Source organism: Macrotis lagotis, chromosome 4 (assembly GCF_037893015.1).
Source record: "Macrotis lagotis isolate mMagLag1 chromosome 4, bilby.v1.9.chrom.fasta, whole genome shotgun sequence".
NCBI classification, from domain to species: Eukaryota; Metazoa; Chordata; class Mammalia; order Peramelemorphia; family Peramelidae; genus Macrotis; species Macrotis lagotis.
The window spans coordinates 206,367,334-206,486,229 of NC_133661.1; the positions used below are offsets into that span (position 1 = coordinate 206,367,334).

General features: G+C 37.5%; 1 protein-coding gene and 1 long non-coding RNA gene across 2 annotated transcripts; both read left to right on the top strand.

The window, feature by feature from the left end:
• The first annotated feature begins 32,796 nt into the window (after window positions 1-32,796).
• Window positions 32,797-39,249, top strand: LOC141520286 (uncharacterized). The gene is made up of 4 exons (XR_012477577.1): window positions 32,797-32,992; window positions 35,466-35,571; window positions 35,677-35,771; window positions 38,571-39,249. It is a non-coding gene; the product is annotated as an uncharacterized LOC141520286 (long non-coding RNA).
• Window positions 39,250-39,755: 506 nt separating this feature from the next.
• On the top strand, window positions 39,756-91,190 carry LOC141522153 (sodium/nucleoside cotransporter 2-like). The gene is made up of 18 exons (XM_074235319.1): window positions 39,756-40,141; window positions 45,508-45,621; window positions 45,727-45,815; window positions 47,920-48,011; window positions 53,876-54,059; window positions 69,566-69,707; window positions 71,304-71,417; window positions 72,232-72,309; window positions 73,923-74,003; window positions 74,665-74,745; window positions 78,062-78,187; window positions 78,780-78,910; window positions 79,761-79,929; window positions 80,281-80,478; window positions 81,514-81,595; window positions 85,993-86,091; window positions 86,328-86,442; window positions 89,841-91,190. The coding sequence occupies exons 2-18, from the start codon at window positions 45,541-45,543 to the stop codon at window positions 89,935-89,937; spliced, it is 1,959 nt and encodes a 652-aa protein (XP_074091420.1). The 5' UTR covers window positions 39,756-40,141; window positions 45,508-45,540; the 3' UTR covers window positions 89,938-91,190.
• Window positions 91,191-118,896: the final 27,706 nt, after the last annotated feature.

The window sequence follows — 118,896 nt, forward strand, 5'->3', positions numbered from 1 at the left end:
GTGTGTGTGTGTGTGTGTGTATACACACACACACATACACATATTTAAACTTACACCTGTGTCTGAAGTTCTTTTTTCCTTCCAGGGGAGAGCTGAAGTTATCACAACTTTTTCACTTTGTGGATTTGCCAATCTCAATTTGATGGGATCACATTAATAGGCTTAAATGAATTATAGAAAATTCCTTTTTCTCTTTAAGGCTATAGTCAAAGCCTCAGTCAAACACTAAAAGCCTTGTAATTTGTAACCCAGATCCTACAACATCAGGTGCACCTAGGCAGAGAAATTGTAGCTAGGGTATTGGAAATACCAGAGCAATTGTTAATTAAAGGGAGAGAAAAATTCACTGGGGAGATTTCTAATATCCTCAGAGAGACACATGCACATGGAGTCACATATGACATGTAGCCTGATAAATAAAAAGACAATAAAATATAGATACTATATTTTAAAAACTAAGTCAATATACTGCTGGCAGGAAATTTTGTATAATGATTATTAGTTCGTGTTTCTGTTTGAATTTGACTCCTTTGGTCTAAATTTGCCATCATGTTGTAGTTGAGATGCTTTTAAATTTAAAGGGATTTCTCCCTCCCCAATTCTTTCCTCCCCCATTCTTGAGTAACTATTTTCCTTTAAATATATTTGTTCTAAGATAGATCTGCCTTATAAATGAATTCTGATCTTTGAAGAAAAATATTATAGTGACATTTTTATCTTTGACTCTTAATGAATAAAATGATAATTGCCTGCAAATTTACATGCTTTATTTTTGATCTGACAGCTAAAGTACTTTCTGTGTTTAGATTGCAGCCATGGCTATTCCTATGTGAGTACCAGTTCACAGAGAACCTACATCAAAGGCATATAGAAGGAAAGCTACCTATCCATTATACCTAGTTTATTTTCAGGGACAGAATCTTTAGATTCATTGATTTGACTGCTCATTGAGTTGTGTTCATTAGAGATTGCATCATTTCTTTACAATGTATTCCCCACCACCACCTCATTCCTGCTCCTACTCCCTTGCATTGCACTAATTCTGAAAGCTAAATTATTGACAAAATGTGAGGCAGCCGGACCAGGACTAAGTGAATGGGGCCTTAATCCTCTTCCTCCAGAGAGGAATAATCTGACATTATTCCAAGCCTTGGAAATTCTGATTGGGAAAAATCCAGGGGATTTGCTACAATGTGGAGCCAACGCAAATCACACAATCCACAGGATTTGGGATGTTAAAACAATTCAGGTACTCATTGCTAAGATTTGGTCTTGATATTGGTTGATGCTAGAATTAACTAAATCAGCTAATCCTTCCTTAAAACTTTTGCATTGTATACATTTTACGTTAATCCCTTGGAGTTTGGGGTTTACTGAAGGAAGACTGGTACCTTTGGTGTGGGATTGCCAAACCCTTTTCAGGGCTGCTTTCCACCTTTTGATGTGACCTGAGCTACCTAACTCTCCAAGAATCTCTAAGAAGTTGTTGCTTGCACAGCAGTCACACCTTGGTAAACCATTTAGGTAGTCAAGCTATACCAGGTTGTGGGTAACCAAGGGAATCTCAAACCTGTGGGTGAGTTAGGGGTGTGTCTCCCCTGAACATGTGAAGCTTTCCACTGGTGAAATGGTCAGAAGAGAATATTTGTTCCAACAGCCATGAAGGCAGCTAAAGCAGGTACCGTGGAGTGCTTAGAGCTTGATTAGACATAGAGGATGCCAAGGTCATCCACTGCATCTAGAGTCATCATCAAATGCCTTGACTCTGTCTCACCACTGGACTGTGATGACCAGAAGTGAAAGTAAGACCAAGAATTTCATGCATCTCTACCTCATTTAAATCCAATTTATGCATGTATCAAAAGACATCACCCATACTATTCCTATCCCTTTTTTAAAAAATTTATTTATTTTCATCCATTTGTACATGCATATTTCTAAGTTACAAAATTTCGCCCCACCCTCCCTTTCCATCTGCCTCCCCTCAGCAGGGAACAGTCAGATTAGTATTTTACATATTTTATGAAGCATGTTTACAAATTAGTAATTTTTGGCATGAGGAATCAGGATTGAGGGAAAGGGATAATTTTTATTAAGTGTTTATCAGATTCGGAAGGGTTATTTGTTTTTTTCTGTATGTTTTGTTTTGTTATGTTTTTCTACTTCTTCTGGTTGGGGATAATAGAGTACATAACCAGCCAAATATAGTTTTCCTAGCTCTTTGGACTGTCAAGAGGAGCTGCTTCCATCAAGGTTCTTCATCTCATAATGCTATTAATGTGTACATTGTTCTCTTGGTTCTATTCCCTTTGCTCAGCATCAGATCCCACAAGTCATTCCATGCTTCTCTAGAGTCCGAACATTTGTGGTTCCTTATAGAACAATAATATTCCATAGTATTCATGTACCATCACTTGTTTAGCCATTCCCCAATTGATGAACATCCCCTCAATTTCCAATTCTTTGCCATTACAAAAAGAGCTGCTATGAATATACCATTCCTATCTTAAAGTGCTGTGGCAACAGGCACAGGTGCAGATATGCTAAGAGCTTATATTCTTGCACACAGGTGGCCCAAGTCAGAGAGTCATCTCCCCAGTGGAAGCAGCAATTGGATTTTCTAACCCCCAGATATCTGAACAACCCTTTAAGGGTTGCACTCCTGCTGTGATGGACTAGAAAAGCTGCCCTAATAATTGTCTTCTTACCCCCTGACTTGATTACCATAGCAGGCAGGGACCCCATCCTGTGGTTGAAATACAAAAAACAATGTACAAAACTTGTTTAAAGAAGATTCTTGGGGCAGTTAGGTGGTGAAGTGGATAGAGCACCAGCCCTGGAGTCAGTAGTACCTGAGTTCAAATCTGGCCTCAGACACTTAATAATTACCTAGCCGTGTGACCTTGGGCAAGTCATTTAACCCCATTGCCTTGCCAAAAAAAAAGAAGATTCCACTCATTATCAATGCATGAAATATGCACAAGCTCATAGAAAACACAAGATTCAATAGACTTGAAAGACAAACAGTTTTTGTTACAAGAGAATCAGTAGGCATCACATTCCAATAGCAGCCTGAGTGAAACAAGGCTGGCAAAATGAAGGCCAGCTTACTGACTTCAGAGCTGGATACACATTTTTTTCTGGGGTGGCTGAAGTAAAAGGGAGTGTCATGAAGATGGGGTAATTTTTTTCAATTAAAACTAATCTAATCAAGAAGCTTGTTTGCCTACCAAAAGGAATCAATGACAAACACATGACAATGACATGGTCACTTGCAAGAAAATGCCATACCATCATTATCAGTTCTTATGCCCCCCCCACAATTAAAACCTGATGAGATCAAAGAAAATAAATTATGAAGATATGGAGACCCTTACCATCTATGTGCCAAAAGAGGACAAGTTTATAATTCTGGGTGACTTTAATGCTAAAGTAGGCTCAGACTACCAGACATGGCAGGGAATCCTTGGGAGTAATGGATTTGGAAACAGCAAGAACAATGGTCACTTACCACTGAAGACTTGTGCATCTCCTGACCTTCTCATCACCTTAAACACAATTCCCCCTTGGGGCAAACATTGGCATCTGTTAGACTGTGTGATTGTAAGGAGAAGAGATGGACAGGATGTGAAAGTGACAAAGGCAATGTGTGGTGCAGAGTGCTGGACTCAACACAGAATCATCCTCTTTAAGCTAAATTTTTGTCTTCAACCAAAGTGGCAGCCCCAAGGCAAAATGACTATCAGAAGAATTAATGTCAAGAGATTAGTGGGCTTCTCTAAGAAAGAACAGTTTGTTGCTAGGTTAGAGGGAAAGTTGAACCAATACACACAGTTGGCAAACAGTGGAGGAGAAAAGGAGTGGACAGGTTTCAGAGATTTGGTGAACAGTATGGTATTTGCTCATCTGGGTCAAGCATCAAGAATGGTTTGATGAAACTGATGGGGAAATACAGAAACTACCAAATGAAAAATGAGAACTCCACAGGGCTTACCAACAGGATAGTTCATTGATCTCTAAGAAGGCAACATTTAATTCCATCAAAAGTAAAGAATAAGCAAAGTTTAGAGAGATGCAGGATTCTTCACTCAGTAAGGAAGCAGATAAAATTTAGTTTTATGTGAATAGTAACAATCCCCAATACTTTTATGATTCCTTGAAGGCTATAGGCCAAAGACCTATAGGCATCTCAACTCCTTGGTGCAAATGGAGCCATATTAATTAGTGATAAGGACATGATCCCAAAGAAATGGGTTGAACACTTCCACAATATTCTTAACATACCATTATCCATCAATGCAGAAGGCACCAATCATTTAACTCAAATTTAAGTCAATCTGTCCCTAACTAATGTTCCAGCTGAAGAAAAGGTCTTGAATGCCATTATGCTCCTTCATGTGACAAAGCACCTGGTGCTGATTCTATTCCAGCTGGAATTTACAAGATGGAGGGGCCACTGCTCATCCAAAAGCTGCCTGAAGTTTTCCAGGTAAGATGGCATGAGTATATTGTCCCCCAGGAAATCAAGAATGCCTCCATTTTCCATCTCTGTAAAGGTAAGGGGAATAGATAGTCCTGTGACAAACAGGGGTGTTTCTCTCATAGTGATTGCTGCCAAGATCTTGTCAGAGTCCTCCTGAATAGACTGATTCTTTACCTGGAATATGGTCACCTACTTGAGAATCCATGTGACTTCAGAAAGGGTTGAGAAACAGTTGATATGCTGTGTGCTGCCCAATTCAGGAGAAACAGCAGGAGCAGAATAGAGGTCTGTATTATATAGCATTTGTAGATCTGTCCAAGTTATTTGATACTGTCATTCATGAGGGATTATGGAAAATAATGCAAACATTTGGTTACCTGAAGAAGTTCATCAGTATTGTACATCAATTTCATGCTTACCTGAATTCTGGATAGTGGATGATGTTCTCACAATGTTCTCATTAGTGGAGGGTAACAAGGCTATGGGTTTGCTCTCATGCTTTTTAACATGATGTTTTCAGTCATGCCATCAAAAGCCTTCACTGAAGATGAAGATGGGATCAAGGTCAGTAACTGCACAGCTGGTAAATTCCACTTGAGTGGAATATTCTGAATAAAACCTTTTTAGGGTTACTATTCCTAATATTCTCAGAGTTAAGAAATATTAAACAAAAAACAATTCCCATGAAAAGCCTTGCATTCAAAAGAAGCTCATAAGCCTCTTGTTTGATGAGAAGACTATTTTTACTGACCAGGAGGATAGTAAATTTTTCTTAGAAGACCTTGCATAGTCAGATATTATTTCATTTATATAAACATAGAAGGTCAGTAAAAATCTCTTTGATATTCTTACCATCTGGATGCTGAGGTAATATTTAATGAAAACATTTTATTCTTCTCTTTGTTACTGGGTAGATTTTTTTGTGTAAAGATAAAAAAAAAGATTGTAAGTCTGAAGACCCATCCAATTGGGTTGGAAGAAAGAGAGTTAGTGAGGGGGGATTGTGCTAGGCCATATAATCTTGCTTGATTTGAATCTAGGGTGCAGCTCCCTTTGTGAGACTTGGAGTGTTCCCTTCTCTTGAGAAAATTAAATATATTTTTTTCCTCTTTTTTCTCAGAGGAGTCGCTTTTTGTAAAGTGGATTTTTATCCCAAACAAACTTGGAAAGTCTAAAAGTCTAGACCAAGTGGAGCTAGTATTGGTGCATGATCTGTTTGTAGATGATTGTACATGCAAGAAATGCAACTAAGTATAGATCAGTTCTCTGCTTCTTGTGCTAATTTTGGCCTAACAATTAATACCAAGAAAACACATGTGCTCCATCAACCCCACACCATCCAAATGTGGAACCACTGGTTACAGAATATGAAGAACTTCTGAATTCTGTGGAAATTTTTACTAACCTTGGCAGTGTAATTTCCAGAAAGATACAAATTGATTATGAGATTGACATATGCACTGTCATAACTAGCTCAATATTTGAGAGGTTCCTAAAGAAAATGTGGAAGAGAAGAAGTATTAGACTGACTACCAAACTCAAGGTCTACAGAATCATTGTGCTGACCTCATTGCTGTATGCCTGTGAAATCTGAACAGCCTACCAGCAGCATGCCAGGAAAATCAATCGTTTCCATTTAAATTGTCTTAGGAAGAATCTGAAAATCACATGACAGGAGAAGATACTAGAACTTTCTCAAGCTAACCTGTCAAGCATTCAAATATTATTCAAATATTATTACAGAGAGTGTAACTACAATGGGCTGGATTTGAATGACAAATATATGCTTGCCAAAATGACTATTTTTTGGATAACTCACACAGGAAAAGCACTCAGAAAAAATGACACAAGTATACTTTCAAGGTCTCTCTTAAGAGCTATAGAATTGATTGTGCACCATGGAAGACCCTGGCACTGGACCACCTAGCATGACTTGGTCTCATCAAAGAGGGTGCTGTGCTCTAAGAGCAAGGCAGATTGAAGCGGCTCAAACATGAGATGAGTAGATTTAAAGAATTCATCCCAGATGTTTACATGGGCTTATTTGTGCCCATCTTGGAATAGAGCTTTCTAAGCTAGTCTTGTTCTGATCAACCACAATCAGAAACATTGTAATTTGAATGTGACATAGTGATGTTGTTTTTGATTGTTTTTTGCTGATGAAGGACAAGAACCAGTCAACCATCACTTAGAACAGATACAATGCAACTCATAGAATCACTCTGGATCACTTTTGTGTCTGGCCTCTTAATGAAGAGTGTGGCAGAAATAAAGGCTTTGATGTATATGTTTTATTCTCTTAAATTATTCTGTGAGGGTTCACCATAGGCTTGATTCTCTGGAAATCCAAGTTCCAGTAGTAAGCTCCTTTCTTCTCCTGTTTTCTGCAGCTTCAATGGCACCCAAACGGAAGAGTGACTTTGTCAGGATGGTAATGAGTGCCTTCCTGACAGGGACCTGCGTATCCCTGGTCAATACCTGTGTGGCAGGTGGGTACCTCTTCCTCATAGATACAGGTTTGGAGTTGAACATTCCCCAAAAACTTATTGATTCTACCTAATTATCCAACCAAGAGGCTAGAAAGGTCACCCAAACCTGTAGGATAAAGGAAATTCCAAGAGTTCTGAGTTCACAATGCAAAGGTCAAAGAAGCTTAAGGACCATAATCAGGTCTTGCTTCTTGTCTGATATTTTTATCTCCTCCATCCAGGAATCCTCTATGTCCCCAGGGGGACTGAGGTCAACTGTGCCTCTTTCTGAACATAACAAATTTCACCAATCCCAGCTATGCTATCTACGTGTGCTGTAGAGAAGTCTTCCAGAGGTGAGAACCCTGCAATTCATGGATCCTTCTGCATCTCCTTAAAGGAATCTCTTTGTGGCAGGGGAATTTTTCAGGGGTCAGGTACTAACTTAAGGGGGAGGTACTAATCAAGGGAGCAGTGTATATAATCTGATTGCTAATATACCATGAGAAAGGGAAACTTAGAACTAGCTCTTACATAGCAAAGCGAATGTAGGAAAGAATTGTGGATAGGCAAATAAAAGGAAAAAGATAACAGACCATGACTTTTTGGTTATGAGTGGTAAAGATGAGGGTAAGAGGGGCATCATGGTTGAAGATTATAAAATCAAGTTCACCCACTCTTCTCCTATAAAAAAGGGGATACACTATGAATTTTGAAGGAATTATTATATCAAATCTATATAATTCACTAATCTTCTTAGTGAGGAAAGTCCACGAAATACAGCAATGTCTAGTCTTATATAGTGTTCGAAAGTTTTGTTCCTTCCCTTCGTGCCCATCATTGGCCGGGGTTACAATCTAATTAATACATTCATCAATGCATTCAGTAAGTTTTTCCTGCCCTGTTCATTATACTAATGTGCACAGGGGAATGATGCATGAACCTCCTTGAGCAGGTGCACTTGTAAAGAACAAGGATCCTAAGTCAACTCAGAACCAGATGGGGCAGGCCTGATCTAATCTTAGGTTTGATCAGGGGAGGGTTAATTCCTTTGTCTTACACTCACATACCTGCCCATAGGCACAATCATAGATAGACTCCAGTTTTTGTAGTGCATATACATTCTATGGAAGCCAAACACTCACATTCCCCCACTTTTTTTTTTTTAGATTTTTCAAGGCGCTGGGGTTAAGTGGCTTGCCCAAGGCCACACAGCTAGGTAATTATTAAGTGTCTGAGGTTGGATTTGAACCCAGGTACTCCTGACTCCAAGGCCAGTGCTCTGTTCACTGCACCACCTAGCTACCCCCCACTTTTTTTTATACATTTTTGTAAGGCAAACAGGGTTAAGTGGCTTGCCCAAGGCCACACAGCTAGGTAATTATTAAGTGTCTGAGACCGGATTTGAACCCAGGCACTCCTAACTCCAGGGCCTGTGCTTATCCACTATGCCACCTAGCTGCCCCTCCACTTTTCTTTGAATAAGAATTGGGGTTCCACATCTTATTAGAGATTTCTTTCTTAAATCACAATCCTTGTTATTGACAAGGATTTTTTTCTATCAAGATTTTTACTTCCTCATTATCAGAGATGTGAACCTGTCCTATTTCACTGATAGAATTTTGTGCTATTCAGGTTATTAACTGGATCATGCATGGGAGACACATGGGTAATAAGATTATCACACTCAGGGCCAGCAGAATGAAACCTTACAACTATTTTTCACCATGAACCAGCAAACCAATTCACCCATGAAGTAACAATGGGCTTTTCCAGGTTTGAGAGCACATGCCAACTTTCTGATATCCTTGATTACTTCTTTTGTTACTTGTCCATTAACATCCATCATTAGGCAGAAACTTGGTCATATTTATCTTTCTTTCTCTTTCCACTGGAGGCATCTGATGTCCATCTGCATCTTATAAGTCTATTCCAAAAGGCTCAGGTGACTTGTTGAGACCTCCACTTCTGGTAAAGGAACTTCTTAATATAACATTTACTTAGCCCAAAATACATGTTCTCATCACAAGATAATAAAATTATGGGCTTGCTACAATTTACATTCTGCCTTACTGTCATGTTGACATACATACTTCACTTTAACTCAATAAACTTCCCTAATTGTTTCACTACATGACAGAACTCACTGAAAATTGCCAAATTAACTTGAGCATATACATTTGACAATCATCTTAGTACCTTTTACTCTCATTACAATAATGACTCAAATATCCTTAGCTAACATAAATTTTTCTCCCCCCCAATATTTATAAATATACCGTAGGCTGTCTTTTCCCTGATATACTTATTTGATTCACTAGAGTCAACTTTCCTTAAACTAGAATTTGAAACTGTAATTATATAGAGTCATATCTTTATATACTAAAAACTTCCCATTCTCCTTATCTAAATATCACCTTTAACATAAAAATTAAGGGATCTTAATTCTTATTAAAACGTATAGCTGACAACAGATGACAGAACCACACACTTAACCTATTTGGAATAAAGTTCAATTGACCTAAAACTTCTTAATCCAATTTGGTTGAAGTAGTTTATTATAAAGATCCAAGGACATCAAAGGAAAATTCGTTTATAGATACTATTTTGAATGTTGCTGTCCAGGCAGAGGTCATGTAGTTAGTCAAATGTCTTAAGCTAGATTTAACCTAACAGGTGAGTCATTATCCTAATGTCACATTTGGGAAATCAAGTTAGACAGGGTCCAACCTCAGACCACACCAAAAAGCCACCCCTTCAACTATTTATCCCAATACTCCAGTCATTTTAGTCTTTAGGCCTTCATTGGGCTTCCTGACTCCAGAAAAAGATTGACCCACCAGCTCTTCCTTTTGCTGACCATTCCTGGTAATAGACATAGAACAGAAATTCAATTAAAAAGTCCCATGATCTAAAATAGTCATTTTTACCTAATTAGAACTTCAAGTGAGTCCAGTTTACAAGGACTAAATACCAGTTATAATCTCAATGGGGTCCTAATTAATGAGCCCCCTACTCAAAACTCAGATCTTCTCTGAGCATCTTTCTTGAGTCCTTACTAAAACCAGGAATTTTAACTGTGACTAGACTTACATCCTATATCTCTTACCTCTTGTTCAAGGCCTTTGATAAAAGTTTCCTTTTTTACAGGATTACCATCTAACCTTATGCAAAGATCAGTCTAGTTCTTCCAATATCTAGAGCATTGCAAACAACTCTTTCACTGGCAAATGTCAAAACTCAACTAAAATGTGTCTTTCTGGTGGTACTAGCTTCTGATCTCCAGATCTACATTCTTTTGTCTGAAATCATATCTGTTCTATCTCTATATAAAGATGGTATGTCAAATGCCTCTTGACTGGAGACTCCTCCTTCTAGCCTACAGTATTATACAATAAATAAATCTCCTTTGGCTAAGAGATTGCTAATCATCTCCAGAATTCTCACATAGCAATTAGCTAGAGATTGTCACAGAAAAATCTCAAATTATTGCTATTATTCTTATCTTTCTCATTTTACATAGGTACTTTTACTTCAAAGCAAACAACCACAGTTTTGGGATATATATACATACAATATATACAACATCTCTATCTCTATCTCTATCATCTCTCTCTCTCTCTCTCTCTCTCTCTCTCTCTCTCTATATATATATATATATATATATATATATATATATAAAACACCACAATAATCTCAATTTACATATATAACTGGAATATTTCTATACCTTAAATCTGTTTAGCTACTAGCCATGCTTAAAATACAAAACATTACTTTCAGAATACTTTCAAACCATTGGAATACTTTAGATGACTTTAAACTTTCAACACATGTTATTAATTCCAACAAAGCAATAATAAGAATAACACATAAATTACTAGAATTTACAAAACAATCTTTTCTATAACAAGTTATACAACATTGTTTAAAAATTTCAGGGATCCTGGGGGGGGTCATAATTTTTGATATTCCCCTTTCATTATCCCTACAAAATAATCAGTTATTAATTTCAGACTTCAACCCTATTACAATTACTCCAAATATCTTATTTTTTTCAGAACAGGTAACCAAATAATTGTAAGTACAATATCTCTGCAGTAATAAAAGATGGTCACATAACTGATAAACACATCTTACTCACCAATAGATTACTTACAGGAGGCTACACAATTTTTTAAAATTTCCCAATCATACTTCAGAGTTTCCCAGAAAGCATCCCAAGAACAGGTCATGCTTTCCAGTTTCCTGCTCACTAACCCTCTAAATCTGCAATTAACATGAGGGAAGGAATCCACAATCTTGACTTCCTTAAAACTGAACATATAATTATGAACTTACATTAAACATCAGGCTTCTTTACTAAGGTTAGCCTTATAACTTAATATCCCAATAACTTTTGATTTTTTGTTTTCCAAACTTATTTACCTAGATCCTCCAAGAATTCAATCTTATACATATGATACTTTTAAAACTCCAATGTAATTCTTATTTATACCATGGTTCACATTTGAATAGAATTATTATCAATAGGCTTAACCTTAAAACCAATTAGCTCACAGCTGAGAATTTAATGAACCCACTATACAAGTGCCTTTTACAAAAATTTTCTCTCCTGAGTGTTTCTTTTCCCCAAAAGAAATCAACAAATATTCTTGATAGCATAATTATTATATATTTTTCTTCCTTCTTAGTAGCACATATAGATTCCCAAATTTGCTTCACACGTAATAAATTTTAATTTCCCAAAAAACCCTTCCAAATATTCACTTTCCATGAAATAAAGGGTGATTCAATAAAGCTCATCAAAGCCCCAAGATTTACTCAAATAGTTTTTTTTCCTATGGCATTAGGAATAAACCACATTTCCACCTTAACTTACATAAGCATAGTTTTATATAAAACCAGTTTAACAATCTAAGTTGCTTACTTACTCCTGTTCTGTACAGAGGTTTTTGTGAGAATTTTATACTAATATCCTTTTAAAATCCTCAGAGTGATTCCCCAAAATTCAGTTCAGAGATGAATTAGCCATAAAAATGGAATGGGGGTTAGACAGTATAGCACTTTAGATCATGTGGTCAGAGCAGAGGAATCATTTTAACATGTTCCCTTCAAAATCTTCCCCAATAATTCATATTTCTAAATTCACAAAATTTTATACTATATGTACCAACAATTTTAACTCCAACTCTTCCCACGTGCTGAATTTATAATGTGGCTTCCCAGTTTAAATTTCAAGTTAGTATTTTCCTTTTTTTTTTTTAACATAGGGGAATTTCTTTTCAAAAAGTTTGTCTCCCAACCCCTATTTTTTTTATTGCTTTCCTACCACATACCTCAACCTTTGGTCTTGTTTTCCCCCTTAAGGCTAAGCAATTAAAATCACTTGCCCCCTGTCCTCCCCAACTCTCTCCATGGGGTGGGCACTCCTCCAGCTTGCATTCTGACACCTGGAATTAAAGCCTTAACGAGATGGGGGATGGAATCAAGTCACCATGTGCACAGCCCCCTCTTTTCCCCCAACCCAGGGAAAAGGCATGGGACATTCCCCAGGCAGCCATAGGAATAAGAACTTTTCCTTCCCATACCTTCTCAGACTTCTTCTTGTATCCCTCACATCCCCAAATCCTTTCTTTGAAATTCATTCTCTTCTCAATTCTTTCAAGAATTAGAGGTTTTGTAATATGCTATTCTGATTCCTTCAACTTCTTTTTCTTTTCTTATTACTGTAGCTAACATTTCTAGTACAATATTGAATAGTAGTGATGATAATGGGCATCCTTGTTTTACACCTGATCTTACTGGGAATGCCACTAGCCTATCCCCATTGCATTTAATGTTTGTTGATGGTTTCAGATAGATACTGCTTAATATTCTAAGGAACAATATATTTATTCCTCTGCTCTCTAGTGTTTTTAGTAGGAATGAGTGCTGTATTTTGTCAAAGGCTTTTTCAGCATCTATTGATATAATCATATGATTTTGGATAGGTTTGTTATTGATATAACTAATTATAATAACAGTTTTCCAATATTGAACCAACCCTGCATTCCTGGGATAAATCCTATTTGGTCATAATGTATTATTAGCCTAATGATAACTTGTTGTAATCGTTTTGCTAAGATATTATTTAAGATTTTTGCATCTAAATTCATCAGGGAGATAGGTCTATAATTTTCTTTCTCTGTTTTAAATCTTCCTGGCTTAGGTATCAGCACCATATTGATGTCATAGAAAGAGTTAGGCAGAGTTCCGTCTTCACCTATTTTTCCAAAGAGTTTATATAGAATTGGAACCAATTGTTCCTTAAATGTTTGATAGAATTCACTTGTGAATCCACCTGACCCTGGAGATTTTTTCTTAGGGAGTTCATTAATGGCTTGTTGAATTTTTTTTTCCTGAGATAGGGTTGTTTAGGTATTTAATTTTGTCTTCATTTCATCTGGGCAGCTTGTATTTTTGTAAATATTCATCCATTTCACTTAGATTATCAAATTTATTGGCATAAAGTTGGGAAAAATAATTCTCAATTATTACTTTAATTACCTCCTCATTGGTGGTGAGTTCACCTTTTCCATTTATGATACTAGCAATTTAGTTTTCTTCTTTCTTTTTTTAATCAAATTGGCCAGAGGTTTATCAATTTTATTGATTTTTTTTCATAAAACCAGCTCTTGGTTTTATTTGTTAGTTCAATAGCTTTCTTGCTTTTGATATTATTAATTTCTCCTTTGATTTTTAGAATTTCTAATTTTGTATTTAATTGGGGGTTTTTAATTTATTCTTTCTCTAATTTTTTGGTTGCATATTTAATTCATTGATTTCCTCTTTCTTTAATTTATTCATGTAAGTATTTAAAGATATAATATATCCCCTGAAAGCTACCCTGAGTGTATCCCATAGGTTTTGGTATGTTGTTTCATTATTGTCATTATCTAGGATGAAATAATTCTTTCTATAATTTGTTGTTTGATCCACTCATTGTTTAAAATGATGTCATTTAGTTTCCAATTAGTTTTGGGTCTATATCTCCCTGGCCCAATGTTGCATGTGATTTTTATTGCTTTATGATCTGAGAAAGATGTATTCACTATTTCTGCCTTTTTGCATTTGATTTTTAGGTTTTTATGCCCTAGTACATGGTCAATTTTAGTGTGAGTGCCATGTACTGCAGAAAAGAAAGTATATCCCTTTCTATTCCCATTCAATTTCTTCCATAGGTCTAACATGCCTAGGTTTTCTAATTATTTCTAATTATTATAGCATTGGTTTTCTTACTTTCAATTTTATTAATCTCCCCTTTGATTTTCAGGATATCTAATTTGGTATTTCATTAGGGATTTGCATTTTGTTCTTTTTCTACGCATTTTAGTAGCATGCCCAATTCATAGATTCTAACAATCTACTTACCTCTTTAACTTCCTTCTTATTTATTTTATGGTAAGATTTATCTAAATCTGAGAGCAGGAGTTTGAGGTATCCCACCAGTAGAGTTTTGCTGTTTATGTCTTCCTATAACTCCTTCAACTTCTCTAAGAATTTGGATGCTCTATCATTTGGTGCATACATATTTAGGATTGAAATTACTTTATTGTCTATGGGTACCTTTTAGGAGTATATATTTTCCTTCCTTATCTCTTTTTTTTTGTTTTTTGTTTTTGCAAGGTAAATGGGGTTAAGTTGCTTGCCCAAGGCCACACAGCTAGGTAATTATTAAATGTCTGAAATCGGATTTGAACCCAGGTACTCCAGACTCCAGGGCTGGTGCTCTATCCACTGCGCCACCTAGCCCCACCCCCCACTATCTCTTTTAATGCTATCTATTTTTGCAGCTGCTTTGTCTGAGATAAGGATTGCTACCCCTACTTTTTTCATTTCAGCTGAAGCAAAATATATTTTCTCCAACCTTTTACCTTTACTCTATATGTATCTCTCTGCTTCAAATGAGTTTTTTGTAAGCAGCATATTGTAGGATTCTGGTTTTTATTCCAATCTGCTATTCACTTGCATTTTAAGGGAGAGTCCATGTCATTCACATTCAAGATTATAATTACTAACTCTTTATTGACATCCATGTTATCTTGACTCTGTATTTACCCCCATTTTTTCACTTTATCAATATTCCCCAGTATTTTGTTTCTAAATACCACCATCTTCAGTGTGTTTGCCCTTCTCTATCCAACCCCCCTCCCATTTTTCCCCTTTCCCTTTGCCCCTTCTTCCTTCCTTTCCTTTTGTTGGTTTCCTTTTTCCTCCCCCCTCCCCTTTTCCCCTTTTAATACTTGAAAGGTAAGATAAGTTTCTTAATTTAAGAGTATATGTATGTTAACTTTAAGCCAAATCTGATGAGAATAAGATTCAGGTGATTCTCACCTCCTCCCTTCTTCCCCTCTATTGCAATAGGTCCTTTTACTTAATGTGATGAGATTTACCCCATTCAATCTTTTCCATCCTCCCATCTTTTTAAGAAAATTTACATTTATTCTTATGTTTTCTACTCTTTTAAATAGGAATGGATGCATTTTGTCAAAAGCTTTTACTGCATCCAGTGAAACAATCATATGATTTCTGTGAATTTTGTATTTGATATGGTTAATTATACTGATATTTTTCCTATACTGAATCAGTTCTGCATTTCTGATATAAAACCAAACTGGTCATAGTTTTTGATCTTTGTGATATGTTGCTTTAATCTCCTTGCTAGTATTTTATTTAAAATCTTTTCATCAATATTCATCAGGGAAATTGCTCTTTAGTTTTCTTTCTCTGTTTTTATGCTTCCTCATTTGCATATCACCATCATATTTGTGTCATAAAATGAATTTGCTAAGGTTGCTTTTATTCCTATGTTTCCAAATTATTTATATAGCATTGTAATTGACTTCACTATATATTTGATGGGATTCCCTTGTGAATCCATCTGGTACTGGGAATTTTTTCTTAGGTAGTTCATTGATGGCTTGTTCAATTTCCTTTTCTAAGATAGGGTTACTTAAATATTCAATTTGCTCTTCTGTTAATCTGGGTAATTTATATTTTTAAATATTCATCCACTTCACTTAGATTGTTAGCTTTAATGGAAATTAATTAAACAAAATAACTTCTAATAATTGCTTTATTTTCATCTTCATTGATGGTGCATTCACCCTTTTCATTTTTGATATTGGTAATTTGGTTTCCTTCTTTCATTTTTTAGAAATCAAATTAACCAATGATTTGTCATTTTTTTGAATTTTCATAAACCAGCCACTAGTTTTACTTATTATAGCATTGGTTTTCTTACTTTCAATTTTATTAATCTCCCCTTTGATTTTCAGGATATCTAATTTGGTATTTCATTAGGGATTTGCATTTTGTTCTTTTTCTACACATTTTAGTAGCATGGTCAATTCATTGATCTACTCTCTTTCTATTTTATTGAAGTGAGAATTTAGAGACATAAATTTTCCCCCTTCTTATTGCTTTGGCTGCATCCCATATATTTTGGTATGTTGTTTCATTGTTGTCATTCTCTTTAATGGAATTATTGATTTTTCTGTGATTTTTTTTGGATCCTCTCATCCTTTAGGATTCAGTTTATAATTAATTTTAAACTATATTTCCTTCATCCTTAACTGAATGCAATTTTTCTTGCATTATGATCTGAAAATGATACCTTTAATATTTCTGCTTTTCTATATTTAAATGTGAGGTTTTCTATGCCCTATTATGTGGTCAGTTTTTTGTAGGTGCCATGATTTTCTGAGAAAAGTTCTATTCCATTCTATTTCCATTTTCTCCAGAGATCTTTCATGTTTAAGTTTTCTAAAATCCTACTCATCTCCTTAACATTTTTCTTATTTATTCTTTTGTTTAGATTTTTCTAGTTCTGAGAGGAGAAAAACTGAGGTTCCCACTAGTATAGTTTTACTTTGCCTTTAAGAATTCGAATACTAGGGGTGGTTAGGTGGCACAATGGATAGCACACCAGCCTTGGAGTCAGGAGGACCTGAGTTTAAATACAGTCTCAGAAACTTAATAATTACCTAGCCATGTGACCTTGGAGAAGTCACTTAACCCACTGTCTTTCTAAAAAAAAACCAAAAGAAACAAAAGAATTTGGATTCTGTGCTATTTGGTGCATATATGTTTAGTATTGATATCACTTTACTATCTTTTAACAAATTGTTTTCCTGCTCTCCCTTTTAATTAGATCTATTTTTTCTTTTGCTTTGTCTGAAGTCATGATTGGTACCCCCATGTTTTTTTTTTTACTTCTGCTGAGGCATAATAGATTCTGCTCCATTCTCTCATTTTTACTTTGTGTATCTCTCTGCTTTAACTGCATTTCTTGTAAGCAACATATTGTTGCATTCTGGTTTTTAATCCAGTCTACTTTCATTTTATGGGTGAATTCATCCCATTTACATTCACAGTATGATTACTAACTGTATCTTCTTCCATCCTATTTTCTATCTCTTTATGCTACTTTCTCTCTCTGTCCCTTTCTCTCTATCTGTCCCTTTCTCTCTCTCTGTTTTCTGTGTCTGTCTGTCTGTCTGTCTGTCTGTCTCTCTCTCTCTCTCTCTTTCTCTCTCTTTCTCTCTGGCTCTCTCCCATTCTCCCTTTTTCACCCTGTCCCTCCTCAAAACTGTTTTTCTTCTCTCTACTGACTCCCTCATGCTGTTTAATCTTATGTTATCATTACTTTGGTTCCATAATGTTTGAATTGTTTCTTCCAGGGTGCTTGCAGTATTTTCTCTTTGACTCAAAACTCTGGAATTTGGCTACACTATTTTTGGAAGATTTCAAATTAGGGCTGTCTTCCAGGAGGTTATCAGTTGATTCTTCAATTTCTATTTTTTTCCTCTGGTTCTAGTAATCAAGGAAGTATTCCTTGATATTTTTTTTTTGAAATATGATGTGTAGACTCTTTAAATCATGAATTTCAAATAGTCCAATAATTCTTAAATTATCTCTCCTCAATCTATTTTCCAGGTCAGTTGTTTTTTCAATGAGATATTTCATATTTTTTCTAAGTCTTAAATGAAATAAAGCAATACAATGCTTACTATGTTTTAAGTGCTAGATAAATATCAACTATTATTTTTTAGATAATACTGATGGTTTCCATTTATAAAGGGTATTTAAAGCATTAATTCTGTGCAAGATATTGCATTCAACAACAAGATGAAAAATAGATCATGGTAATGAAGCTACATTGTATTGGATATGACATTCCATCACATGGAGGAAGTGAGTAGAATCTTCATGGTATTAATGGAACATAATAATTTAATTTATTTTCATGAGACTGCAATTTTTATTAAGCCATTCTTCCTGATAATTATTATTTTTGTAGCTTTTTTCTCCTGTAGTCATCTTCCTGATGTATTACCAAGGAATTAAGAAGTAGTGCTTTTTTTGAATGGTCATGGTTCTGTTAGTACACAGAAAAATCCTGTGATATCATGATGATACACTCTTAGGTAGAATACTTCTAGGAATAAATTAAAATGCCTTGGAATTTAAAGGTCTATATAGCTTACCATTTCTTTCCTGTCTTACTGCCTTACTTTCTGTCTGTCTGTTTTATTGAGTCGAACTTACTTTTCTGTTGTTTCTCACACAGATCATTCTATCTCTCATTTCTGCACTGTTTTGCATAGATTGACCTCCTTCTTGGAATTCACTCCCATCTCACCAATGTCTCTTATAATTCTTAGCTTCTTTATTTAAAGGTCAGCTTGAATATATCTCCTGCCTGTGGAGGCCTTAACTGATCTTCTTAACTGGTAGTGTTCCCAAGGCAACCAGGTTTTGAGTTCCATATTTTTCTCCCTATCTCTCTTCCCTTCATCCTCCCCTTAACAACATGCAATGTGATATAGGCTACACAGGGTCAGAAGAAGTGATATAGGGACACTCTGAAGTTCTCTCTTAAAACGTTGGAATTGATTGTGGGAGACAATGGCTCAGGACCACCCAGCATGGTGTTCTCTCATCAAAGAAAACATGAGCTGTGTAAATTTGGAGTACACAACCTAAAGGTTCACATCGACTATTTGTGTCCAACCTATGGTAGAACAGTCTGAAATCATATTGGTCTGGTCAGAAATAGTAAGACATACTGTAACTTGTCTCTAACTTAGCGATGTCCTTTTGGTCTTCTTTGATAACAAAGGATATGAACCATAGGCTAAACATATATAGCTATATTAAACTTGTTTTCATATTAGTCATGAACAACATATTGTTAAATTTTGTTTTCTAATCCATTCCACTGACTTTCTCCATTTAATGGATAAATTCATTCTATTGACATTCATGGTTAAGATTTTAGATTCATATTTTGTTTTTTTTATCTCAGTATTGTGTTATACTGTTTCCTCTCTTTTTCACTACTACTCTCTTTTATGCAAAGGAAAATAAGATGGGAAAAGAAAGAGAATGTTATTGACCCTAATAATCAATAACTCCAGTGTTGTGATCTCAATTATATGTCCTTTGTTCTTTTCTTTTTAATCATTCCTTTCTAATGAGCCATCTGTTTTGCTTGTGACTATTCCTTCCCCTACTCTACCTCTTACATCCCTCTCTTCTCCCTCCCATCCCCACCATTTTTTCTCCTGACTTTAATGAATTTCTATACCAAACTGTGTGGTTGTGTACATGTATGTTTTCAACCTTCCTTGACCTATTTCAGTTGAGTGAGGTTAATGATACACTTGTTTTCCCTACTCCCATTATCATATTTATGTACTTTTCTTCTGAGAATTCTGAGAAAAATGTTCTTTCTTCTTCATTTCTTTTCCAGTATATTCTTATTTCCTTTCTGAATAGCCACAGGAGACAATGACACCCCACCCTTTTGGTACCTATTCTCCAATTATATACCTCTGGTATACTTTAGACTTATAATTTCACTTTTTATCCTGAGTTGTCTTAATTTTTAGAGATCTCTCCCCTATTTATATTCTATTGATCCCATTACTCCACCATTTGACTACTGACATTATAGACCCTTAGTTTGAAAAACCTGTGTAAATTTGGATTTTTTTAAATAATATTTTTTTCATTTATATACAAAGATATTTTCCAATGTTGATTTTTTTTAAATTTAAGTCAGTGGGGTTAAGTGACTTTCCCAAGATCACACATCTAAGCAATTATTAAGTATCTGAGGCTGGATTTGAACTCAGGTACTCCTGACTCCAGGGCTGGTGCTCTATCCACTGTGCCACCTAGCCACCCCTCAAGTCCTCTTTTATATGCAAACTTTAAAAGTGCCTTATAAATTATAGCTCTCCTTTTTTTAAAAACAATTATTTATTTATTTTCACATTAATACAATAGTCTTGTTGTAAAAGTAAACATAATCCCCCCCCACCTAAACAAAGAAACCTCAAGAAAAACAGAATAAAAGAAAAAGAAAAAATTGTACTTAAATTTGTGTTCGGATATCATTAACTCAGTCTCTGGAATGGATCACATTCTTTATCATAAGTCCATCAAGGAAGTTGCTTTAATACTTTTTTCCCACGGTTGCTATTCCTAACTGTATTTTCCTCTATCTATTCTTCCCCACTCCCATTTATTCTACTCTCTCTTTTCACTTTGTCCCTCCTCAAAAGTGTGTTGTGGGGCAGTCAGATGAGCACTGGCTCTGGAGCCAAGAGGCCCAGAGCCCAAGTCTGGTCCCAGATACCCAACAACCACCCAGCTAGGTGTCCCCAGGCAAGTCACCCAATCCAACTACCTTGTAAAAAAGTGTGATGCATCTGGTTACCCTCTCCCATAATCTTCTCTCTTTTCTATCACCTACACACCCCTCCCCTCCCCTCCCCCTGTCCCCTTTCTCTCATCCCTTTTCTCTTTCCTTTTTTGCCTAGGGTAAGATAGATTTCTATACCCTATTGAGTGTGTATGCTGTTCCCTCTCTGAGTCATTTTTTATGTGAATGAAGGCTCACTCACTTCTCCTCACTTTCTCCCCTTCCATTCCACTGCAAAAGCTTTATTTTGTCTCTTACGTGAAATATCTTGACCATTCTACAACTCCTTTCCCTTTCTTCCAGTACATTCCTTTTTTTGTCCATTGACTTCATCTTTACAATATATTATACCTTCCCAATCAGTTCTCTCCTGTATCTTGTCTATATATGCTTCTTCTAATTGCTCTAATAAATAAGGTTCATATGAGTTGTCAGTATCATCTTCCCATGCCAGAATACAAGCAGATTAGCATCTAAATCTCTAATAATTTGCCCTTCCCATCCACCCTTTCTATGCTTCTTCCTGTACTTGGAGTTCAAACTTTCTGTTCAGTTCTGGTTATTTCAACAGGAAAGTTTGAAATTCCCCTCTTTCATTGAATGTCCATCTTTTTTTCCCTGAAAGAGTATGTTCAGTTTTGCTGAGTAATTGATTTTTGGTTGTAATCCAAGCTCTTTTGGTTTCTGGAATGTCACATTCCAATCCCTACCAGCCCTTAATGTAGATGCTGTTAAATCCTATATAATCCTAACTGTAGTGCCATGATATTTGAATTCTTTCTTGTCTTGCCATTTGGCTACAATATTCCTGGAAATTTTTTGGGGGGGGGATCTCTTTCAGGAGGTGATAAGTGGATTCCCTCAATTTCTATTTTAACCTCTGCTTCTAGGATATTAGGGCAATTTTCCTGGAGAAATTCTTTAAAAATGAAGTCTAGGCTCTTTTCCTGGTCATGACTTTCAAGTAACCCAATAATTTTAAAAGTATATCTTCTGAATCTGTTTTCCAGGTTAGTTGCTTTTCTAAGGAGATACTTCACATTATCTTCTAGTTTTTCATTCTTTTGGTTTTGTTTTATTGTTTATTGATTTCCTCACAAAATTATCAGTTTCCCTTAGCTCCATTCTACAAATGAAAGAATTGTTTTCTTCAGAGAGCTTTCTTATCACCTTTTCCATCTGGCCAATTCTTCTTCTTAAGGCATTTTTCTCATCAATGACCTTTTGGACTGCTTTTTCCATTTCATTTAAACTGGCATTTCACCCTGACTTGGTTATCATAATTTTCCTGCATAGCTCTCATTTCTCTTTCCAATTTTTCCTCTATCCCCTTTACTTGATTTTCAAAATGTTTTTTGAGCTCTTCCATAGTCTGAGACCAATTCCTACTTTTCTTGGAGGCTTTGGATACAGAAGCTTTGACTTTGTCATCTTCTGAGTTTGTGTTTTGATCTTCCATGGGACCAAAGTAATTTTTTTCTGTTGCTTATGCATTTCCCTAGCTTATGACCTGGTTTTTATGCACTTTCCAAGCTTTTGAGAGATTTTTGGGACACCTCCCTAGAGACCTCAAGATCTTAAGAGAGCTGCAGACTGCTCTCCTGGCCTGTACTGAGGGTATACTAGACTAGGCTCCAAGTTCACTCTGGTGTGGCAGAATTTTCCTGCTGACCTTCCAAGTTGTCTTTGGTAATCTCTGGACTGAGACAACTGGAAACAGCTGCTGCTTCCAGGCACCGCCAGGGACACAGGTACCCCTCAGGTTGTTCCTGTAAGGTTGGAGCTCAGTACCTCTGGCAAGGCATCAAGCCTGGGAAGCCTTAGTGTCTCATCCAGCCCTGGTGGAATAGACTCTTATCATAGATCTTCCAAGTTGTCTTGGATGGGAAAATTGTTTCACTTGGTCTTTCTGTGGGTTCTGCCACTCTTCAATTTGGTTAGAGTTTTAATTTTGAGATATTTGGAGTGTTCTGGAGGTGAGCTTCTGGGAATTCCTGCCTCCACATAGTCATGTGGGCTCCCCCCTCCCCAGTTTTCTAACTCTGGGTGATGATCTCCAGTTTATCCTGTATGTATATATATATATATATATATATATATATATATATATATATATATATATATATATATACATATCTTGTTTGTTTATTGTAGTTTGCATGTAATCTCTCTCTCCCATGAGACTGGGAGTTATTTGAGGGCAGGAACTAATCATTTAAAAACAAATTTTTTTTTTTTACTTTTTGTAAGGCAATGAGGCTAAGTGGCTTGTCCAAGGCCACACAGCTTGGTAAGTATTAAATGTATGAGGTCGGATGTGAACTTAGGTACTCCTGATTCCAGGGCCAGTGCTCTATCCTCTGTGTCACCTAGCCGCCCCTGGAATTAGTTATTTTTACCAGTCTTTGGATTCCCCAATGCTCAACACAGTTCTTGATGGGTGCTTATTAAATGTTTGTTGACTTAATTTAATAGGTCATTGGCCATAATTTTAAAAACATTTTTGTCTCCAAATTTGGGGGTTTTTTTTAGGTTTTTGCAAGGTAAATGGGGTTAAGTGGCTTTCCCAAGGCCACACAGCTAGGTAATGATTAAGTGTCTGAGGCCAGATTTGAACTTAGGTACTCTTGACTCCAGGGCTGGTGCTCTATCCACTGCGCCACCTAGCCCCCCCGCCCAGATTTGGGTTTTTCAACTCAATCTTTAGTCTTCTATTTTTTTAACTTGAAAAAACAAACAAAGAGTAACAAGAGCTGGAGAAAGAAAAAGAGAAAGAATCATTCCATTCCATCAAGGGACAACTATATGGACAACCAGAGACTGGATATCATGGTAATTCTGTTTCTTCATATGCAGAAATATATGTGTCAGCCTCACCTTCAGGTCTAAATCATTGCTCTTCTCTGTGACTTAAACTGACTTTGTGCATCCTTGTAGGAGGAAGAACCAGAAATTTCAGAAAAAAACAAGGAATGCAGATACAGAAATTATCCTGGGGAATGGGCCAGAGCTTTCCAGTTTCCAAAAGTGAAGTATGAGATTTATTGGAGATAAACATGAAGTCCTCCAAGAATTCAAAAAACCACAAGTGTAGTTTTTCCCTGATGATCTTTCCCTCTTTATTTTCACCTTTCTTGGCTTCCTTCCTAGCTAAAGTCCAACCTTCAGGAAGAAGTCTTTCCTGGTTCTCCTTAATCTCAGTGTTTTCCTTATGTGACAATGGAAAGTTTATCCTGCATGTAGTTTGTTTGAAGCTAGTTGTATCTTGTCTTCATCAGATTGTGATTGAAGACCTTGAGGACAGAGACTTCTTTTGATTTTCTTTGTCCTCAGCCTAGAACATAGAAGTTGCTAATTGATTGATTGACAAATTAAACCTAGAGGGTAGGTTTGGCGAGACGATTTGAGTGAATTGAGGGATTCTGGGAGTTTTAGTGGTTGCAAGTTCAATATGAGTGTCTGGTGTGATACAGTAGGCAATGGTTACTATCCCAGAAGAAGGGAAAGGGAGGTCCTGGTCAGACTACCACCAAGACTATGGAGCTCAGTTTTGGTCACTACATGAGAGAGAAGCCACTGACCTAAGTAGAATGAATCCCTAGGAAGATGATGAGAGGATAGTAAGGGGAGACAGGTGAGCATCGAATCAGAACTGGAAGGTTCCTCAGATAAAGGGTGAGAGAGATCAAATCAAAAGAATGGCCATTTACCCTTGCTCCCCAATCAGGTGTGGAAGGGCAGATCTAGAACTCCACATGCATTCTTATAGCAGGTGCCATTTCCCACACCTGTCCCAGTATTCTTTTTTATTTCAACTCCTTCATGTCAAACCTTTTTTCTGCCCAGAAGCTCACTTCCTTATCTTATCTAGATTCTAGAACAACCTTCTGGGCTCCAAGTTCCTGGAGGCTTTATTGTCCTTTAACCACAAATGGCAGATTCTCTCTCTCTCTCTCTCTCTCTCTCTCTCTCTCTGTGTGTATGTGTCTCTCTGAATCTCTCTTACTCTCTGACTCTGTCTCTTTTTTCTTTCTCCTTTTCTTCTATGTGTCTGTCACTCTCTCTGTTTGTCTCTCATATCTGTCTCTCCTCTCTATTTCTTTTTCTTTCTCTGGTATTGCTTCTATCTTTGTCTCTTTCCTGTTTTGCCATTCATTAGACCATGAGTTCCTTGAGAATAAGGATTCTCTTTTGCCCCTTTTTTTGCATCACTATCACTTACACATACCTTGCATATTCTGACCATCAATACATAATATATATACAAACATACATACATACATACTTATTGACTATCTTTCTCTGGAACCTTTGATTTCACCCCTATTCAAAAGCAGTTAATTATAGTGGAATGAGTATCAAGGTTCAACGGCCACCTTTAATACTTTTCTATCATCTTAGACATAGTTCAAGTCCAAGTTACATCTCTTCTTAACTTCAGTTATACAATGTAAAATGAGGGGGCTTTTGAGGTTCAACGAGCTTATGATTCCTCCCTCTTCCCCTTCAGCTCTTCTCCCTTCATCTGATGCAGTCTGATTTACTTAGGTACACTAAGAAATTAAACAACACCCTCCTATTCTCCACAACAAAAACTCTTCCTGGAAAATCTACCACCCTCAATAAGTGACAGTGGGTTTAGAGAAACAAGAAGGTCTGCTTTTGGGGTTGTGAGTGGAAAAGGAAGCTCAGAGATATCAGGAACAAGTGAAGAGGGACAAATGAAGAGGTAGAGTCATTCTGAAATCCTCATACACTTCCTTTCAACTGTGTCAATTAGGGTAGGCTCCCCAGAGTTTTCTAGTTTATAAATTCATTTCTCATGGGCTGTTCAAGGTCACAACTCTGGGGAGAAAAATCCCCAAAGGGCTTCTCAGTACATCATCAGCTTTCCTCACTTCAGAGTGTGATCGCTGTATTCAGTGACCTTAGGGGACAGTGATGAGTGAAATCATTCTTCCTTTTCCCTTTCCTGAGGCATAAGGACTAATCTGGAATACTTCTGGGTCCAGGATAGAATGGAGTTTGCTGTGATCTTGGGCCCAGAAAGTGTAGAGTTAACACAACCAGGATTTCTTTTCTTCTTGCCAAGGCTCATCATCTTCTGAGTGCCTCCTTGGTACAAAGACAGATTCTACCTGGAACCAAGGTGTCCCTCCTGGTTTAGGAGTATTGGAACTGGGATGGAGCTAAGGTAATTTTAACTTCTTGCGATTTGGTCTTGAATAAGGGGAAGCAAGAGACATTTCTCCCAAGCAAGACAGTTCTACAAAACTCATGCCCAGTTGTTCCAAGAATTTCATGATCATCCTGTGTACATGTGAGATAATCTGAATGTAGTTTTTCATCAAGTAATGACAGATTATGTGTTAAATCATTGTAGGGTTGGTGCTATATCATTATAAAAGAACTTTCTAGGTGTTACAGCGAACAGAGTGCTAGGCCTGGAGTCAAAAAGTTAAAATCCTTTTCCAAAAACTTACTTGCTATGTGATTCCTGGTGAGTGATTTAACCACCCTCATAATAACCCTTACAACATACAAGGTTGAGGCTCAAATGAAAGAAAATATATAGTACTTATAATTATTTTTTACATTTACTGGAATATCTTTAGTACCAGTTGAAAGTAATAATATTAAAATCATTAATTCTCCACCTATATATGAATAGGTCACTTAACTGTTTTGGCCTCAGTTTCCTCATCTGTGTAAATTGAACTGGAGAAGAAAATGTCAAATCAATCCAGAATTTTGATTAAGAAAACCCCAAGTGGGGTCATGAAGAGGGATATGAGTGAAACTGCTAAACAACAACAACAACAACAACAACAACAACAACAACAACAACAAAATATATAGAAACCATTTCTAAAAGCTATTTTTTACATGAGAAAAAAAGATAAATTTTGTAATCTTTAGTTGATTGGTTGCTATTATTTGTTATATAATGTTTAATTTCTCCTCTTCTGTTTCATACTTCCCAGTCTACCCTTGAACTCAATCCCTACCTCTTTAGTATACAGTAGAAAATTGTATGGTTATAATCTGGAGCAACATATCAAGTAAATTGAAAAAACTATAAAGGAAAATAAGGTAGCTCAACCAGATCTAAAATTTTATTATAAAGGGGTTGTCATCAAAACTCTCTGGTACTGGCTGAGAAATAGAGAAATGAATCAGTGGATTAGATTCAGCACAAAAGAAATAGTAGTAAATGACTATAGTAATCTACTGTTTGATAAATCCAAATACACAAAGAACTCACCATTTGACAAAAATTGCTGAGAAAACTGGGAAATAGCATGGCAAAAACTAGGCATAGACCCACATCTCACACCTTATACAAATAAGGTCAAAATGGGTACAGGATTTATATATAAAATGGTGATACAATAGACCAATTAAGAGAGAAAGAAATATTCTATCTGTGGAATTTACAGATGTAAGGGACTGTTTTGTGTGTATGTGGGGGTACTGTAAACTTTCATCACCCGGTGTCCTCTAGCACTGGAACACTATTTTACTGGTTGAAGAATGCCCCAGGAGTGGGAGTGGATCAGGGACTGGAGAGGATATTTAAGCACTTGTATTCTGATAAATAAATGGAGATCTTGGAGTACTTGGAGAACTAGGAGAACTTTAAGGAGCACTAGTCATCCTTGTCTCCCTTGTCTCCCACCCCTTCAACACTCTCCTGGGTAAGGATAGCTAGCAGCTGGGAGGAACCTAACACATCCTGAGCAGCTAGTCTAACAGGAACATAACACACAGTGAGGGTAGAAGTTTATGACCAAGCAAGACATAGAGAAATTATAATTGCAAAATCGATGGTTTCAACTAAATTAAAGTTAAAAGATCTTACACAAATAAAACTAATGCCACCAAAATGAAAAAGAATGCAAAAAGGTGGGAAATAATTTCTTGGTGTTTCTGATGGTAGATTCATTTCTTTTTTGTTTGTTTGTTTTAGGTTTTTGCAAGGCAAATGGGGTTAAGTGGCTTGCTAGGTTATTAGCTAGGTAATTATTAAATGTTTGAGACCAGATTTGAACCCAGGTACTCCTAGCCGCCCCCATTTCTAAAATATATAGAGAACTGAATCAAGTTCATAAGTCTAAAAATCATTCTCCAAATGATAAGTGGCCAAAGGATATTAACAAGCTGTTTACAGATGTAGAAATTAAAGTTAGTTATAGTCCTATCAAAAAATGATCCAAATCATCATTGATTAGAGAAATGCAAATTAGAATAACTCTGAGGCTCCAGCTCATATCTGTCAGATTCACCAAGATGACAAAAAAAAGGAAAATAAGCAATATTAGAAAGGATGTGCAAAAATTGGGACACTAATGCACTATTGGTGTATTTGAACTGATTCAACAATTTGGAACTATGCCCAGATGACAATCATACCCTTTGATCCAGCTATATCACTACTAGATCTATATCCCAAAGAGATCATAAAAACCGGAGAAGTCTTACATGTTCAAAATATTTAGAGCATCTCTTTTTGTTGTGGCAAAGATTTGGAAACTGAGAGAATGCCCATCATGTGAGAAATGGCTGAAGAAGTTATAGTGTATGAACATTATAAAAAATCATGAGCAGCATGTGTTTAGAGAATCATGGAAAGACTTTTCATGAACTGATGTTGAGTGAAGTGAGCAGAACTAAGAGAACATTTTACACATTAACAACACATTGTGAGGTTATCAACTATGATGAATGTAGCTCCTCTCATAAGTTCAGTGATGAAAATAAATCCTGTGAGTCCTGTTATGGAATCTAGAGAATTCCAGAGGAAAAAATATAGAGCCTGAATGCAGAGTTAAAGCATACTAGGTTCACTTTTTAAAACTTCTTTTATGTTTTTTCTTTCTTTCTCATGTATCCCCCCCCTTAGTTCTAATTTCTCTTTTACAATATAATTATGGAATGGGAATGGAATGGAATAAGGAAATGTGTTAAAAACAATTGTACATGTACAACTTTTATCAGATTGTTCACTGCCAAGGAGTGGGGGGAGTGAACATAGGATGGTAGAAAAATGTGGAACTTATAAACTTGCAAATGGATGAATGTTGAAAAAAATTATAAATATCATCACAAAAGGTTAGCTAAACAGATAAGTGATGTATTAGCAAATGTCTAGTTTTTAAATTAGGTTCCTAGAACTTAGCAAAGTCGATGTTTCTGTTTTTAAAATAAATTAATAAAAGTATATTTGGTTGAATGACAGGAGACTAATTAGAAACATGTTAATGCTCCAGTTTAAACTGGATGCTTGCCTTTATTGTAACTTTCGGAGTAAAAAGCTTTTGAAAGTTATATACATATTTCATTTAATTGTGCAGCATTGTTCTTTAAAATTGTCTCAAAATTGTTTTAATGGTGATTTTTGGTTACCTAATCAAGATCAGTATTTCAGAACAATAGGGTGATAATCAACCTGCCAAAACGAAATGACAGCCAAAACCATGACAGCCTATATTTTGCATCCATGCCACCACATTTGCCTTCAAAACTATTAACTCTGTTGCTAAAAGCTATTGCATTATCTTGTAAATTTCCTGATTTGCCTTATAGCTTATCCAGTTTCTCTTCTCTTTCAATTATCATTTTAATGTCTCCTTCCATAATATCAATTACTTCCACCTGATTCTATTATTGTCTAATTTTGACATTCTGTGGTTCAACCTTTGATCCATTTGGGTCCATAGGGGGAAGCAACCTCTTCTTCATCTGAATCTTTATCCTTTCACTTTTCATGGAACTAGTATCATTGTTATCAGAGCCAGGGTAATGTGGACTCTAGGGAACTAGGGGAAGGGGAAGGAAGGAAGGAAGAAGAAAGGGAGGAGGGAGAGGCATGGACCAGAGGCATGGACCCAGTTTTAACCATTCTGCTCTTCTGATTGGCAAACATCCATCCCTTTGCAAATCTCTTTTTTAAAAAATATTTTATTTTCCCCCCAATTACCTGTCAAAACATTTTTAACATTCATTAATTATTTTTTAATTTCCAAATATTCACCCTCCCTCTCCCTTCCCTGACACAATAAGCATTTTGATATAGGTTACACAAGTTCAATCATGTAAAACATATTACTATATTACTCATATTGTGAAAGAGGACAGAGACCCAAAGGAATTTTTAGATCTATATCCTGTTTTTTATCTCTATATTGTGTGTATATATATATATATATATATATATATATATATATATATATATATATATATATATATATCTTTGTCACTACTATTCTACTTTTTGCAAAGAAAACTAAAATGTGACAAGAAAGAAAATGGGATTGCCCCAAATAATCAGTAACTACAGTGGTATGACCCCATTTCTCTGCTCTTTTTACCTAGCTGATACCCAGACCACTGGTACTGATTTTCTTTGCTTCTCCTTCCTTTCTAATCAGTCTTCTTTGAAGTTTGTTTTGTTTGTGACTATTCCTTCCCCAACTCTAGTTCCCTCTTAAGTCCCCCTCTTCTCTTTCCTTATCCTCACTAATTTTCCTCCTGTTTTAAGGAATTTCTACACCAAACTCTCTCTGTGTGTGTGTGTGTGTGTGTGTGTCTGTGTGTGTGTGTGTGTGCCTTTTTAATCTCCTTTGACCTGATTCATCTGAATGAGATTCATGGTTATGCTTGATTTCACTACTCCCATCACTACATTTATTTACTTTTCTTCCAACAAACCCAAGTTATGAGAAATAGCAAGTTCTTTCCTCTTCATTTTTCCCCAGTGTATTCTCTTTTCCTTTCTAAATAGTAATAGGACACTATGGCCCCCTTCTCTTGGTAATTAGGTAATTATTCTCCTGTTATATATCTCTGGTATGCTTTAGACTTAAACTAGAGCTGTCTCCAACAAGTCTGCTGCTTTGGCATAGTTATAATTATACTATTTTCAGATTAAGTAGTTTTTCCTGGTTCATTTTTAGAGACCTCTCCCCTTTTTTCTACTAGTCCATTTTATCTTGATCAGCTCTTGCCAGGATCTGATTACTACCATTACTGACCCTTTGTCTTAGAACCTTGGATACATTTGGATTTTTTTTGGTAAATATTTCATTTTTTTCCAAATAGGTGTAAAGATATTGTCTAAAATTCATTTTTATAAGATAAATATTGAGATATAGTAAGAACAGATTGAAAAACTTTTAAATTCACCCTTATATTTGCTTTCATACTTGGCTGTTTGAATCAATTAAATCCACAGTGCCATGTATACAAAAGTTGCACGGAAATGTGAATAGTAGCAGACCTAGGGCTCTCTATTAGACTGCTCCATAAACTGAAGGGACACACAAGAACATAAATCCAAATCCAGGTTCAGGCTGTTCCACTTTAATCTAGGCTGAGTATGGGGAGAGGAACACAAGAGGAAATTGTGCTTTAAGTCTATCTTTGGACTTGAATACCCAAGGTTGAAAAAGGGAACAAATTCTACCTTCTTCTTGATTGTAATTAAAGGTAACTGCAAGTACACGGAGTAAATTCAAAGGGAAACTTGATCAGGTTTCAGAGGCATCTTTCTTCCAGTATTTGAACATCTTTTTTTTCTAACCAACTGGTTCTTGCCCTCATGTAGCACTAGAATCTTTCTCTGACTCTTCTAAAACAAGCAGTAGGTTCTGAACAATATCCATGGCAAGAAAACGTATTTCCTTCTCTTTTTTTAGACTCCTAGGCCATCTAGTCCAATCTCCTTGTACAGATGAAGAGATTGAGAAACAGGGTTTGAATCTCGGTCCTCTGACATATTAAGTATCATCTTCTTCCCACTCAACCAGCTGACTTTCCTTTTTACTTTCTCTAGGGTTCTCCTTTGTGAATATACACCCAAGATTTAATTCTCTGTCTTCCTTGAGGTCTCTTATCCCATAGAATTGGAGGAGGAGGAGGAGGAGGAGGATGGAGGGTCTAAATGAATGGATCAGTCAGTTGCCAATCTGACTCTTGCTCTGCCTTGACATATCAGTGATCCTTTGCTCCTCCTTATTTAGGAAGCCTACTTTGATTGCACCTGCTAAGGTGGGCCACTAAAGAGCTAGCTAGAATCAGCTGAAACCAATCCTCCATAATAAACGAGAACATCTTCTAGCAGTTCTTGGAAGGGCCTGCCCCTTCTCCTTCCCCTCTATCTTTTATTTTAACTGAGATGGCAACATCTCAGGCTTTGCCTGCAGAGTGAGACTCTTTTGTACTCTGACTATTCTATCATGTAGGTCTTTGTTTTATCTTGTAATAAACTAAGTTGATATTGAATCTTGTTTTAGTCTCATCTGGACCTGATAAAACTCTGGTCAACAGCCTCCACTAACCAGCCCCAGAGATAATATATAAGAAGTCTGCTGCACAGGAGTCAGAAATCTCACTTGCCTCTCCTATTACATGTGTCACTTTGATCAAGTCCATTCCCATATCAGGAAAATAAGACTTGGTCTGCCCATTGTGGAGGATCATTGTGAGGATCGAATGATGTGGTCAGTGAAAACCTTCAAAAGAACTGCATGTTTCATAAAATCATACAAGTATTAGAATACTTTTCTTAATGATTACAAATTAATTCACCTATTCCCTGAACATTTCAAAATATAATCATTCAGGAAAGATAAATCAAACCCCCCATTTTTATCCTTTTTCCCCAGTTTTCTCACTTTTTTAAGATGAGAAGTTGAACTCCCAGCTCTACATCTATGATCTGTTGTCACAGGAGAACATGAGAAAAAGAAGCATTTGTTCCCAAGTAAATATATTTTGAACCTGAGACAGTAATCTTTGGACTGGAGCAGAGACAGGACAAAAGAATGAGGGGTTTTATTGGGGAATGGAGAAGTGGAGCAGCAAGGACTGCAGGAAGGGTTGAAGAGTTCTGAAAAGCAGGCTGGGTCCTGGCCACTTCTTCCTAAGGTGTGTCTTTAGGAATCCAAATTTGGAGTCAGGTTGTCTTCTTATCCTATGCCTAGGAGGGTGGGGCCTCAACCTCTGCCACAAAGTTGATTTATGGTTTAGCCAAATGGGGATGCGAGTGCTGCTAGAGCAACTGTTCAGAAGTTTTACAACCCATCTAAGTGAAAAGGTTACAATAATTTCCTCTTTATTTTGAGGAGTTCCAGGAAGGCAAAATTTCTTTTATAATTAGCTACTTTTGAAAGAAAGGAAGAAGTAAGGACAGAGATGGCACAACCATTTGTATGATTCATCTGCAACTGGACATAAGGAGCTGCACATTTTTTCTCAGTCCTGCTCTAAGGCAGGAATTAGAAGGTATGGATATGTTTAAAGGGGAGCAGAGAATGGGAGGAAAAGAGAAAGGGGAAAGAGGGAGGGAAACCACAGAATCATTTTGAGGTGAGTCAGTCATCCAAGTGCAGAGGGAGGCAGTTTTTCTCTTACCCACATTCATGTTTCCTTTTTCTGAAGTCCTATGTTTTTGATTTTTAACACTATTGTCTCCCTGAGTCCTTTAGACATAACATTATGCAATATTGCTTTCTTTTTAACTGCCTTGTTTTGTATTACATTGTATTTATATTATTATATTGTCTCTCCAAAGAGAGTATCAGCTTCTTATGATCAGGGACTACGTATTTTTTATTTTTTTAAGAAAGATTTTATTTATTTTGAGTTTTATAATTTCCCCCCCATTATTGCTTCCCTCCTCCACCCCCAACAGAAGGCATTCTGTTAATCTTTACGTTGTTTCCCTGGTTGTATCACTTTATTTAACATCCTTCGTATATCTGCATATACCACAGTGCCAGAGGTCTCCAGCCAAATTGTTAGCGTAGCTTGAAGAGAAAAATAACTGTTAAATACTTGATTTGTTCATTTATAGTAGACAGGACTAACCCTAGACTAAACTGTGAAGTTTGTCATTAGTGTCTCCAGACTCAGTTGTTGTCTTAACATGAATCCCATTTTTCATTGTGGGACCTTTGAGGGTAACAGCCTCATTTTGGTTGTTGTTCTCTTGGGAATATTTTGTTAATTTTTATTGTATTTTTAGTGCTTTATTTTTCTTTTACTCTCTTCTTGATAGACAAACATAGATTCTATATGCCTCTCACTTCCCTATCCAATTAAAAGAAAGCAAAAACAGAAGTCATATGAATAGTCAAGTAAGACCAATACCCACATTGGCCATATCCAAAAATGTATATCTCATTCTTCTGCATCTTCGATCCATCATTCCTCTGTCAGTATGTGGGCAGTATGCTTGTCATTGGTCCTCTTGGAGTTATGCCAACTCTTTAATTTTATAAATGAGGAAACTGGTGCAAAGAGGGCCAAGACCAGACCTCCCTTCCCCTACCTAGAGTCATCTCCCATACCTGGAGGCTCCTCCTCAGACTCACCTGACATTCTTTTCCCTTCTGGGTCCTCACATTTGCTTCTTCAAAAGTTCTCTCCCAAAGGTTTCCCAGACATCCAGCAGAAACTATGTATTAAGTGAGCAAGAGAACTAATTGTTAAACTTATCAGTGGGACTTCTAAAGGAAAATAACCAAATTAAGTTAATTCTATTACTATTCAGGTAAATCTCATTTTGTGCAACGTATTCCTCATACGTATCCTTACTTCTGCTGTCTGTGTCTTTTAAAAATCTAAAGTGGTTTCTAATTACCTATCCTTGCTTCTGTTATCTATTCATGAATTTTTAAAAATCTCAGGTGGATATTTACATGGATCTTTTTTTATACTTCCCACATTGATTTTCCATAAAGCTTTCTTTAAATCGGATAGGATAGTTTTACCTGTCTTTAGGATAGGATAGGGATATTAGATTCTAAGACCTATAATACTAAGAGAGTAACATAGCTGTTGTATAGAAAAGGATATCAAGCAGAAAATTTACAATCAGTATATTCTAGTCCTTAGAATATCTACTTCAACCTTGTATGTCTTCCTAATTTTGACTTTTACTCCTTCATATCTTTTATGTCAATCCAATCATACACATCTTAGTAGTTCATACCCAAAGGGTCAAAAAATATTATGGAACAAAAATGATTACACAAGAATTCATGTTCATTGAACACTCTGATTTATCATGCAAACCTGCCTTTTTCTGCTATTTTAAGCAATTGACTGTGTTAAACCTTAACATTTAGATTGTAAACAATTATGTCCTCTTAGCATTTTTTGTTTCCTCAATCCCCTGTCCCATTCTCAGTCCCTGATTCCTTTAAGCCTTTAAATCCATTTGACTTCATTGCCTCAGTTTTCTTAGTCACTGTCCCTTACTTCCTCTGTCTCTTCAGCTTTCCCAAACACTACTTTCTTGCCTTTTTACCCTGCACATCTGCTCCTCACCATGTACTTGTGATCCAGAGACACTGGTGTTCTTGCTTTTCAAAGATGATACTCATTTTCCAACCACAGGCATTTTCCCTAGCTGTACCTGGAGCCTGGAATTCTCTCCCTCTTCATGTCTATGTCAAGTCCCAACTAATACTTTAGCTCTTTAACTCTGTATGATGATCTCTAATTTATCATGTACATATTTTTGGTTCATTGTGGTTTGTATGTTCTCTCTCCCATTAGACTGGGAGTTATTTGAGAGCAGGAACTAAATTTTTTCACCTTTCTTTCAATCCCCAATGTTTACCTTCCTGACAGGTGCTTAATAAATATCTGTTGACTTGATTTGATAGGTCCACGACCCTAATTGGGGAAAAGTTTCTGTTTCCAAATTTGGGAAGTTCAACTCAATCTTTAGTCTTGTATTTTCTTTTAGCTTGAAAAAACAACAAACAGTAAAAAGAGATGGAGAAAGAAAAAGAGATTCTATTCCACTCCCTCCATGAGAGAACTATTTGGACAACCAGGGACTGAATGTCATGGTAATTCTGTTTCTTCTTATGCAGAAATATATGTGTTGGTCTCAATTTTAGGTCTAAATCATTGCTCTTCTCCATGATTTATACTGACTTTGTTCATGCTTGTAGGAGGAAGAACCAGACATTCTAGGGGAAAAAAAGGAATGAAGATACAAGAATCAACTTAGGGAATCAGTGAGAGCGTTCTACTTTCCAAAGATGAAGTAAGAGACTTGATGGAGATGAACGTAAAGTCCTACAAGAATTTAAAAATGATAAATGGAGTTTTCCCTGGTTATCTCCCATATCTGGTACTCTCTCCCTCCTTATCCCCATCTTCCCTGGCTTCCTTCTCAACTAAACTTCCACTTTCAGCATTTAGCTTTCCCTGGTCTTCCTTAGTCTCATTGCATTCTGTGGGAGACAATCCACAGTTTATCCTGCATGTAGTTTGTTTGAACCTGGTTGTGTCTTATCTCCATTATATTATGAGCTTATTGAGGACAGAGACTTCTTTTGACTTTCTTTGTCCTCAATCTGGAACATGGAACTTTCTAGTAGACTTATTGACAAGTTAAACCTAGAGGGTAGGTTTGGTGAGACAATTTGAGTGAATCTAGGGATTCTGAGAGTTTTAGTGCCCTACAAGTTCAATATGAGTCTCAAATTTGGTACAGCAGTACTGTCTGGAAGAAGGGAAAGGGAGGTCCTAGTTAGACCACCACCAGGGCTATGGAGCTCAGTTCTGGTCACTACATATTAGAGAAGACACTGACATAAGTGGAATGAATCCCTAGGAAGATGATGAAAGGATAGTAAGGGGAGACAGGTGAGCATCAAATCAGAGCTGGAAGATTCCTCAGAAAAGGATGAGAGAGACCAAATCTAATGAATGATCATTCACCATTGCTTCCCAATAAGGTATGGAATGGCAGACCTAGAACTCCACATGCATTCTTGTAGCAGGTACCATTTCCCACACTTATCTCAGTATCTCTTTTTACTTGAATTCTTTCATACTAAACCTTTATTCTGCCCAGAAGTTCATTTCCCCTACCCAGACTCTAGAAAAACCTTCTGGCTCCAATTTTCTGGATGCTCCTTTGTTTTAACTACAAATGGCAGATTATCCTCTCTCTCTCTCTCTCTCTCTCTCTCTCTCTCTCTCTCTCTCTCTCTCTCTCTCTCTCCTCTGTTCTCCTATATCTCTGTCCTCTGTCACTCTCTTCTGTTTGCCTCTCATATTGGTCTCTCCTCTCTATTATTTTTTCTTTCTCTGGAATTGCTTCTATCTTTTTCTCTTTCCTGTTTGTTCATTCATTAGAGTTCCTTGAGAATAAGGACTGTCTTTTGCCTTTTTTTGTATCACTGGCACATTCTGATGATTAATACATATATTAATTGACTATTTATCTCTCTCTAGAATCTTTGATTTCACCCCTATTCAAAAGTAGTTTGTTATAGTGGAATATGAAGTAGCTAGATGGCACAGTGGATAGAGCACTGGTCTTAGAATCAGGAGGACAGGAGTTTCAATCCAGCTTCTGACCCTTACTAGCTGTGTGACTTTGAGCAAGTTGCTTAATCCTGATTGCCATACATTCAAGGTCATCACCAGTCATCCTGGTTCATATCTGGCCCCTGGACCCAAATGACTTTGGAGGAGAAAATGAGGCTGGTGACTTAACACAGCCTCCCCTCACACAAATCCAATTCATGTACTTGTCATGGTATCACCTTCTACACCAAATTGTGTGTGTGTGTGTGTGTGTGTGTGTGTGTGTGTGTGTGTGTGTTTCCAACCTTCTTTGACCTGCTTCATATGAATGAGGTTCATGGTATGCTTGATTCCACTACTCCTATCACATTTATGTATCTTTTTTCCCCCAAGAAACCCCAATTATAAGAAATACCAAATTCATTCCTCTTCATTTCTTTTCTAGTAAATTCTTTTTTTTCTTTCTGAATAGCCATAGGAGACTATGTCCCTCTTCTTAGTAAATATTCTTCTGTTATATACCTCTGATATGCTTTAGACTTAAACTGAAACTGTCTCCAACAAGTCTGCTGCTGTGGCCTACTTGTAATTCCACTTTTTTCATCTTGAATACTCTTTCCTGATTAATTTTTAGAGACCTCTCCCTTTTTATATATGTCTATGTTCCTTTAACCCCATTACCCCACCAGTGATATTACTGCTATTGTAGACCCTTTGTTTGAAAACCTTGGCTATATTTGGATATTTTAATAAATATTTTATTTTTTGCAATTGCATATAAAAATATTTTCCAACATTCATTTTTTTTATAAGATTGGTAGGGAGATACAGTAAGCAAAAGCCAGAAAAAGTTTTTGTGTTCAATCTTTTTTTTTTTTTTTTAGGTTTTTTGCAAGGCAAATGGGGTTAAGTGGCTTGCCCAAGGCCACACAACTAGGTAATTAATTATTAAGCATCTGAGACCGCATTTGAACCCAGGTACTTCTGACTCCAAGGCTGGGGCTTTATCCACTACGCCACCTAGCTGCCCCATGGGTTCAATCTTAAAGTTGCTTAAAACATGGTTGTTGCACTCATTTCTTTCATAGAGTCATCTATGCAAAAGTTGCATGGAAATCTGAATAGCATCAGGCTCTCTATTTGGTAGACTTCTTCATAAACTGAAGGTTTATGGAGTAAATCCAAATCTGGGTTCAGGCTGTTCCACTTTATCCTATGCTGAATTTGGTCAAGGAACTCAAGAGGAAATTGTGCTTTAAACCTTTCTTTGGACTTGAACCCCCATAGCTGATAAAGGGAACAAATTTTCCTTTCCTTGAGATTGTAATTATGGAATAAATTCAAGCAACTTGGCCTGATTTCAGAGAAAAAACTTGCTCTTACTCCCATGGTTTGGGTATCTTTTCTCTCCCCAATCAGTTTCTACCCAGACTCAGACCTAGAGACTTTTACTGTTTTATAGCAAACAGTCGATTCAGTGGAATCTCCATGGCAGGAAAACTTATTTCCTTCTCTTTTTTTGTAGACTCTGAGCCCATCTAGTCCAACCTCCTGGTACAGATGAAGAGATTGAGAAATAGAGCTTGAATCTGGGTCTTCTGACATATTAAGTATCATCTTCTTCCCACTCAACCAGCTGACTTTCCTTTTTACTTTCTCTAGGGTTCTCCTTTGTGAATATACACCCAAGATTTAATTCTCTGTCTTCCTTGAGGTCTCTTATCCCATAGAATTGGAGGAGGAGGAGGAGGAGGAGGATGGAGGGTCTAAAGGAATGGATCAGTCAGTTGCCAATCTGACTCTTGCTCTGCCTTGACATATCAGTGATCCTTTGCTCCTCCTTATTTAGGAAGCCTGCTAAGGTGGGCCACTAAAGAGCTAGCTAGAATCAGCTGAAACCAATCCTCCATAATAAACAAGAACATCTTCTAGCAGTTCTTGGAAGGGCCTGCCCCTTCTCCTTCCCCTCTATCTTTTATTTTAACTGAGATGGCAACATCTCAGGCTTTGCCTGCAGAGTGAGACTCTTGTACTCTGACTGTTCTATCATGTAGGTCTTTGTTTTATCTTGTAATAAACTAAGTTGATATTGAATCTTGTTTTAGTCTCATCTGGACCTGATAAAACTCTAGTCAACAGCCTCCACTAACCAGCCCCAGAGATAATATATAAGAAGTCTGCTGCACAGGAGTCAGAAATCTCACTTGCCTCTCCTATTATATGTGTCACTTTGAGCAAGTCCATTCCCATATCAGGAAAATAAGACTTGGTCTGCCCATTGTAGAGGATCATTGTGAGGGTTGGTTGATGTGGTTAGTGAAAGCCTTCAAAAGAACTGCATGTTTCATAAAAATCACACAAGTATTAGAATACCTTTCTTAACGATTACAAATAAATTCACCTATTCCCTGAACATTTCAAAATATACTCATTCAAGAAAGATAAATAAACCTCCCCATTTTGATCCCTTTTTCCCAGTTGTCTCACTTTTTTAAGATGAGAAGTTGAACTCCCAGCTCTACATCTATGATCTGTTGTCACAGGAGAACATGAGAAAAAGAAGCATTTGTTCCCAAGTAAATATATTTTGAACCTGAGACAGTAATCTTTGGACTGGAGCAGAGACAGGACAAAAGAATGAGGGGTTTTATTGGGGAATGGAGAAGTGGAGCAGCAAGGACTGCAGGAAGGGTTGAAGAGTTCTGAAAAGCAGGCTGGGTCCTGGCCACTTCTTCCTAAGGTGTGTCTTTAGGAATCCAAATTTGGAGTCAGATTGTCTTCTTATCCTATGCCTAGGAGGGTGGGGCCTCAACCTCTGCCACAAAGTTGATTTATGGTTTAGCCAATTGGGGATGGAGTGCTACTAGAGCAACTGTTCAGAAGTTTTACAATCCATCTGACTGAAGAGGTTGCAATAATTTCCTCTTTATTTCGAGAAGTTCCAGGAAGGTAAAATTTCTTTCATAATTAGCTACTTTTGAAAGAAAGGAAGAAGTAAGGACAGAGATGGCACAACCATTTGTATGATTCATCTGGAATTGGACATCAGGAGCTGCACATTTTTTCTCAGTCCTGCTCTAAGGCAGGAATTAGAAGGTATGGATTTGTTTAAAGGGGAGCAGAGAATGGGAGGAAAAGAGAAAGGAGAAAGAGGGAGGGAAATCACAGAATCATTTTGAGGTGACAGTCAGTCATCCAAGTGCAGAGGGAGGCAGTTTTCTCTTACCCACATTCATGTTTCCTTTTTGTGAAGTCCTACATTTGTGATTTTTAACACTATTGTCTCCCTGAGTCCTTTGGACATAACATTGTGCAATATTGCTTTCTTTTTAACTTCCTTGTTTTGTATTACATCGTATTTACATTATTATATTGTCTCTCCAAAGACAGTATCAGCTTCTTATGATCAGGGACTATGTATTTTTATTTATTTATTTTTTTACAAAAGATTTTATTTATTTTGAGTTTTACAATTTTTCCCCTCGTTCTTGCTTTCCCACCCCCCCACAGAAGGCATTCTGTTAATCTTTACGTTGTTTCCCTGGTTGTATCACTTTATTTAACATGCTTCGTTTATATCTACATATACCACAGTGCCAGAGAAGGTCTCTAGCTAAATTGTTAGTGTAGCTTGAAGACAAAAATAACTGTTGAATACTTGATTTGTCCATTCATAGTAGACAGGACTAACCTTAGACTAAACTGTGAAGTTTGTCATTAGTGTCTCCAGACTCTGTTGTCTTAACATGAATCCCATTTTTCATTGTGGGACCTTTGAGGGTAACAGCCTCATTCTCTTGGGAATATTTTGTTAATTTTTATTGTATTTTTTAGTGCTTTATTTTTCTTTTACTCTCTTCTTGATAGACAAACATAGATTCTATATGCCTCTCACTTCCCTATCCAATTAAAAGAAAGCAAAATCAGAAGTCATATGAATAGTCAAATAAGACCAATACCCACATTGGCCATATCCAAAAATGTATACCTCATTCTGCATCTTGAATCCATCATTCATCTGTCAGTATGTGGGCAGTATGCTTGTCAATGGTCCTCTTGGAGTTATGCCAACTCTTTAATTTTATGAATGAGGAAAGTGGTGCAAGGAGGGCCAGGACCAGACCTCCCTTCCCCTACCTAGAGTCATCTCCCATACCTGGAGGTTCCTCCTCAGAGTCACCTGACATTCTGTTCCCTTCTGCTTTTTCCCCTTTGTTCTCTCCCAGAGACATCCAGAACATCCAGCAGAAACTAATATGTTAGGGTGAGCAAGAGAATTAATAGTTAAACAAATCTGTGGGACTTCTTTTAAAGAAAAATGATTACCTTAATTCTATTACTATTCAGGTGAATCTCATTTTGTGCAATGTATTCCTCATACCTATCTTTGCCTATGCTTTCATGTCTTTCAAAACTCTAAGGTGGTTTCTAAGTTACCTACCTTTGAGGGGCAGAGCCATAATGGCTACATGGAGGCAGGAATTCCCAGAAACTCTTCACCCAAAAATTTCAGATGCTGAAAAATTATGGTTTTTTCCAAATTTTAGAGAGGCAGAACCCACAGAGAATTTGAGTGAAGCATTTTTCCAGATAGGATTGTGGATCCCTGGGAAAGGTCTGTTCTACCAAGCCAGGGGTTGGAAGGAGCTGGAGCACAGCTGCTGTGGTCAGAACAAACCAGCTCTTGCCTTACAACAACAGACTGGGTCCCTGGGGGCACCTAGGTGGGTGGCAGCAGGAACAATTTCCAGACCTCTTAGTCGGAGGATCCCTGGCTTGGAGGGTCTATGGGAAAACTCTGTGGGAGCAGAGTGAGCTCAGAGCCAGGTCAGCCCCCAGCCCCACCACCAGAAACTGTAGAGTTGCCCAGCAGCTGCTTCCAGAGCACTCAGCCCACAGACAGGAAGGGGGTGGGGAGAGACTGTGGGGTTTCTCTGCTCTCCCTGGGGCAGGACTTAGCTACTTTTCCCACACTTAGACCCTGGTCACAGTCTGGGTCCCCATACTACCAGAGAGGAGCAGGGACCCTCTTCACAGCTCCAGGGCAGAGGGGAGCATTTGAGGTCATCCACTGACCAGAGCACAGGCAGGAGAGCAAAGTCTCTCAAAAGACTTGAAAGAATTAGAGTTCCTTGGTGGGGGGGGGTTCCTAAAACCCCAAAACCTAAAACCCCAAAAGCTTTGTAATTCAGGTCATAGACTGAGTAAATGAACAAAAACAGAATAAAAAGAATCAAACCACAGACAATTACTTTGGTCCCATGAAGGATTAAGATACACATTCAAAAGATAACAAAGTCCTAGTTTCTGTATTCAAAGCCCCCCCCCCCCAATAGGAAATGGTCTCAGGCTATGGAAGAGCTCAAAAAAAGGACTTTGAAAATCAAATAAGTGATGTAGAGGAAAAATTAGGAAGAGAAATGAGGGCAATGCAGGAAAATCATGAAATCAAGTCAATAGCTTGATGAAGGAGATACAAAAGAAAATATCATATTAAAAATCAGTTTAGGTCAAATAGAAAAAGCTGTGCAAAAGGTTAATGAGGAGAAAAATGCCTTAAAAATCAGAATAGACCAGTTGGAAAAGGAGATAAAAAAGCTCTCTAATGAAAATAACTCCTTCAAATGTAGAATGGAGCTGATGGAAGCTGGTGACAGTGAGAAATCAAGAAACAGTAAAGCAAAATAAAAAGAATGAAAAACTAGAAGAAAATGTGAAATATTTATTGGAAAAACAATTGACCTGGAAAACAGATGCAGGAGAGATAATATAAAAATTATTGGGCCACCTGAAAATCATGACCAGTAAAACAGCCCAGACTTAAATTTTCAAGAAATAATCCAGCAAAATTTTTTCTGATATCCTAGAAGCAGAGGGAAAAATAGAATTTCAGGGAATCCACCAATCACCTCCTGAAAGAGATCCCCCCAAATCTCCCATGAATATTAAAGCCAAATTCCTGAACTCCCAAGTCATAAAGAAGTGCAAAAGTAGCCAGAAAGAAACAATTCAATTACTGTGGAACTACAGGCAGGATGACACAGGACTTAGTAGTGACTACATTAAGGACTCATAGGGCTTAGAATATGATATTCTGGAAGGCAAAAGAACTTGGATTACAACCAAGAATCAACTATCCAGAAAAACTGAACATCCTCTTCCAAGAGAAAATATGGACATTCAGTGAAACAGGGGAATTTCAAACTTTTCTGTTGAAATGACCAGAGCTAAACAGAAAGTTTGATCTCCAAGCATAGGAGTCAGGTGAACCATAGACGGGGTGGATGGGAAGGGTAAATTATGAGGGATTTAATGATGATGGACTGCATGTATTCCTGCATGGGAAGATGATACTGATAACATTCATATGAACCTTCTCATTTATTAGAGCAGTTAGAAGGAGCTTATAGATAGACAAAATACAGGAGAGAGATGAATATGAAGGTATACTAGAGTATAAAGATGGAGTCAATGGGTGAAAAAAATGTACTAGGAGAAATGGAAAGGAGAGGCAGAATGGGCTAAGATATTTCATGTAAAAGAGTAAAAAAAAGCTTTTGAAATGGAGTGGAAAGTGGGAGGGGTGAGGGGAGAATGAGTGACTCTTCTTTCTCATTGGAAGTAGCTCAGAGAGGAAATAACATACACATTCAATAGGGTATAGAAATCTAGAGGAAAAAGATAAAGAAAGGGGACAGGGGAGAGGAAGGGGGAGTAGGTGATAGAAGAGAGGGAAGATAGGAGAGGGTGGGCAAATACAACATACTTCTGAGGAGGAACAAGATGATGAGAGAGAGAGAGAGAGAGAGAGAGAGAGAGAGAGAGAGAGAGAGATAAAATAGAATAAATGAGAATGGAAAGGAATAGAATGGAGGGAAATACAGTTAACATTAACAAGTGTGGGAAAAAATATTGAAGCAACTTCTCTGAAGGACTTATGATAAAGAAGGAAATCCATCCCAGAGACAGAGTTGATAGTATCTGAACACAGCCTGAGGTATACTTTATTTCTCTTGAGGTTTCTCTATCTTTTTGGGGGGGGGGGGAGGGGATTATGTTTACATTCACGACAAGACTATTGTAATGAGAAAAATAAATAAATCATTAAAAATAAGTTACCTACCTTTGCTTCTGTGTTCTATTCATGAATTTTTAAAAAATCTGAGGTGGTTTATAAATCTTAGGTAGACATTTATGTTTTTGCTCAGTTTCCCACATTGATTTGCCATAATGTTTTCTTTAAATAGAATAGGATAACTCGGTTACTTTGAGGGGTAGGTAGATTCCAAGCCCTAGTACAAAGAGACTATACAATGTTGTTAGATGGGAAATTGTATCAAGCAGATATTTACAATGTCATATATTTTATTATAGTCCTTAGGATATCTGTTTCAACCTTGGATGCCTTCCCAATTTTGACTTTTACCCCTTCATATCTTTTATGCCAACTTAATTACACACCTCTTAGTAGTGCATATTCAAAGGGTCAAAAATATTATAGAACAAAAATGATTATGCAAGAATTCATGTTCATTGAACACTTTGATTTATCATGCAAACCTGCCTTTTCCTGCTATTTTAAGTAGGGTAATGGGAAAGATAAAATACAAGCGTCAATGTACAAACAAGATGTATTCAGGATAAACTAGAGATCATCACATAGAGCAAGAGAGCTAGAATTTATATTGGCCATTAAAGATTGCAAAATACTTTACACATTTCTTATATTAATCTCACAGCAACCTGGAAGAACTCTGAGGCAAAAAGAGAATAAGTGACTTGTCTAGAGTCACACACTGCCAGAGGACAGATTTGAACTTAGGTCTTTGTATTTGTTCAGCCATTCCCCAATTGTTGGACATCCTCTCAGTTTCCAATTCTTTGCCACCACAAACAGGACTACTATGAATATTTTTGTACAAGTGATGTTTTTACCCTTTTCTCATGATCTCTTCAGGGTTTAGACCTAGTAGTGATATTGCTGGATCAAAGGGTATGCTCATTTTTATTGTCCTTTGGGTGTAATTCCAAATTGCTCTCCAGAAAGGTTGGACGAGTTCACAGCTCCACCAACAATGCATTAGTGTCCCAAATTTCCCACATCCCTTCCAATATTGATCAGTGTCCTTTCTGGTCATATTGGCAGTCTGAGAGGTGTGAGGTGGTACCTCGGAGAAGGGCAAGTCTCTTAACCCCATTCATTGCCTTGCTAAAACAAAACAAAACATTTCTTTTTTTTTTCTTTAGGTTTTTTTTTTTTTGCAAGGCAATGGGGTTAAGTAGTTTGCCCAAGGCCACACAGCTAGGTAATTAAGTGTCTGAGGCCAGATTTGAACTCAGGTACTCCCTACTACAGGACCAGTGCTCTATCCACTGCACCACCTAGCCGCCCCAAAACAAAACATTTCTGACTCCAAATATCTGTTGTTCAAATCAATCTTTAGTTTTGCATTTTCTTTTAGCTTGGAGAAAACCCCAACAAACAGTAACTAGAGATGGAGAAAGAAAAAGAGAAAGAATCTATTTCGCTCCCTCCAAGGGAAAATTATATGGACAACCAGGGATTGGATATCATGGTAATTCTGCTTCTACTCTTGCAAAAATGTATGTGTTAGTCTCAACTTCAGGTCTAAATCATTACTCTTCTCTGTGACTTACCCTGACTCTGTGCATGCTTGTAGGAGGAAGAACCAGACATTCTAGAAAAAACAAGGAATGAAGATACAGGAAACAACCTGGGGGATGGATCAGAGCTTTCCACTTTGCAAAGGTGATGTAAAAGATTTAATGGGGTGGGGGGAATGTAAAGTCCTACAAGAATTAAAAAAAAGTGATAAGAGTTTTTTCCTAGTTATTTCCAGTATCTGGTATTCTCTCCCTCCTTATCCCTACCTTCCCCCGCTTCCTTCCCAACTTTATAAAGTCCAACTTTCAGCATCCCAGTCTTCCTTAATCTCAGTGTTTTCCTTAGGAGACAATCCACAGTTTGTCCTGCATGTAGTTTGTTTTTACCTGATTGTGTCTTGTCTCCATTAGATTGTGGGCTCATTGAAGACAGAGATGTCTTTTGACTTTGGTCCTCAGCCTGGAACATAGAAGTTGCTAATAGATAGATGACAAGTTATACCTAGAGGGTAGGTTTGGTGAGACAAGTTTGAGTGAATCTAGGGATTCTGGGGGTTTTCGTGGCCGCAAATTCTATATGAGTCTCTAGTATGATATAGCAGATTATGGTTACTGTCCAGAAGAAGGGAAAGGGAAGTCCTGGTCATACCACCACCAGAGCTATGGAGCTCAGTTCTAGTCACTACACTTTAGAAAGGATGCTGACCCAAGTAGAATGAATCCCTTGGAAGATGATGAGAGGATAGTAAGGGGAGACAGGTGAGCATCGAGTCAAAACTGGAAGGTTCCTCAGAAAAGGATGAGAGAGACAAAATCTAAAGAATGACCATTTACCATTGCTCCCCAATCAGGTGTGGAAGGGCAAATCTAGAACTCCACATGCATTCTTATAGCAGGTACCATTTCCCACACCTATCCCAGTATTCTTTTTTATTTTAACTCCTTCATGTCAAACCTTTTTTTCTGCCCAGAAGCTCACTTCCCTATCTAGACTCTAGAACAACTTTCTGGGCTCCAAGTTCCTGTGGAGGCCACCTTTGTACTTTAACCACAAATATCAAATTATCTTCTCTCTCTCTCTCTCTCTCTCTCTCTCTCTCTCTCTCTCTCTCTCTCTCTCTCTCTTTCCTCTGTTCTTCTATCTATATCTCTGTCACTTTCTTTTGTCTCTGTCTCTCCTCTCTATTCTTTTTTCCTTTCTTGATATTGCCTCTATCTTTGTCTCTTTCCTGCTTGTCAATCTATTATGATTCCCTTGAGAATGAGAACTGTCTTTTGCCCATTTTTGCATCTCTATTGCTTTCACAGTGCCTGGCTCATACTGACCATTACATATTTAATGACCATCTCTCTTTCTGGAAATGATGATTTCACCCTTATTCAAAGCAGTTTGTTGTAATGGAATGGATATCTAGCTTCAAATGCCATCTCTGATGCTTCCTTATATCATCTTAGACATAGTTCAAGTCTAAGTTAAGTCTCTTCTAAACTTTAGTTTATTTAATGTAAAATGAGGGAGATTTTTGAGGTCCCTTCTAGTTCTAGTGTTCTAAGATTCCTCCCATTCAGCTTCTCCCCCTTCAACTGATGCAGCCTGAATTGCTTCAGTATACTGAGAAATTAAACAATACCCTCCTATTCCTCACAACAAAAAACTCCCTGAAAAAACTACCTCAAAGAGTGACAGTTGGGTTCAGTGAAACAAGGAGGTCTGCTTGTAGGGTTGTGAAGCTCAGAGACCTCAGGGACAAGTGAGGAGGTGGGATCATCCTGAAATCCTCATACACCTCCTTTCAACCAAGTCAACTAGGGAAGGCCTTTCCCCACTCACCCCCATCCCAGAGTTTTTTAGTCTGTAAAAACATTTCTGATAGATAGGTTAAGGCTGTGACTCTGGAAAGAAAAGAGTCCAGAATAGCTTCCTAGGAGACCATCAACTTCCCCCACTTCAGCATATGACTACTGTGCATTCAGTATCCTTAGGTGCAGTGATGAGTGAAATTCTTCTTACCACTTCCTTCCTGTGGCATGAGGGCTAGGATGAGATTGATGTGATCTTGGGTCCAGAAAGGTAGATTTGAGAAAACCAGGATTTGTTTTCTTCATACCAAAGACATCATCTTCTGAGGGCATCCACTAAACATGGATGGTTTCTACCTGGAACCAAGGTGTCCTTCCTGATTTGGGAATGTTGGAGCTGGTGAGGAGCTAAGGTAATTCTAACTTCTTGTATTTTGGTCTTTAATAAGGGGGAACCAGTGGCCTTTCTCCAGGGCAAGACAATTCTACAAAACTCATGCCCAGTTATTCCGGCAGATTCTAATGGGCCTCCTGTGTACAGGTGAGACATTATCCATTCAGCAGTTTTTTTTTTAAATAACAAGAAGTGACATATTAATTCACTGTGGTGAATTAGTGCTACATCACTATAAAACACCCTGCTAGGTAGTAGAGTGGATGGAGTGCTGGGCCTGGAGCCAAAAAGACCTGAGTTAAAATCCTTCCTCAGAAACTTATTGTGTGATCCCTGGCAAGTGACTTAACCACTCTATATAACAGTCCCTCCAACATACAGGGTAGTTGTGATGTTCAAATGAGATAAAATAATTACTTACTCTGAAGTACTCTGAAATTATTTTTAGCTTTATTGGAATATTTTTTGTTAGAGCTGAAAGAAGTAATATTGAAAACATTAGTTCTCCATAAATATATGGGCAGTTCTCTTAACTCTGTTTGCCTCAATTTCCTCATTTGCAAAATGAATGGAGAAGGAAATGCCAAACTCCTTCAGTAATTTTGCCAAGACAACTCCATATGGGACCATGAAGAGTCAAACATGATCAAAACAACTGAGCTACAACAAAAAGAGGAAGGGTCTTATGTGTAAAAATATATATATTTATAGCAGCTCTTTTTGTGGTGTCAAAGAACTAGAAAATGAGGGGATACCCATCAAATGGTGGATGGCTGAACAAACTGTGGTTATATGTGCTATCAGGGCTTATATCTAGGCATGGCATTCTATCTGGTTTGCCATTTAGCTGCCCCCTAAAATTCCAAATATTATCTAAATACTATTATTATAGTCATATTGGTGGATGGTAGAGTTATTTTGTTTTCACAACCTAAACATATCTTGCCTCATTTGGTTAAGGGAGAAAATTATTTTTAACAAAAGAGAGAAAGGAAAAAGGAAAAAAAGAGGGGAGGGAAGAAAAATCAAAAGATCATAAGCTTGTTCAAGACAGGGTGGGTTCAAAAGAACTTTTCTGGACTTAGTTTTCATCCATAAAATAAAACTTCCAGTGTTAAGAGGCAGCATTTCAAAGTGGATAGAGGATAGAGTTGTTGTCAAAGCCCATCTCAGATTCTTACTAGTGATGTGACCCTAGGTAAATCACTAAACCTTTCTATGTCTTACTTTCTTCATCCATAAAGTGAGGGGGTCAGATGGAGTAGTCTCCAATGCCCTTTCCAGTCCTAAAACTATGATCTTATGATCCTTCTAGTTTTAAATCTGAATACTCGTCCCACTCCTACAGTGATGCTGTTTCCTTAGTCTCTAAATTGATAGGTAAGGAACGGAGGTCCAGCAATCTTTAGTGATCTCCCCATCTCCTCCACATGACATTGTATCTCATTCTCATTGGTACTGGTCAAAGGAGGGAAACCCATACATATACCCATCTAGGTACAGAAATATACTTCACAACAGAAAAATAGGGAAAAAAAAGAAAGTAGGGAAGGGGGAATAAGAGGAGAAGAGATTAGTCCCAAGCAAACCAAACTCTATCTAAAGATTAACAAAAATATTTATAACTCTTTTTGCAATGGTAAAGAATTGGAAACTGAAGGAGTGTCCATCAATTTGAGAAAAGTTAATCTATAAATATGATGGGATATTATTATGCCCTAAGAAATGGTGAAGATTATAGTTTCAGAAAAACCTGGGATGACTTTGTGTGGGATAAAAATCTACTTTAAAAAAAGTATAAGGCGAATTTTGGGGGCAGCTAGGTGGCACGGTGGATAAAGCACTGGCCCTGGAGTCAGGAGTACCTGGGTTCAAATCCGGGCTCAAAATCCGGTCTCAGACACTTAATAATTACCTAGCTGTGTGGCCTTGGGCAAGCCACTTAACCCCATTTGCCTTGCAAAAACCTAAAAAAAAAAAAAAAATAGACTCCTGTGAGCAAAAAAAAAAGTTTATTTTGGCTTTTCTTGAGAAAAGTCTCACAAAGTTAGTGAAGTTCAAGAAGCTACCCTGAATTTGAGAGTCAAGCAAGATTGTATGGCCTAACAGGATCCCTTCCTCCTCCCTATTGTTCCTCTCTGTCAGCTCATTGGTTAGTCTTCTACTTGTGAAAATCTATCCCAGCAACAAAGAAAGAATGAAAGTTTTTCATAAAATATTACCTCACCATCCAGATGGTAAGAATAACCTTGAAGATTATAACTATCTTACTGAAGTAATGTAACTTGTCTTGGAACACAAGGTCTAGGAACTTATCATCAAACAAGAGGAGTCTTATGAGCTTATTTGGAATGCAAGGTTTTTCTCATGGGTACAGTCTACTCTTCTCCCAGTTAAGATAGTTTTATCATCAAATAGGTGACTAACTAAAAATGCAAGGTCTCTCTCTGGAAATAGTCCACTATTTCCTGCCCCCCAATAGAATCGGGAGAGTGCCTGGCTTGGAATGCATGGTCTCTCTCCCTCTGTCTTCTAAGAATAGTCTAAGAGTACTAGTTGTCATTGTTTTAATGATTTTTAACCCTGAAGGGACTTCACTAGGAATATTAACTCTTTTTTGGGGGGGTTAATTTTTGCAAGGCAATGGGGTTAAGTGACTTGCCCAAGGTCACAAAGCTAGGTCTGAGATCGGATTTGAACTCAGGCCATCCTGACTCCAAGGCCAGTGCTCTATCTACTGCACCACCTAGCTGCCCCGGAATATTAACTCTTAAGAGGGAATATTCCACTTAACTTTATCAAGTGATGCAGAGTGAAGTGAACAGATTCAGGAGATCAGGTTATACAATGACAGCAATATACTAAAGACAAACAACTCTGTAAAGATGTAGATACTCTGAGCATTGTAAGATTCAAACATGATTTCAGAGGCTATATGATTAAACATGTTATTGACCTTCAGCCAGAGCCTCACATACTAAGGTCCTTGCAGAGGGAGGTGTCCCAATAATATTCATAAGCTCAGAAAGCACCCTAAAACCAGGCACAGACTGGAGAAATGAGTAAACATAAAAAAGGAACCTTACCATAGACAAGAGAATTGGAGTACAGAATGTATATATATATATATATATATATATCTATATATATATATATATATATATATATATTTATACACCTGTATATATGTCTACATATATATGCATATGTGAATATATGGATGTATGTAAACACATATATTTATGTATTTTTTCTTTTAAATATGATAAAGGCAGAAACTTATTTGGTGGATTATCCTTTTTTTGTAACAAGTTTTTTTAAAATTCTTCTTTGGGAAAGGAATGAAGCAAGACAGAGAAGGGACAGATTTTTTTTTTATTGAAAAAATAACATATTTTTAAAAAATAAAATAACAGAGGCAAATAAGGGAGTGCAGCCAAAATGGCAGCAGGAGTACAGCCTCTCTTAGTTACTCCAAAATATTTCAAAAACCTTGAAATTATGACTCTAACTAAATTATCAAGAGACAGAACCCACAGAAATATCCAGTGAGGCAATTTTCCAGCCCAAAGTAACCTGGAAAATAGTGGGAAGATGCTGTTTTATGACCAGTCCCAGGGCACCTGAGAGCAGGCTCCTGGCAGCAAAAGCATTTTTCTGACCTGCACCCCAGGAAGCACCAAGCACAACATGGAAGATCAGCAGGGAGACCTTTGCCAGAGTGAGTGTGAAGCCCAGACCAGCATGACTGTGGTCTTCAGTGCAGCCCAGATCCCAGGAAACAGAAGCAGGTCGGTGGAGTCGACCAGCAGGACTCTCCAGGTTGCTGCGCCCTGAGTGCTCAGCCCAATGAAGGTAAGGGAGTGAAGCAAGACTTCTGAGGTGTGTCCTCTGTCCCTGGAACAGGACTCTGGGGCTTTGATCACATTCAAACCCTGGTCTAGGCCCCCCATAGTGCAGGGACCCCCCTCTCACAACCCCCGGGGACAGAGGGATGCGCTTGTGTTCATTCAACAGACCAGAAGATCAGCCAGAGCCTCACATACTGAGGTCCTTGCAGAGGGAGGTGTCCCAATAATATTCATAAGCTCAGAAAGCACCACAAACCAGGTACAGACTGGAGAAATGAGTAAACATAAAAAAGTAACCTTACCATTAGACAATTACTTTGGTCCCATGGAAGACCAAACCATATAATCAGAAGATGAGAAAGTCCAAGCTTCTGCATCTAAACACTCCCAGAAATATAGAAGTTGGGCTCAAGCTATGACAGAGATCAAAAAAGATTTTGAAAATCAATAAGGGGGATAGAAGAAAAATTGGGAAAAAAAATGAGAGAGATGCAGGAAAAAAACATGAAAATAAAGTCAGAAGTTTAGTCAAGGAAATCCAAAAAGTATGCTAAAGAAAATGACATGTTAAAAACCAGCTTTTAGGTCAAATGTATAAAACAGTTCAAAAAGTTAATGAGGAAAAGAATGCTTTAAAAAACAGAATTGACCAGATGGAAAATGAGATAAGAAAGCTCTCTGAGGAAAATAAATCCTTCACATTACAGATTACAAGCAGTCACACACAATTCAAATATCGTGGAGCTACAGTAAGGATCACACAGGACTTAGCAGCAACTACATTAAAGACTCGTTGGACTTGGAATACAATATTCTGGAAGACAAAAGAGCTTGGAATGCAACTGAGAATCAACTACCCAGCAAAAAGTGAACATCCTCTTCCAAGGGAAAAGATGGACTTTCAATGAAACAGGGGAATTTCAAATGTTCCTGGTGAAATGTCCAGAGCTGAACAGAAAGTTTGATCTTCAAGTACAGGACTTGGTGAAGCACAGAGAGGGTGGATGGGAAAGATAAATTATGAGGGACTGAATGATGATGAACTGCATGTATTCTTGCATGGAAAGATGATACTGATACTATTCATATGAACCTTCTCATTTCATAGAGCAGGTAGAAGGAGCTTTTATAGATGAAGCACAGGAGAGAACTGAATTTGAAGATATATTGTAAAAATAGAGTCAATGGGTGAAAAAAATGTACTGGGAGTAAAAGAAAGGAGAGGTAGATTAGGCTAAGATATTTCATATAAAAGATATTTCATGTGGCTTTTGCAATGGTATAGAAGGGGGGGGGGAAGGCGAGGGGAATGAGGGAGCCTTTGTTCTCACTGGAAATGTCTCAGAGAGGAAACAGCATACACATCCAATGGGGTATAGACATCTAGAATAAAACAGAGAGAAGGGGGATAGGGGAGGGGAGGGGGAATGTGGGTGATTGAAGAAAGGTGTCATAGGAAAGGATAGTCAGATTGAACACCATTTTACTTTTTACTTTTTGCAAGATGCTGGTATTGGGTGGTCTGTCCAGGACCATGGGGCTGGGTGGTTTCTGGGTCTGTGGGGTGGGATGTGGGCTTGGGGCCCCTTGGCCCCAGGGCCAATGCTCTGTCCACTGTGCCACTCAGCTATCCCACAGCACATTTTTGAAGAGGGGACAGGGTGAAAGGAGAGAGAAAATCTAATAGATGGTAGTGGGGAGGAATGGATAGAGGGAACCACAATCAGCAACAGCAACTGTGGAAAAATATGGAAGTAACTTCAATGTTGGACTTATGATAAAGAAAGTGATCCACTTGAGACAGAGTTTATGGTATCAGAACACAGACTGAAACACATTTTTTTCTTCCCTTTACTTTATTTCTCATGAGGTTTTATATTTTTGTGGGAGAGGGGTTATTATGTTTACTCTTAAACAAGAATATTTTAGTAATGTGTAAATAAACTAAAAAAATTTTTTAAAGGCAAAGAAATAAAATAAAATAACAGATAACTGAGTAATTCAACTTAGGTCAAATGTTGTCTGATGCCCAGGGGCTAGACTGAGTCTGGGAGGTTCACTACAGCTCTTTCTTGCTCAAATCCTTCAAATTCATGGCAAATGTTCCAATTGCCCCCTTGCAAGTCCATTTCCTGACCTTTCTCTTTCAACTCTCTTTAGCCTATATTGCCTATGTCCTGGTGGCCTGTATCCTGAATTTCCAGAGAGCCCTGGCTTTGTTGGTCCTCACCTGTTTGGTCATCTTCTTTTTGGCTTATAGTTTCATTAAAAGGCATTATGGGAAGAAACTATTGAGATGTCGGAAACCCTTTGGAAATTCTCGGCTGTGGCCTTGGCTAAAATGGTGAGTGGGCAGAGAGCTTCAACAGTCCCACAATTGTGTTGTCTTCCACTATTTAGTGGAATTCATTTGCTTATCTCTCTTTGTTTTTTTGTGTCTCTTTCTTTTTCTCTCTGTGTATCTCCTGTGAGAGTGGACAATACTGGACTCACTGGTAAAGTCATTTCAGGGAAGGGAATCAATCTGGTTCACCATTCAAATTTCTGTGTCAGGAACTAGAGAAACTACAGCCCAGTTTAATGCAATAATTCTATGATGAATAGAAAACTTTTGAAAGAGACATTAATTTATCTTACTGTGTTAATATCATTGTGTTTCAGAAATTTTATACCTTTCCTAGACTGCCTGACATTCCCATATTCCTGCATCATATCCCCAGACTTCCTGGAACTATTGATCATTCTGACAGATATGCCTTTTACAATCCTAGAATTTCTAGCAGCAAACTTATTGCTTAGTGAAAGAGTATGGGATATCATTTCCAACAAAATGTCTGTGATTTTTACCTAACTACATTGGATAACATGCAACCTCCTGCTATTTTTGGATAATCTCTCTTGTAGAGTTATTCAGTGGAAAGCCAAGGTATAAGTGGCCATTGAGAATTTATATTAGCCAGAATCTATCTAAGTCCTTAATTGGGAGACAATTTAGTTCAGTGGAAAGGTGACATTTTGAAATAAGAATATCTGGGTTTGAATAGGGGCTCTGAAAATTACAACCTGTGTGAACCTGGGTTAGGCACTAAGATTTCTTTTTTAAAAAAAATTATTCATTTATTTATTTAGAATTTTACAATTTCCCCCCATCTTGATCCCCCCCCCCCCAACAGAAGGCAGTCTGTTTACATTGTTTCCATGGTATACATTGATCTAAGTTAAATGTGATGAGAGAGAAACCATATCCTTAATGAAGAAAAATAAAGTATAAGAGATAGCAAAATTACATAATAAGATAATGGGTTTTTTAAATTAAAGTTTATAGTCTTTAGTCTTTGCTCAAACTCCACAATTCTTTCTCTGGATACAGATGGTATTCTCCATCACAGATACCCCCAAATTGTGCCTGATTGTTGCACAGATGAAATGAGCAAGTTCATTAAGGTTGATCATCACCTCCATGTTGCTATTAGGGTGTACAATGTTCTTCTGGTTCTGCTTATCTAGCTCAGCATCAGTTCATGCAAATCCTTCCAGGCTTCCCTGAATTCCCATCCCTCTTGGTTTCTAATAGAACAATAGTGCTCCATCACATACATATACCACTGTTTATTAAACCATTCCCCAATTGATGGGCATTCACTTGATTTCCAATTCTTTGCCAGCACAAACAGGGTTGCTGTGAATATTTTTGTACAAGGAGCACTTAGATTTCTCTTGTTTTCAGTTTCTCAACTGTAAAATGAGCAAGACAGACTAGATAACATCAAGGTTCTCTTCCACCTCTAAATCAATGATCCTTTCAACTCTACTCTTGAGTCATTAATGTATGTAGTACTGTATGCTTGCAAAAGAATATTTTTCTATTAGGTTAAATAAAATAGAAATACCAAATTAGAAATTCTGCAAATTAAAGAAGAAATTAATAAAATCAAAAATAAGAAAACCATTGGACTAATAAATAAAACTAACAATTGGTTTTATTAAAAAATTAAATAAATAAATCTTTAGTTAATTTGATTAAAAAAAGAAAATAAAATTACCAATATCAAAACAGAAAAAGATGAATTCACCAATGTGAAAGAAATTGAAGTAATAATTCAGAGCTGTTTTGCCTGTTTCCCTATAAACCTGATAATCTAAGTGAAATGGATGAATATTTGGAAAAATAAAAAAAACTGCCCAGGTTAAAAGAGGAAATTAATACTTAAGTAACTGCATCTCAGTAAAAGAAATTGTACGTGTCATGAAGGAGTTTCCTAAAAAAAAATCTCCAGGGTCAGGTGAATTCACACATGGTTTCCCCAAAACATTCAAGGAACAATTAGTTTCAATTCTTTATATATAAATTATTTGAAAAAATAGATGAAGAAGGAGTTCTGCCAAATTCCTTCTATGCTCCAACATGGTGATTATACCAAAACCAGGAAGGGTCAAAACAGATATAGACCAATTTCTCTAATGAATATGGGTACAGAAATTTTAAATAAAATATTAACAAAGTAATTATACCAAATTATCACTAGGATAATACATTATGATCAAGCAAGATTTATATCAGGAATGCAGGATTAGTTCAATATTAGAAAAACTATCAACATAATTGACCATTTCAATAACAATCCTAACAGAAATAGATGCTGAAAAAACTTTTGACAAAATACAACACTTATTCATTAAAAACACTGAGAACATAGAAATAATGGATTATTCTTTAAAACGATGAGCAATCTCTCTAAAACCATCAACAAGCGTATGTAACAGTAATAAACTAGAAGCATTTCCTATAAGATCAAGGGTGAAATATGGTTGCCCATTATCACCAATATTATTCAATATTGTGTTAGAAAGATTAACTTTAGCAATAAGAGAAGATAAAGAAATTGAAGGAATTAGAAGAGGTAATGAAGAAACAAAACTCTCGCTCTTTGCACATTATATGATGGTATAAAGAGAACCTTAGAAAATCATCTAAAACTTACTTGAAACAAATAGCAACTTTAGCAAAGTTGTAGGATATAAAAGAAATCCTCAGCCTTGCTTATATTATTAACAAGTCACAGCAGCAAGACATAGAAAGAGAAGTGACTACAGAACATAAAATACTAAGGAGTCTACCTGCCAAGGCAGACTCAGTAACTATAGGAAAACAACTATAAAACATTTTTCATACAAATAAAATCACAAATGTCAATTGCTAATGGGTAGGCCAAACCAATATAAAAAAACGACAATTCTATGCAAATTAAATTGCTTATTCAGTGCCATACCAATGAAACTTCCAAAACAATTGGTTTAATGAGCTCAAAATATATTAATTAAATTCATATGGAGGGAAAAAAATCAAGAATGAAAAGGGAATTAATGAAAAAAATGTAATGGAAGGCAGCCTAGCCATACCAGATTTTAAAGCATCAGGCAGCAAACTTTTTTGGTACTAAGAAATAAGTGGAATAGATTAGGTGCAAAAGAAATAGTGGCAAATGACTATAGAAATCTTGATACTGGGGCGGCTAGGTGGCGCAGTGGATAAAAGCACTGGCCCTGGAGTCAGGAGTACCTGGGTTCAAATCCAGTCTCAGACACTTAATAATTACCTAGCTGTGTGGCCTCGGGCAAGCCACTTAACCCCATTTGCCTTGCAAAAAAAAAAAAAAGAAATCTTGATACTGATAAATCCCAAAACTCAGACTTCTGGATAAGAACCCACTTTTTTTAGGTGGTATATTGTAATTTATTTTTTAAAAAATATATTAATTAATTAATTTTTGAATTTTACAATTTTCCTCCTAATCTCACTTCCCTCCCTCCATTCCCCCCACAGAAGGCAGTACGTTAGTCTTTATATTGCTTCCATGCTATACATTGATTTAAATTGAATGTGTTGAGAGAGATATATCCTTAAGGAAAAAAATAAAATAAAATACAAGCGATAGCAAATTTGCATAATAAGATAATAGGGTTATTTAATTAAAAGTAATAGTCTTTGATATTTGTTCAAATTCCACAATTCTTTTTCTGGATACAACTGGTATTTTGTTTTGTTTTGTTTTGTTTGCAAGGCAATGGGGTTGTGTCTTGCCCAAGACCACACAGCTAGGTAATTATTAAGTGTCTAAGGCTAGATTTGAACTCAGGTACTCCTGACTCTAGGGCCAGTGCTCTATCTAGTGTGCCACCTAGTCACCCCTACAGCTGGTATTCTCCATCATAGATAGCCCCAAATTGTCCCTGATTGTTACACTGATGGAATGAGAAAGTCCAATAAAACTGATCATTAACCCCATGTTGCTACTATGGTGTACAATGTTCTTCTGGTTCTGCTCATCTCACTTAACGTCAGTTCATGCAGATCCTTCCAGGCTTCTCTGAATTCCCATCTCTCTGGGTTTCTAATACAACAAAAGTGTTCCATAATGTACATATACCACAATTTGTTATGCTATTCCCCAACTGATGGACATTCATTCAAATTCCACTTTTTTGCCACCACAAACAGAGCTGCTATGAATATTTTTATACAAGTGATGTTTTTACCCTTTGTTATGATGTATTCAGGGTATAGACCCAGTAGTGGTATTGTTGGATCAAAAGGTAAGCATATTTTTATTGCCCTTTGGGCATAATTTCAAATTGCTCTCCAGAAAGGTTGGATGAGTTCACAATTCCACCAACAATGTATTAGTGTCCCAAATTTCCCACATCCATTCCAACATTGATCATTGTCCTTTCCAGTCATATTGACCAGTCTGAAAGGTGTGGGGTTGGTACCTCAGAGATGCTTAATTTGCATATCTCTAATAAGTAATGATTTAGATGAATTTTTCATATGACTATGGATCACTTTGATTTCCTCATCTGTAAATTGCTTCCACATATCCTTTGACCATTTGTCAATTGGGGAAAGGCTTTTCCTTTTTAATAAATATGACTCAGATATCTATATATCTATATCTATATCTATATCTATATATATATATATATACTTTAGAAATGAGTCCTTTATCAGAAATTATAGTTGTAAAAATTGTTTCCCAATTTACTGCATTTCTTTTGATCTTGATTATACTGGTTTTCTCTGTGCAAAAGCTTTTAAATTTAATGTAATCAAAATCTAGTTTGTTTTTAATGATGTTCTCCAACTCTTCCTTGGTAATAAACTGCTTCCCTTCCCATAGAACTGACAGGTAAACTATTCCTTGATTTCATAGTTTACTTATAATATTGTCTTTTATGTCTAAATCTTGTATCCATTTTAATTTTATCTTGGTATAGGGTGTAAGATGTTGATCTAATCCAAGTTTCTGCCACATTAACTTCCAATTTTCCCAACACTTTTTATCAAAGAGGGAGGTTTTTATCCCATAAGCTGGACTCTTTGGGTTTACCAAACACCAGATTACTATAATCATTTCCTGCTATTTCTTTTGCACATAGTCTATTCCACTGATCCACCACTTTATTTCTTAGCCAATTCCAGACAGTTCTTATGACTGATACTTTTAGATCTGGAAGGGCTAAGCCACCCTTTATTGCATTTTTTTCATTAAATACCTGGAAATTCATGACTTTTTATTTCTCCATATGAATTTACTTACAATTTTTTCTAACTCATTAAAATAATTTTTTGGAATTTTGATTGGTAGGACACTAAATAAGGAGTTTAATTATAGTAGAATTGTCATTTTCATTATATCAGTCAACCTATCCATGAACAATTGATATTTGCCCAGTTATTTAAATCTGATTTTATTTGTGTGAGAAGTGTTTTGCAAGTGTTTTCATAAAGTTTCTGAGTCTGCCTTGGCAGGTAGACTCCCAAATATTTTATATTGTCTGAAGTTACTTTGAATGGAATTTCTCTTTCTAGCTCTTTCTGCTGTATCTTGCTAGTCATATATAAAAATGTTGAGTATTTATGAGAGTTTATTTTATATACTGCCACTTTGCTAAATTTTCTAATTGTTTCTAGTAGGTTTTTAGATGATTTTTTGAAATTCTCTAAGTATACCACCATATCATCTTCAAAGAGTGACAGTTTTGTCTCTTCTTTCCCAATTCTAATTGCTTCAGTTTCTTTTTTCTTCTCTTATTGCTGAAGCTAACATTTCATTTTTTCTTTTAAGATTTTATTTATTTTGAGTTTTACAATTTTTCCTCCACACAGAAGGCAGTGTGTTAGTCTTTATGATTTCCATTGTATACACTGATCTAAGTTGAATGTGATGAGAGAAAAATCATATCCTTAAGGAAGAAAAATAAAGTATGAGATAGCAGAATTACATAATAAGATAACATGTTTTTTTTTCTAATTTGAAGGTAATAGTTTTTGGTCTTTGATCAAACTCCATGATTCTTTCTCCGGATACAGATGGTATTCTCCATCGCAGATAGCCCAAAATTGTCCCTGATTGTTGCACTGTTGGAATGAGCAAGTCCATCGAGGTTGGTCATCACTCCCATGTTGCTGTTAGGGTGTACAATGTCTTTCTGGTTCTGCTCATCTCACATCAGTTCATGCAAATCCTTCCAAGTTTCCCTGAATTCCAATCCCTCCTGGTTTCTGATAGAACAATAGTATTCCATGACATACATACATCACAGTTTGTTAAGCCATTCCTCAAATGAAGGACATTTACCCAATTTCCAATTCTTTGCCACCACAAACAGGGCTGCTACAAATATTTTTGTACAAGTGGTGCTTTTACCCTTTTTCATAATCTCGAAATTAATATTTCTAATACAGCATTGAACAGTAGTGTGATAATGGGCATCCTTGTTTCACCCCTAATCTATATGGGAATACCTCTAGCTTATCCCCATTGCATATAATGCTTGTTGATGGTTTATGATAGCTACTGCTTATTATTCTAAGGAATGATCCATTTCTTCTTATGCTCTCTAGTGTTTTATTAGGAATGGGTGCTTTATTTTGTCAAAGGCTTTTTCAGCATCTATTGATATAATCATATGATTTCTGATATAATTAACAGCTTTCCTCATATTGAACCAACCGTGGTTTCCTGGGATAAATCCTACTTGGTCATAGTGTATTATCCTAGAGATAACTTGCTATAATAGTTTTACTAAGATTTTATTTAAGATTTTTGCATCTATATTTGTTAGGGAGATAGGTCTATAATGTTCTTTATCTGTTTTGATTCTTCCTGGTTTAGGTATCAGCACCATATTGGTGTCATAGAAAGAATTAGACAGAGTTCTGTCTTCATCTATTTTTCTAAAAAGTTTATATAGGATTGGAACCAATTGTTTCTTAAATGTTTGATAGAATTCACTTGTGAATCCATCTGGCCCTGGAGATTTTTTTCTTAGGGAGTTCAATAATGGCTTGTTGAATTTCTTTTTCTGAGATAGGGTTGTTTAGGTATTTAATTTCCTCTTCATTTTAACTGGACAACTTATATTTTTGTAAATATTCATCTATTTCACTTAGATTATATCTATTGGCATAGAATTGGGCAAAATAATTCTGAATTATTACTTTAATTACCTCCTCATTGGTGGTGAGTTCACCTTTTTTCATTTATGATACTAGCAATTTTGTTTTCTTCTTTCTTTCTTTTTTTAATCAAATTAATCAGAGGTTTATGAATTTTATTGATAAACCAACTCTTGGTTTTATTTATTAGTTCAATAATTTTCTTGCTTTTGATTTTATTGAATTCTCCTTTATTTTTTAGAATTTCTAATTTGGTATTTCTTTGGGGTTTTTTTAAATTTGTTCTTTCTCTAATGTTTAGTTCATTGATTTCCTCTTCCTCTAATTTATTCATGTAAGTATTTAAAGATATATCTCCTGATAACTACATTGGCTGTATGCCATAAGTTTTGGTATGTTTTGTCATTGTTGTCATTATCTAGGATGAAATCATTAATTCTATGATTTTTATTGCATTATGATCTGGGAAAATGTATTCACTATTTCTGCCTTTCTGCATTTGATTTTTAGGTTTTCATGCCCTAGTACATGGTCAATTTTTGTGTAAGTGCCATTTACTGCAAAAAAAGTATATTCCTTTCTATTCCCATTCATTATGCTCCAAAGGTCTATCATGCCTTGGTTTTCTAATGATCTGTTTGCCTCCTTAATTTTCTTCTTGTTTATTTTGTAGTTAGATTTATCTAAATCTGAGAATGGGAGGTTGAGGTCTCCCACCAGTAGAGTTTTGCTGTCTATATCTTCTTGTAACTCATTCAACTTCTCCTCTAAGAATTTGGATGCTATATCACTTGGTGCACACATATTTAGTATTGAATTTGCTCCATTGTCTATGGTACCCTTTAGAAGGATATAGTTTCCTTCCTTATCTCTTTTATGAGATCTATTTTTGCCTCTCCTTTGTCTGAGATAAAGATTGCTACTTCTGCTTTTTCCACTTCAGTTGAAGCAAAATATATTTTGCTCTAACCTTTTACCTTTACTCTATCTGTATCTCTCTGCTTCAAATGAGTTTCTTGTAAGCAACTTATTGTAGGATTCTGGTTTTTAATCCACTCTGCTATTCACTTTCATTTTCAGGGAGAGTTCATCTCATTCACATTCAAAGTTATAATTATTAACTCTTTATTGCCCTCCATGCTATCTTCCCTCTATTTGTATTTTCTCCCTTTTTTCACTTCATCCACATTCCCCATTTTTTTCTTTCTGAATGCCACCACCTTCAGTGTGTTGCCCCCTTATATCCAACCCCCTTCCCCTTTCTTTCCCCTTTCCATTTGCACCTTCTTCCTTACCTTCCCTCTGTTAATGCCTCTTTCCCCCCTCCCCCTTTCCCCTTTTAATACTTGAAAGGTAAGATAAGTTTCTTAACTTAACTAAATGTGTACATTAACTTTGAGCCAAATCTGATGAAAGTAAGACTTGGGCAGTTCTCAACTCCTCCCCTTCTTCCCCTCTATTGCAATAGGTCCTTTGTACCTCTTTATGTACTGTGATTTACCCTGTTCAATTTCCTCCAGCCTCCTGTCTCCTTACTATCACCCCTTTTAAGGACATATTATTTTTAAATCATTCTCTCAGAGTCATGGTTAAGTCATGAGTGACCACTATTTCTGGCTAGGTATAGTCTCCCTAATAGGGTTACAATTCTTGAGAGTTATGAGTCTTTCTCCCAAGTGGGGCTATAGCCAGTTTCATCTTATTGGATAGCAGTTTTTTCTTTACCTTTTTTAAAAAATCTTTTCATGTGTCTTTTGAGTCTCCTGTTTGAAGTCCAAATTTTCTATTAAGCTCTGGTCTTTTCATCAGGAAAAGTTGGAAGTCTCCTATTTCATTAAATATCCATCTTTTCCCTTGGAAAAGAAGGCTCAGTTTTGCCAGATATTGAATTCTTGGCTGCACTGCAAGCTCAATTGGTCTTCAGAATATTCCAGGCCCTTTGATTCTTTAATGTTGATGCATCCTTCTCCTGTGTGATCTTTACTGTGGTTCCATTGTTTCTTTCTGGTTGCTTGCAGGATTTTCTCTTTTATCTGATAGTTCTGCAATTTGGCCACAATATTCCTTGGTGTTTTCATTTTGGGATCTCTTTCCAGAGGGGATTGATGTATTCTTTCAATAACTATTTTGCCCTCTGGTTCCATGAAATCATGGAAATTAACCATCATTAAATCCTGTAATATTAAGTCCAGACTTCTTTTCTCTTCAATATTTTCAGAGAGCCCAGTGATTCTTAAATTGTCTTTCCTGGTTCTATTTCTGTGGTCAGTGGTTTTGCCAATGAAGTATTTTACATTTTCTTCTATTTTTCCAATTTTTTGGTGTTGTCTAATAGATTCTTGTTGTCTCATGAAGGCATTAGCTTCCATAGACTCCAGTTTTGTTTAGAGAAGAATTTTCTTCATTTACCTTTTGCAATTCATTTTCCAATTGGTCAATTCTCTTTTTGAAAGAATTTTCCATTTGACTAATTGAGATTTTTGAGAGAATTATTTTCTTTTTGCATTTTTCCAATTGTGTTTTCCATGATTTGTTTTCTTGTTGCAAGATGTTAATTTTCTCGATTTTTAAGTTCCTTCCTGATTTCTTCTAGGAAGTCTTTCTAGGCTGGAGACCAAATCATAATCTCCTCAGAAGTTCTAGATCTCTCTGAGTTAAGGTCTTTACCTTCTACGAATTTTTCTATGGACCCCCCTTTCTGCTGGCCTTTCTTCATTTTCCTAAGATCTTGTGTTGGGAGAGGTTGGTTCACAGAGGTTTGGTGTTGAGATCCCTAGAGGTTTTGCTTACTGGATTTAGTAACTCCAAGTGGGATGCCCAGTAGGGGTGTCTGTAGAGGGTCTGTGACCTTGATTTGAGTCCCTCTCCCCAGGCCTGGACGGGGTGGGTGTTGCTGCTGTGTTATGTTCCCATTAGACTAGCTGCTAAGGAAGTGTTAGATTCCTGATGGCTAGCTTATCCTTACCCAGGCGAATGTTGAAGGGATGGGAGACAAGAGACAAGGATGACAAGTTCTCTTAGTTCTTCATTTATTAAACCAAATACAAGTGCTTAAATATCCTCCCCAACCCCTGGTCCACTCCACTCCCTAGCACTTAGTAAAACAATGCTCTGGTGCTAGAGGACACCAGATGATAAAGGTTAATAATACTCCCACACAGAAGAGTCTCTTACATGTCCCTCTTTATTGTTTTTTTGAAGCAAAATTCCTTAATTCAATTACATAATGAATGCCACATAAGTTGTAAACAAAAGGTCAAAAATAGCATAAATAAATATCAATTAAACAATAGTAAAAGCAACTAAGCATCCAAGTTAATTAACATGAGTTATTGAATTTTACAAAATAATTTTCCATCATTATATTATGCATGAATCCACAGATTTGTCCCAGAAGGTCACAATTTGCGATATTTCCTTTACCATAACCATGTGATTATAGATGAGTCAAAGATTACAAACTTTTTTCTTTTGCCAACAAAAAAACCTTTCAAAGCAATCAAATTCAAAACCCAAACTAAAAGAAGTAACATTTAACTCAGGTAAATGTAACTATTTCAGATCTGAATTACACACACACACACACACACACACACACACACAGGAGTTTAGACACTGACACTAACACACAGAAACAACTCTCTTGTATCACATTTACCAAGCTGACATTGATACCCTGGCCAGCACCAGATCTGAGAATATAGAAAACATTTTACACCCCTCTCTAGGCCAGTAGAAGGGTGTGAAAGCATCCTATTGATGATTAAATACACATATACACACACTTAACACACCAAAATATTAGCCATAAGCACAGGCTTCATTCAAAAAATGAAATCTAAATTTCCCAGTCCCAGAAAATAAGTCTTCTTCCCCTTTTTTCTTAACTAATTGACCATGAAGTTTCCCAATTAATAGCCTAAGAAAAATGTAGTCATTGCCCAACCCCCGCTCCTCCCCAAACCAGGAAGAAGGCATGGGAGTCCATTGATTTCTAAAATAATTTTTTTGAGGAATAGGTTTGAGTTTTGAAGTTCTAAAAAGGAAGACTTCCCTTATCCATCCCGCCTCTGCAGAAGGTGGGGGTAGCAGAGAATGATAGAGAGCATTTGAAATTACTTGAGTTGTTAACAACAGTACAATTTGGAGTTGTTGCATTTTCTGAACAATAGCCAATACCATTACAAACTGTCCAATAGCAGATGACATTTTTGCTCTCAACACAGGAATTGCAGTTAGTGTCTACTTCCTAGCTTTCTGGTCCTGGAGCAAGAGTCAGGGCATGCTTGATTGTAGGCTGAAGAGTGAAATTCATTGTGACTTCTGGAGTGAAATTTGTCATAGGCACTAGGGCCGGCATCAGGTCTGTGGCACTGATGAGAAGTCTCTGGATTTGGTTGTAGGTTTAGGGGTTTGGGTCACGCTTAAGGCAGGCAGCAGTGATCAAAAGTAACAAGCAGAAGGTCCCCTGCATCCTATTCATGGCTCTGGCACTCCAGCAGCCAATTGCTGCTGAGGAAGAAGTTCTGTCCCCCAGCATCACTACCTCACACACTCCACTTCCTGCTGACTCCTCAATGCTGAATACTTATTTGTTTCTTCTTACTTTTTCTTTCCTTCACATCTCCTTGTTACAACTTAAAATCAACCCCTAGTAACAATCAACTTGTTACCTCTCTGAAGTCCTCTGCTCCAGGATGTTGTCTGAAATTTCTCTTTCTTGTATCTACTTGTCTTTATCCCAGACTCCACTCAGATAACTCCACCTTTGAATCCCTGTTTGGGCACCATTGTTAGGTTCTTGTTAGACTAGCTGCTCAGGAAGTGTTAGGTCCCTGCCAGCTAGCTTATCCTTACCCAGGCAAATGTTGAAGGGGTGGGAGACAAGGGAGACAAGGATGACTAGTTCTCCTTAAAGTTTTCCTAGTTCTCCAAGATCTCCATTTATTAAACCAAATACAAGTGTTTAAATATCCTCCCAGTCCCTGGTCCACTCCCACTCCCACTCCTATGGCACTTAGTAAAACAATGTTCTGGTGCTAGTGGACACCAGGTGATAAAGGTTTACAATACTCCCACACACTACAATGCCTACTGTTGGATTACTGATTACACTGCTGGATACTTTTATCCTTGAACAATGTGGGCTGGGTCCTAGGTCGAGAATTTTAATCTCCCTATTCAGCTGAGGGAGTTCTGATGCCCATACCTGAGCCTGGGGGTGAGGGGAGCTATTACTGTGTTGTTCTGGGAAGACGACTCTGCTGAAATGAAAGTTTGGAGTCTGCCATTCTCCTGACCAGCCAAGCCCAGCAGATCAATGTCCAGTTACATTCTGCCACTTGCTGTGCTGGAACTCTCCCTCCCCTGCTGGGACTAGCCCCTCCCCCATCACTGACCTCTGCTCCTACAGCCAAATACTCCAAGGCCTTGGACTGCAGCTCCCATGGTCAAAGCCTCTGTGGCTGATCCTAGGTTAGTCTGGGTCTTCCCCTGCCCTCACTGGTTCAGTGCTCTGTGGCCCTGATTCACCCATGATCCCCAGAAACAGACCTTGCTAGTAGATGTTCTTTTCCTAGCTTCTTTTTCTGGGTTTTATCAGTCAAATTTCTGTTAAGAAGTTTATTTTATATTAAATATGAGGGAAATCCAGGAGACCTCAGCACAGTGCCTGTCTTCTCTTTGCCATCTTGGCTGGAAGTCAACTCACTTTTTGATAAAAAAAAAAAAAAAGAAAAAAAACTGCTGGCAAAACCAGAAGATAATAGGGCAGAAATTAGGCACAGGCCAATGTCTCCCACCCTGTGTGGTGGGAGAAATTGGTACCAGTTTTAGATGTAAAAGGTGATATCATATGCCAATTAGGAGAATAAGGGATAGTTTATCTATCAGAGCTACAGGGAGGGGAGCAGTTTATGACTGAAGAAAAAATATAGAATATTATAAAAAATAGAATGGATAATTTTGATTACATCAAGTTGAAAAGTTTCTACACAAATAAAACCAATGTAGCTGGGGGAATGGGAGGGGCAGCTAGGTCATGCAATGAATAGAGTACTGACCTTGGAGTCAGGAAGACCTGAGTTCAGATCAGTTCTCAGACACTTAATAATTACTTAGCTGTGTGGCCTTGGGCAAGTCTTGCAAAAAAAAAAACTTAACATAGCCAAGCTCAAAAGGAAAGTAGTAAGTTGGGAAACAAGTTTTACAACTAATATTTCTGACAAAGAACTCATTTCAAAATATATAGAGAACTGAGTCAAATTTATAAGAATTTACAAGAATTCCCCAGTTGATAAATGGTCAAAGGACATGAAGAGGCAATTCTCAGATGAAGAAATTAAAACTATAGTCATATGAAAAAAATCTCTGAATCATTGCTGATTAGAGAAATGCAAATTAAAACAGCTCTGCGGTATCACCTCTTAGCTATCAGATTGGCCTTAATAAAAAGGAAAATGATCAATCTTGGAGAGGATATGGGAAAATTGGGACATTAATGCAGTGTTGGTGGAGTTGTGAATTGATGGGGGCAGGGAACCTAGGTGATGCAGTGGTTAGAGCACTGAGTCAGGAGGACTGACTGAATCTGACCTCAGATGCTTGACACTAACTGGTTCTGGAGGAGAAAGTGAAACTGGTGACTTAGAAGAGCACCCCCTCACTAAAATCCAATTTATATGCTTTTCATGGCATCATCTCCCTGATGTCATGATCCTCTTCAAGAATGTAGGATGAAAATCATGTGAACTGATCCAACATTTCTGATCCAGCAATACTACTACTAGATATCTATCCCAAAGAGACCACAAAACAGGATAAAAAAAATCCACATATACAAAAATAATTACAGCAGCTCTTTTCATAGTACAAAGATTTGGAAATTGAAGGGATGCTCCTCAATTGGGGAATGGTTGAACAAACTGGCATATGAATGTGGTGGAATACTTGTTCTATAAGATGAGGGACAGAACTTCAGAATAGCATGGAAAGCCTAGCATGAACTGATGCTGAGTGAAGTATACAGAACCAGAGAACATTATTCACAGTAACAGCAACATGGGACAATGATCAACTATGATGGACTTGATCATTTCTGCAAAAAAGACAATACTAAAAGGCTTGTAATGGAGAATGCTATCCATATGCAGAGAAGGAATTATGGAGTTTAAATGCAGACCAAAGTTGGCTCTCTTCAATTTTTTTTAAAAAAGTTGTCATGAATTGTGTCATTTTTTTCTCTTTAATTATTTTCTTCCATTTGGATGTGATTCTTCTTTCACAACATGATTAATATGGATTTATGTTTAGCATGGTTATTTCTTTTTTTTGTTTTTTTTTTGTTTTTTTTTAGGTTTTTACAAGGCAAATGGGGTTAAGTGGCTTGCCCAAGGCCACACAGCTAGGTCATTATTAAGTGACTGAGACCGGATTTGAATCCAGGTTCTCCTGACTCCAGGGCCGGTGCTTTATCCACTGCGCCACCTAGCCACCCCTAGCATGGTTATTGATAAAGAATTTTTATTATATTGCTTTCCATGGGGGAGAGGGGATACGGGAGGGAAGGAAGGGAAAAAATGTAAAAATAGACAATTGTTAAAAAACTATTGTTACATGTAGTTAGAAAAATAAGTTAATAGGTTAAAAAAGATAATATGCATTGGGGTGGCTAGATGGCGCAGTGGATAAAGCACCGGCCCTGGAGTCAGGAGAACCTGGATTCAAATCCGGTCTCAGTCACTTAATAATGACCTAGCTGTGTGGCCTTGGGCAAGCCACTTAGCCCCATTTGCCTTGCAAAAATCTAAAAAAAAAAAAAAAAAACCAAAGCAGATAATATGCATCAAGGGATGTATGATCCTAAAAGCATTATATGTGTCAACTAATATTTTTTAATTAATAATAATAGTGACATAGTTTTCATTTGTGTTTGTGCTTTAAAGTTTGCAAATATTTTTACATATGCTATCCCATTAAAATAAGGTACAGGATAGGGACTGCCTTGCAGTCCAGAAGCCCTGAATTCCACTTTCCTGTGCCACAAACTAACTTGTATGATCATGGCAAATCACCCCAAGGAAACTTTTTATGATTCTAAATGACAAGTTGACAGCAGCAATGGTAGAGGGACATTTCACACTCAGATTGCCCTATACCAATTAAATCACATGTTTCTTCAACAGAAGTATTATTAGTAATTGTGAGGAAGAACTTAAACATTTCTCAACTCTGTTAAGAAAACAAGGATTCTGGAAAAGGTTTTTTATTAACTCGGTAGAGTGAATACCCACTCAGAGTAGGTACCTGTTTAAGACTTCTCTATTCTGCCTAAAACAACTATTTCCAAGCTTTTCCAGTAATAACATCTTCTCTTTCCTTCTCTTTTTTAGGGGTCTAATGGCAGTTGCCTTGATCAGTCTCATCCTGTGGCTGGCCCTTGACACTGCTCAAAGACCAAAGCAACTCATTTCATTTGCTGGAATCTGTATGTTTGTTATCTTACTCTTTGTCTGCTCCAAACACCACTTTGCGGTATGTCTTGGGTTTGTAGATAGCCTAAGAAAGTCACCCCACTGACTTCCCACTTAATTACTGAGAGACCCTTCAGGTGGCTACCAGGGCAGTGATGTGAACTCTTTTTTTTTTTTTTTTGCAAGGCAAGGGGGTTAAGTGGCTTGCCCAAGGCCACACAGCTAGGTCATTATTAAGTGTCTGAGGTCGGATTTGAACTCAGGTACTCCTGACTCCAGGGCTGGTGCTCTATCCACTGCACCACCTAGCCCCCCCCCCCAAGTGAAGTGAACTCTTGAGGACCTGGCCAGAGAACCAATGATGACTCAAGAAATAAGCTGGGGTCAGGTGGGGAGGGGAGAATATCAGAGCATAAGTCAGAAGGGAGATAAACATCAGGATACTTATGAAACCCAGTCTGATTACTTTTTAATCAGTAGGAGCCAGGCAATGCTAAAAATATTTGGGAGTAGTTTAGAAATCTAGGAAATAAATCAGACAGATGCATGGACCAGAAATATACACACATATATGTATGTGTGTGTATACATATACAGGTATATTTCTCTGTATATGTCACGAGCACAATCTTTCTGACTAGATTCCTGAAGGATGACAGATTTTCATACAGGTTATCTGAAGATGTTACTTATGAATTATCAGGAGTGTAATTTTATTATACAAATTTAGCAAAAAAATTTTTGAAGTTGTCTTAAAGTCCCTTAGAATGCCTGGTTCTGGTATTCATTCTCAGAGAATAGTTCAAGGTTCCAAAGGCTCTTATGGGTGTTATCTAACCATTAACCATGATTTCTAAAATTATTCCAGTCAGCTACCCTTGTGTTTTCTGCATGGCTTTAGCCTGTTAGAGATGCCCAAGGCCTAAACCTACCTAAAATCTCAGATTGGCTCCAATGGATCAGCTATGATATTTGAAATGAAATACAGGTGTTATGGGCTCCCTTAAGGGACGATGAGTTCCCCTTCCTCCGAGGTCATCAGTTAGAGACTGGATAACTACTGTTGGCTGTCTTAGAGTTAGATTTCTTTTGTGTATCAGTTAGATTAAGATTATTTTTGGCCATAATATTTACATAGTGTTTTAAGGTCTGAAAAGAACTTTATATATGTTTCTTTGAGGATAATTATATTTTAACATTCATTTTTTTAAATTGTTGACCTCCCAATTCTCTACCTCCTTGCAGCCCTTTTCCTACTCATTGCCAAGGCAAGAATATATCAGTTATACATGTCAAGTCGTGTAAAACATTTTCATGTTAGCCTGGTTGAAAAAAGGCAAGAAAAATAAAGTGTATGTGTGGGAGGGGAAGTACGCTTCAATCTACCATCAGAGTTCATTGGTACTTCCTCCGGATATTGATAGCAATTTCTTCATGATTGCTTTAAAATTGTCTTGGATCATTATATTGATTAAAGTAGCTTATGTGATCCTCACAACCACCCTGTGAGGTAGGTACTATTGTTTTCACCATTTTACAAATGAGGAAACTGAGATAGGGAGGTAATGCCAAAGGTCACATAGTTAATAAGTGTCTCAGGAAGGATTCACACTTAGGTTTTCCTTATATGAAGGCTGGTGTGCTTTTTTAAATGCAGGTGTCTTGGAGGGCTGTGTTTTGGGGTCTCATGCTGGAATTTGTTCTTGGTATCGTGGTCATCCGAACTGATCCTGGATTTGCTGCATTTCAATGGCTTGGTGAACAGATTCAGGTATGGGAATCTGGGCTCTAGGTTCTATTCTGCCTCAGGATGCTGGGAAGAAGAGGGGTTGGGAGAAAGAAGAAAGGGAAATTCAGACCCTATCTTGAGCACTAGGGGAGGATTTCATGGGAGAAAATCCAATATAGAAGTATGAATAAGACCACAAGACAGAAAAGGGCAAAGTGAGAGTCAGCATGTTTTTGTTCAGATATCCCAGCACACCCTCTACACAACAACCAAAAACACATCAAACTGAATTCTGATCAGGAAAGTCAAGATAGATAGAGAAGGTTTTTAAGTTACCTTCCTAAGTCACAACAGAACCTGTTAGGGGTCAGTCTATTTCATTGTAGCGATGTGGGTTGTTCTACTAACACCTCAGAGCCAGGTGCTTCACCAAAAGCCCTGCAGTCTGCCTGTGTGCAGAGGTTAGAAGGGAAAGCTCAGTGTACTTGGTGGATAAGTAAGTGATCCACAGTATCTGTGGCCAGAGCATGAGCCCACAATGGTTACAAGCATAATAGATGACCACTGGACACACCACTGAAAGGCAGCTTACAACATACAAGACTCTTAACAGTCTCAGATGTGTCCCCATTTCAAGGAAGTCCAACAGCAATATTTTTGTATGGCATGTATGTATACTATGGAAAGAGGGAATAGTAGCATCTCCACAGGTCTTGACTGGACTCTGCTTTGTGTCACCACAAGAGAACCTTCTAATTATGTGAACTATGAGCAAATGCAGAGTTGAGAGATGAGTATAATTAATCCTCTGTCTATGGGTCTTCCTCATCTTTGTCTTGTTTTTGTTTCCCTTTAGATTTTCCTCAATTACACAGTAGCTGGTTCCAGTTTTGTCTTTGGAGATGTGCTCACCAAGGATGTTTTTGCCTTTCAGGTGACATCTAAATGGGTAGAAATAGGGATTCAGGTGGATAGTGGTAAAGCGTGTGTGTGTGTGTGTGTGTGTGTGTGTGTGTGTGTGTGTGTGTGTATGTGTGTGGTGTGTGGTGTGTTTGCTGGGTGCAATAATGATTTTTTCATGATGGGCTTTAGTTTTTGCTACATAAAAGCCCTCACAATAAAAAAAAAGTGATCTAAGGGATTGTCTATGATGTCAGGCTTCCAGTGGATTAGGTCAATCTCATAGTATGATCTTAATTGGATTTCAATAGGCACAAGAAACAGCAGGGTTCTCAAGCCCTTATTGCTCAAACTCTTATTCAGTGCTACATGAAAAGGAAAGTCTTTGTTCTCCAGAAAGTCCCCACTCTGACATCAAAACTCAGTTGAGTTGCAGAGTTCTCATGACCCAATAGGTTTACAGCTGAATGAATGGGAAGGTCCGGATGGCTTTAGATCAGATGACAGCTCCAGGGTATAGAAGCAGAGCATAGGGTAAGGCCCTGGAGGACCTTGGGAGGCAAGGGCAGGGCAGATGGCAAGATCTGGAGATCTTCCATGTCACTTAAAGAAATGGAATTGTTGACTTGCATCTCATGTAAATCTTGTATGAAGTCAAACATGAGGGGGTGGGTAGGGACTGCATCCCATATGAGTTTTGGACTGAGGGAAAGTGCTGGGGTGGAGGAGTGGGGAAGGAGGAAGAGGAAAGACAAAAAGGGAAATGACCCACTTGGGAGTCCTTTGATGCCTGTCTCCTCCAGAAACTAGATTCATTTTCTGTGGGAAATAAGACTCAGATAAGTTTGGTTCTGTGAGATGTTAAGACTCAGAAATTAACTTGTTTTTAATATTTTATGTCATGGCATAGTCATCATATAATCTATCAGCAAACATTCCTATACTCTAGGTACTGCAGTAGTTGCTTAGCTATAAAGACCAAAGTGACAGTCACTATCCTCAAGGACCTTATATATGTGGGCTTTTCCACTTCCAAAGAAATGAAATGTACACTTATTATATAAAAATAATAAAATAAAGAGAAGTCAGTGGTTGGAGGTGGTTGGAATCAGTAAAGGTTTCATTTGCAAGGTATCCCTTGAGTTGAGAGAAAGTAGGTATACAAAAAGATAAAGCTGAGTACATTCCAGGGATGTTATGAGAGATGACAGAATGCTATGAACTGGGAATGACAATTTGGCTAGTTTGACTAGACTGGACTGTAAAGTAGGTGAAGGGGAATTATCTGCCTTAGTGTGCGCCTTAGGGTGTAGTCCCTACCCACCCCCTCAAGCTTGACTTCATACAAGATTTGCATGAGATGCAAGTCAACAATTCCATTTCTTTAAGTGACATGGAAGATCTCCAGATCTTGCCATCTGCCCTGCCCTTGGCTCCCAAGGTCCTCCAGGGCCTTACCCTATGCTCTGCTTCTATACCCTGGAGCTGTCATCTGACCTAAAGTTACCTGCAGCTTCCCATTCACCCAGCTGTAAACTTATTGGGTCATGAGAACTCTGCAGTTCAACAGAGTTTTTATGTCTTCTATCCCCCAGAGTGGGGGACTTTCTGGAGAGAATATGACCTCTCTTGCCATTCTCCTACTAGGCCTTGCCAATCATTGTCTTCTTCAGTTGTGTGATGTCTATTCTCTACTACCTGGGGTTAATGCAGTGGTTGATTGTGAAGGTGAGTCCTGCTCCCATTCAGGTCATGAGATAATTCATTCATCATAATCTTTGGAATTCAAAGAGATGGAGTCTCAGGGCTGAAATGCTTTAGAAAGTGGCCCTGGGAGAGGGAGAAGGAGGGGACAGAATATATCTGAACTAGAAGTCAGTGTTTTATTCCTCTAAATAGCACTGGCAGCAAGTTGGGTTAATTAGGCTGCTGAATTTAATGTTTTTTATAGAAATAAATTATTTTACTCAATTGACTCCTTTCTGTTGCTTAAAACATCTGAAACTACCAATAATGAATGTAGTTGATTCATTAGTTGAACAAATCTCTCCTACCTGCCCCAACATAAACCCCCCAATAATAACTCTCAATGGCACTTAAAGTTTCAAAAGTAGTTTATATGGGTTATCTTTTTTGATTCTCATAAATACTTTTTTTGGCAAGGCAATATGGTTAAGTGACTTGCCCAAGGTCATACAACTAGGTTATTATTACATGTCTGAGGTCAGATTTGAACTCTGGTCCTTCTGACTCCAGGGCTGGTCCTCTATGCACTGCACCATGTAGCTATCCCTACTCATGAACACTTTTGACCTTTTGAGGCTCCAATTTCCTGATCTGTGAAATGAAGGAGTTTGACTTTGATCTATGTTTCATTTTTTCTTTCTAGATTGCCTGGCTTCTGCAAATTACACTGGGTACTACAGCCACAGAGACTTTGAGTGTGGCAGGAAACATCTTTGTGGGTATGGTAAGCATAGGACCTTTTGATTTCTTTATAATCATAGTTGGATTTGATGCTCCTGATCCAGAAGCTTTTCTTCCTTAGAGAGTATGTATAGACCCTACCTTGGACACAGAGCTCCTTCTTACTCCAGTAATCTCAAAACACTTCTTGGCTCAGGTATCATTTCTGTATCTTTATTCACAGGTGCAGAGGGAAGAGAGAAAAGACTGACTCACATATTGGTCTGCCATTAATATAGTTGAACCTCAACTTTAATGAGGGGATAAAATTCCTAGAAAATGATGTAAAAGTTAAACACATGAATGACAATACATTGAACCTCTGAGAAATAGTAGGTTGTGTTTCCATGGCTCCCCAAAACTGTAATCTTTCTCCAGGAAAATATATTTTTTCATAAAATTCTTTATAACAAAATATTAATTCTGATAATATATACTTTCTCTAACACAATAACCATGCAAAAGCCATAAAATGCAGTATACACAAAATAAAATTGGTAACATACAAAACAGGGGCAGGTGGTACAGTAGCTAGGAAATAGGAGATAGGAGGACCTGAATTAAAATTTGACCTCAGATGCATACTAGCTGTGAGATGGCAATTCACTTTACTCTTTGTCTTAGTTTCTTTATCTGACACATGAACTGGAAAAGGATATGGCAAACCACTCTAGTATCTTGCCATGAACACCACAAAAGGGCTCACAAAGAGGTAAGTAATCAACAATGGCAAGAACAACAAAGAGAACCAAAATCATGCAAAACATTTTTCTCATAGTAATTCCCTAAAATTCTGTGAATTTTTGTGCTAACATCTCAATGAAAAAAAAGATTTCAGACAATATTCATTTTTTATAACAAATGAAATCTACAGTACCATAAATACTGTGTGCGGCATATAAAATTCTTAAAACAAAAACATTTTTAAGCTGAATCTTACCTTCCACTGTGTTAGATAATGGCAGGAGGGCATTGTACTGTACACTACTATACTGTCTATCTTGACTGTCCTCTAGAAATCAAGGGAGAGATTGATAGGACTTTAGTTGCTGCTTTCAGAAGACATCAAGGTCTCAATATCCCCTGTTACATTCCATCTTTTATGACTGGTAGATGGCATTGGAGATAATAAAGGATTCACCAACCTGACATAATTCATCAGCTACATCTGCTTCATGAATTCTTTGAGACCCTAAGGATTTCAGAGTATGGAAACATAATTGAGTTTATGTTTAACCTTGAGGCTGCAGTCTGTTTTGGAGTCAGCAGCCTTGATATCTCTAGCCAGCTGGATTATGCCAACCTACTCTCTAAACCTTAGAAACCATGTGTGCTTCTTCTTAGTCTTATAAGTTCATTCATCATTGTCATCTTTGCCATTTTGCCTTCATCTCATCTAAGTCCTCATTCATCAGCTCCTGGGTTACTCCTGTAAGATGTCAGAGACATCTTTTCCCTTAACCTCGAAACTTTCACATGATTGTTGCAACATTCACTGCTTCATCAACATCTTTAAACTCTTCAAAATCTGGGCTATATACAGGCCATACATTTTTTCCCCCAGCAGTAAGTCAAGGTAGCCTGTGAAATGTTTCACTAGTCTATGTTAATGAAGTCCACGTCTTAAAGTACAGTAACAGACTTCCAGAAATCCATCATGGTGGTTTCTGGATTTGCTTTCAAGTATTCACAGACATGGCAGTAGATTTCCTGGGTATATTGGAACTTGAAAGCTTTTATGATTCTCTGATTTATAAACTGGATTAAAGATGTAATGTTGGGTGGCATAAAAACAACTTCTACATTTTTGTGGGCATTTTCCAACCACTCACAAATATGAACTAGTACATTATTGAATATTAAAAGATTCTTGAATGCCAGATTCTATCACTGTAGATATCATTCTACCTGTGGAATGAAGCAATTGTTAAACCAGTACCTGAAAAATCTCTGCAGTCATCCATATTTTCTATTCCAGTGCCAATGCACTAACATTCTGGTCTTCTTTTTCCCTTTCAAAATCCCGGGTTGTGGGGCTCAGTAGATCACCAACAGCTTATCCTTGAAGTTACTGCTGGCATTGGTGCAAAACAGTACAGTAGAATAATACTTAAAAGTCTCGAACTTGGGTCCTTTGACAATGGCTTTTGTTATGTATATGTGCTTTCCTACCTGTTTCATAAACAGACCAGTCTCATGAGCATTAAATCCTGATAGGTAATCTTTTTTCTCAGTTTGTCCAACATGTTTTCAGAACACGTTGGACAGCAGCTGCAGCATCAACAGAACCAGCTCCACCAGAAAATTTCAGATTTATGAACTTTTCCATAACTTAAAGTAATAAACCACTCTTGGCTAGCTTACAAAAGGCGTTGCATCTTCTTGGCCTATTGTAAAATGCTTATAACTTTGTTGATCCCTCAGGTGGGTGGTTGCCTATTGACCCACTTTTTTCATTCTTTCACCATTTCATTTACCCACAAACATAAACTTCGTTTCCATTAACTTGATTGGCATGGTCCTTCTCAAATATTAAGGACAACTATGTTCAGAAAGTAAAAAGAAATATGAAAAATAGTCTTTGTCATCTAGGAGTTTATACCTTAGCAGTATAGAAATGTTGATTGATTGTTCCTTTAACTCTTATTTCTGATACTGGGTCAGTCAGGCTCACTGTAGAGGGCTCTGAGTATCCCCTAATAATCTAAGGCAGCATAAGATCATGGGTTCATAGAATCAAAGATTTAGAGGTAGAGAGGACCTTAAGGGCTATTTCATTTTACAGATGGAGAAACTGAAATCTGAAGAAGTTAAATGCCTTACCCCAGGTCACATAGGTCACTGGTAAATGGAAAAGATGGTATTTGAACTGAGGGTCAAACTCAATCCAAATCTATTGCTCTATTACAATGAGTGAGACAGACACAAGTACTAATGAGATGCTCAGAGAAGGTAAAGTGATTCCTAGGTTTGTATGTTTCCATATTCTATGACCTTCCTATGTTGTTTCTCTTGTAGTGTAGTAACCCACTGAACAAGAACCTAATGAATAATAAGCCTTTGGATAAGAGACTGACCTCATGTCAAATACTGCCCTTTCAGTTTACCAGTATTTCTTTGCCTAGATCAGTGAGAAGGATAATATTGGAAATACCCACCTCACAGGTTTGTGAGAGGAAAGTGCTTTACATACATCCTCCTTGGGGGAATATACTCCTGACTCTTGGGCTGTACCTTTGACACAGTGATGATGAACATGGCCTACATTGGTCACTTGTGTCTCCAAGACTAAGTGAATTTTTCTTTTTTCTTCTTTCCAGACAGAGGCACCTCTGCTGATTCGACCATACCTGCCAGACATGACATCCTCAGAAGTCCACGCTGTTATGACTGGAGGTTTTGCTACCATTTCAGGCACTGTGTTGGGAGCCTACATCTCTTTTGGGGTGGGCATGGATTTCTTAGCCCCTGTGTAAACTAGATTGTCATTTTCTCTTTTACCAAGACAGTGGCCATTCCCTAAAGAATATCTTCAAGTAGCTTTTCCTTTCTCTTTAATGGTGTAGGTCTGGGCTCTAGGGAGCTTCAGCTAGCAAGAAGGCAGGAATGAATATATCTTAATGGAACAAGAAATTCAGATTGAATCTTGATATGTTGAGACAACTTTGGTCCTCTCCAGAGTATAATGGCTCAATGAACATATAATGATGAATGAGAAATTATCTTCCTATCCCCAATATTACCCTCTCAATAGATCAATGTTTCTATTTCTGGATCAATGGATATATACTAATACTTGCAATACTTACCTCAAGAGGTTGTTAGGAGGCAAATCTTTGCAAATATCAAGAAAATTTATAAATGTGAGCTATATTTTTGTTATTATTTTCCATGCTACATGCCCTTCTGCCATGTTTCTTGGTTGTTTTCATTTTTTGTAGATAATAGAATGCCCTGGCACTCAGGGCAGTTCTTGGAACCAATTAGCAGGCAGTGGTGGGTTCAGAGCAGACACTGAACTTGAATCTAACCTTTTAGATTGATCCTGCATCCTTGGTTTCTGCTTCTGTGATGGCTGCTCCTTGTGCTCTTGCCCTGTCTAAACTAGTCTACCCAGAAGTGGAAGAATCCAAGTTCAAGAATCAGGAAGGAGTAAAACTGTCCCGTGGGTGAGCCTAATGAGTTTGTGGGGTCAGAGTCAGGAGTGAGTGGTAGAATGTGGTTTCATGTCTTTTCTGATTGAGGAACCATAATAAGAAGAGCCTGCCTTCTTCCTACATCTTCTTCATCATGTCATCATTGACTCATCAGGACGATCCCTGAAATAAGATGTAAGATGATGCTCAGTCAGCAAAGTAAACCCTGTAGGGGCCTTCTGTCTTAGGCCCTTGAGCATCCTTGAGGCCTGTATGGTTTCTCCTTCATCCTTTATCTTTTTTTACTCTCCAATCTAGCACTGAGTCTTCTTCCCAAGAATTCAGTTTTTTGGGGTAGGTAATGCAGTGGATAGAGCACCAGCCCTGGAGTCAGGAGTTCCTGAGTTCAAATCCGGCCTCAGACACTTAATAATTACCTAGCTGTGTGGCCTTGGGCAAGTCACTTAACCCCATTTGCCTTGCAAAAACTAAAAAAAAAAGAATTCAGTTGTTTTCTTTTCTAACATTGGTAGGCCCTCTGGCCTTTTTTCTTTGTAGCTCAGCATCCCAGATTAAGTGCTTAATATTTGATTTATTGGTTCTGTAACAGTTATTTCTGATACTGGTTCTGTTTGGTTTCACTGAGGAGGCCTCTAAGTATCCTTATCCCTCATGGAACTAGCTCTCTACTCCTTTCCTAAAACAAAGGAAACTCCTATCCTTGGCAGAATAGAGGACAGGAAGTCATAAGGAAAAATTCAAAGCTAGTTCCTCTAAATGGGACCCTTCCCTCTCCCCCCACCCCACAACACAACACAACACAGTTGCCAATACTACTATACTATGTTCTTTTTTTACCTATTATCTTTGATGACAATCATAGCAATCAGAAGACCATTCTAGAAGCTGCCAGCAGTGGCGCTGCAGACTCTATAGGACTCATTGCAAACATTGCTGCCAACCTCATCGCCTTCTTGGCTGTTTTAGCCTTTATCAATGCTGCTCTTTCCTGGCTTGGAGAGATGGTGAACATAGAGGGACTCAGCTTCCAGGTAATGGATGTCGCATTGACCCATATCAGCTTGCTACCAATGTTCAATTTGTTCTCTTGATCCTATATAAACTAAAGAGAAAACTAGAAGGATGGGAGAGACTGAACGCTGGCATAAATGGATAGATGCTCTTTCTTTCAGAGGCAATTGGAATTAAGTGACTTTTCCAGGGACACACAGACGTAAAATTTGAACTCAGATCCTCCTGACTGGAGGGCTAATGCCTCTGTGTCACCTAGCTGCCCCGGGATAGATGTTCTTACATGGCCTTTGCCTTCATTTCTCCATTTCTTGGATAGAAACAAATTCTCTCTCTCTCTCTCTCTCTCTCTCTCTCTCTCTCTCTCTCAGGTCATTGCTTCCTATGTCCTACGACCCATGGCTTTTATGATGGGTGTGGACTGGGAAGACTGTCCAATGGTAGCTGAGATGCTGGGGATCAAGTTCTTCCTGAATGAGTTTGTGGCCTATGAACAGTTGTCTCAGTACAAGAACAAACGTCTCTCCGGAATTGAAGAGTGGGTCGGGGGTGAGAAACAGTGGATTTCTGTAAGTAGTCCATCCAGAGAAATAGAGAACACTATAAGGTTCTCAGCCAAGGCTATTTATGTGTAGAAGGGAATTGCCATGAAAATGGTGGAGCAGGCTTCTAGATCCCTCCCTCACGTTCCCTCAATGATTTCTGAAATAAGATGTAAGATGATGCTCAACCAGCAAGGCAAACCCAGTGGGAGCCATCTGTCTTAGACTCTTGAGCTTCCTTGAGGCCTGTATAGTTTCTCCTTCATCCTTCATCATTTTTTTCCCTCTCCAATCTAGCACTGGGTCTTCATAGAGTGGCTAATCATAAAAAGGGACAATTTTATGGTGTTTTGATAATTTCACTCTCACTTCACTTAGAATCTTGAACTAACTCTTTCGGTTTCCCTATTTTGTAATTTGTAATCTTTCTTCCTCCCTCCCTCCCCTCTCTTCTGTTTCCTCTCCTCTCTCTCTCTCTCTCTCTCTCTCTCTCTCTCTCTCTCTCTCTCTCTCTCTCTCTCTCTCTCTCTTTCTCTCTCTCTCTCTCTCTCTCTCCCCTCCCCCCCCTTTCTTATATATGTATCTTATATATGTATGTTGTTAACATTTATATAGCACCACTATATACCAGATACTTGGCTTTACAAATATTATCTCATTTGATAGTTATAACAAGTTAGGTGCTCTTAATATTCTTATTTTACAGAAGAGGAAATTAAAGCAAACAGCAGTCTAGTGACTTGATCAGAATTACACAACTATTAAGTATCTATGACTGATTTGATCTCAAGTCTTCTTGACTCCAGGCCTAGTTCTCTATCCGCTAAGCCATACCACCCACATGAGTATAAGTATGTATATATTTATATGTATGTATATATATATATAAAGGCATCTTATATATGTCACATATATACAATATATACACATAACTAGATGGCTTGCATAAGCATATTCATGCAAATTTTATATATATGTATACATAGACAAATACACACATATGTGTACATGCATACAGATACATACACTTATACGTGTGTCTTAAGTTCTTTTTTCTTCCAGGTGAGAGCTGAAATCATCACAACTTTTTCACTTTGTGGATTTGCCAATCTCAGTTCGATGGGGATCACATTAGGAGGATTAAGTGAGTTACAGTAAATCCCTTTGTCTCTTGAAGGCAAGGTGTCAGCCAGTCACTAAAAACCTTGTGACTTGCAGCCCAGATCCTGCAAAGTCAGGTACAGCTAGGCAGAGAAATCATAGCTAGGACAGACCCACCCAATTAGAAAACAGTAGCAGTCAATTAAAGGTAGAGAAAAATGGACTGGGGAGATTTCTGTATATCCTCAGAGATGTGCAAAATGGAGTCATAAGTCAAATGCAGCCTGAGCTATATTAAAATGAAACTGGGAAATATTAACAAAATAAAAAGTCAATAAAACATAGATGATACTGCATTTTTAAAACTAAGTCAATATACTGCTAGTAGGAACCCTTCTTTTTTATTTGATTTTGACTCCTTTGGTCTAGATTTACCATCATGTTGTAGAAGAGATGCTTTTAAATTAAAAAGGATTTCCCCCCTCCCCAGTTTCCTCTTTCCCCATATCTTAGTTCTAAGATAGAGCTACCTTATAAAGAATTCTGATCTATGATGAAAAATATTATGACATTTATATCTTTGATTCTTAATGAGTAAAATGCTAATTGCATGCAAATTTGCATGCTTTTTTTAATCTGACAGCAAAAATACTTTGTTTAGATCGACACTATGACTATCCCTAGGTGAGCACAAGTTTACAGAGAATCTGCATCAAAGGTACATAGGAGAAAAAACTTCTTATCCTTTTCACCTAGTTTATTTTCAGGGACAGAATCCTTAGCTTCATTGACTTGCCTGCATTTTTATTCATTAGAGACTGCATGATTTCTTTTCATGTATCTTCCTCCCCCTTCCCCCTTACTCCTGCTCAGTCCTCCTTGCCTTGCACCAATTGAGAAAGCTTGTTTTGGCTGAATATAATGCAACCCCTGAGAGGAAGACAAATACATCATGGCCAGGACTAAATAAATAGAGCCTTATTCTTCTTTCTCTAGAGAATAATAATCTGACTTTAAGCAAGGTTTGGAAATTCTGACTGGGAAAGGTCCAGTGGATTTGCTACAAACTGGAGCATACTGACTCATACTTAATCCTTAGGACCCAGAACAATTAAGGTACTATTGCTAAGATTTGGTCTTAATATAGGCTATCCCTGAAATTAAGTAGGCCTTAAAACTTTTGCATTGTATACATCTTACATTTCTGGATGTCTCCAGACCAGTAATCACTTGGGATGTTGGGAATGTTCAATGAAGACTGATGCCATTGGTGTCAGGGTTGCTTTCTACCTTTGATGTCCATCTGAGTCACCTAACTCTAACCCATGACTCTAAGATACTGCAGCATGCACAGCATTGGTAAACCATTTTAGCAGACGAGCTATAAGGGTAACTGAGGGGTTTCAAACCTGTCAGTAAGATAGGGGTGTGTCTACTCCAAGCATGTGAAGCTTTCCATTGGTGGAATGGCTGGAAAGAGAACAATTCATTCCAACAACCCTGAATACAGCTGAAGCAGGTGCTTTGGAGTACTTAGGATTTGGTTAGACATTTAACTGAATTTAGAGCCATCACTAATTATCTTGACTCTGTCTTGCCTCTGGACTGTGATGACTTCAGAAGAGAGAGTGAGGCTGAGGATTTCATTCAGGTCTACCTCACTTAAATATAATTTATACATGAATCAAAAGACATCACCCAAACCATTTTATCATTCTAATCTCAAGGTCCTGTGGTGACTGGCACATGTCTAAACAGCAGGTGTAGATACCCTGGGAACTATAGTTACAACCCTTCACACAGGCAGCCCAAAGCCATATGATCATATCTTCAATGGAAGCAGCAGCGTGATTCAGCAGCACCCTGGTATCTGAGCAGCCTTTTAAGAATCCACTTCTCACCTCCTGCTGTGAGGAAGGATCTAGAAAAGGTGCCCTAAAAATTGTCTGCTTGCCCAACCCTGGCCTGATTACCTTGGCTGATGGGGATCCCACCCTGAAATTGAAACACAAAAAAATGTAGAAAAACTTCTTCAAAGGTGATTCCAGGGGTGGCTAGGTGGCCTTGGAGTCAGGAGTACCTGGGTTCAAATCCGGTCTCAGACACTTAATAATTACCTAGCTGTGTGGCCTTGGGCAAGCCACTTAACCCCATTTGCCTTGCAAAAAATCTAAAAAAAAAAAGGTGATTCCACTTATTTTCAGAGCATGGAATATGTGTACTGTCATAGAGAACACAAGATCCAATAGACCTGAAAGATTAAAAGCTTTTGTTGCAATAGAACTTAGCAGGTATCATATCCAAATAGCAGCCCTGAGTGAAATAAGGCTAGCAAAATGAAAGTCAACTTTTTGAAGTTGGAGTTGGATACATGTTTTTTTCCTGGGGTAGCCATAATAAAGGAGAGTGCTATGAAGGTGGAATAATTTTTTTCAATCCAAACTAATATAGTCAAGAAGCTTGAATGCATATCAAAAAGGAGTGTGTGTGTCGGGGGGGGGGGGGGGGGGCTAGGTGGTGCAGTGGATAAAAGCACTGGGCCTGGATTCGGGAGTACCTGGGTTCAAATCCAGTCTCAGACACTTAGTAATTGCCTAGCTGTGTGGCCTTGGGCAAGCCACTTAACCCTATTTGCCTTGCAAAAACCTTAACAAAAAGAGTGTAAGACAGGTACATGACAATGAAATTGTCACTTGCAGGAAAATGCTATCCTTCAATCATCAGTGCCTTTGCTCCCACCATGATGAACCCTGATTAAGTCAAAGAAAAATATTAGATTTGGAGACCTAATGGTCATCAATGAACCAAAAGAGGACAAGCTCATGATTCTGGATGACTTTAATGCTAGAGTAGACTTGGACTACCAGACATGGCAAGGAGTCCTTGGGAGGAATGGAGTTGGAAATAGCAACAGCAGTAGTTACTTACTACTGAAGACATGTGCATCTCATGACCTTCTCATCATCTACACTGTCTTCAATTTATCTAAACACAATAAAACTTCTTGGATTCATGCTTACAGCAAACATTGGTATCTAATAGACTATATGATTGTAAGGAGAAGAGACAGACAGGATATGAGAGTGACAAAGGCAATGTGTGATACAGAGTGCTGGGCTGATCACATACTCATCCTAAGCTAAATATTCATGTTCAGTCAAAGTGGCAGTCCCAAGGCAAAATGACTACCAGAAGAATTAATGTCTGGGCGACTAGGTAGTGCAGTAGATAAAGCACTGGCCCTGGAGTCAGGAGAACTAAAAAAACTAAAAAAAAAGAGTTAATGTCAAGAGGTTAGTGTGCTTCTCTAAACAACAACAGTTTGTTGCTAACTTGGAAGAAAGTTGAGGCAAAATACAGTTGGCAGCAGTGGAGAAGAAAAGGAATTAACAGGCTTCAGAGATTTGATGTACAGCACTGCATTTGCTCATCTGAGTCAAATGTCAAGACTAGTTTGAAAAAAATGGAGAAATACAAAAATAAATGAGAAATGAGAAATCTACAAGTCTTATGAGCAGGATGGTTCAATCATCTCAAAGAAGGCAACATTTAATAAGCAAGGTACAGGTGCAGGATTCTTGGCTCAGAAAAAAAAAACAGATGAAATTTAGTTTTATGTGGATCATAGTAATCCACAGTGCTTTTTATGATTCCCTGAAGGTTATTTATGGGTCAAAGACATGGTGCATCTCAATTACTCAGTGCAGATGGAGCCATTTTCATTAGTGATAAGGACATAATCCTAGAGAGCTGGGATGAACACTTTCACAATGTTCTTAGTAGATTGTCATCAATCAATGCAGAAGTCATTGATCATTTATCTCAAATTCAAGTCAATCTGTCCCTAGCTGAAGTTCTAAATGAATAGGTTTTGAAAGCTGTTAGGCTCCTTTCATGTGAAAAAGTACTGGATGCTGATACTATTTCAGCTGAGATTTACAAGATGAAGGGTCTATTGCTCATACAAAAGCTGACTGAAATTTTTCAGGTTCTGGCATGAGGAGGTTATCTTCCAGAAATTCAAGTATGCCTCCATTTTCCAAAGGAAGCATGAGATGTGTAGATTTAGAGAATTCATCCCAGATGTTCACAAGGATTATTTGTGCCCATCTTGTGGTGGAAATTTCAAAGCTTATGCTCGATCTGATCAGTCACACACTCTAATTTGAATCTAACATAATGAAGTCATTTTGGACTTTTTTTGATAACAAAGGACAAGAACTAACTAACCAACTACTTAGAGCAGATATATTGCAATTCATAGAACCACTCTGGTTCATTTTTGTGTCTGGCCTCTTAATGATGAGTGTAGAAGGTATAAAGATGACTTTGATGTATACGTTTTATTCTTCTGAATTGTTCAATGAGAGCTCACAGTAGATTTGATTTTCTAGAATACTAAGTTCATACAAAATTCCTTTCCTCTCCTCTTTCCTGCAGCATCGATGGCACCCAAACGGAAAAGTGACTTTGCTAGGTTGGTAATGAGTGCCCTCTTGACAGGGGCCTGCGTATCCCTAGTCAATGCCTGTGTGGCAGGTAGGTATCTCTGTCAACTTTCCTTATAGCTACTTTTTGGTTTTGAGCTGGACATATCCAAGAAGACTCATTGATTCTATCTAATTATGCAACCAACAGAGTAGAGAAAAGGCCACCCAATCATGTAGGATAAAGGAAATTCCAAAGTTCTGAATTCATATTGCAAAAGATAAAGAAACCTAAAGATCATGTTCAGGACCTGCTTCTTGTCTGATATTTTTATCTCCCCCATCCAGGAATCCTCTATGTTCCCAGGGGGGCTGAGATCAACTGTGCCTCTTTCCTGAACACAGCAAATTTCACCAATCCCAGTTATGATATCTACGTGTGCTGTAGAGAAGTCTTCCAGAGGTGAGAACCTTGTGATTTCCAGCTCCTTCTGCATCTCCTTAAAGGAGTCTCTTTGTGGCAGAAGAATTGGTCAGGGGTCAGGTACTAACCATGGGAGCAGTGTATGTATATATATATATATATATATATATATATATATATATATATATATATATACACTCTAATTGCTAATGTGCCATGTGAAAAGGAAGCTTGGAAACCATTCTTATGTAGGAAGGGGAATGTAGGAAAGAATTCATTATAATTGTGGATAGACAGATAAAAGAGAAAGGTTGGTAGAGTCTGACTTTTTAGTCATGAGTGGTAAAGATAAGGGGAAGGGGGACATCATGGTTGAAGATTATAAAATCAAGTTCACTCACCTCTCCTCTTATAAAAAAAGGGGGGGGATAAGACATGAAACTTGAAGGAAGTAGGTTTAGGATTCATGCATTATGTTAAATCTATATAATTTATTGATCTCAAGGGATGGTAAGCCTGAAATATATGAAAATAGGTTAGAAATCTATAAAAAGATACTAATGAAAGTTAGTCCCTAGTTCTACTGATAGACTTTAACCAAAATACCTTTTATAATTGTCAAAGATAGTTAGAACGTTAGTCTTTGCCAATAATTTTGATTGACAGTCATAGATGGTTTGTTATGATAGCCCAATAAAAGTAGAATTTTTTATTGGGCTCTATAAACTTTTATTTTTAAAAAAATTTTGATAATGTCATTGTAATTGGGTTCATTTGTATTACCATGTGTTGTATTTTAAGGATTTAAAAGCATTATTTCATGAAGAAGATAGGTTTCTAAGGCTTTTAATAATACAATGTCTATGACCCAAATAAGATTAAGAATTCCCGTCATAGAGATTACCTTAAAAGTATAAATAGGTAGTTTTATTTTGAATTAAATTGTAAACTCACTGATGAACATTATGCAAATGAATGAAGTACTTTTCTCCTGTTCTTTTTTGGCTCACCTAAGTCACTGTTGACATTGTACTTCCTTAGAGTGATTTGGAACCAGAATGAGGCACAGATTCCTATCTCACTGATTTCCATTACCCCTTGAGCCTCCTCCTTTCTTTGTCATCCAAGGGGAAAGAAGGTTTTTGAATTCAATAAGTACTGCCAAAATTAAGCAAAGCTAGCTTAGAACTTTTAACTACAAAGTTTCATCAAGGGGGGCGGCTAGGTGGCGTAGTGGATAAAGCATGGGCCTTGGAGTCAGGAGTACCTGGGTTCAAATCCGGTCTCAGACACTTAATAATTACCTAGCTGTGTGGCCTTGGGCAAGCCACTTAACCCCATTTGCCTTACAAAAAAAAAAAAAACTAAAAAAAAGTTTCATCAAGTCTGTCAAAGACATATGCATAACACAGATATGTACCCAAGAATATTCACAGATCATTGTTCATCTCTGAATACATTGTCTTTCAGTAAGGATCAAGCCCCTGGAAGTATCATAGAGAAAAGGTGTATTTTCAGTGGAATCACTTTGTAAAGGTTCCATTTCCTTGAGTCTTCGTGATTCAAGGCAAAGTTCTTTTATCTGTGTTTGTTTTCCCTAGTGGATATGGCTGATCTATGCTCAGCTTCATATATCTTCTCCTCTTATTGTCCCAGTACCAGGACCTGGGTTCAAATTTTGTCATTTACTACCCATGTGAACCAAAAAAGGGATATACAGGTATTCACAACTCTGTTGTGAGGACTGCTGAGCACTTTTGAGAGTTGTTTTACTTATTTGGTGTCTGGCTATCACCCAACTCTCACCTGTGACTTCAAGAAGTTGAAGAATATGCAGCAGCCACACAATAAAAAGTATCTAGGCAGATGGGCTCATCCAGTTTGAGGGAAACGATGAGCCTTAAACCCATCATTGGGTCCTCCTGACTCCAGATCAGTTCAGTGGACTCCATCCACTGCACCCCATCAACTGCACCTGGAGTCAGGAAGACTCATCTTCCATAGTTCAAATCCAGCCTCAGACACTTACTGGCTGTGTGACCCTGTGTGACCCAGGGTCAGTTGATTCTGTTTGCCTCAGGTTCTCACCCATAAAATGGCACACCACTAGAGTGTCTGTCAAGAAAACCTAAAAAAGAATCACAAAAAGTCAACTATGACTGAAAGGACTGAACAACAACAAAAATTATATATGGCACTTACAAGTTTTAAATAGGTTTCTACTGTTATAAGTTTAACATCTATTAGGGGGATAAAGTACAAATACAGATATTTTTATGCATAAAATGTCATGGTACATCAACAAAGAATGTCAAAGTTGTTTGTGAGTCCAAGGGAATTTGGAAGTAATATTTGCATGACATTTTTGAAAGAGAGTTAAAATGTCATTCAACTTAAATTTGCTCTTAAATTATTAATGCATAGAAATCCATTTTATGTCATTATTGCCAATTACCTCAGTGTATCTGTGATTTCACCAGGGTGTCTGTTCCCTTCCCTTAGATAAATCTTAGATCTTTCCCATCCCTCTCTGCCTTATGACACAGTTGCCATTGGTGTTATGATCAATAATGACCCAATGGCCAGCTTCTGGTGATGAAGTCTCAATTCTGCCAGGCTGGTTTTGACCCAAGACATATTCTAGGTATCTCTAACTTACTAGATCCTGTCAGACTTCATGCTAGCCTAGCCTTGATGTATTCATTGTCATCTCTTGGCCATCACGAAGCACTGGAGGAGACCCTTTGTGGAAAATCTTGCTACAATTATAATAATTTATATGTCTTTGTTTAACTCATAGCATCCTCAAGTTGTAAAGGTGCATTAAAACACCTAAAGTATCTTTTCAGGTGAGGAAGATACTTTCAGGAATCTGGACCTCTAGCTTTAGATATAAAGTTCATTTCCATTTAGTTGTTCTAGGAATGGATTCTCAAAGAAGGCCTGGCTTGGACATGGTGTGTGTATAGAGGGTGATTGTGTCACGTACCTGTGCTCTGGAAATGAATTCATGCTGTGTGACAAAGCCAAAAAATTTTTCTGTTATCAACTGGTAGAACTCTAATTTCTCTAGTCTCATATAATTCTGGAAGAAGGGAAAGAATGAGAAAAGATGATAAATCTAGATTTGGAAGGGAGTCAAGAGTTCATTTAGTCCAAACTTATTTTACAAATGAGGAAATTGAAGCCCAGGTAACATAAGCAATTTGTAGAAAGTTCTACATAGAGTATCAGAGGTGGAATTTGAACTCACACCCTTTAACTCCAAATTCATGAAGCTCTTCATCAAATTCAGCCATAGGTTTGAAAATAAAGCCCTAGGTGTTAAATTTTGCTACACAACTTAATTACTTTTGATTGCTCCACATTTACTTTCTTTTCCTTGATAGAAACTCAATTCTAACCACATTAAAAATTTCTCTGACTTTCCATTTCAGCATCACACTCAACACCACTAGCCCACTCTCTCCAGAATTCAGTACTACAACCCTTGCCAGCTGCTGTGGACTCTACAATCATACCACCTGTTTTTGATATATAATTTTATATAACAGTATTTGATCATAACTCATATAATCTAGAACTAGAAAGTAGAAAGACCTTTAATATCGAGTCCAGTGATAATTATTCTAACTGCATATGACTTTAGAAAGCCACAAATTATTATTATCTTATACTTCTAATTCTTCTGTTAAACATTTCCCAATTACATTTTAATAAGGGTCAGCCCTCTCATTTTACAATTAAAACAAAATAGTTTCCAATTCCTGTTTAATGTTCAGACTGATTTAATACATGGTTCTGTAGGGTTAAAATTGTTTAATCTGCAATAAAAGAAACTGAGGCAGTGGCACATTATTAAAAGACTTTTAATGAAGTAGACCTCAAATATTTCTCATAATCTGAGATGCCCCATCTTTCCAGTGCCTCATTTTTATAAGTTTTGATACAATGATTAATATCTGAACACTCTAGAGGGCTACACAAAGTACAGAATCACCATTGCTTAATAGGCCTTGCTCTATGGGTCAAAAAAGATGGATCAGTCAAAAAATGGTAAATCAGCAGAGTGAGAGTGTTGTGAAAGGGGAGGATCTTGGGTAAGGTGAAGCATGGGGTATCTTCACTGATAAAATATGGTCTTATGATGGTCACCTGCTCACCATAAGAAGGAAGAACAAGGATGGATGACTCTAGTTAATTTCCTATGATTAAACAAGTGAACTTACTGTCTGTAGTTCTTAACTCTAGGCCCTAATATACAGAATTTGCGATCATTACCCCTATAGAGTCATATCAACTTTATTTATCCTGATTGGCATGGAATAGGGATCCAATGCATCATTTCTCACAGTTCCTACCTTACAATTAACTCATCAAAGACTTTGCCAATCATGTAAAATTCAAAAATTTCATTTTGGTTCACAGTTCATTGATGAAAGTGAATACCCATGTGAGGCCAGACAATTTTTTCTCCCCGTGCCAAATTAAATCCTGTCCTAAGAATGAGCATGGGATTGAAGAAGTAAAAAGTGTAAATATGATTTAATGTGTGACTGTAAATATGATTTAATGTGTGACTGATACAATATCTGGGGCAAGTGAAGAAAAAGAATGTTTCTCTGAGTTTGTGGTCAAGTTGGGATTTGTGTATTTCTATAATCATGTTTGGAAGGTATAAGCATATTTATGGAGCATTTAAGTTTCATTTCAAATATTCTCAATGTATTCCTCATTTCCCCAAGTAAGTGACTTTCTATTCTTACCCTAATAAAAACTTTTAGAATGTCTCCACTAATACCCATGATTTCACTTTTGTATGAAGACATCAATCCTTCATTGGATCAGTTTAATTGCTCTCCCTTCCTCTATTAGCAGTTTACATGGCTTAATGGATAGAGTGCCAGGCCTGGAATCAGGAAGATTTATCTTCTTGTGTTAAATCTGATCTCTGATATATACTAGCTGAGTGAACCTGGGCAGATTAACACCTTCCACTTCAGTTTCCTTCTCTGTAAAAATGACCTGGGAGAAGGAAATGGTGAATCATTCCAGTATCATTGCCAAATGGAATCACAAAGAGTTGGACATGACAGGAAAGGACTCAACACAACAATCACCTCTCCCCTCTACTGCATCCTCCTATTCTTTGGATTTTGGTGCTTCCATACATCCTCCAGAAGGATCTCCATCTAGATCTTTTAATGTGATAGATACCAGTCTTTGGGAAATTGCATGGGTCTCAAACTTCTCCTTGAAGCAGGGACCCATCTTCTTAGCATCAATATTTTTTGGTGATACACAGTGGCTATGAGCCATGGAATAAACCAATATTTGAAGAACAATAGTACTGGAGAGGCACACAGTGGATGAAAGAGTAGGCTGGACCAGATTGTTAAAGAAGAACTGAACAACAATAACATACAAGATTTCATAGAACTTATGGCCAGAAAAGGGAGTGGGCTGTTACTTATAACTACCAACAAACAGAGGAAGAATCAACATACTTTTTGCTCTCCGCTGCCTCACAGAGACCATCCCTGTGCTCTGATCATTCAGCAAGCTCTCTTCCTTTGAGGCTCACTCCAATGGTTGATATGGCTAGTCCACCTCCTTATAGCTGGTGTCCAGATCATGCTCCAATTTTTTTCTAGGCCTTCAGTACCTTGCCTCAGTCTCTCTCCGTTACAGCCCTTGCTCAGACATCCACCACTTCATTCCTCATGGTCTGCTGTTTCATTCAACTACTCAGATAGCCATGCCTTAGATCTCCCCTTGGTGCATAATAGCAGTACTCTCACAATTTTGAATTCTGAAATTCCTCTCTGATCATAATCCATCTCTTCCCTCTGCCTCACTCTAAAGTAATTCTTTCCCCACACTGCCAGCTCTATTTGCTTTTTCCATCTTTATTTTCCAGTCTATCACTCTAAGCTCCGATTTCACTTCCTCCCTAAAAGAGTCTTGACTACTGTTAACTGATTTTTCTGGGAGAATCGCTTCTAGGGGAATCTATTAGTGGACCAAGGGTGGAATTTTTCATTCCACATTCTCTTATTCCCTTGTCTTTTTTGTTGAATGTACCTTGACAATTCTCTTCCTTTGGGTTATAATATCCTCTGTATCGCCTTAGTCTCAGCAGATAGTCTTGCTTCTTTTTCCTTTTTTAAAAAAAAATCAGTATTATACACCATGAGTTCCCTTTTCTCCTCTTTCTCCCCACCTCTGAATCCCTTTGTATCTTCACTCTTCTCTTCTTTTTCTGAAGGGGAAAACCAACATTTTCCTCCTTGTCCAGGCCGTTCCTACCCGCGCCTTCCCTCTCCTCCCTCCGGGTGTCCGGCCCTGCCCGCGCTCCCCCGCGCCCGTCACCCCTCCATCCCTCCAGGTCTCCCTCCCCGACAGGCCGCCCCGGGCCCTTTCTGTGTCCTTCTAAGTCTCCAAAACAGCCCCCTGCCTTAGTCTTCTCTCTGCGGCGCGTCGGCCCCGGGGCGCCCGAAGAGCGGCCGCTCCTCTCCTCTCAGGATCGGAGAGCTGCGTTTTCCTTTATTGGAATCTCCCCCCAAACACACACGCATAGATATGTAAATATGGACATGTATGTGTGTGTGTATACATACATATATACATATATACATATACATATACATATATCTGAAGCCGCCATGTCCCCCCTCGCCCCGGAGCACGGACTTCAGAAATGACAGTTCGGGCGCTCTCCCGCCCTTCGGGAACTCTCCGCGCCCCCACAAACTGCCCCTGTGTTCCGGCCGACCCCCCACCCGCGCCCCTCTCGCCTGTCGGCATCCCCGGTCTTCCCTTCCAGCCTCCCACCCGGGCTGGGGGCGGGGGGCACCGGCCTCCGCCCCCCGAGAGAGCGACATTGGTCTCGGGGGAGCGGGAAGGCGCTGGCGCCTAAAGGAGGATGAGCCGGAGGGTCTGAGCGCCCCGTCCTGTCCTGCCTGGGCCGAGGGAGAGATGGGACCTGGGGGGAGGGTGGTCTGGGGGAGGGGGGGCAGGATGAAATGAAGGAGAAGTGGTTCCTGCCCTTCATTATGGAAGATGACCAAAACCAAGTTATAGTGTATCCAGCTGCGGTTGATCAGACCAACAGGGGCTCGGGATGCTCTACCACGGGTGGACACCCGGGTGGGTACTCTGAACTTACCGATGTCCTCCCTTTGAGCTGCTTTGATTCTAGGCTCCTCATGGGCACAGCCCCCTCACTGATGAGGGCAGGCCAAGCTGGGCGGTCCTGTGCCAGTGTCTCCCAGGATGCACACTCAATTCCAAAGTTCTTCAATGAGACCCTCAGGGTTCTCTGTAGCTCTTCTTCTGACACCTTTGTAAGGCCTTGCCCTGTGGGAGTTCTCCATAAAAGTTTTTTGGGCAAACCGTCTGGCATTTTAACAACTGTCCAGCCCACCAGAATTGCATTTCTGTAATAATGTTGGAAGGCTAGGCAGTTTAGCTGGAGAAAGGACCTCAGTGTCTGGTATCTTCTTCTCCTGCTTCCTGAGACAAATTTAAATGGAAGCGATTTTGTTTCCTGTCTCCAGGCTGGTAGCCTGTTCAGGTTTCCCAGTCAGCACAATGGCTCTGTAGACCTTCAGTTTGGTCTTTTATCTCCCCCATTTTCTTTTGGAGCCTCCCAAATACTGAACTAGCTCTGTCAATGCAAGTGTCAACCTCATTGTCAATGTGTACCTCCTTGGAAAGGACACTGTCAAGGTAAGTGGACTTGTCCACAGTTCTCAGAACTCCATCTACATATGGATAGTGGTTCTGGCTGATGGAACACCTGGGGGCGGATAAGTGGGGCAGTGGATAGAGCACTGGCCTTAGAGTCAGGAAGACAGGAGTTCAAATCCAATCTCAGATACTTGACTGCTTCTATCTGTGTGACTTTGGGCAAGTCACTGAACTCTGCCTTGCATCCAGGGCCATCTCCAGTCATCAAGATTCATATCTGGTCACTGGGCTCAGATGACTCCGGAGGAGAAAGTGAGGCTGGTGACTTAGCACAGCACCCCCTCACTCAAATCCAATGCATCTGCTTGTCATTGCATCACCTCCCTGAGGAATGAAGGAAAGGAAGTGTAGCTGATGGGGGGTGGGATATAAAAGAGGTGCAGAGCTTAATGAGGGGTGGGGCTGAGTCTTGAATACCCAATGACCCTCTGGAGGCTCCACCTAGCACCCGAGTCACCAGTCCCTATCTGCCCAAAGTGAGGTGAGAGGAGGGAAGTGTGTGGAGAAGGAGCAGGGAATGGGTGTGGGTGAAAAGATAGGGGGAGAGAGAGGTCGAGAAAGAAAGGGAAAGACTGAGAAAAATGAGGGATGGAAAGGAAAGGAAAGGAGTCAGGTCTGGAGCAGGAGGCATCTGTCCAGAGCAGGGAGGCCAAGGATCCAGGGAGCCGGGCTTTGGGAGGAACTGTGTGGGGAGAAAAAGCAGGTGGCAGCAACAGGGACCTAGAGGCCAAGGGAGGGTCCCTCAGTGGGGCTCCCTTCCCTCCCTAGATCACAGCTCCTCGAAGGCTGAGGAAAGTCTCCCAGGGTCTAGAGCTAAAAGTGGTGGGACCAGGCCTTCGAAGAGTTCCATGAGATTAAAGCAATCCAATAGTAAGCAGGAAAGGCGAACCTGAGCTAAGTGTTGGGGATTTATAGAGGCAAGAGATAGTCCCTGCCTACCAGGAGCTAACTGTCTGAGGGGGAGACACTGTACCAGCAAATGTAGACAAAACAAGCTTTATGCAAGATAGACAATAAGTAAAAGAGGAGAGTTTCAGGTTGCAAACACCTTAAACAGAGTGCAGAGCATATGACCGGCACTTAATAAATACTGATTGAGGAGCGGCTAGTTGGCACAGTGGATAGAGCTCCAGCCCTGGAGTCAGGAGTACCTGGGTTCAAATCCAGCCTCAGACACTTAATAATTACCTAGCTGTGTGGCCTTGGGCAAGCTACTTAACCCCATTGCCTTGCAAAACAGTAAAATAAATAAATAACTTGATTGATGTCAATGGTAGCAACTAGATTAGTGAATGGAATCCATTAGAGTCAAGTTTGAATTTGCAAATTCAAAAATCAATTGATGTTACTGTGTCACAGTTTTCTTATATGTAAAATAAAGATTTTTTACAGGCTCTTCAGGCTTTAAATCTATGATCCTTTAAACTTGAGACTGCAGAGAAATTATCTTTGTAAGGTCACACAATAAGGGAACCAGAGTTCAAATTTAGTTATTTCATCTTTGTTGCCAAGGCTAGAAGAAAAGAAAAATCAATTCATAGCTAGACTTGTCCAATTTTTTGTGGTCATTTCAGTCCTGCTGAGTTATTTGTGATCTTATCAGGCCCTTCTATCCACCATCTCTCAGAGCCTGTCCAAGTTCATGTTTATTGTTGTTTCAAAGATACTATCTATCTGTCTCACCCACTGCTATCCCCTTTTGCTTTTGCTTGCACACATTCCCCAATTCAAGGTCTTTTCCAATGTTCTCATATGTCCACATTGTTTAAACTTCAGATTCAATATTTGTCCTTCCAGTGAATAACTTTAATTAGAGTATTGACTGATTTGGTTTCCTTGTTGTCCAAGGGACTCTCAAAAGTCTTCTCCAGCAAATACCTTGAAAACACTCATTCCATGTGGTGCTTAGCTTTCCTTATAGTCCAATTCCCACATCCATACACTACTACCATAGCTTTGACTATATGAACTTTTATAATCAAAGTGATGTTTCTACTTTTTAGTATGCTGTCCAGATTTGTCATAGCTTTTTTTCCCAAGAAACAAAAGTCTTTATTTCATAGCTATAGTCACCATCTACAGTGATCTTTGAGCTCCAGAATATGAAATCTGATGCTGCTTCCTTCTCTGTTTGTCAGGAAATGATGTGTCAAGGTTGCCAAGACCTTAGTTTTGTGGATATTAAGCTTCAAGTGAGCTTTTACACTCTCCTCTTTCACCTTCATCACCCTCATCCAAGATCATAGATATTTGTCCCATCAGTCTTAATTCTGGCTTTTGCTTCATTCTGTCTGGCATTCCACAGAGTGTACTCTGAAATTTAGCTCAGAGGAAAGATCGATATTCTGCTGTCTGACCACTCTTGAAGTCTTTCAGTTTGGTAAGATCCAAGCTTACTCTATTGATATGGCCCCCAAGAACCCAGGAGCCTTCCCCTCCATTCCAGAATATGGCACATATCTAGGAATTTATTCAGAAAAGAGTTATGTTAATAGAGAACTCTGGAAAGTAGGAAGAAGTGAATGTCTCAGGTCAGCTAGAAGAGATGCATGAAGAATTTTTTGTGTGGTGCTGATTGGAATTTGTACCACCTGCCTTATAGGACTGCTGAGAAGAAAAGCATTGGAAAGTAATTGAGCATTATATGTGTGACTTTTGACAGGCAACACTGGACACTGTCAGAGTCAGAAGTTCTGAATGCCAGTGATTAATTCTCTAAAGGTCAATTTCCACATTTGAAAAATGGGCATAAAACAAGTAGTACCACCTTACAGAATTGTGAGAGGTAATTTGTAAATCTTAAACTGCTATAGAAATGAGTTATTTAACTGAGTAGGGAATGGGAACAGGACTAAACCTTAATAACAGAGCAGAATGATCATAACACTTTCCTGACTCTGCCAGATAATCACTAATTTTGAGCATGTCTCTTTTCCCTAAGTCTCACTTGCTAAGTTTACCCATGAGGATGATACTGAGGGTTTCCCCTGGGTCTCCAGTCTTAAAAAGGGAATAACTTCATTCCCATCTTTAATCATCTTTCAGCACCCTCTCTAACCTGGGACTCCAGAATACCATCCCTGTCTAATTTGCTAACCACTGTTCTAAATTATCATTTTGGTGTCTACTTCAGTAACTATTAGATGATTGTGTCTATTTCACTAACTCTTAGATGTTCTCCTGTGGTAGGATAACCTTCATGTTAACTCTTTTTGCTAGATCTAAGCCCTAGACAATGCCACCTGCTTCCAATGATTCAATTATAGCTCCTATATCTTTCTGTTTATTGTACATTATGCTGCTGTTACTATTCAGGTTTTCTATTCTGTCATACTTTTCATGAAGCCAATTTATGTTTTCTTGAAAGAGATACTGGAGTGGTTTGCCAAAACCTTCTTCAGTTCATTTTACAGATGAGGAAACTGAGGCAAATAGGATTAAATGATTTGCTCAAGGTCATACAATTACTTAGTTTCTGAGTCCTGGTTTGAGCTTAGGGAAATGAGCCTTTCTGACTCCAGCCCCAGCACTCTATCTGCACCACCTACCTGCCTCTATTTTGCATGTTACCAATTTTGGTGTACTACATTTTATAGGTTATTTCATGGCTATTGTGTTAAGAAAAGTGCATGTTATCAGTTAATGTTTTGTTATAAAGATTGTATGTAGGGGTGGCTAGGTGGCGTAGTGGATAAAGCACCGGCCTTGGAGTCAGGAGTACCTGGATTCAAATCCAGTCTCAGACACTTAATAATTACCTAGCTGTGTGGCCTTGGGCAAGCCACTTAATTCTACTTAACCTTGCCTTGCAAAAAAAAAAACCTAAAAAAAATATTGTATGTAGAAAAGTATATGGAGACAAGAAAAGTATGAAATAAGACAAGAAAGGGAGGATGTCACCAGACTCTAGAATGTTTTATATGGGAAGTAAGGAGTTAGACCTTGGCATGGTGGTCAATAGAGAAACATTAAACAATTTTCAGCAGAGTAGTGATATGATTACATATATGTAGAAGATTGATCTGGCAATACTATATAGGACAGTATGGAGAAGGAAGACAGTAGAAACCAAGGACCTGATATGGGATTATTGTAATGTGGATGGTAATGAGTTCCAGGCTGTCTTCTGAACTCCAGTTCTACATTAACAATTATCTATTGGATATTTGAAGTGAATAGGCATCTCAATTTCCCTGTCTAAAACTGACCTCATTATCTGCTTACCCCCAAAACCTTCTTTCCTGAATGAATGATTGAAAAAACATGTTAAAGCTTCTTTATGAAAACTCTGCTAAGTGTGAAAACTTTAAAAATAAGATCATCTTTGCTCTCAAGGAGTTTACAATCTAATAGTGGGAGAAATATGTAGGAGGGTTCAGCTGCAGTCTCAGAGGAAAGAACAATTAATCCACTGTCTGACCACAGCCTCCAGTGGCAGACAGAGAGTAAATTCCTGGTGATCCACATGACAAATAATCCAATTTGAAGGATTATAGAAGAGAGATAAGGTTAATGAATAAATTTTTTGGGTGGTTTGGATAGCCCAAACCAGATTTGTTTCTAATAATGAGCTATTTGATGGTGCCAAATACTTTGATACTGACAACTTTTTTTTCCCCTGAGTCTTCAGTAGAGAAGAGGCTAACTGCACCTCAGGATAATTGCTTTGGTATATGTATGGAAATTGGATTAGAGAGGGGAGAGACTTGAGACAAAGGAGACTAACTAGGAAGGCATTTTTATTAGGCTCGGGTATTAAGAGGGTAATACAATAAAAAACCATTGCCATAGCCAAGGGACTGAACTTTTGTATTTTCTCCCTTTCTCCTATGACTCCTGCTCTGGACTAATGAACCTTGGTCCATCAACCACTTTTAGTCTAGCAGGATCCTGACCCCATTGAAGGGTCAGGCTCCTTTTGTTGCACTCTGACTTGCTATGCTTCTGTCAAGAATCCCAAGGAAAAAGTATTTGTCTTTACTTTGACTTAGGTCTAGGCTCTCCCTAAGTGGGGAATAGAAAGGAATCCAATATACAGTTGTAAATTAGGTATGAGATAAGTATCATATTTCCCCATGTATAAGATGCATTTTAATTTGGGGACCTGAAATTTGAAAAAACTCATTTTATTCATCATAAAATTTATATAACTCCTCATCACTGTCAAAACTCCCATCCATTAACATGTCCTCATCTGTGTTTGATGAGGAATCACCATTTTAGGAGAGACTCTGCTCTCTTGCCTGCACTCTGGTCTGTGTTTGACCGCAAGCACTCCCTGGGCAACTCTGGTATGTGGATGCACACTTAGTCCATTCTGCTTCATGAACCTGAAGCAACACTTGTGTGCTCCTTTGAAATCAGTCACTTCAGGGGCAGCTAGGTGGCACAGTGGATAGAGCCTTAGAGTCAGGAGGACCTGAGTTCAAACCAGACTTGGACACTTAATAATTACCAAGCCGTGTGACCCTGGGCAAATCACAACCCCATTGCCTAGCAAAAAACAAAAAACAAACAACAAAGAAATCAGTTACTTCTTTTTCATCAGCAATTCTTCTTGTCTCATGTTGAACCACCTTTGTAGGAATTCCAATTGCCCTTTGCTCTTCATATCTTCAGTTTCCTTTCAACTCAGTCCATTTGGCTGACTTGCCTTTCATGGCCTTCTGCCATGGCATTTTCAGTAGGGAAAGTAGGGAAATGCAAGTAAAAAAAAAAATCTACAACCACTGTATAAGATGCTCCCAGTTTTTAGACCCCAAATTTTTCAAAAAAAGGGTGTATCTTATACATGGAGAAATAAAGTATTTCCTACACACAAAAGAAATGCTTAGCAAAAAAAAAAAAAGACTCTCACAAACATAAAACAGGATAATGACCTGTCACTACTATTATATTTACCTAGGAAGTTGACACTTAAACATTGGAACAAGATGTAGTTTTCGGGATTATTTAATACTGAATAGGCATCTTTATATCTCACCTGGTCTCTGTACTGTCAGCCTCATGTCATATGGTAAGCCAGGGATTAAATTTATCTTCTAGTTAGTACTCATCTTCATGAGTCCTGGAGTAGTTGTTGGGGATTCCTCCTGAAGTGTAACCAGCCCTGACTGAGGACTCCGGACTATTCATAAGGTTGCCTTCAATCCGAACATGTCCACCTCAGAATTGCTCTTCAGTCATCTATATTTAGGAAAGAACCAATGGGGGACAAGCGAAAAATCCAGTCACAGATTGCCTATACTACATTAGTTCCCTACTAGGAGCCTTCACCATTTTGCCAGAATAGACTCTAATGGACCTGATATGATCTGCAGCTGGCAAGAAAAGAGAAAAGATGACCGACACATGGAAGAGCATTTGCTTTTAAAAATCCCATGAATCTAGGGTGGCTAGGTGGTGCAGTGGATAAAGCACTGGCCCTGGAGTCAGGAGTACCTGGGTTCAAATCCGGTCTCAGACACTTAATAATTACCTAGCTGTGTGGCCTTGGGCAAGCCACTTAACCCCATTTACCTTGCAAAAAAACCCCTAAAAACCCCATGAATCATGGACTCTTCCTGCTCAGTGACCAATAAACAGATTGATTTGTCATGCCCAAAACAGCCTTTAGAGCTGAATCCCACATGACTGCTGGAAACCTCCAGAGGTCATGTCATCCCTAAAACTCTCAAGCTCTGAGCTGGAATGCACAGTCATCGTGAAGCAGATGGGGAACTTTACATCATATGCCTTGATGCAAGGACCTGAACTGGAGGGGTTGCCCTGATAGAGAAGGTCACAGATGGGAGAGAGAGAGAGATTGTGGGGTAGAATTGGTGTCTTAGCAACTGATGAGATATATGGGGTGAAGGAGGATGAATGATGGAAGGTGAATCAAAATTTGTGCCTTGGAGAGATAGTAAAGCCTTCAATAGAAAGAAGAAAGTCCTAAAGAAGAATGGGTTTGGAAGTAAAATAATGAAATACAAGTGTATCTGGATGTGTATATGTATATACATATATATGTATATACATATATACATAAAACTAGCTTGGGCATATTTTGTTTTCCTCAATAGAGTGTTTGGTTTTTGTCTTTATATAGCTTGCACCTAACAGGTATCATGAAATACTTCTTGACTGATTTTTAATTGTAGTTTTTTTCTGGACAGAAGTATCTTTCTGTTTTATATGTGTGTGTGTATATATATATATATATATATATATATATATATATATATATATGTGTGTGTGTGTGTGTGTGTGTATATATACATATATACATAAATTGTTGCTTAATACCATTTTGTTATCATTTAATCTTGAATCAAAATCCTTTTTTTATTTTTATCTAAAAATTGTAGGAGATGGAAGAGAAAAAGAGAGAACGAGAGTCTATTTCTTTAATTTCCATGGAGAATGAAATGGAGAATCTAGGCTTGGAACTTAGGGTAACTTTGCCTTTATGGATCATGTGTCTCTGAATAATAGTTCAAATGCTAGCAGAAATATCACTTTCCTTCTGGTTTTCTAGTCCTGTTACTATGTCATTATCTCTCTCATTTAAAGCTATATAAAAGGGTGGTTAGGTGGTGCAGTGGATAGAGCACCGGCCCTGGAGTCAGGAGTACCTGAGTTCAAATCTGGCCTCAGACACTTAATAATTACCTAGCTGTGTGGCCTTGGGCAAGCCACTTAACCTCATTTGCCTTGCAAAAAAAATAAAGTTATATAAAATAAATTCATAAATAACCATATATGGGGCCCATAAAAATGAGTAACAGAGGGTCAGAAATAAAGAAGGAGGAAGGAGGAAGTTTCTGCTGGAGACAAAGTATCCCCAAGTGGGATAATGAAATTCTCCCAGTAATATCTTTCAAATAACTATACTAATTTAACATCTTTTTCTTTGAAAACCTTACAGAAATTTTGCCTGTTATCATAGGAGGAAAAACAGAATATAGAGGGAACCACATTGACCAATGTAAAAGGGAGTCATCTGAAAAATGAGATTTGGCCCTTCCCTTGTTGGGGGTATGAGATATCTTTAAGATTTCATTTCTCCTGGGGCATCTGGGTGGTGCAGTGGATAAAACACTGGCCCTAGAGTCAGGAGAACCTGAGTTCAAATCCAGCCTCAGACACTTAATAATTACCTAGCTGTGTGGCCTTGAGCAAGCCACTTAACCCCATCTGCCTTGCAAAAAAAACCCCAAAAACCTAATAAATAAATAAATAAATAAAAACAATCAGCAGAGTTTTAACTATCCTTGGGGTCCAGGGTCAGTTCTGAAAGGAAATTCCCTCCAGCTCTGTTCTGCCTTGAGATTCCTTTGCTGAAGTTTCCATGACTTCCTATACTGTCTTACTTCATGGATTGATGATTGATGAGAGGAAAACCCCGGTTCCAATCTACCTTTCTGAAAATTCACTTACATTTTATGTTCTCTGCATTTGGACTCATTCTGAAGCTCTCTTCTGACCTTTTCTGGAGATCTCTATTATTTCTGGCCCTAACTACTCACAGAGAAGGCTTAAATAAACAAAATAAGTGAAAAATGAATAATTTATTGAACACCTACTGCAAGCAAATCAATATCAGTGAAGTTAGTTGGATATTGGCAAAATTATTTTTCCCAAATATCTATTATTGCTGCCTCTGCCTTTTTTTGCAAGCCAAAGGTGTAGTTAGCTGTTTTTAAACTGTCTATTCAAATAAGGGATTATGGAGATTACCAGAAACTATGGGGTTTTTTCTTATTTATGACTGTCACTTCCTTTACATTTGGGATTCTCTTATGATTTCCCCTTCTTTCTACCCTTGGGGCTTAACCTGAAAAATCTCAGCATTTGCTTCCTTCCTCTATTGTCCTTAAAAAAGAATTCAGTTAGTGTCCCTCATACAAACCAAGTGTAATCAGGGTTCAAGAACTGACTGGCATTCCGGAGTTTATATTTCAAAGGAAATCCTTCATTCAATTCCCTCATATGATATGTGGCCATCTTTCACTCTGACTTGTCCAAGCATAAATATTTGGCAATATATGAACTACTTCATTCCTTCTACATAGGTTCTCATGGAGTCCTTCTCTAGAAGCAAAGTTTCTGTTTTCTAAATGTTAAGATGTCTCAGTTTCTTTCACACATCATCTTCTAAAGTACTTCTGTCAAATTAACTGAAGAGAAGTCAATTGGCTCTTTACAAACATTTCATGTTTCTTCTTACTTGAGAAATAACTTTTTTTATGTTTTTCCTATTTTTATTGTGTTTAATTCTTGGTTACATCTACAGAAGGTCTCCTGGGAGAATAGTTACTATTCTAGTATCTGCTGAGTAGTCACATCTTTCAAAGACTAGTTATAATGGCCAGTGAATTATTCTTTCTGTCCACATATATTCATTGACTTCCAGCAAGTAAGTGACCTCTGTAGGATAAAAGAGAATCAGTCAGGGAAGAAGTTATAGTTACCTCCTTTTGAGTCCCTCAGTCTTCCATTTCCTTTCCTTCTTCCTTCCATAAGCTAATAAGTTTAAGCTGCCTTCTTGTTGGCTGCTAGTGTTCTGGATTTCCACCATACACTTCAAAGCTAAATAGTGCTATTGGACTATTTGTTGTTCTTTATAACAAGAAGTCACTGCTTGACTTTGATTCCTGGTAAAATTTTAGATCATATGAGTAGAACCAGAAAAACATTATACACCCTAACAGCAACATGGGGGTGATGATCAACCTTGATGGACTTGCTCATCTCATCAGTGCAACAATCAGGGACAATTTTGGGCTATCCTCATTGTAGAATACCATTCATATCCAGAGAAAGAATTGTGGAGATTGAACAAAGACCAAAGACTATTTATTACCTTTAATTTAAAAAAAAAATATTATCATATTATGTAATTTTGCTATCTCTTATATTTTGCTATCTCTCTCTATATATATTTTTTCCTTAAGGATATGATTTCTCCCTTATCACATTCAACTTAGATCAATGTATACCATGGAAACAATGTAAAGACTAACAGACTGCCTTCTGTGGAGGATGGGGGAGGGAAGCAAGATAAGGGAAAAATTGTAAAACTCAAAATAAATAAAATCTTTCTAACAAAAAAAAATTTAGGTCATATGAAAGGATGGTTTGTGAATGTTTAGAAATGAAAGTAATGATTCCTAGGACCTAGTAAAGTTACATTAAGAATAGGTCAAGGCAGACCAAAATCACTTATATTATATACACACATACAAATACACACATATATATCATGAAGTGAAGGCCCTTGGATGATATATTGACTACACTGAAATGAGGACTTCCATTTTAGTTTGCTTATCTTCTGCTACTTCTCCTGCAAATAGGAAAATAAGTATAGATAATATAATCTAGTTCATTTTTCTCTCAGATAAATTTTCTCTTAAGTACTGCTTTTGGTGGCATCCCATAAATTTTGATATGTTGTCTTATTGTTGCCATTCTCTTTGATGAAACTATTGATTGTTTCTATGATTTGTTCTTTGATCCTCTTGTTTTTTAGAATAAGATTATTTAATTTCTAATTAGTTTTTAATCTTTCTTACCATTGTCCATTATTGAATATAATTTTGATTCTATTTTGATCTGAAAAGGATATATTTACTATTTCTGCTTTTCTACATTTAGTTGTGAGGTTTTTAATGTCCAAATACATAGCCAGTTTTCTTTGTATGTGATATATATTACTAAAATAAAGATATATTTCTTCCTATTCCCATTCATTTTTTTCCAGAGATTTATTATATCTTACTTTCCTAGGATTTTACTCACCTCCTTAACTTCTTTCTTGGGTTTATTTGGTTTTATTTATCTAGTTCTGAGAGGAGAAAATTGAGGTATTCCCACTACTATAGTTTTATAATCGATTTCTTCCTGTAACTTATTCAACTTCTTCAAAAATTTAGATGCTATGCCACTTGGTGCATATTGTTTAGTATTGAAATGACTTCATTATCAGTGGGTTCTTTCAGTAAGATATATCTTTTTGTAAGGTAATGGTGTTGAGTGACTTGCCCAAGGTCACACAGGTAATTATTAAGTGTCTGAGTTCAGATTCAAACTCAGGTCCTCTGGACTCTAGGACCAGTGATCTATTCACTGTGCCACCCAACTGCCCCATTATAGTTTCCCTCTTTATCTCTTTTATTAGATCTATTTTTGCTTCTGCTTTGTCTGAGATCATGATTGCTTCCCCTAATTTCTTTATTCCAGCTGAAATATAATAGATTTTTGTTCCAGCCTCTTCCCTTAGCCTGTGTGTATCATTCTTCTTCACTTGTATTTTTTGTAAACAATATATTATAGAATTCTTGTCTTTAATTCATTCTGCAAATTGCTTCCATTTTATGGGTGAATTCATCTCCTTCACATTTATAGTTATAGCTGTTTATTTCCCTCTGTGCTATGTCTATATACCTCCCTTTTATTGTTCCAGACCTTTTTACTTCTTACTTTACTACTTACTTACTTACCTTTTTACTTTTTACTTATAGGATAAGATAGATTTCTCTCTCCAACTAAGTGAGTCTCCCTGGGTGTGGGAATATAAAGAATTAGAGAATTCAAGAAAGAGCCTAATATTTCCTTTTAGAAGCCATACTATGTCAAGATTGAACATAGGCCAAACATGTATCATTCCAGAACTGAGAAAGGTAAATACCCCCTCCCTCTCCATAAAGGAGGTGGGGGTGGGGGCTGGATTATTTGGATTATTGGATATATGTGGGAAGATTTTTTTTTTCCACCCCTCCCACTTTCAGTGTAAAACCCTTTTGGTTAGACCTGAAAAATTTCCAAGCAAATATATACTTCTAAGAGCTCATAAGAAGTATTTCATCCATGGACATGAGCAAGTCTTTATTTTATCTTAGTCCCTTGTCTAGACATCCATATTCTATTCTCAGAAGTTCTATTCTCTCTCCATAAAGGGAGGGAAGGGGTTGCCCTTCTCAACTTGATCCTATCAGCAACAGGATCTATTATCATTACATTTACAGAAATATCTATTATTTGGCATTAGAAGAAATGAAAACATAGTACACTCTAGTGTCTTATGCTAGATGGTTAATAGATATCATTATGGAAACCTCTGGGCTTTGGAAGAGTTGAAGTGGCCCCTGTAAACAAAACAATCCAGAACAATATTTAATCAATTTAAATATCATGTTGTTATTGCTGTTGTTGTTTGTTCAGTTGTTTTTCATTTTTGTCTGATTCTTCATGGCCCATTTCTTTTTGTTTTGTTTTGTTTTTTGAAAAAATGCTGGAAGGGACAGCTAGGTGGCATAGAGGATAGAGCACCAGCCTTGGAGTCAAGAGTACCTGAGTTCAAATCCAGTCTCAGACACTTGATAATTACCTAGCCATGTGACCTTAGGCAGCCACTTAACCCCATTTGCCTTGCAAAAAAAAAACACCTAAAAAAAATGCTGGAGTGTTTTGCCATTTCCTTCTCCAGATGAGATAACTGAGGTAAACTGGCTTAAGTGATTTGCCTAGAGTCACCCAGTTAGTCAGTATCTGAGACTGGATTTGAACTCAGGAAGAGAGTCTTCCTGAATCCAAGTCCAAAGCTCTCTCTATTGTATCACCTGTCTATGCTTAAATGGTGTACCCATTACCAGATGTGCTGTGGAATGCAGAGTCAAATTACAGTAATAGGTTCCTGAGCCTTGTAGGGACTTAATGCTCAGACTTAACTTGACTCTATACTCTAAAGACCTTTGGTTCCTCCTTCCATGATCTTGATTTGATGACTATAAACAATTCAGGAATGACAGACAATGATTCTTTGGTGATATCTTAATTCATATGTTGGAATATCATATTTCATTATTTCTATGGCAGTTGTAAAGTACTAAATTGTTCTTCTATTTCCATTATATTTTCTTGGCCTTACATCTTTTTTAAAAGCATTATATTTTATTTATTTGTTTTTCCAACTATATGCAACAGTAGTTTTCACCAATTTTTTTTAAAGCTGTTTTACATTTTTCTTCCTTCCTCCCTTCCCTCCCCCTGACAGCAAGCAGTCTAATATAGGCTCTACTTGTATAACAAAAGCATTATATCCTGATTAAGTTTCTATTGCTATAGAATAATATTGAGGATGAGACACACTTTAATACATGTGAAATAACATAAATGAGGTAACACATATGAAATGCTTTGCAAACCTTAAAGTATTACATAAATACTGTTAATAATAATAGCAGTGGTCAATTATTATTACAAAAGCACTTTGAGATTCAATTTCAGAGAGAATCCCTTTAAAAGATACATCTTCTCTCCTCTATCCCAAAAGACATTTTTTCCCTCCCACTCTTTCTTATTCCCAGAATTTCATATTCATAGAAGCAGAAAATGTTTTAAGCTTAAAAGGATATTAGAGATGTAACTACCTTATTCTAGCTCTGAAACTACAGGAATGAAGTGATTTAATTACTACATATTTTCTTGCATATATCATCTTGAAAAAACTAAAAAATTGCAAGTTCCTAGAGTAAGCTCAAAAAACAGCAGTATGAAAAACCTAAAGTTTGGAACAATGCTCCTTCCATCCTTGAATCAGAGCCCAATGTTAACAAAAAATTAAAAGTCAAAAAAATGGGCTAGAACAAGAGAAAAAAAAATAAAAGAGCCACACCATAGAAAGTTAATATGGTGACAGGGAAGATCTAAACCACAAACTCAGAAGAAGGTAATATCAAAATAGCAACATGCTAGCTTCAAAGAAAATGGTGAATTGGTGTCAGGCTGCCAAAAAACTCTGTAAGAGCTTATAAAGGATTTTAAAAATAAAATAAGAGAAAGAGAGAGAAGGAAAAATGGGGAAAGAAATGAGAGTGATACAAGAGAGTTATGAAAAAGAGCAAATAGCTTGGTAAAGGGAACAAATAAAATGGGAAAATGGGGAAAAAATCACTGAAGAAAACAACTTAAAGGAGAATTGAAAAAAAATTAAATTAAAAAAAGGAACACCGCACAAATGGGAAAAGGAGGTACAAAACTTCTATGAAGAAAACAACTCCTCTAAATATATAATTGATGAAATGAAAAAGAAGGTACAAAAGCTCAATGAAGAAAATAATTTTTTAAAAAAATTAGAAATGGGCAAGTGAAAGTCAATGACTCCATGAGACATAAAAAAATGATAAAATAGGCAAAGCTAGAAAGTTCTTGAAGCTTTTCCCCAAACAGGTTTGAATGATCCTCTAAACTAATCATAATGAGATAGATTCCACCAATAAAAATAACACAGAGAAACAACTTTTCAGCAAGATATCTTGTAGAAACTTTCAGGAAAAGGTCTGTTGCTTGGGTAAAAGGGGAGTTTAATGCAGTATAGGAAGGAGAGCTGGGAAGCCTGCAAGAGGCTATTAACCACAGTGCAGCTAAAGGGCACAGCACCACCAAACAGCAAGGATCCCAATCCAAGCTCAGAGAGCAAGATTTTAAACTCAGGGAAGCTGGTGTGGCATTGAGTTACCTAGCACAGGAAGCAAACCAGGAAACATTGGAAATATCAGAACAGAAAGCAGGGCACCAGTACCCCGGACCCCAGCAAACAAAAGCTTGGTATTGATTATATACCCTATACCACAGGAACAGAGCTCAAATGAAAAAAAAAATGATCAACCTCCCCCCCCCCCAAAAAAACCTGCTAAATATTGACAGTCATTATTCTAATAGGGGCGATAAAAATGCCAAAGATGGATAAAATGCCTACATGTGAAACCTTCTAAGAGACTAATAAACAGTTACAGTGCTAGACTTCTCCATAAACTTCTCCATAACCTGCCCATAAAAAAGAGACATCCAAGGAAGTAAATCCAAACCCAGGTGCAGACTGTCCCACTTTAATCTATGCTAAGTATAATGAAGGAACCCAAAAGGAAATTCTGCTTTTAAATCTTTCCTTGGATTTAAACCACCATGGTGGGCAAAGGGAACTCTCCTTTCTTCCTGAGTGTAATTATAGGCAACCACAGTTACATGGAGCAAATTAAAAGTATTACTTGGTCTGTTTACAGAGACAAATCATGCTCTTACTCTCATGGTTTGAACACTTTTTTTTTCTAGCAAGCTGGTTCCTGCCCCTACTCAGACCTAGAGAGTTTTATTTTTTTTTGTTTGTTTTGTTTTTTAGGTTTTTGCAAGGCAAATGGGGTTAAGTGACTTGCCCAAGGCCACACAGCTAGGTAATTATTAAGTGTCTGAGGCCAGATTTGAACTCAGGTACTCCTGACTCCAGGGCCAGTGATTTATCCACTGCACCACCTAGCTGCCCCCCTAGAGAGTTTTATTAACTCTTCAATAGCAACTGACCAATTCAACCTAATCTCCATGGCAAGAAAACTTATTTCCTTCTCTTTTTTGTAGGCTCAAAGGCCAACTAGTCCAACCTCCTTTTACAGATGAAGAGACTTAAAAATAGCAGTTCTGACTTAGTATGCTGACTTTCCTTTTCACTTTTCTCTTTCTAGGATTCTGCCCTGTGAATATACATCTGTCTTCCTTGAGTTATCTTATCCCCTAGGATTGGAGGAGGAGGAAGAATGGAGAGTCTAAAGGAATGGGCCAGTTAGTTGCCAATCTGATTCTTGCTCTGCCTTGACATACCAGTGATCCTTTGCATCTCCTTACTTTGGAAGCCTACTTTGGTTGCATCTGCTGAAGCAGGTCCTCTCCCTCTATCTTTCATTTTAGCAGAAAACCCATAAATATCTCAGGCTTTGCCTGCAGAGTCAGATTCCTTTGTATGCCCAATTGAGTGTATATGTTGTTTCCTCACTGAGTCATTTCCAATGAGAATGAAGGCTCACTCATTTCCCCCACCTTCCCCCCCTTCCACTCCATTACAAAAGCTTTTTCTTCACTCTTTTACATAAAATATCTTAGCCCATTCTACCTCTTCTTTCCCCTTCTCCAGTGCATTCCTTTTTTTGCCAATTGTTTCCATTTTTATAAATATCATACCTTCATATTCAGCTCTCTACCGTGCCTTGTTTATATATGCTTCTTCTAACTGCTCTAATAAATGAGAAGGTTCATATGTTATCAGCATCAGTATCATCTTCCCATGCAGGAACATAAGCAATTCATTAACCCCTCATATTTTGCCCTTCCCTTTCACTCTTTCTACGCTTCACCTGTGCTCAGAGATCAAATTTTCTGTTCAGCTCTGGTCATTTCAACAGGAAACTTTGGAATTCCCCTATTTCATGGAATGTCCAGCTTTTACACTGAAAGAGAATGTTCACTTTTGCTAGATAGTTGATTCTCAATTGTAATTCAAGTTCTTTTTTCCTCCAGAATATCATATTTCAAGTCCTACAAGCTCTCAATGTAGAAGCTGCTAAATCCTAGATAATCTAAATTGTAGCTTCATGATATTTGAATTGTTTTTTTCTGTTGCTTGAAATATTTTCTCTTTGAGTTCTGGAATTTAGCTATAATATTCTTAGGAGGTTTTTTGGGGAGATCTCTTTCAGGAGGTGATTAGTGGATTCCCTCAATTTCTATTTTACCCTCTACTTCTATGATATCAGGGCAATTTTCCTGGAGAATTTCTTTAAAAATGAAGTCTAGGGGGTGGCTAGGTGGTGCAGTGGATAGAGCACTGGCCCTGGAGGCAGGAGTACCTGAGTTCAAATCTAGCCTCAAATACTTAATAATTACCTAGCTGTGTGGCCTTGGGCAAACCACTTAACCCCATTGCCTTGCAAAAAAAAAATGAAGTCTAGGCTTTTTTCCTGGTCATGACTTTCAAATAGCCCAATAATTTTTAAAGTATCTCTCCTGGATCTGTTTTCCAGGTCAGCTGTTTTTCCGATGAAATATTTCACATTTTCTTCCAGTTTTTCACTCTTTTGATTTTGTTTTATTATTTTTTGATTTCTTACAAAGTCATCAGTTTCCCTTGGTCCCATTCTACATTTGAAGGAGTTATTTTCTCAGAAAGCTTTCTGATCTCCTTTTCCATCTGGTCAATTCTATCTTTTAAGGCATTCTTCTTCTCATTGACCTTTTGGACTGCCTTTTCCATTAGACCTAAACTGGTTATTCTAGGTAATTATTGTCTGAGGTTGGATTTGAACTCAAGTCCTCCTGACTTCAGGACTGATGGCCTATCCACTGCACCACCTAACTGTCCCATGCAAGTACATTTCTGATGGACTCAGGGGTGGAGTGGGGGGAGAAGGCCCAGAAGGGCTTCTCAGGAAACCATCACCTTCCTCCAATTCAGAATGTAAGCACTGTGCATTCAGTGATCTTAGGGGACAGCGATGATTGAAAGTCTTTTTTGCTTTTCTCTTTTCTGAGTCATGAGAGTTAATCTGGAATACCTCTGGATCCACAATATGATGGAGTTGCTGTTGTCTTGGATTCATTAGGATTTGTTTTTTTCATGCCAAGACCAAAATCTAATGAGTGCATCCATTGACCAACGACAGGTTCTACCTGGGTTGGGGTGTGGGAACTGGTGAGAAGGAGCTAAGTTTATTCTAACTTCTTGCAATTTGGTCTAAAATAAGATGGAACCAGCAGCCTTTCTCTCTAAGGCAAGATATTTATATAAACTCCATGCCTAGTTGTTCCAGAGGATCCTAGTGGCCTCCTATGTACATACATGTGAGACATTCTAAGTGCAGTTTTTCTTCAAATATTGAGAAGTGAGTGATTGGTTCTATATCATTATAATTGGTGATAATCATTACAAATTGGTGCTATAGCATTATAAATCATGCTGCCAGATGGTGAGGTGGATAGAGTCCTGAGTCTAGAGTCAAAAAGACCTGAATTAAAATCCTTCCTCAGAAACTTACTAGCCATATGATCCTGGGTAAAAACCACTCTACATAACAGCTCCTACAACATTCAGGGTTATTGTGAGGCTCAAATGAGATAGAATATGTTAAGTACTCTGAAATTATTTTTTAGGTTTACTGGAATGTCTTTAGTCAAAGTTGAAAGTAGCAATGTTGAAAACATTAATTCATAAATATATGGACAGGTCACTTTAGCGCTGTTTGCCTCAGTTTCCTCATTTGTAAAATGACCCGGAGAAGGAAATGACAAATTACTCCAGTATCTTTGCCAGAAAACCCCAAATGAGATTATGAAGAGTCAGACATAAGTGAAACTGCTAAACAATACCAATAGTAAAATGTTTAGAAATTATTTCCAAAACTTATTTTTCACATGAGAATAATTAAACAAATGTAATCACTAATAGTGGTTGCCATCTTTTTCCATAATGTTTAATCTTTCTATATATGCTTCTTATCTTCTTATCTTATCTTATCTTCTTATCTTCCATACCTGACCTTGATTCCTATGTCTTTAGTGTACAGCAGAAAAATGCTTGAAATTAAAATCAACAAAATTTATCTGGAGCAAAAAAAGTTAAGAATATCAAGGGATTGATGAAACATGCAAAGGAAGGTGGCCTAGCTGAAACAGATCTAAAACTAGTTTACAAATTGGCAGTCATTAAAATTTTCTGATACTAAGAACAGACAAATGGATCAGTGGATTAAATTAGGTACAAAAGAAACAGTAGTATTTGACTACAGAAATCTACTGTTTGATAAAACCAAAAACACAAAGAACTCACTATCTGACCAAAACTGTTGGGAAAACTGGAATGCAGTATGGCAAAAACTAGACATAGACCCACATCTCACATCCTATATCAAAGTGAAGTCTAAAGGGGTACAAGGTTTAGACATAAAGTGAGATCCTATACACCAATTATGAAGTAAAGAAATATTCTATCTGTTGGATCTATGGATTAAGGAGAATGACCAAATAAGAGATAGAAAACATTATAAACTGTAAAATGGATAATTTTGACTATATTAAATTTAAAAGTTTTGCATAAATAAAACCAATGCAATCAAGATTAGAAGAAAGGCAGAAAGTTGGGAAACAATTTTCACAGCTAGTGTTTCTGATAAAAGACTCATTCCTAAAAAACTAAATCAAATTTATGTTTACAAATCATTCCCCAACTGATAAATAGTCAAAGGATATGAACAGGCAGTTTTCAGATAATGAAATGAAAACTATTTGTAGTCATAAGAAAAAGTGCTCCAAATCATTATTGATTAGAGGAATACAAATTAAAACAACTCTGAGAAACCACTTCATATCTACCAGATTGACTAAGATGACAAAAAAGGAAAATGATCAATATTGGAGATGATGTGGGAAATTGGGACACTAATGCACTGTTGATGAAACTGATCCAACCATTCTGGGAGCAATTTGGAACTATATCCAAAGGTCAATAAAACTGTGTGTATACTTTGATCCAACAATGACATCCCAAATACATCATAAAAAATAGGATAAGACTCACATGTTCAAAGTATTTATAGCAGCTCTTTTTGTATAGTTGAAGAATTGAAAATTGAAGGTATGCCCCTCAATTGAGGAATGACTGAACATGTTATGGCATATGAATATTATAGAATGCTATAGTTTTGTAAGTAATCATGAGCGTGTGAGTGAGACGAACAGAACCAGAAAAACATTGTACACCCTAACAGCAACATGGGGGTGATGATCAGCCTTGATAGACTTGCTCAATCCATTAGTGCAACAACCAGGGATAATTAGGGGCTATCTGCAAAGGAGAATACTATCTGTATCCAGAGAAAGAATTGTGGAGCTTGAACAAAGATCAAAGACTATTAACTTTAATTTAAAAAAAACCCAATAACTTAATATGTAATTTTGCTATATCTTATACTTTATTTTTCTTCCTTAAGGATATGATTTCTTTCTCATCAAATTCAACTGAGATCAATGTATACTATAGAAACAATGTAAAGACTAACAGAATGCCTTCTGTGGGGGGTGGGGTAAGGGAAGCAAGAATGGGGGGAATATTGTAAAACTCAGAATAAATAAAATCTTTCTAAAAAATGATAAAAAATTAAAATGGAGGAAAGCTCACTGCCATCAAAATAAAAAAATTAAAAAAAAAAAGAAATCATGGAGAAGCATGGAAAGACTTGCATTCTGAGTGAAATGAGCAGAACCAAGAGAACATTTTACACATTACAACACATTGTTAGATGATCAACCACAATGGAGACAGCTCCTCTCAACAGTTCAGTGATCAAGGACAATCCTGTGAGACCTGTTATGGAATATGCCTTCACATCCAGAGAAAAAACTAAGGGGCCTGAATGCAGAGCAAAGCGCATTATATTCACTTTTTAAAGCTTCTTTTTGCTGTTTGTTTCTTTCTCATTTTTCCCTCTTAGGTCTAATTCTTGTTTCAAAACATAACTAATATGGAAATATGTTAAACACTATTATACATGTACAACTTCTACCAGATTGTTCGTTGCCATGGAGAGAGGGGAAGGGAGGTTGGTAGAAAAATGTGGAAATCATAAACTTGAAAATGGATGAATGTTAGAAAAAATTTATAAATATCGTCACCAATCGTTAGATATATAGATAATGTATTAGCAATTTTCTATTTTCAAATTAGGTTCCTAGAACTTGGCAAAGTAGATGTTTCAATTTTTAAAATAAACTAATAAAAGCAAATTTTGTTGAAAGGGAGAAGACTAATTAGAATCTTGTCAGTGCTCCAATTTGAAATGAACTTTATTTCACTTCTCCAATAAAAAGTTTTAGAAAGTTATTTACATATTTCATTAAATTACGCAGAAATCTTTTATTAAAATTTTCCCAGAATTGTTTTAATGGTCCAGTATTTCAGGACAATAGAGATGATAATCACCTGCCAAAACCAAATGGCAGCCAGAACCATGGCAGCCTTCATTTTGCATCCACACCACCACATTTCTCTTCAAAACTGTTAACTCTGTTGCTATAAGTTGTTGCATTCTCTTGTAAACTTATTGATTTGTTTTGTAATTCATCCAGTTTCTCTTCTCTTCTCTTTCTTCTACCTGATTCTATACATGCCTAATTTTTTTAATTCCAAGGTCCAAGGGCTCCATAGAAGGTAAAAAAAAAATCCTCTTCATCTTAATCTTCTTCCAAAGGATTTCTCCTTTCACTTTTCATGGAACTAGTGACATCATCACTTAAGTGGTAGTTGAATTTAGAAGGCATGTTGTTGACCTTTTCCCCAATCTTAACAGGCACATATGTGTCATCTAGACATCCACAGGGAGGTCTCTGGCCATCCCTCAGAGCCAGGGTTCTAAGGGACTAGAAGAAGGGAAAGGAAGGAAGAAGGAAGAAGCAGGGGAGGAGGGGTGGCTGGCTAGGTGGCATAGTGGATAAAGCACCAGCCCTGCAGTCAGGAGTACCTGGGTTCAAATCCGTTCTCAGACATTTAATAATTACCTAGCTGTGTGGCCTTGGGCAAGCCACTTAACCCCATCTGCCTTGCAAAAACCTAAAAAAAAAAGTAGGGGAGGAGGGCAGGAGAAAAATAGACATAGGCATGGACCCAGTTTTAGCCACTCTTCTGTTCTGATCAGTAAGCTTCTATTTCTTTACAAATCTCTTTTTCTCAGTAATTTTTTTTCCAACTACATGTCAAAACATTTTTAACATACATTAAAAAAATTGGATTTTTAAATATTTATCTTCCCTCACTCCTTTTTTCCTGCAAAATGAAGAGCAATTTGATAAAGGTCAAGGCTGTCCAAAATATGACCCATGGGCCACATGTGACCCACAGTGTGATTTTATGGGGTTTTAATTTTCACAAACAAAAAAAAATAATTTGCATGGAATGCATATTAGATTTTTTAAATTCCATCACTAATAAATAATCTTGTTGATAATAATTTTCTGATTAATTTATAATTAAATTTCTAATTAATTAATGAATTAAGCAGTATTATGGAAGGAACATATTGCACAGAATTTTTAAATGATCTGTGAGTTGTGTGCCCTTTGTATGATGAAAACTAATCAGTATGCACCTACCTCTATACTGTTCTGTTGTCAGTTTGTTGTTTTGTGTTTGCTTTTGCTCTTTGTCTTCATCTGTCATATTGACATGCATTCTCCCACTTTCTAAGAAGTTAAAAGTACCATGACTTTTCATAGCACTTGCTAAATTTAACTAAGATAAGACTACAAATGAACTATTATTTTAGTGTGTTGTGTTTTTTATTCTGGGTACAACCCTTGAATAATTATTTTAGTTTAATGCAGCCATAAGATAACAAGGTTGAAAGCCCTGATATAAGTTATTACATGTTCAAACATGTAAAACATATTACAATATAGACACAGAACCAAAGGGGAAAAAACCCAAAGATAAAAATACAGACAGTGAAAAATAGTATGTTTTGATCTATATTCAGATACCATTAGTTCTTTGTCTAGAGGTGGATAGTATTTTTCACTGTGAGACCTTTGGAATTTTGTTGGATCACTGTATTCCTGAGGAGGGCTACATCATTCACAATTGATCATCATAGAATAATGGTATACTGTGTACAATGTTTTACTGGTCCTGCTCACTTCATTTTGCATCAATTCATAAAAGTCTTTTCTGTTTTTTTTTTAAAAATCAGCCTGCTCATCATTTCTTATAGCATAATATATTCCATTACAATCAAATATATCTCATATATAATATATCTATATCTATCTATCTATCTATATATATATATATATATATATATATATATATATATATTCCTTTATATCCCAACTTGCTCAGGCAATCCCCAATTGATGGGGATCCCCTCAATTTCTAATTCTTGCCACCACAAAAAGAGCTGATATAATAGGTCCCCTTTCTCATTTTGTTGTTGTTCAAATATTTTGGTCATGTCTGATTTTTCATGACCCCATTTGGAATTTTCTTTGCAATGATACTGGAGTGGCTTGCTATTTCCTTCTCCAGATCATTTTACAGATGAGAAAACTGAGGTAAATAGTAAAATGACTTGTCCAGGATCACAAAGTAATTGTATGAGGTCAAATTTGAACTCAGGTCTTCCTGACTCTAAGCCTAGCACTCCATCTACTTTGCCACTTAACCACCCCTGCAAATGCAAAATACTATATAATCACTGGCTATTTATTATGGTTACATTGGTGGATAGTAGGATTATTTTTTTATGTGTGTTTTGTTTTCACTACCTAGACCTAATAGGCTTTAATTATGCCTCATTTGCTTAAGGGAGAACATTTTTAAAAAAAGAAAGGAAGGAAAAAGGAAAAAAGGGGGGGGGGAGAAAGAAAAATTTTAAAATACAAGCTTGTTGAAGATAGAGTAGAATACAAAAAAAAAAGAACTTTTCTGAGCTTCAATTTTTGATTTGTAAAATAAAACCTCCAATCTTAAGAGACAGCATAAGGGATAGGTAATAGAGTTGAGTGTGATGTGACTCTGGGCAAGTCTTTGAACTTTTCTGTGTCTCCGTTTCTTTATCCATAAAATGAGGGGGTCAGATTGAGTAGTCTCTAATGTCCTTTCCAGCCCTAAAACTATGCTCCTATGACTCTATGATTCTTCTAGTTTTAAATCTGAATCTATTACTTTTCCCACTTCTACAGTATGCTGTTTCCTTAGTTTCCAAATTGGTAGGTAAGAAAACTGAGGTCCAGAAAACTTTAGTGACCCCCATCCCCTGCAGGTGACATTGCATCTCACTCTCATTTGAACTGTTCAAAGGAAAAAAGCCCACACATACACACAGTTGGGTAAAGGAATATATTTCACTCAACAGAGAAATAGGAAGAAAGGAAAGTAGGGAAGAGGGGAATAAAAAGGGGGGGGGATATTATAGGAGAGATTAGTTCCAAGCAAACCAAACTAACCAAAGATAAACAAAAATATCTATAGCTCTTTTTTGCAGTGGTAAAGAATTGGAACCTGAAGGGGTGTCAGTCAATTGGAGACTAGTTGTTCTATAAATATGATGGGGTGCTATTGTGCTCTAGGAAATGGTAAATGGTTTCAGAGAAATCTGTAAAGACTTTATCAAGTGATGCAGAGTGAAGTGAACAGATACAGGAGATCAGTTTTATACAAAGACAGCAATATAGTGAAGACAAACAACTTTGAAAAGATGTAGGAACTCTGATCAGTAACAGGATTTTAGAGGATTTTACAATGAAACCTGTTATTGATCTCCTACTAGATGAGATTTGGAGTACAGAATTATATATGTATATATTTACATATATATATATAATTATATATATATACTCCCCCCATATATATGAACATAAACATACATACTTGCATGTATATGTATAAACACATAAAAATATATACACATGTGAATTGTTACATTATGTATTCATATATATGTTTTTTTCTTTTAAATAGGGTATAATCTATGTCAGGAACAAGAGAAACTAAAACCCATTTAATGAAATAATTAGATGATGAATAAAAAAGTTTTGAACAGGACATTAATCTGTCTTATTGTGTTAATACCATTCTGTTCCAGAAATTATACACCTTCCCTAGACACCCTGACAATACCAAATTCCTGTATCATATCCCCAGACTTCTTGAAACTATTGGTAGTGCTGACAGATCTGCCTTTTACAATTGTAGAATTTCTAGCAGCAAACTTATTGCTTACCCAGTGGGGAATTGGATATCCTTTCCAACTAAATGTCTGTGGTCTTTATCTACACATGGTAATGTGCAAACCCTGAGATTCCTCCTGGTTTTGGATAATCTCTCTTTTTTTTAGAGCTGTTCAATGGAAAGTCAAGGTATAAGTGGCTGGTGGGAATTTACATTAG

Coding starts and splice junctions, on each gene's coding strand:
- LOC141522153 (XM_074235319.1), top strand. CDS start 45,541: ATGGAGAAAGAAAAAGAGAAAGAATCTATTTCGCTCCCTCCAAGGGAA. Junction 71,418..72,231: donor GGCTTGGTGAACAGATTCAG/GTATGGGAATCT, acceptor GTTTCCCTTTAG/ATTTTCCTCAATTACACAGT. Junction 80,479..81,513: donor GTGAGAAACAGTGGATTTCT/GTAAGTAGTCCA, acceptor TTTTTCTTCCAG/GTGAGAGCTGAAATCATCAC.